This window comes from Artibeus jamaicensis, unplaced genomic scaffold (assembly GCF_021234435.1).
Source record: "Artibeus jamaicensis isolate MK-2021 breed Jamaican fruit bat unplaced genomic scaffold, CSHL_Jam_final contig_1410, whole genome shotgun sequence".
NCBI classification, from domain to species: Eukaryota; Metazoa; Chordata; class Mammalia; order Chiroptera; family Phyllostomidae; genus Artibeus; species Artibeus jamaicensis.
Window position 1 is genome coordinate 1,847,919 of NW_026521281.1, and position 144,179 is coordinate 1,992,097.

At 38.1% G+C, this 144,179-nt stretch overlaps 2 protein-coding genes across 3 annotated transcripts; one reads left to right on the plus strand and one right to left on the minus strand.

The window, feature by feature from the left end:
- Positions 1 to 3,923: 3,923 nt before the first annotated feature.
- LOC128627784 (uncharacterized) lies at positions 3,924 to 9,629 on the minus strand. The gene is made up of 4 exons (XM_053667411.1): positions 9,365 to 9,629; positions 8,776 to 8,965; positions 7,437 to 7,536; positions 3,924 to 4,795 (listed from the first exon to the last, which is right to left on the minus strand). Exons 1-4 carry the CDS (start codon positions 9,627 to 9,629, stop codon positions 4,721 to 4,723), a joined length of 630 nt encoding a protein of 209 aa, XP_053523386.1. The 3' UTR covers positions 3,924 to 4,720.
- KLF8 (KLF transcription factor 8) lies at positions 8,918 to 108,996 on the plus strand. 2 transcript variants are annotated; one of them, XM_053667634.1, is made up of 7 exons: positions 8,918 to 9,317; positions 18,809 to 19,004; positions 75,637 to 75,710; positions 83,976 to 84,540; positions 87,710 to 87,812; positions 88,530 to 88,669; positions 103,621 to 108,996. In XM_053667634.1, the coding sequence occupies exons 3-7, from the start codon at positions 75,639 to 75,641 to the stop codon at positions 103,800 to 103,802; spliced, it is 1,062 nt and encodes a 353-aa protein (XP_053523609.1). In that variant the 5' UTR covers positions 8,918 to 9,317; positions 18,809 to 19,004; positions 75,637 to 75,638; the 3' UTR covers positions 103,803 to 108,996. The 2 variants fall into 2 exon arrangements, with proteins under 2 accessions (XP_053523609.1, XP_037009656.2); XM_037153761.2 differs by lacking the exon at positions 18,809 to 19,004.
- Positions 108,997 to 144,179: the final 35,183 nt, after the last annotated feature.

Consider the following 144,179-nt stretch of genomic DNA (forward strand, 5'->3'; position numbering starts at 1 on the left):
TTGACTCTATATGGAGGGGTTTAACTCTGGGCTGTCTATTATGTTCCATTGGTTTATGTTTCTATTTTTATTCAATTACCATATTGTTTTCATTACTATAGCTTTGTAGTATAGTTTGAAACCAAGAAATGTAATACATCTGATTTTGTTTTTCCTTCTCAGGATTGCTTTGCCTCTTTGGGGGTCTTTCGTGGTTCTATACAAATTTAATTTTTTTCTATTTCTGTGAAAAAATGCCATTGGAATATTAATAAGTACTGTGTTGAATCTGTGCATGATTTTGGGTAGTATGACCATTTTAACAATATTAAGCCTTCAAATCCATAAATACACAGTGTCTTTACATTTGTTTGTATCTTCTTTGATTTCTTTCAACAAATCCTTGTGGTTTTGTTGTACAGATCTTTCACTTCTTGGGTAAATTATCACTAGGTATTTTATTATTTTTGATGCTATTGTATAATGAATAATTTTACTTATTTCTTTCTCATATTTTAAAAATATTTTATTTATTTTTAGAGAGAGGGGAAGGTAAGGAAAAAGAGAGGGAGAGAAATATCAATGCCTGGTTGTCTCTCACATGTCCCCTAATGGGGACCTGGCCTGCAACCCAGGCATGTACCCTGACTAGGCAGGGAATTGAACTCCTCACCCCTTGGTTTGCAGGCCACCACTCAATTCACTTAGCCACACCAGACAGGGCTCTATCTCATATTTTTTATTACTATTGTATAGAAATACAACTAGTTTCCATATGTTGATTTTATATCCTACAACTTTATTGAATTTGTTGATTATTTCCAACAGTGTTTTGGTTGAGTCTTTGGGATTGCTTACACACAGAATCATATCACCAAAAATAGTCACAATTTTAATTCTTACTTTCTGATATGGATGCTTTTTATTTCACTATGTTGCCTAATTGCTCTAGAAAAGATATCCAGTACTATATTAAATAATAGCAGTAAGAGTGGGCACGCTCATCTTCTTCCTGATCTCAGAAAAAGCTTTCGAATTTTCACCACAGAGTACAATGTTAGTTGTGGGTTTGTCATATATGAGCTGTATTATTTTGAGGTATGTCTCTTTTATACACAATCAATTGAGAGTATTTATCATGGGATGATGTATTTTTCAAATGATTTTTTAAAAATATATTGCAATGATCAGATGAGTTTTATTTTTCTTCATAATGTTTTGTATTACAATTATTGATTTGTGTATGCAAAACCATCTTTACATCTCAGGAATAAGCCTCACTTGGATGTGCTGTATAATCTTTAAAATCTGTTCTTAAGTTCAGATTGCAAACATTTTGTTGAGAATTTTTGCATCTATGTTCATTAGGGACATTGGTCTACAGTTTTCTTTTCTTGTAGTGTCCTTATCTGGCTTTGATATCAGGGTAATGCTGGCCTCACTGGATAGCTCTGAAAGTGTTTCCTCCTTTTCAAATATTTGGGAGAATTTGAGAATTGACATTAATTCTTTTTTCATTATTTTTATTGTTTACACTATTACAGATGTCCCCATTCCAGCCCTGCTCTAACAACATCTTCCTGCTCTTGCCTTCCCCCTTTCCTCTGACCATCACCACCCCGTTGTCTGACTCTATGGCTTATGCATATATATTCTTGGATAATTCCTTCACCTTCTGTCATCCAGTTCCCCTTTCCTACTCTCTTCTGACAACCGTCAGTCTGTTCCATGTATCCATGCCTCTATTTCTATTTTGTTTGTCAGTTCATTTTGTTCATTAGATTCCACATATAAGTGAGATTATATGGTATTTGTCTTTCTCTGACTGGCTTATTTCACTTGGCACAACAATCTCCACATCCATTCATGCTGTTGCAAAAGGTAAGAGTTCCTTCTTTTTATGGCTATGTAGTATTCCATTGCATAAATGTATCATTTTTTTTAATCCACTCATCTACTGATGGCCACTTGGGCTGTTTCCAGATGTTGGGTATTGAAATAACAGTACTATGAACATAGGGTTACATATATTCTTTTGAATTGGTGTTTCAGAATTATTAGGCTATATTCCCAGAAGTAGGACCACAGGCTCAAAAGGCAGTTCAACCTCAATTTTTTTTTTTTTATGAAACTCCATACTGCTTTCCACACTGGTTGCATCAGTCTTCATTCCCACCGACAGTACACTAGGGTTCCCTTTTCTCCACATCCTCTCCAGCACTTTGTTGATTTATTGATGATAGCCATTCTGGCAGGTGTGAGGTGATATCTCATTATGGTTTTAATTTGCACGTCTCTGATGATTAGTGACACTGAACATTTTTTTATATGTCTATTGGCTATTCGTATGTCCTCTTTGGAGAAATGTCTATTCAGGTCCTTTGACCATTTAAAAAAAAATTGGATTGTTTGTCTTCCTGGTGTTGAGTTGTATAAGTTCTTTATATATTTTGCAAATTAACCCCTTATCTGATATATCATTGGAAAATATGTTCTCCCATACAGTCGGTTCCATTTTTATTTTGTTGATTTCTTTTGCCACACAAAAACTTTTGAGGTTGATGCAGTCTCATTTGTTTATTTTTTCCTTGTTTCCCTTGCCGGAGTAGATATAATCAACAAAAATATTGCTACATAACATGCCTGAAGTTCTTGTGGTTCCTTCTCCTCTGTTGCTTTAAGATGTTTTTCTTTTATTATTTTCTTTCTTGTTTAAAGCACTTTCTTTAGCCAACCTTTAAAAGCAGGTCTGCTAGTGACAAATTCTTTGTTTTCATTTGTCTGAGGATGTCTTTATTTCCCTTAAAATTTTTTTCATTAAGAAAATTTATTTAATTATTGTTCAAGTACAGTTTTCTGTTTTTTTACTCCCATCCCAGTCCACCCCCCAGTGCTCCGCACTTCTCTCCCATTTCCACCCCCCTTAGTTGTTGTCCATGTGTCCTTTATACTAGTCCCTTAAGTTTTAAATGACAATTTAGTCAGATAAAGAAATCATGATTGACTGCTCTATTCTTTCAGTATTTGAACGATGTTAAAGTGTTACTTCCTTCTGGATTCTTATGATTTCAGATATGAAATTCACTGTCATTTGAATTAATATTCGTCCATAGCCAATGTGTTATTTCTCTCAGGCTCTATCAAGGTTTTTCTTTGTCTTTATTTTTCAGAAATTTTATTACAACAATTTCTTGGCATGGAGTTCATTGGGCTTTCCTTGTTTTAGTTTCACTCACCTTGTGAATCTGACCATTTGTATATTTTGTCAAATATGCTAAGTGTTCAACTATTATTTCTTCAAATACTCTTTCTGGCATGCTGCTGATACAAATGTTAAATTTTTGTTATTGTATCTCAGGTCCTGGGGACTCAGTTCATATTTTTCCCTTCTATTTTCTTTCTGTTGTTCAAATTGATAAAGTCCATTGATCTGTGCTTAAGTTTACCGACTCATTCTATCTTTTGCCACCTCATTCTACTAGTAAAGCCATAGAGCTTAGTATTTTTAAATACTTTCTGTTATTGGATTTGTCAGTGCTGTGATTTCCATTTATAATAACTTTTATTTCTTTGCTGAGATTTTATATTTTTTCATTGTCTCAAGGGAATATATAATTGATTATTGGAGCACCTTTTAATGGATACTTTAAAATCCTTTCCAGAGAATTCCAACAATTCAAAATCTCAGTGATGGTATAAGTTGATTACTTTTTCTCATTCAAGTTGTGAATTTAAAAAATTTTTTAAATTTGCTTTTTAAAATATATTTTATTGATTATCCTATGACAGTTGTCCCATTTTTTCTCCCTTTTATTCCCCTCTGCCCTGTACCCACTTCCCACCATCGTTTCCCCACCTTAGTTCATGTCCATGGGGCATACATATAAATTCTTTGCTTCATTTCTCATACTATTGTCTATTTTCTACCTACCAGTTATGCTTCTTATTCTCTGTACCTTTTCTCCCATTCTCTCCCCAGTCCCACTGCTGATAACCCTCCATGTGATTTCCATTTCTGTGACTCTGTTCTTGTTGTAGTTGTTTCCTTCATTTGTGGTTTTTTTGTTTTGGGGTTTTTTTAGGTTCAGTTGTTGACAGTTGTGAGTTTGTTGTCATTTTACTGTTCATAGTTTTTGATCTTCTTGTTTTCCTTAGATAAGTCCCTTTAATATTTCATATAATAAGGGCTTGGTGATGATGACCTCCTTTAACTTCACCTTATCTGGGAAGCACTTTATCTGCCCTTTCATTTTAAATAATAGTTTTGCTAGATAGAGTCATCTTGGATGCAGGTCCTTGCTTTTCATGACTTGGAATACTTCTTTCCAGCCCCTTCTCACCTGCAAGGTCTTTTTTAAGAAATCAGCCGATAGTCTTATGGGAACTCCTTTGTAGGTAACTGTCTCCTTTTCTCTTGCTGCTTTTAAGATTCTCTCCTTATCTTTAATATTGGGTAATGTAATCATGACGTGCCTATTGGCTTTTGGTGTGACATGTAACTTCTTATTGTATCTTGAAATTTTATCTGTTAGGTTATTAGATGCTGGTCCTACTTAAATCTTTTCTTTTAGAAGGCAGTTATTCAGTTTAATTTTAGCATGAGGCCTTGGCCTACTTTAGTTGGCTGAGGTGGCTTTTATTGTGTTTTTCCCCATTACTGATGTTTTCATGATAGTTTAATTTCACAGGCACTCTGGCTTTATTCTGATTGATTTGGTGTGGTAAAGTCTCCCATTGGACCCTACTGGTGCTGCTTGAAGTGGTGGATAGGGTTTCCATAGGCCAGGTCTCCAGGTGTCTCTAGGTTCTGTGGCATCTTCAAGTGGAAATGGGGAGTATCATGGACACAGGGTCAAAGATGCTTCCCTGGAAGACATTTGTTGTGGCAGGAACCAACTCCCTGCAATGGATGATGAAGAGCATTTCCTGAGCCAGACATTTGTTTAGGTGGGATTCCTTTATTTGTGCCCCTTGGCTTCCCTGGTGCCACTGAGAAGGTGAGGGGATTCTGAGGCCTGTAGATTAAAGAGGTATCTGCTTGTCTTGTCCAATAATCTCAGGGTGATAGAAGTCTGAGGACCATTTGGGGTAGAAATGAAACTCTCAAGCCAGGCTGCCTTTTGAGGCTGGGTCTCTATTGCTAGTTTGATCTGCTCACCTAGGCATCTCTTAGCAGTCTTAGGACCTGAAGGGAAAAAGAGAACTTTCTCCCTCCTTCACAACCTTTCTCCCTCTTTTACACTCTTTCTGAAAATAAACAAAATAAAAATCTAAAAGAAAAATAAACTAAAAGATAATGGGATATCTCAGAGTTAAGGGAAACATTGACTCAGAAAGGGTAGGAATAAGGTCAGCTCTGGGTTCAAGAGCAATTTGTGGATCTTCTCTCAAGCCATGTTCTTGAAAGAGAGAAATTGTCCCAGCTGGGTCAGGGATCTTCCTCTGGAATAAGTTATTATGGCCAATGGAGTAGGTCTGCATAGCACAGATATCAGACATAGCCATTTCAGAACAACCCATGGTTTCAAACCACTTCCAAAGAAGGTAAATCCTTATTGTTTGGACATCTATTACATCCTATGTGAAAGGTACTGAAATCTAAAAGAGAGGAATGCAATTAAGGGATTGAATCTACTTTTCCCAGAAAATTAATATTCCAAGCCTGTCATAGAAACTTTCTGACTTAGCCCTGACTGGTGTGGCTCAGTGTGTTGGGTGTTGTTTCACAAACTGAAAGGTCACCCAATTTGATTTCTTGTCAGGACATATGCCTGGGTTGTGGGCTAGGTCCCTGGTTGGGTGTGTGCGAGAGGCAGCCGATTGATGTTTCTCTTGCACATCGATGTTTCCCTCCTCTTTCTCCCAGTGTTCCCCTCTCTCTAAAAATAAATAGATAAATAAAATCTTAAAAGTAAAGAACTTTCTGACATCAGTAAGCTAAACTAAGGGAAATTACAGAGAATTTCTGAAGTAGAAGGAACCTTTCGGAACCATTAGTTCGAACTCATTGTTTGATGAAATATACGAGGCTCTTGCATATAGTCTTATATATAGTCACACAGCAAATGAGTAGGTTATAGGAAACTTCTGACCTTTACTTCTGTGAGACCTTTCTTTGCCTATGCTCCACAGTGCTTAGCACTATAGTGAGAACACAACCATGGTATCTTTCAAACCTCCTCAGGATATCATGCTTATGTATAGGTAGCAATCTAGCAAGAGGTATCTGTCATCCATGACCAGAAGTCCGGAAAATTTGGCCAAGTGAGCAGGTTTTATGATCGGGTCTATAACTGAGTTAGGACACACAATTGATAAACAGTCAAGGATATGTCAATGATAGCTTAAGATAAGCCTAGAAGACAGGATTCTTATCCTAAGTTTTCTCTCTTGAGGATAAATGGCCCTAGGTCTTTCCATTGGAAAGGGGAAGTGACTGCCTCATATGACTTGTATCAAGTTCATTGCTTACAGAATTGCTCAAAGTACCCTTTAGTTTTATGTAATAAATGTCCCTAATTATAGTTGCATCCCTTCATCTTTAACCAATTAACATCCAGCAAACTGGGGTGCCTGCTCTTCCCAATATCATGACTGACCAGTAGGTTACAAAGTAGTGGGAAGGTATATATATCTGGAGCTATTCTACCTGCGTTCAAATCCTAGCTTTACCATTTCCTAAGGATGTGATTTTTGGCAGGTCAGTCTATCTTTTTAGGCTTTTGTTTTCTCACCTGTAAAATGAGGATAATAATAATAACTATGTCATGGGGAGGTAGTGAGAATAAAATTAGTTAATACAACCTTGGGGGCATGGGAGAGCATATATAGATATTCTGACTCCAAAGTAAGAAACACATCTAGAGACAAAGAGGCCCTCAAGAACTATGCTCCCTAGCACTCACTTGACAAAACTAAGGACACTTAAGCCAACCACCAGCAATCAACTACAAACCCTAAAAGCCAAAATAAAAGTATACTGCCACTGCTGCAAATACCATTGCTAACTCAGCTCACAGGGAAGGTATCCAGATGGATTTTATAAGGGAGAATAGATAGGGAAAGTGGTTTATAACAGGTGTGTCTCTTTTGTTATCCTCATTTTTTACTTGAATGTTGTTTTAAAAAGTGATAACACCCAGCTACATCCCAGAAGATATCACCTTCCATCATTCTTTCAACAAATATTAATTGGGTCCCTACTATATGGCAGCCATTGTTCAGCACGCTGAGTTTAGAGCAGAGAACAAACAGATTAAGTCCCTGCCCTTAGTAAGTTTATACTCTAGTGGGAGAGAGACTTTACCAAAGAAGCAAACACACATATGAGGTTGTTTTAGATTGTACTTAGTGCTATGATAAAAACAAAATGGGCCCTGGCTGGTGTGGCTCATTGGATTGAGCACCAGTCTGCAAACCAAATGTTCGTTGGTTCCATTCCCAGTCAGGGCATATACCTGCATTGTGGGCCAGGTCCTCAGTTGGGGGCATGCAAGGGGCATCTGATCAGTGTGTCTCTCACACATTGATGCTTCTCTTCCTCTCTTTCCCCTCTCTCTAAAATAAATAAATAACATATTTAAAAATCAAAATGAGATAAGGTCACAGAGAGTGCCTGGGACATGGGAGTTACTTTAATCTGGGTGATCAAGGAAAGCTTTCCTGATATCTAAGTGATAGTGGAGCCTGCCATGAATAGAACCAGACAGAAACAAAAAGAAATGCAAAGTCCTTGAGGTTAGACAGATCTTAGCACACTGAATAAAAAAGAGATCAGTGTGGCTAGTAGAGAGTGAACAAGGTTTCTTTTTATTTTTTATACTTGAACAACATTTTTTTCAAATTAAAAAATTTTTTATTTAGTTATTTTTCAAGAACATTTTTTCTGTATTTCTCCCATCCCAGTCTCCCCCCCACCCTTGCCCCGTCCTCCCCACCTCCCTCCCATTTCCTCCCCTCCTAGTCCTCATCCCTGTGTCTTTCATACTTGTTCCTCAAAATCCCTCCCCCTTTTCCCCCATTTTTATAAATCAAGTCAAAGGGGTAGGCAGGGGCAGGGTGTAAAGGTGGTGCCTGGGGCCAGGGTGGTGTTAATGCAAATGGTGAGAATTGGTCAGATTCTGGACATATTTTTCTGATAGAGTCAAACAGGATTTCTTGAAGAATTGGATGTGAAGTGTGAGAGAAAAAGAGTCAAGGATTTCTCAATGGTTTTTTTCCCTGAGCAACCAGGTGTTGCTATTAACTGGAGTGGAGAATGTTATTACATATGATTTCTGATGGATCATTTTGGAGTTCCACTAATTGTGGATGGGACCTCAAGGTCCTTTTCTGCTTACTTAAGGAGTGGAGTGGTGGTGTGGGACTATTATTTTGGGTGAGTTAGAGGCATCAAGCACATTTCTGGGAACCCCCACCTTCTTCCCCCCTATTCTGGTCCAAAACGTGGAGGCTTAAATACAGATGAGAGTTATGTGGAAACTGAAATACAGATGAGAGTTAGAGGAGACTGAGTATACCGGGTCAGGCCAAACTGACAGGCCTCAGAGACAGGAGATCTGCTATAGCCACTTCAGTCCAAAAACTGTAGGGAAGTGGGCGGCGCCAAAGAGGACGCTGCAGAAACTTTCTTGGCTATCTGGCAGCCTAGGGAACCACTTTCTCCCAGACACAAAGTAAAGAAAGGAGATGGAGTTGGGTATGGCGTGGCCTGGCCGGCCCGGAAGGACTTTGGGTGGAGCGGACTGTGAAAGCTTTGGGGCAGAGGGGGAGGGGAAGCTTCCAGGAGCAACTAACCTCAGCTTCCTAAACTCAGCAGAAAGGTCGGAGGCATTGTTGGAAAGGCCAGGAACCCTGTGATTCTGTCTGCCCGCCAAAGACGAACGAAAACCCAAGTTGTGCGATGCAGCTTTAAAGGGGCTGGTGATTGACAGAATGTGTAGCAGTGGATGGGGTGGAGCCGCTGGGTGGGGTCTGGGACCGGCAGCTGGGAGAAACCAAAAGGAAGAAAAAAGAAAACCATTGCCCCTGATATCGCTAATGCCTGGCGGAGAAAGCTAGCCAGAAGGGGAGGAAAAGGGGGGGTTTTAGATCTCACCTCCACTCCTATCCACGGTCAACTCTCTCAAACCCTTCTGTCTCCTTTGGAGATAATTAAAATCGAGTATACACCGGCCCTCGTCGGTGCCCATTCCCTCTAACTCTCCACTGAAGTAGGTTTGTTGTACGAGGGAGTGAGGACCCCCGAGTCCGTCAGCTCAACCCCAGCCCCGCCCCGTCCGTTGGCCCTGGCCCCAGGCTGGGTGGAGAGGATGCCTTCGGAGGCGCAGAATGCGAAAGTAAGTCTCTTTCATTTTGCCTACCCTCCTCCTTCCTTCTCCTTTACCCCCCTCACTGGGGTCTCCGCTGGGCAGCAAAGGAGCCACCTTATAGAAGGAGACTCTTTCAAGGAAGATCCGGAGGGTGGAGCAGGGTGGGGTAAGAAAGGGAGGGAAGGGGAGGAGGGGTGGCGCTAGGGGAGCTGCCATCCACGGAATATGCGCGCTCAGAGTTTTGATGTTTGTGTGGTTTGAGACTGGATTTCCCTTCAGGTCATTACAGCCTCGACTTACCCTCTCCAGGCGTTCTTTCTTTTTGTCACACTCCAGCATCCTTATCAGGTTGCTTAAAGCCCCTAGCTGTGAGTTGGGAGGGCTCCATCTTGCCTGGCTTCTTAAAGGGACAGTGTTCTAGTTCAATTGAGGGAAATCTGTACTGGAAATTAAATTTCGAGAAGGACAACGGTGACTTGCCTTACTATGACACTATGAGTGTTGGAGGAATTTGTATGGAGAGGACATCTTTTTCTCCCTCATACCAGCCTCCAAATTTGGTTCTAATATCTAGTCGATTCTTAGAATGTGCACCTTAAGTTGCACATTAGTTAACTGCAGTCAGTTAGCAGTTTTAGCTGAATGGAAAAATGTTTGTTTCCTAAGAGGTGCCATAGCAGTGCAGATGACTTGAAAAAATTAATTCATTCTAGAAATACTTATTTGTATGCTAATTTATTTGAAAGCTAAATTCTTTGCCTGTGGCTGATCCCACTGCTGAGCAGTGTCTATTAATATGTCAAGGCCGTGCAGAGTGGTGTCACTGACTCCTTTCTTATCAGATCAATGACCAAGGTTTCGTCTTAGAATATAGGGATGAATGTTGAATTTGATTAGAGTATTTACCAAGCATCCATCACATCAAAGTTTCGATGGTTTCTGTTTATTGTCTATCCTTTAGTACCAGGCATCCCTCTGCCCAAGTCCAAGTGGCTGGGGCGATAGGTCCAGCTGAAAGAGGTAGGAGCTCAAGTCAAAATGGAATACAAAAGTAAAACAGCAGTATGCTTCAATAAGGAAGCCAAGGAAGGCTACCTTGGATGGTCTGCTATTCCCATGTCCATGTCCAGTCAGGAAGATTGTGTTGGGGAGGAGGGTTTCACCAGTTCCCTTCTGATGTTAAATAAAAGAACTGGTGTGGTAGAGACATGTTAGAAGGCCGCAGATGGACCAGTGACGTCTCTTTCATGTTTGTCTCTCTCATCTCTCTGTTTAGGGAGGGTGGCAGGATTGGGTGGAGCCTAATGATATCCTACAGGTTAACGAGATGAAAACGTGTTGTTTGAGGCTTTGGGCTAGTATTTCACTCCTAAAGTTTCTATTTCATCAATAGAATGCCACAGCTCCCAGTGTTCTGCAATTTACTAGTTCAGCTGTCACAGAGCCCCTCCCTTCTTTAATGTGTTGGGTTTCATTGCATTCCCAGTGCCAACTCTCATCAAGAGCATGTGTTAGTTCTAGGTTCCTAGGCAACATTTAACTAAAGCACCTTCCTCCATCCCCTCTCTCCTCCATTGGTTTTCCAAACCTCAAGGCAACCTTATCCTGAACGGCCATATCATTGAGTCCACTAGATTCAGATAAAGAAGAAAGCTTCACTTAGGGTTATTTCTCCCTAAAGTCACTGACCTTTGGGGTCCTAAAAAAAAAGGAACATTAATTCAACTGGAACTCTTCTGATTACTTTCGTCAGTGGGAGTACAGTCTTGTTGCAAAGCCAAGTCCAAGAACCACTTGTACGTGTCAAACCCACTGAACTCACTATCCGCAGCCTTGCATGGAGGGTGGAGAAGGATTTATATGTTGGTACCATAGCCAGCCTCCTGCAGTTAGTATGCATGGAATATGTTAGAAACAGCTATGATTCCATTCCATTTATGATTCCATTTGATTGTCCCTTTGTGTTCATGTTGGTTTGTTTTCCTTTAGGAGAGTTTCTAGTTGTAGGATATGGAAACTAGGCAGTTCTTAGCTGTCATAAAATTCCATTCCTGAAATATGGTTATTTTCTTCTTAGGACAATGAAAGGTTTGTGAACCCACTAACAAGTACCACAGACAAGCAATAGAAATTCTTTTCCAAGGGCTTCAAGTGGCTTCCCCAGAGAAATTTAAATTGTTTGCTGTTATTTATTCTGTTTCCTGGGGTTGTGGAGAATTTTTATCTACTTGTAGGCAAAAGGATTTCATGATGGATAAGTGTAAAAAAAAAGATACTTTGTGCGCTCTCTCTTTCTGTAGTAGAGAGTAGAAGTAGAAGTAGTTTTGACTCCCAAGTTCCCTTCTCAAATGTTTGCATCTGATGGACTAGGCTGTTTTTGCCTAGACCAGAACAGCTTGCCCATACATTTACTTTGGTTTCAGTTCCTTCCTAGTTGTTGCTTAGCCTTCAAGGGTAAGGAGTTGTGATAAACAAAGGTATCAAAACAAAAGTACATTGTTTTATGATATTCATTAATTAACTAATTCAACAAATACTTAGAATCTGCTCTGTGCTGTCACTGCACAGACTGGAATTTTAGCAATGAGCAAAAAAAGAAAAGCCTCCTGCCCTTTTGGAGATTATGTTCTAATGATCGTGTGTTGGTGGAGTGGAAAGCCAATAAACAATAAAGGTATTTGTTAGGTGGGGATAGGTGGGAGAAAAAATGTAAGGCACTTGAGATTGGGGAGATATATTTAATATAGGGCAGTTAAAGAAAGTTTCTCTGACATAGTAGTATTTAAAAATATATCTGAATGAAGTGAGAGAGCCAGCAGTGAGAATACCTGAGGGGATGGTGTTCTAGACACAGGAAATAGATTGTGCAAAGGCTTGGTGTGTGCAAGGAAATGGCAAGAAGGCCATTATTATTGGAGCGGAGAAGAAGAGAGTGATAGGACATGTGGTCAGAGGGACAGAGAGGGCCTGATGATAAAGGACCTTATAAAGATTTTGGTTTTTATTCTGAGTAAGATAGGAAGCCATTTTTTAAAAAATATTTTATTTATTTATCTTTAGAGGGGAAGGGAAGGAGAGAGGGAGAGAAACATCAATGTATGGTTGCCTTTCGTGTGTCTCCTGCTGGGAACTGGCCTGCAGGGAACCGGCCTGCAACCCCGGTATGTGCCCTGACTGGGAATCGAACCGCGATTGTCTGGTTCACAGGCCTGAGCTCAATCCACTGAGCTACACCAGCCAGGGCATAGGAAGCCATTTTTAATGAAAATAATTAACAATTATTTTACTAAAATTTTACTCTAGTAAGGAGGATGAATCTTCAATTGTTCATTTTAACACAGCAATGTTGTTTATATTTTTATGCTTTGGATAGCATGTTCCTTTAAAGAAAAAGCTTAGTGAGCTTATTGCTGAAGTTATGTCAACTAATGGAATTTAATTTCATACTCACCATTGTTTTATAACATAATTATCTGAAAAATGCTTCAAACACATTTGAAACTACTTAAATATAAAAGTCTTTTCAATGCACTTTAATAAAAATTACAATAAATTTCTTTTTTTTAAAAGATTTTATTATTTATTTTTAGAGAGAAGGGAAGGGAGAGAGAGAAACATCAATGTGTGGTTGCCTCTCACACGTCCCCACTGGGGACCTGGCCTGCAACCCAGGCATGTGCCCTGACTGGGAATCGAACAGGCTACCCTTTGGTTCACAGCCCATGTTCAGTCCACTGAGCTACACCAGCCAGGGCCACAATAAATTTCTTAGCACTAAAAGAATGTTTAACCTTATAAAGAAAACATTTCGTAGCACTGTTTTATTCTATCATGAAATTGTGAAAAAAATTTCCCTTGGAACTTTGTTTTTGAACTTTGAGTCTTGTTGGCACACATGATTTCTTCTAAGCTATTCACTATCCTATTCCCCAAGTTCTTCCCCATGGGGAACTATGTTTCATGTATCATTTAATCCTCACAACAATCATGTAGTGTAGGCACTATTACCATCTCTATTTTATAGAAAGGGAACCAAGGCACAGAAAAGTAAACCACCTCACCCAAGGTTATACAGCTAGTTAGTGGAAGAGTATCCATTCTCTCCTATACCTTCTGAGAAGTTGTCCCATCAGATTCCTTCTTTCTTGTCTTCAATTTCTTTTTCTTTGGTTCTCTCGCCCATCCAACTATCCCTAGCTAGTATAGTTAATATTTATTGAAGACCTACTCTGTACCAAGCCCTCTATTGAGCACCTTACATGTATCAATTCATATAATACAACAATCCTATCCAGTAAATACTGTTATTTCCTCCATTTTTCATTTAAGGAAATTGGGACACAGAAAAATCAAGCAACTTGCCCAAGTTTGCACAGCTAGTAAGTGGCAGAACTGAGTTTTAAGCCCAAGTCTACAAAGCCTATACCTTAATTATTATGCTATATTGACTATTCTTCAGCTTGCAGACAATTTCTTTCCTTGGTCTAAATCAATCTTTCTTTAACAACACTCAAATTACCACCGTGTTTTTTTTTTTTTTTGCAGTTTCCATTTAAATTGTTACTGAAGCCACTTTTGCAAAGTTACCTAAATATCCCGTAAATGTTATGTCCAGTGCTCACTCTTTAGGTTTTTAACATACTTGATGTTCTACTGCATTTGAGGCTGCTGTACAAGGGGGTCCCCCCCCAAATTGTGTATTTATTACATGTTTAAACTTCAGTAACCTTCAAAGTACTCTCCATTTGATGCCATACACCTATTGAGACGTTTGTTTCCTCTGCTCAAAACAGTCGTTGAACTCGTCAAAGGCTCGTCAAGCCTCGTTGAACTCGTCAAAGGCTCGTCAAGCCTTTTAGTGCTTCTGCCATTTTTTTTGTTTGTTTTACCTCCTCCACATGGGCAAAATGTTTCCTTTAAGGACTATCTTCATGGAAGGGAGAGTCACATGGGTTGACGAGGGGTGAATAGGGAAGGTGTGGCATGGGAGTTATGCCATTTTTGGTCAAAAATGACTGAACACTCAGCTCATTGTGGGCAGGTACACATATATATCACCCATCATGAAATGAGCAAACGTGTTGAAAGAATTAAAAAAAAAATGCACTGAAACTGTCCAACCCAGGGCTTTGTGTTCTGGCAGTTTTTTGATTATTGCTTCAATTTCACCAGCTGTTATCAGTCTGTTCAGGCTTTCTGCTTCTTCTTGATTCAGTTTTGGAAGATTATATTTCTCTAGAAGTTTTTCCATTTCACCTAGGTTATCAAATTTCTTGGCATATAATCATTCATAGTAATTTCTTATAATCCTTTGTATTTCTGTGGTATCAGTTGTAATGTCTTTTTTTAATTTCTGATTTTATTTATTTGGGTTCTCTCTGTTTTTATCTTGATGAGTCTGGTTAAAGGCTTGTCAATGTTGTTTATCTTTTCAGAGAACCAGCTCCTGGATTTATTGATCCTTTGAATTGTTCTTTAAGTCTCTATGTCATTTCATTCTGCTTTGATCTTGATTATTTCCTTCCTTCTACTCCCTCTGGGCTTTGTTTATTGTTGTTCCTCTAGTTCTTGTATTTGTACGGTTAGGTCGTTTGTTTGAAATGTTTCTATCTTTTATAGGTAGGCCTGTATTGCTATGAACTTCCCTCTCAGGACTGCCTTCTGTGTGTTCCATGGGTTTTAAACTGTTGTGTGTTGATTTTTGTTTGTTTCCAGAAACTTCTTGATTTCTTCCTTGATCTCTTTGGTAACCCATTCATTGTTTAATAGCATGTTATTCATTCTCCATGTGTTTGAGAGTGTTTTTGAGTTTTTTTCCTTGTTCCAGGTTGGTTTCTAGTTACAGGCCCTTGTAGTCTGAGAAGATGCTTGATATTTCAATTTTCTTGAATTTGTTGATGCTTGTTTTGTGTCCTATCATGTGGTCTATCTTTGAAAATGTTCCACGTGCTTTTGAAAAGAATGTATATTTTGCTTCTTTGGAATGACAGGTTCTATATATATCAGTGAAATGCCTTTGATCTAGGGCATTGCTCAATTCCTCAATATACTTGTTGATATTTTGTTTAGAAGATCTATCCATTTTTACAGTGGGGTGTTAAAAATCTCCTACTATAAATGTGTTGCTCTGTATATCTTTCTGGAAGTCCTCCAAGATTTTCCTTATATGTTTGGGTGTTCCTATGTTGGGTGCATATATGTTTATAATATTTATATCTTCTTGATGGATTCTTCCCTTGAGTATTATGAAGTGACCTCCTGTGTCTCTTTTTATGGCCTTTGTTTTGAAGTCTATTTTGTCAGATATAAGTATTGCTACCCCAGCATTTTTTTCCTGTCCATTTGCTTGGAATACTTTTTCCATACCTTCACTCTCAGTGTGTGTAGGTCTTTTATTCTGAGGTAGGCCTCTTGTAGGCAGCATATATGCGGGTCATGTTTTGTCATCCATTCAGCTACCCTATGTCTTTTGATCGGAGCACTTAATTCATTCATATTTAAGGTTATTATTGATAGGTACTTATTCATTGCTCTTTCACTCCGTTTTACCTCTGTTCCTTGCTCTCTCACTGTCTTTCTTCCTCTTCGTCAAGCAGTCTCTTTAGCATGTCTTGTGGAGCTGGTTTGGTGGAGCTGTATTCTTTGAGCCTTCTTTTGTTTGGGAAGCTCCTTATTTCACCTTCCATTGAGAGCCATGCTGGATAGAGTAGTCTTGGTTGCAGGCCTTTGTTTTTCATTACTCGAAATATTTTTTGCCATTCCCTTCTGGCTTGTAATGTTTCTGTTGGGAAGCCAGCTGCTAGCCTTATCGGGGCTCCCTCATATGTTACTTCCTGTTTCTCCCTTGCTGCCTTTAAGATTCTGTCTTTGTCTTTAAATATTTCCATTTTAATTATGATGTGTCTTGCAGTGGGCCTCCTTGAGTTCCTTTTGATTGGGATCCTCTCTGCTTCCTAGACTTGTGTGACTTTTTCTCTCATGAAATTAGGGAAGTTTTCCATCATTATTTTTTCAAACAGGTTTTCTATTCCTTGATTCTCTTCTTTTCCATCTGGTATCCCTGTTATACAGATATTATTCCCTTTCATGTTGTCCTTAATTTCCCTTGACTCCTCTTCCTTCTTTCTGAATCTTTTCTCCTTTTCTTGGTGTTTTTTTTCCTAACTTGTTTTCCAGTTTGCTGATTCGTTCCCCTGCTTCACTGAGCTTGCTTTTGATTCCTTATACTGTGTTCTTTAATTCAGAAATTGTATTCTTCATTTCCTCTTGGCCCTTGTTGATTGTTGCTATGTCCCTTTTTATGCTGATATAGTTTGTAGTAAGTTCCTTGTAGTTTCCCTGTAGTTTTTGATAATTCTCACTGAGATCATTGAGCTTCCACTGTTTTGAACTCATTATCTGATAGTTGACTTGGCTCTATTTCATTCAGCATTTTTTTCTGAGGATTCTTCTTTTCCTTTTGATTGGGTCTGTTTGTTTTTCGTTATTTGTAGGACTCTTCTTGCTTGCTTCTGCTTCTTAAATTAATCTGTTTTGACTTTCTGACTTTGTGGTGTGAAATTCTGTGGTAGGAGGCCTGTGAGTTTCAGTGGTGCAGTCTCCTTGATCTCCTGAACCTGATGCTCTTGGGATGGCCTTTATGGCCTTTATGCAGTTTCTCTGGATGTAACTGGATTTTGATTGTTGTTGGATTGTTGGGTCATTCTTTAGTGGGTCCTTCCCTCCAGCTGGTTGACTGAGGATCACTCTGCCAACCACATCTTGTGTGCTGTTGTGCAGGTGCTACCAGAACAAAGCCACACAGCCCAGGAAACAAACCCATACCTGCAAATATAACTGCCCCCCACAATCCCACTATCAACAGCAAATGAGCCTGTATTAATAAGGGTGTCAAGAGATTAAGACTTATAAGAAAGGAGAGTATATATAAGATGACCTACTGAAAGAAAAATAATTTTGCAAAGCTAGAGGGAGGAGCACTACTAAGAGTTGGGATTTGGAGTAATGGTAAAGATAAGGTAAAATTTACCTTATGAATAAAAAAGGGAATGAAGAATGTGGAATGGAGTATGAGAAGGGAAGGGTATAGCATTACGTTTAAACAGGAATTAAAATAATGTAAAATAAAGTGAGAGAGAGAGAGAAAGAAAAAGAAGAAAAAATAGTAATGAATAAAAATATAGGAGCCACAATGAAGAGGAAGATCCACCACAGTACCATCACTAACAAGTGAGCTAAAATTAATATAAGTGGTATGTGAATAAGAGGGAAAAAAGAAACACATTCTAAGAGATGTTTAGAACAATGGTAAGTGATTTTGAAATGATAGAGGTAGAGGGAATACTGAGAGTGAGGAACAAAAACCAGGCTAAGTGAGGGAAAAATTAAAATTTGGGATGTAAGGAAAAAAGAAAAAAGAAAACAAGGAGAATAAAAATAAAAGGACAGGATGAAAGAGAAATAGAAGAAAGACAAAAAGGGAAAAACAGGCTAAGATGGCAAAATTAAAATTTGAGACAAAAAAGAGTAGAAGAGGGGAGCAGGAAAATTTGATATTTGAAATACAGAATTAGTGAAGCTTTAGAGATAAAATTGAAAAAACAATGCGACAACAACTACCCTACCTACAACCAACTAGCAAAGATTGTTAAAGGTGTAGAGAGAATGCAGATATTTTAATAGGGAAAAAGGATGTGAGAAGACCCTTGACAAGAAAATTGGTTTTGTGTGTCTGGATGGGGGAGAAATAGTAAGAATGTGGAATGAAAACAAGTTGTAGCAAGAGAGAAAACAAAATTTGAAATAAAAATAAGGCAAGGAAAGAGGAAGGTTAAATGGGCTAAGAGGAGGGAAGGTCAAACAGTGTAAATTAAAATACACTATAGTATAAAATCGAGTGATTTAATATGTACAAACTTGTTGGACAGGAATGTTAAAAAGCTATGCAGGAAACAAAATATCACAAATCACAAAGAAAACCAAAGTAGCTTTGTTTTCGGTAATCTCTTATAGTTACCATGGGTTTTTTTTTTTTTTTTCTTTCTGCATCTGCCTCTGGTGATGTCAGGTGTTGAGCCCATCTGACCTTAGGCAGACAGTTTCATACTTCTAGGGACCTGCGGTTCCTGGTTATCTGTTTTAATTGTTATCTATTCTCTCAGAACTCGGCGGTCCAGTTGAAGCACCTTAGGGTGAGGCCGAATCCATTTTGGGGTTGGGCTATTGTTTCCCCTCAGGCTGCTTCTCAGAGGGGAGTGGTCAGCCTGAGCAGGATAGTTGCTTCAAATGGGGGTTGGCTCAGCACCAGGATCCTGGTGGCAGCTCTCTCAGTTCTCTCCTCAAGGCTTCAGTCCCCAGTCTCTCAAGTCCACTCTGCTGACCTCTTTGCCAGGGGTCTTCTGTCCCTGGTTCTCTCCTTAGATGGTTAATCTGGTCCGTAAGCACGTACCAGTCAGGCTTAAATACCACAGGGCCAGGGCAGAGTCCTTCCTGGGGTTGGGACTATTACTTCCCCTCAGGCTACTGCCGCTCAGAAGGGAGTGGTCTGCCTGAGCAAGACGTCTACTGCCGTCAGTCAGTCCGGGAGAAGTCTCAGTGAAGTCTCGGCTCGGAGATCCTGGTGTCTACTTTCTCCGCTCTCTCCGTAAAGCTTCCATCCCCAGTCTCTCCTCCGGCATCAGCAGCCCTTCTGCCCCGTCTTTGCCAAAGCCCAGGGTAAGTGGCTAAAAATTAAAATTTGTGTGTTGGCTCTTTAAATGGCTACTTGCATCTCCAGCCTTCTGTCTCTGGCAGAGAGTAACCCTGCCGCTTTTCACTGCTAGTTATTATCTGTGTACTTTTTGGACTCTGGTGCTCTAGGTTGGGGATCCTAGCTTAGGATTTAGACCCCACATTTCTCAGGGGGATCCAATCGGACGCTTAATTACCCTCCAGCGCGCTGCCCATGGGTGCCCAGCCAGCTCTCTCGAGTCTCTACCGCATTCCTTACTAGACAGGTTGTGCCAAAGCTTGTTTTTCCGTCTGTCCGAAGTTATCGGCTTTTCTCTGGCTATTGCTCAGTTGTTTGTTAGGTGTGGTTTCTCCACAATTGAGTTGTAATTCCAGATTGGCCCTGGGAGGTGGTCAGTGTGACTTCCATTTACTCCTCCGCCATTTTCCCTCTTTTCTGAAACACCAGTTCAGAAGAACCTATGCACCCCAATGTTCATAGCAGAGTTCTTTATAATAGCTAAGTATTGGAAGCAACCTAGGTGCTCATCAATAAATGAGTAGATAAAAAATGGGGTACATTTACACAATGGAATACTATGCAGAAGAAAGAAAGGAGCTCCTATTCTTCAAGACAACATGGATGGAACTAGAGAACATTATGCTAAGTGAAATAAGCCAGGTGGTGAGGGACAAATACCATATGTTCTCACCCATAAGTGGAACGTAATCAACAAAACAAACAAGCAAGCAAAATAGAACCAGAGACATGGAAATAAAGAACAAACTGACAGTGACCAGAGGAGGGGAGGGGGATAACAGGGGATAGAAGGTAAAGGGTCAAATGGACAATGACAGTGAGTGGGGGGAAGGACTGAATGTGGGAGGTGAGGGTAAGTAGGGCAGGGGGAGAGTAATGGGGCGGAAATGGGGACAACTGTAATTGAACAATAATTTTAAAAAGGGAAAAAAAATTCACTGAAGCCAAATGCAGTCTCTCACAACAATGCCAGCTAGTACATTGATACAGATGGGATACAGATAGTACATTGATACACTCACTTATCTGGGGAAGCCTGTATTACAAGGGTTAATTCTTATAATACAGAAGTTAATTCTTGTATTTTGGGGTCCCCCCTCATACATTCTTTCCTTCTTGTTTTCTTCGACAATTTCTTGGGTTACCACCAATCTGGGGCTGCTCTTTTCATTCTCTTCCATTGTCACTCTATAATCCTAATTTGGACTATCTCACCTCTTTAAGAGTTTCAACTGGCATTTAAGTGCCTGTATGATAAATCTGCATCTCCAAGCTTAATGTTTTTCCTGAGCCTGGGTCCACCCATTCATCTGTTATCTGCACATCTTAACTTGTCATGTTACACTTAGTATGTCTAAAACTGAATTCATCATCAAGCCCAGCACTCCCATTTTTATCACTGATCAACAATCACATAACCAACCAAACAATAAAGCCTAGAATCATCTATGATCCTTCCTTCTCCTCTCCTTCTAGATTTTGCTTTTTTTCTCAGGTTATTTTTAAAATCATTTTTATTTTTTAATTACAATTGATGTACAATAGTACATTAGTTTCAGGTATACACTCCAGTGATTAAACATTATATAACTTACTAGGTAATCATCCTGATAAATCTCATACCCATCTGACACCATACATAGTTATCACAATATTATTGACTATATTCCCTATGCTGTACTTTATATCCCCATGACTACTCTGCAACAACCACTTTGTACTGCTTAATCCATTCACCTGTTTCACTCACCCCCCAATATCCCTCCCATCCGGCAATTGTAAAAATCTCTGTATCTATGAATCTGTTTCTTTTCTGCTTGTTCATTTATTTCACTTTTTTAGATTCACTTGTTGATAGATATGTACTTATTACCATTTTATTGTTTATATCTTTATATTTGTTTATTCTTAAAGAAGAACCTTTAACATTTCATGTAATATTGGCTTGGTAGTGTTGAACTCCTTTAGCTTTTTCTTGTCTGGAAAGCTTTTTATCTGTCTTTTGATTTTAAATGATAGCTTCCCTGGGTAGAATAATCTTGACTGTAGGTCCTTGCTTTTCATCATTTTGAATATATTTTGCCACTTCCTTCTGTCCTGCAAAATTTCTGTTTAGGAATGAGCTGGATGTCTTATGGGACCTCCTGTAGGTAAAGAATTTCTATTCTCTTGCTGCTTGTAAGATTCTGTCTTCGTCTTTAACCATTTCAGTTTTAATTATGCTATGCCTTAGAGTATACCTTTTTGGGTTTATATCTTTTGGGACTTTTTGTGCATCCTGGACTTGTACATCTATTTTCTTCAGCAGATTAGGGAAGTTTTCTGGCATTTTTCAAATAGATTTTCAGTTTCCTGTTCTCTCTCTTCTCCTTCCAACAACCCCATGACATTAATGTTGGTACACTTGAAATTGTCCCAGGGATTCCTTACACTGTCTTTATATTTTTTAAATTTTTATTTTATTGATTATACCATTACAGTTGTTTTATTCCCCCCTTCATTCCCCTCCACCCTGCACCCTCCACCCCCACCATTACCCCCCTTTAGTTTATGACCATGTGTCTCAAGTTCTTTAGATTCTATATTTCCCCTACTATTCTTGCCCTCCCCCTATCTATTTTCTACCTACCGTCTATGCTACTTATTTTCTGTACCTTCTCCCCCCTTTTCCTTCTCCCACTCCCCTGTTGTTAACCCTCCATGAAATCTCCATTTCTATGTTTCCACTCCTAATCTAGCTGTCCTTTTAGTTTGCTTTTGTTTCAGATTAGATTTTGCTTCTTGAATCATTATATTGTCTCCATCCCTACTTGCAGTATCTTAGCTCAATTTTTCATCATATCTGATGTGGCCTATTAATATAGCTCCTTTCTTTTACTGTTGTTTTATCTGCCTCCAATCTCTATGACCTTTACTATGGGCTGAATTATGTCCTTCAAATATGTTGGAGTCTTAATTCCTGGTACCACAGAAGGTCATTGTATGTCGGGATAGAGTATTTATGGAGGTATTCAAGTTTATATGGGGTCATTAGATGAGGCCCTAACTCAATATGACTGTTATGTATCCTTATAAAAAGGAGAAATGTGGACACAAAGACAGATTCACATGGAGGGAAGATGACATGAAGAGATACAGGGAAAAGATAGCCATCTACAACCCAAGGAGGGAGGCCTGGAGCAGAGCCTTCCCTCATAGCCTTCAGAAGGAACTAACCTTGTGGACACCTTGATTTTAGACTTCTATCCTCCAAAGCTGTGAAACAATAAATTTCTGTTGTTTAAGCCATCCAGTTTTTAGTATTTATGGCACCATGAGCAGACTAATATAGAGTCCAAACTAGTCTACATATTAGGATATTTCTAAAATACATGTTTTTATCTTGCCAGTTTTATGTTCAGAATCCTTCAAATACTTACAGTATTACTAAATGCCTGCCTTTTATTCACAGTCTGCCCTCAACCTAGCTTTTGTGTTTACTGCCTATGACGACTTTTCCTCATCACAGGACCCACATTAAACTAACCACTACTACTTGAACATGCCATTGGCTTTCAGAAATACCATGTGTTTGTTCATGCTATCAGGACTTCTAGAAATACCTTTCTCCTTTTTACAACATGTACTACTCCACCTCCATCTCTCCTTCTACTCCATCCTTCTCTTTTTGGTAAGCTCCTGTACATATCATGACATCCAATTCAATTGTCATTTTCTCTGTGAAGGCAGCATTATCTTGAAGTATAGGTAGGATTTGGATGTCCAGAGTAGAGCAGAAAGGGCATTCTAAGCAGGAAGAATCATATAATGAAAGGCAGGTAATGAACATTAGTATAATGTGGGCCTAGAGAGGAATGGAATAAGGTTAGGGAAGGAATGACATTAGATAATAACTCTTTGCTTTTGGTGATAATATAGGTGGGGCAAAATCAGCTGCTGGAGAAGCAACAAGGTCAATATTTTTCCTCTATAGTGTCCCAGGGAAACAGGTAGGTCTTAAAGAATGTTATTATCTGGCTGATATTACATGATTCTGAGATGACATGTATTCTGTTCCTTGGAAAGATGTCTTTCTAATAGTTCCCTCAACTAGCGGCACTTTTGTGGGTCAGTGTTGGCATGGTAGTAGAGCAGAAAATATTCAGAGGAGTTTAGAGTGTTTTTCTGCTGTAATAGAATGTAATCTGCAGTTCTGGCTATCTATATATTAACCATTTCCACATATATAAAGCAGATAGTTTTGAAAAGAGGATCAACATTCATTCTTTAATCTTATTCGCTTATTCAACATACATGCCCTGAGAACCCGCATGTGGTCAGCTTTCTGCTACAAGCTGGAAATACAAAAATGTAAGACCTTAATCTTGCCCTGGAACTCAGCTTGGAAACAAAATTCTACCAAACATGTAGTGTTTATTTGCATACTATATTCCAGGGACCATGTTGAGCCCTTTTCATGTTTCTCATATAAATTCATAATAGGTTTATACTTATTTTGTTGACAAGGACCCTGAAAGTTACAGAGAGGCTGAATAAATCCAAGGAGGGAAAACTTGGGAAATTGACAAGTAAGCAAATCATTAATATGAGCAGAAAAGATGTAGGTGACATTAGGGGTGAAGGAATCACAGAAGACTTGCTACAGGAGGTGATGTTGGAGTCTTGCAGGATACGTGAGTTTTCAAGGTAGCCAGGTATAGAAAGTAAGGACATTGTACATGAAAGGAACATCATGTGTAAGTGAATGGAGGTTCCAGAAATATGATGTACTTAGGAAATTGTGAGTGTTTCATTATGGCTGGAGCTTAAGGATGTTCTGGGTCAGTGGCAGGGAAAAAGACCAGAAAAATAGACAGAATCAAGACACAACCATAAATAAAGGACTATGTTTTTTGTGGGCACAGTATTAGGAGTACTTTCTCCAAAAGTCATTCTTTACTTTTAAGAACCTTAGGGATTACATGAAAAGCTGCTTCTAGTGCTAAATAGAGAAACTAGAGACATCTTTAACACTGTGTCAGTCAACATAGACCAGAAAAATTTCTGGGGCCACAAGTTAGACACAACCTGAGCACTCATTGAACCCCAAGAGTGATTGCAGATCAGGGGAAAAGGGTGAGACCTGTACTTTCTGGGAGACCAGAAAATTAAATATGGCTGCTAGTCAGATATTCAAACAATTAATAATAATAATATAAAAATAATAATGATAATAAATGTGACAGGTAGTACTCTAAGCACTGGATTTATTTCCAGTTGATAACTTGAGGAACTATAGCACTTCAAATCTATGACCATACTTGTAAGGAAACTGGGAAAATTCTGCTAATATTTGGCAGAACTTGATTTTGACCAGATAGTTTGGTTTCACAATCCACATTTTTAATCATTATAATATGTTTAGCTAGCTAGTCAGCAAAACCAAAAAAGATCAAGTGGAGTCACTAACTCTGGGTGTAAATATCAGTGTAATGCAGTGTACAAATGGATACATATAAAAAACACAGTAACAGGTTCCACTTATAGCTGATATCATATGGTATTTGTCTTTAATTGATTGGCTTATTTCACTTAGCATAATGCTTTCCAGTTCCATCTATACTGTTGAGAAGGGTAGAAGATCCTTCTTTCTTTCTGCTGTGTAGTAAGTATTCCATCATGTAAATGTACCACCTATAAATGGAACCTAATCAATAAAACAAACAAGCAAGCAAAATATAACCAGAGACATTGAAATTAAGAACAACTGACAGCCCTAGCTGGTGCAGCTTGGTGGATTGAGCACAGGCCTGCAAACCAAAAGGCTGCAGTTGTGGTTTGATTCCCAGTCAGGGCACGTGCCTGGGTTGCAGGCCAGTTCCCAGCAGGGGACCCATGAGAGGCAACCACACATCGATGTTTCTCTCCCTTTCTTTTTCCTTTCCTTCCCTCCTGTCTCAAAATAAATAAATAAAATCCTGAAAAACAACCCCCAAATTGTTTAAACAAATGAAGAACAAACTGACAGTAACAACAGGGGAGGTGAGAGGGGATATTGGGGGGGATTGGGGGAAGGGTTGTTAAGGCACATGTATAAAGGACACAAGGACAAAGCCAAAGTGGGTAGGACCGAGGGTGGGAGGAAAATGGAGACAGCTCTACTTGAATAACAATAAAAAAAGATAAAAAATGCAGTACTAGGCCCTGGCTAGCGTGGCTCAGTGGATTGAGCGCTGGCCTGCAAACCATAGGCTAACCAGTTCAATTCCCAGTCAGGGAACATGCCTGGGTTGCAGGTCGGATCCCCAGTGGCGGGTGCTCAAGAAGCAACCACACATTAATATTTCTCTTTCTTCCTCTCTTCCCCTCTCTAAAAATAAATAAATAAAATCTTTAAAAAATAGTAATAGATGAAAGACTTAAAAAATTAAGGAAGCAGCAGGTAAGGCAGAAAGCTTGCTGAGGTTACAATTCAAGGACCCACAAACTGTATTCAGGCCACAGATATACTTTATATTGAACCATATTTTCCAAAATTTGGTTTTATTATAAGTGTATAAAAGATGGACTATTTTACATAAAATAAAGCTTTGCAACTTTCTTGAAAAACCTGAAATATTTTGTATCATGAGGCCTATACTGCTGCATGATAACCATCACCAGGAACTGAGCAGCAGCTGCCCTTTTAGACATCTTATTTATTTATTTCTATCCTTTAGTTGCAAAAGGCAAGCCAAGTGAAGATAGTTTAAACACAAGAGGAATGTTACTGGATCTTGGGAATGAACTAGGTGTTAGAAATGGGAAGTTGTTGGGAACCCAGGCTGGTTTTTTCCCCTATGTCCCATATCTGCTTCCCTCTGCATATCAGCTTATTTTTCTCTCTTAGCAGATTAGACCATAGAGTGAGCAAGAGATACCTTCTTTAACTCCTGAGTTCATATGTTACAGTTCAGTCACATAGAAAGGTATTGGCAGGCTGTCTTAATACCAATTATCAAGTCACAGGGAATGGGCACTGATCTACTTGGCTTGAGTCGGTTGCCGAGATAAACCAACTTTGGCCAGGAGGCTAGGGTTATATAATATAAACTAGGGAACACATTTGTAAATCAGATAAATGTTATAAGGTGATCATTATGCGTGCAGCAGACATTACCAAGTGTATTCCCTGTACCAAGCATTATTTTGGTTCTGCTCACTTTGTGGTAACTTCTTGTGTTCTCTTGGAGCTCTTTCAAGCTAATGTAGGTCTTTCTGATCTTGCTAGGTTTAGTCTTGTTATTTTGGGAGTGTGTAAGTTTCAGTACACCCCACTGTTCCTATTACAAAAAAAATTGAGGCCCAAATTGCCAGAATACCCTACCCTGGCTTTCTTTTAGCATGTGGAATCTCACAGGGCTTCCTTCCTCCAGCAACTTAAAATCACCTTACTGGTCATTATAATGACCTATAGGCTACTGAATAAGGCCTGGTGAGTGCATTCTTAAAGAGTTAACAATCCTCTATGAAAATGGGGAGAGAGGTCTAAAGGGGAGCAGCTAATGGTGATGTACCTAGGACTGAAGAATTATCAAAAGTTTCATTCATAAGAGTAATGCACAGGCTTTAGAATTGGACAGGATGAAAGGGATTTAATGTGTTTTTGTTCCTTGGATCCCTTTGACTCAAAGGAGATTTCCAGGTTTTGTGGTTCCCAGCTGAGGCTTTGGGCACTTCTTTTTTCAATAATTTTTTTTCAGTAACTTCAAAGTTCTCTTCCTGATATTCCTTACAAAAGTAGCAGTCGATATTGAAGGATTCCACTCTCAGCCCAGAACTTTGGGGTGCAGGGACTGCTAGTCCTAGAGGGTATTGAGAGGAAAGCTTCTCCCACTCCTCATAGTACTAAAGTAAGCTGTCCTGGCTGAAACTATCCTCTCAAGATCGTGGGATGGATTCCTTCCAAAGGAATTCAATCTCTGTCTCAGTTCTGCAACCTCTTCTGGCATTTGCTTTGCCTTTTATAAACAGAATAGAATTATCCTGACTTCCTCAAGCTAAGAGTTGCTTATTGCCAGGGTAATATTCTACACTCTTGAGTGTGAAAAGGGAAGAACTCAGAGCCAAAGCCAGCAAACTTCCTAGAAAGAGAAATTTCACTTAGGACTTTTGAAATCTGAGCAGACATTGGTTTGCTTTCCCTTTCCTCTTTGTTGATGTTAAAGTTGCAATAAAGTATGAGTCTCTTATTGTGAATCATCTCTCTACTTCCTCCAGCTCCTTTACTTGGCAGGTTAAGACAGTATTTACTGCAATTGACAATAAAAGTTAATACGTATTGCACAACTGCTGTGCGTAAGACACTGTTCTAAATTATTTTTTCATTCACCTTAGTTTTTATTTATTTTTTCTTTTAAAAATATTTTATTGTTTATGCTATTGCAGTTGTTCCACTTTTTCCCCTTTGCTCCCCTCCACCCAGCCTACCCCACTTCCACAGTCAGTCCTCCCACTATTGCCCATGTCCATGGGTCCTTTGTATATATTCTTTGACTAATCCCTTCATCTTCTTCCAGTCAGTCCCCACCTCTCTGCTCTCCTCATACTGCTGTCATTCAGTTCAGTGGTTCTGTGCCTCTGGTTGTAGTTTGCTCATTACTTTACTTTGTTCATTGGATTCCTCCTATAAGTGAGATCACATGGTATTTGTCTTTCACTGACTGGCTTATTTCACTTAGCACAATAGTCTCTAGTTCCATTCATGCTGTCGAAAAAGGTAAGAATTCCTTCTTTTTTCTGCTATGTAGTATTCTATTGTATGAATGTACCACAGTTTTTAATCCACTCATCTACTGACAGGCACTTAGGCTGTTTCCAAATCTTGGCTATTGTAAATTGTGCTGCTATGAACATTGGGGAGCATAGATTCTTTTGATTTGGGGTTTCAGGATTCTTAGGGTATATTCCCAGCAGTGGAACTGCTGGGTCCAAAGGCAGTTCCATTTTTAGTTTTTTGAGGAAGTTCCATACTGTTTTCCACAGCGGCTGCACCAGTCTGCATTTCTATCAACAATGTACTAGGGTTCCCTTTTCTCCACATCCTTGCCAGCACTTGTTTTTTGATTTATTAATAGCCATTTGGCAGGTGTGAGGTGATTGATATCTCATTGTGGTTTTAATTTGCATCTCTCTGATGGCTAGTGATATTGAGCATCCCTTTATGTGTCTTGGGCCCTCTGTATGTCTTCCTTTGAAGAAATGTCTATTCAGGTCCTTTGCCCATTTTTTACATTGGATTATCTGTCTTCCTGGTGTTGAGTTGTATGAGTTCTTTATATATTTTGGAGATTAAACCCTTGTCTGATGTATCATTGGCCAGAGTACCCTGAATGTGCCCAGTCTCATCTGTTCTAAATTCTTGACAATACCTATCTGGTAAAATTGTTACGATGATTCTATAACACATAAAAGTACCCAGCATATGTTGTTCAGTCAGTAAATGGTAGTATTCATATATTCACTGTCTTCTCTCTTATTCCTTCTCCTTTAAAAGTACTTGGATTGGGCTTACTGTAAGCACATGCTTTCCAATCCCTGAGGGAATATACTGGCTGCTTCACCATTTTTTCTTTCATCCAACCACACCGTAACAGTTCCAAGACTTTTCAAAAATATTTTTTAAGCCCCCATTCATACCTACCCCCTAACTCTGGCCTCCTTAATTTGCTGATAAAATTACACAAATCCTCTCATTTCTCTCCATTTCACCTAAGTCAGTACTGCTCTGTCTTCAATGCATGTAAATTAACTGCCTATTTGCTCACAATACAGATTTTGACCCAGAAGGTCTAGGGTGGGCCCTGAGGAGATTCTATATTTCTAACACATTTCTGGGTGATGCACATAATTGTGGGTTGATAACATTTTGTGTAGCATGTTTTAAAGAAGATCAAAGTTCCTTAATCCTCCCCCTTTTTCTAGAGATGAAGAGATTGAGACTTAAAATGTTAAGTGGTTTTCTCAGGGTCATACAGGTAGTAAGTGGTAAAATATAGATTTGAACCCATCTCCTGATTCTTATGCTGTACCTGTACCTTACACTTGTGCAATTGTTTCCTAAAGCAATTCCTTCATGTTGCCTTGCTTTTTCCTCTTCACCTCAGCCTGTGGGCATCTCCTGGTAGCTTTATTTCTAATCTGCATATAGCTTTGCTTTGCTGAATTATTACTGTAGTTATTTTAAAGTTTTCTTGAAAATAGTTTTATTTTGTCTGGAAATGTCCCATAACTAGTGCATGCAAGCTTTGAAGAGCTCTGAGGTAACAGATTCCAGTGTTCATAGTTTTTATTAGTCCAAAGGGAGGAATGAGGGTGACTCAGATATTCAAGGGTGGTGTTCACAGTTGTTGGAGAATGAGAAATAAAGCACATCAAGATATGTTCCTACTTCTGGACCTGAAGCACACCAGCTATATCTGAAAAGGGGTGAGGTCCTTCTCCAATGGGAAGAGGGGACAATGTAAACTTACTGACTAGATGAAATAGAGAATTCAAGACTTTTCACAGAGAAATTGTTCAAACCATGTCTTGCCAGACCCTAGAACTCTGTGTGCCGCCTGCAGGGTGATGAGATTACTTGATAGCCAGAGACTCTATGATAGTTGAGAACGTGGAGGAATAGACTCTTAAGCATCCCTTAATTGGGATCTACCCAGTTAGGGTCTTTCTTTGCAGCTGTACAATGGATGTAATGGTAGCCATAAACAGTTAAAAGTTAGTAATGCCTAATGGTACCTTAAACTTTCTTCAAAGCTTCCTCTGGCTATACTGTTTTTCAAGGTGGATTTGGGAGGGTGTGTTAAATTTGTCCTGATTTGATTCAAAATAAAGTCAGGAAATGTAATCATCATAAACTGAGCAGGCTTGAACACAGAATAATTTTGGGGAACTCAAATTTGTATTTTAAATGCTATTACTTAGGCACCCTTCTGCCAGTCAGAAACAGTACACCCTTATCTTAAAAAAAGTACTCAAGTAAAACAGCCACCTCTTGAATATTCAAGAGGCTGAAGGGAACTAGTTTCTGAGTGCCTGGCACTATGTTAACTTAGTATAAATATCATTTTGCTGAATCTTTTTAATAATATGCTATGAAATATTTTGCTTCTCTCCTTTTTTCTTTTCTTTTAAAAAATTTTATTTTTCCATTACAGTTTATATTCAATATTATTTTGTATTAGATTCAGTTGTACAGAATGGTGGTCTGACAGTCCTATATTTTACAAAGTGATCCCCCTGATATTTCAAGTACATACTTGGCGCCATACACAGTTATTACAATAGTATTGACTATATTCCCTATGCTATACTTTACATCCCTGTGATTTTTTTTGTAACTGCCAATTTATACTTCTTAATCCCTTCACATTTTTAAAATATGTAATATTTATTACATTTTTTCCATTACCATTTAGTCCCTTATACACCTCCACCCCCAGCAGTCACCACCCTGTTGTCCATGTCCATGAACCTTTTTTCTTTTTTGCTCAATCCCTCCACCCCCTAACCCTCCCTGCAACTAGCTGTCATCTGTTCTCCATCTATAGGTTTGTCTCTGTTTTGCTTGTTAGTTCAGTATGTTCGTTAGATTCCACATATGAGTGAGATCGTATGGTATTTGCTTTTCTCTGACTGGCTTATTTCACTTAGGATAATGTTTTCCAGGCCCATCCATACTGTTGCAAAGGCTAAAATTTTCTTCTTTATTATGGCTGAATAGAATTCCATTGTGTAAATGTCCCATAGTTGTTTTATCTACTTATGTATTGATGGACACTTGGGCTGTTTCCATATCTTGGCAATTGTAAATAATGCTGCTATGAACATAAGGGTGCTTATGTCCTTTTGAATTAGTGGTTTGGTTCCTTTGGACGTATCCCAGAAGTGGGATTGCTGGGTCAAAAAGCAGAACCATTTTTAATTTTTTGAGGTATATCCATACTCCTTTCCACAATGGCTGCACCAGTCTGCCTTTCCACCAACAGTACAAAAGGGTTCCCCTTTCTCCACATCCTCACCAATGCTTGTTTGTTGATTTATTGATGATAGACATTCTGACAGGTGTGAGATGGTGTCTCATTGTGGTCTCATTTTTATTTACACTTCTCTGACGTTTAGTGACCCTGAGAATCTTTTCATGTGTCTATTAGCCACCTGTATGTCCTCTTGGGAGAAGTGTATATTCAGTTCCTTGCCCATATTTTGATTGGGTTGTTTGTTTTTTTGGTGTTGTGTTTTGTGAGTACTTTATAAATTGTGGATACTAACCCCTTATCAGATGTATCAGTGAATGTGTTTTTCCATTCTGTGAATTGTCTTTTATTTTGTTGATGATTTCCTTTGTCGTGCAAAAACTTTTTAGCTTGATGAAGTCCCATTTCTTTATTTTTTCTTTTGTTTCCCTTGCCTGGGGAGATACATCCAATAAAAATTTTCTGTGAGTAATGTCTGAGATTTTGCTGCCTATGTTTTCTTCTAGGATTTTTATGGTTTCTGATCTGACATTTAAGTCTTTGATCTATTTTGAATTTATTCTTGTGTGTAGTGTAAGAAGGTGGTCCAGTTTCATTTTTCTGCATGTATCCATCCAATTTTCCCAACATCATTTATTGAATAAACTGTCTTTAGCCCATTATATATGCTTGCTTCCTTGTCAAACATTAATTGACTGTAAAGGTGTGGGTTTATTTCTGGGTTCTTTATTCTGTTCCATTGATCTATGTGTCTGTTTTTATGCCAGTAACATGCTGTTTTGATTACTGTGGCCATGTAGTATAGTTTGATATTAGGTAGCATGATTCCTCCAACTTTGTTCTTTTTCAGGATTGCTGTTGCTATACGAGCTTTTTTACTAGTTCTGTGACATACATCATTGGAATCTTGATAAGAATTGCATTGACTCTATAGAGTGCTTTGGGTAGTATGGACATTTTAATTTGTTAGTTTGTCCTATCCATGAACATGGTATGTGTTTCCATTTATATGTTCTTCAGTTTCTTTTTTCAGTGTTTTATAATTTTCCAAGTACAGGTTGCTTACATCCTTGGTTAGGTTTATTCCTAGGTGTTTTATTCTTTTTGAAGCCATTGTGAATGAGATTATTTTATTAATTTCCCTTTCTGTTAGTTTGTTATTGGCATATAAAAATACAACTGATTGATGGTATTAATTTTGTATCCTGCTATTTTGCTGAATTCATTTATCCATTCTAGCAGTTTCTTGGTGGAATTTTTAGGGTTCTCTATGTATAGTATCTTGTCATCTGAAAGTAAAGACAGTTTACTTCTGCCTTTCCAATTTGGATGCCTTTTATTTCTTACTCTTGTCTGATTGGCTAGGACTTCCAGTATTATGTTGAATGAGAGAAGTGAAAGTGGACATCTCTGCCTTGTACCTGATCTTAAGAGGAAAGTTTGTGGTTTTTGTCCATGGAGTATGATGTTGGCAGTGGGTTCATCATATATGGCCTTTATTATGTTGAAGTATGTTCCCTCTATTCCTACTTTGCTGAGGGTTGTTATCATAAATGCGTGCTAGATTTTATGAAAAGCTTTTTCTGCATCTATTGGTGTAATCATGTGGTTTTCATACTTCATTTTGTTTATGTGGTGAATCACATTTATTGATTTGTGAATGTTGTACAATCTTTGAATTTCCCAAATAAATCACACTTGATCATGGAGTATGATCTTTTTGATGCATTGCTCTATGGGTTTGCTAATATTTGGTTGGGATTTTAGCATTTATGTTAAGGGATATTGGCCTATAATTTTATTTCTTTGTAGTGCCTTTATCTGGTTTTGTAATTAGGATAGTGCTGGCCTCGTAAAATGAGTCTGGAAGCCTTCCTTCCTCTTGAATTTTATGAGATGGTTTGAGAAGGAGAAGTGTTACTTCTCAGAATGTTTGGTTAAATTCACCTGTGCAGCCATCTGGTCCAGGGCTTTTTTTGTTGGGAGTTTTTGGATTACTGCTTCAATTTCATTAGGTGCAATCTGTCCATTCAGATTCTCTGATCCTTCCTAATTTAGTTTTGGAAGAGTGTATGTTTCTAGGAATTTATCCATTTCATCCATGTTGTCCAGTTTGTTGGCATATAATTGTTCACGATATTTTCTTACCATCCTTTGTATTTCTTTGGTGTCAGTTGTTATTTCTCCTCTTTCATTTCTGATTTTATTTATCTTGTTCCTTTCTCTTTTACCCTTGATAAGTCTGGCTCAAAGTTTGTCAAACTGGTTTATCTTTTCAAACAACCAGATTGTGCATTCATTAATCTTTTGTATCATTTTTTAGACTCTATTTCATTAATTTTTGCTTTGATATTAATTATTTCCTTCTTTTTACTCACATTGGGCTTTGTTTGTTGTACTTTTGAAGTTCTTTTAAGTGTGAGGTTAGATGGTTTATTTGAGCTTTTTCTTGGTTGTTTTTTTTAGATAGGCTTGCTTTCCCAGTGTCCCACAGATTTTGGATTGTTGTGTCCTCATTTTCATTTGTTTCAAGGTATGTTTTGATTTCTTCCTTGATCTTGCTGTTTACCCATTCATTGCTTAATAACATGTTATGTAGCTTCCATGTCTTTATCTGTTTTTCAGTGTTCTTCTTGTGGTTGATTTCTAGTTTCATAGTATTGTGGTCAGAGAAGATTCATTCTTCTTAGATTTATTGAGACATGTTTTGTGTTCTAACGTGTGGCCTATTCTAGAAAACATTCCATGTGCCCTTGAAAAGTATGTATATTCTCTTGCTTTGGGGTGAAATGCTCTGTAGAAATCAAATCCATTGGATCTAGTGCATTGTTTAAGGCAAGCTGTCTCCTTCCTGATTTTCTGCCTGGAAGATCTATCCATTGTAGTCAATGGGGTGTTAAAATCCCGACTATTACTGTATTTCTATCAGTCTCTCCCTTTATGTCCATCAAGATTTGCTTTACATATTTAGGTGCTCCTATGTTCAGTACATAAATGTTTACTAGGGTTACATCCTCTTGTTGGATTGTTCCCTTTATTATTATGTAGTGTCCTTCTTTGCCTCTTCTATAGCCTTGATTTTAAGGTCTATTTTGTCAGATATAAGTATTGTTACCCCAGCTTTTTTCTTTTCCATTTGCATGAAACATCTTTTTCCAACTTCTTACTTTTAGTCTGTGTGTATCTTTCAATCTGATATGGATGTCTTGGAGGCAACACATATATGGATCTTGTTTTCTTATCCATTCAGCTACCCTCTGTCTTTTGGTTGGAGCATTTAAGACATTTACATTTAAGGTGACTATAGGTCGATACATATGTAGTGCCATTTTATTGTTAGACTGTTTTCCTCTGGTTTTTTCCCTTTTTCTTTCTCTCCTTCTTTTTAAAGTAAGCCCTTTAACAGTTGTTGCAGTATTGGTTTGGTGTTAACAAATTCCTTTAGCTTTTTCTTGTCTTAGAAGCTCTTTATTCCTCCTTTGATTTTAAATGATAGATAGCCTTGCTCATTAAAGTAGCCTTGGTTGTAGGTCTTTGCTTTTTATCACCTTGCATATTTCACACTACTCCTTTCTGGCTTGAAATATTTCTCTGATGTATAATCAGATGACAGTCTAATTGGTGCTCTCTTGTAGGTAACTACCAGGTTTTCTCTTGTGGCTGTTAGGATTCTATACTTGTCTGTAAATGTTGTCATTTTAATTATGATGCGTCTCCATGTACACCTCTTTGGGTCCCACTTGTTTTGGACTCTGAGCTTTTTGGACTTGTGCGACTTTTTCCTTCACCAGATCAGGAAAGTTTTTGGTTATTATTTCTTCAAATAGGTTCTCAATCCCTTGCTGACTTTCTTCTCCTTCTGGTATTCCCATGATGTGGATGTGGTTATGCTTCATGTTGTCGAAAATGTTTCCTAAACTCTCCTCATTTTTAAAAAAAGATTTTATTTAGCTTTAGAGAGAGGAAGGAGGGAGAAAGAAAGGGAGAGAAACATCAATATGTGGTTACCTCTTGTGTGCCTCCTACTGGGGACCTGGCCTGCAATCCAGGCATGTGCCCTGAATGGGAATTGAACCTGTGATCCTTTGATTTGAAGGCCCATGCTCAATCCACAGCCAGGGCTCTCCTCATTTTTTAAAATTCCTTTTTCTTTTTGCTGTTCAGCCTGATTGTTTTTTTTTCTACTTTGTCTTCAAAAACACTGATTTGATCTTTTGCTTCATCTAGCCTGCTTATTCCTTCCAGTGCATTATTTACCTCAGATATTGCATTCTTTATTTCTGACTGATCCTTTTTTATGGTTTTGATGTCTTTTTTTATGCTGTTGAGTATCCTTATAATAATTACTCTAAGTTCTCTATCTGATAAATTGCTTACTTCCATTTCATCTAGTTCTTCTGGTAATTGTCTTGTTCTTTCATTTGGGGCATACTTATTTGTCTTCCCCTTTTGGCTGCTTCTTTGTATTTCTACCTTAGATGTTAAACTAATCAGCTGTTAATCTGATCAATTGTTAATTTAATCTGTGTTCTGCAGTCAGGCTTGAGCACCACAGGGTAGGGCAGAGTAATTTCTGTGGGTGGGGCTATTGCTGCCCCTCAGGTTGATGCCATTCAGAGAGGACTGCTCTGCTGGAGAGAGATGTCTCTTGCACTATGGGAGATGACTCAACACTTGGATCCTGCCAGCTTGTTCCCTCAGTTCTCTTCCCAGAGCCACCAACCCCAGATTCCCCTCAATCATCTCTAGTCCACTCTGCCCTCCCTTTGCTAGAGTGCAGGGGAAGCGGCTGTAAACAAAATTTTGTGCTTTGGTCCTTTAAGAGGCTCTCTGTGTCTCCAGCAGCCTCTCCCTGGCTGACAAAACCCCTGCTGCTTTTCACAGCTGGATGTTAATCTGGGTTTATCTCCCTGCTCTGGTGCTGTAGGCTGGGGAGCCCAGCTTGGAGTTTAGACCCCACACTTCTCCAGGGGAACCCCTTGGGCTGTCAGCTGCTGCCTGTGGGAGCCCAGCCAGACCTCTTGCGCCTCCTCCACACTCCCTACCAATCACATTGTGCTGAAGTGTTTTCTTCTCTCTGTGGTTGTAAGGCTTCCTTCTAGCTAGTGTTCAGTTGGTTATTTAAGATGATTTCTCTACAATTTGGTTGTAATTCCAGATTGGTCCTGGGAGGAGGTTAGGGTAGCTTTCACTTACTCCTCCATCTTGGATCTCCCCCTCTTAAAAAATATTTTATTTATTTTTAGACAGAGGGCAAGGGAAGGAGAAAAAGAGAGAGAGAAACATCAATTTGTGGTTGCTTCTCACATACCCCCTGTTCGGGACCTGGCCTGCAACCCAGGTATGTGCCCTGACTGGGAATGGAACCAGTAAACCTTTGGTTTGCAGGCCAGTGCTCAATCCACTGAGCCACACCAGCCAGAGATTCCCCTTTTTTTCTTACCAAATAAAATTTAGAATCAGATAATTTAATTAAATAACTTACATTCATACAGCTAGCATTTGGCATCTGGAATTTGAACTCAGATCTAAAACCAGATCCCTTGTCCTTAAGTACCACATCATGCTGCTTTTTTTTATTGATTTGAGAGAAAGAGAGAGGAGAGACATTCATGTGTTGTTCCAGTTATTTAACACATTCATTAGTTGATTCTAGTATGTGCCCTGACCTGAGATTGAACCCACAACTTTGGCATATCAACGATGTTCTTACCATCTGAGTTACCCAGCCAGAGCCATGCTGCTTTCAAGTACCTAAATTAGGAAAGTGACAGACAGAAATGTCACAGGCCTATTTTATAAATATGTCTCTGTTATTTACTCTTCCACCTCCTCTTTGTCTTTCCTTGAATGGGAATAATATCATTGAAATAACAGAAGTCCTGAAATGAAAGTAGGTAAGTAATGGACATTGTTTATAGCACTCAGGACTTTCACAGCACTATATCCAACAGCCTGAGGATGTCTTAACCATGTATTCCCCTTCATGCCTAGCACATAGAAGGAGACCAGAAAAATATTTGTTGAAAGAATGAGTGAATAAATTATATTGGATGGAATTATCTATCTATTTTGAGACTTTCTGACAGATTACACATCCTTTCACATGTTTGTGGTCAACTATATGTAGATTATGTAAAAGTTCTTTTATTTTAGTTTGGGCTTTAAATAATATTTTTAAATTACATGACATACAGTATTATAATAGTTTCAATCATATAACCTGGTGATTGGACATTATATATCTTACTAAGTGATCACTCTGGTAAATCTGGTACCTATTTGACACCATACATAGTTATTGTAATATTATTGACTATATTCCCTGTGCTATACTTTACATCCCCACGGCTATTCTGTAACTACCAATTTGTACTTATTAATTCCTTCACGTTTTTCACACATTCCCCCAACCCCTGTCCTATGGTTCATCCAGTTCCCCAAACCTCCTCCCCTCTGGCAACCACCAGTTCTCTTTCTGTGAGTCTGTTTCCATTTTTTTTTATTGTTCTGGAAAAGTCCTTTTAGAGAGGTTCTATTTTTTATGTATCTAGTGTTTAAACTCTCAAATTGTCTTCTGTGGCACTTAGGTGAATGTCTTCTGGCCAAGCTAAAGTAACTCTTACCTTATAGGACAAAGCAAACAGAACAGGACATTGAGATTAGACTTCAGCAAACATTATGGTTTACTGAGTCAGTTTAACCAATCATATCCTATATAGTTTATCAATGAAACAACCTAGGCCGCTTTCCCAGAGCACAAGGGCAGTTGTTACAAATGCAAACCTCTCCAGGACATTACTAATTTTTGACCTTGGTAAGCCTTTGTTTTTCACTTTGAGTTTGTGGGCAGTGTTCAAATGGAGTGGGGAGACACTTTAAAAATAGTTATTCTGGTTGTTCAACTTGAGTGGAAACTGTTCTGTTGATAATAATTGGGAAAGGGTAGGTTTCTGGTGCATTTATGTGTTTTGGACCTCAGAGTAGAAAATAAGTTTAGCTTTTGATGTTTTCTGCATACTTTCCCACACAAATGCTGCAGGATCTATATGTTTAAAATGTATATGGCAAGCTTAACTTTCTTTCCAGAAAGTAAGTAATGTTTGAACTGAGTCAGTTTAACCAATCATATCCTATATAGTTTAACTATATAGTTTATAGTTTATTAACTATATAGTTTATAGTTTATTAACATACCAATTATTATAATAAAATGACTGCCTCTGAACCTTGGGTTATCAATGATTTATTGATTGATTGATTGATTGATTGATTGATTTAAACACACAAAATAGAAAGAGACACATAGATACAGAGAACAGACTGAAAACTGTCACAGGGGAGGGAGTTGGGGGCTCATGAAATAGGTGATAGGATTCGATAAAAAAAAACAACCTAGAAACACACAACAGTATGTTGATTACCAGAGGGAAACAGGGCTGGGGGCAGGTAGAAGAGTGTAAAGGGGGGATAAGTGGAGATGGAAGGAAACTTGATTTTTGGTAGTGAACACACAGTATAATATACAGATGATGTATTATAGAATTGTACACTTGAAACCTATATATAAGGTCTATCCAGAAGGTATCCAGCCATGTAATGTGAAAAAAGAGACATTTATTGAAGATACAGGATTCAAGAAACGTTGTACATAGGACAATAAAGGCCTCAGTCCCCTTCAAGGTAGACACATTTTATTTTTCCCAATCACCAGTTCTCCCAATCACCATCAACTGCCTCATTGTACTTTCTTAAATCTCACTGATGGTCTGAAATCTCTTCCTTTTCAAAGGTGATTTGAGTTTTGAAAAAAGCCAGAAGTTACAGGGAACCACATCTGGGCTGTAGGGGGCCTGAGTCATCTGGGTAATTTGATGTTTGGCCAAAAAACTCTGCATGAGACGTGATGTATGAGTGGGTGCATTGTCATGATGAAGCTGCCAATCACCATTTTGCCCATAGCTGTGTCCTGAATTATCTGAATAATTTCCCTGTAGGAATGTTGAAGCTCAATGCAAAATCTGATGCAGATTCATTGCTCTACTCGCTCAGTCATTTGGAATGCAATGGCCACACAGTACACATGCTCACTCAGTGGTGTCTGCTGCCTTCACTGACTAGTACAGTGAAGTTGCCATTGTGCATGTGAGGAAATTTGAGAGTGGATGATTGCAGTATGTGTAGTTAGAGGGTAAGTTAGAGCATCAGGAGAAGCAACATAATGTACCAATGAGGAGCAAAATCACTGGAGTAAGAGACAAACCTGGGTTCAGGTCCAGCTTCAGCTACTTTCTGTGCATTACCTTAAGCAAGTTGTTTAGCCTTTCAAAATCTCAGTCAACTCATCTCTAAAGGAAGGATGACAATATTGTACTTAACTCAGTGAGGATGTTGTGAGGATTGTGTTAATGCATAAAAGCTCTTAGCACAGTAACAGTAAGTAATAGTTATTTTTGATCCTCCAGGTAGCTAAGCACTCTGGGAAATTTTTACAAATTCTGTAAGGCCTATCTCTAAGTTTTTCCTGATCCCTTTGTAGTACTTTGTACCTCTCTTATGACAACCTATTTTTTGCCTTACGGTTATAAATATACTTTGCCTCATCCCTCTTAGGAGATTGAAAATATCTTGAGGGTAGAGATGATATATAAATCCTCCCACAAATACTAACAGAGTGCCCTGCTATGGTATGGTAGGTGCTCAGTATATGTAAAGCTAATTGAACTGATTTATATTTAAAATATACTTACAAACAAGTACCTGCACTTGGTGTCATGTTGTAACTCTGCTGTTGGCCTTTACCTCCTATCTTTCCAGAGATCCTGCATATGTCTAACATTGATTTTTAAAGATTATTTGCCACAGATATGAGTCGGGAGTTCAGTTTCCAAGGAAGGACCTTTTCTATAATACTCACAGCAGGTAATAAGGACCACAATGGCAACAAACACTGTCAGGTTAATTAAAGAAATATTTATTGAGGATGCTATATGTAAGAGATTGTGCTAGATCTATGGGGGTATGCATTGCTCCAGAGAGAGAAAAGTGGGGGTGGGTGGGTCAGGATACATAAATTCTGACTATTCCATGGTCTGAATGTTTGTGACCTTCCCAAATTCATATGTTAAAATCCTAACCCTCAAAGATAATGGCATTAGTCAGTGGGACCTTTGGGAGGTACTTTTGTCATTTAGGTGGAAACTTCAAGAATTGGATTAGAGATCCTATCACATAGTAGGTGCACACACAAAACAGCTGTGGTACAGAAAGAAAGAATGGGATTAGTGCTTTACAAGAGAGGCTCCAAAGAGATCTTTAGCCCTTTTACCGTGTGAGGACACAGGGATAAGGTGTCAACTATAACCTGGAAGAGGGCCCTCACCTGACTAAACTGCCACCTTAATCTTGGACTTCTCAGCTTCTAGAACTGTGAGAAATAAATTTCTGTTGTTTATATGCTACCCAGTTTCATGATATTTTGTTATAGCAGCCAAACAAAGACATACTAGAATAAATTATATACAGGATCTGGGGGCAAATAATACCCCCTTTTATTACAAAATCATAAGCATGTAATTCTGTAACATAACAATATCACACATAAGCACATAATATGATATTTTAGGTGAAATGTTCAAATTAAAACTATAAATTATTACATCCATATTATTAACTTACCAACCACACTCAAGCAGGCCTTACTTCTACTGGACCCTGTATGTATAAAAATTTGGGGGCTAGCAACTGAGGCTTCAAAAAGTTCCTGGTCCAAGTAGCTAATGAGTGGTGTGTATGATGTGGCTTTGGAGAGGTGAAGATTTCCTAAGGACCTTAATAGATTTTGTAAAAGAAAATTACAACAGTGGTTCTCAATCTTGGCTGTATTTTAGAAACTTGGCAGCACAATTTATAAAATAAGTAATATTTGGGTCTTCTGCTGTGTTTTTTGGGCACTGACATTGTTTTAAGTCTCCCAGGGCAATTCAAATGTGCAGCCAAGGTAGAAAATCACGGCTTCAGGGTCATGTTTCTGAGCGAGTCCAAAATGGTTTAGTTCAGGCCAGTACTTCTGGCTTAGTAAGATAAAAATTAGTCTATTCCAAGGACATTCCACAGTATTATTTGGTAATCTGTTTCTTGGAGAGAAAAATACTCTTTAATAACAGAATTATTATCATGACTGGAAGGGATTAATTCAATCAATTATTTGTTTAAGAAACATTGAAAAAACTATTAATTTCTTATTGCTGCTTTAACCAATTACCACAAACTTGGCTTAAAACACAAACCCATTGTAGTTCTGGAAGTCAGAAGTCTAAAATCAGGGTGTTGGCAGGGCAGCATTTTTTCTGGAGTCTCTAGTGGTTAATTCATTTCATTGCCTTTTCCAGCTTCTAGAGACTGATCATATTCTTGGCTCATAGGTCTATTTTTCTGACCTCTCCTTCTGTTATCACATCTTTTCTGGCTCTTGTCTTTCTCTAATAAGGACTCTTGATTATGTAGGATACACCTAGATAATCCAGGATAATCTCCCCATCTCATGATTCTTGATTTAGTCACATTCAAAAAGTTCCCTTAGCCACATAAGGTAACATTCACAGGTTCCAGGGATTAGGATGCAAGCTTCTTTGGAGGATCCTCATTCAGCCTACTATAGGGACTAATGATTACACTGTCACCATGACTGCAAATATTTACTTATGTTCCCCAAGCCACATGACAAACACTTAATGCTGTTTCTTTTTTTAAAGTATATTTTATATTGACTATGTTATTACAATTATTCCAATTTTTCCCTCTTTGCCCCCCCTCTGCCCAGTATCCACCTTCCCTCCAGCAGTCCCTCTGCCCCTGTAGTTCATGTCCATGAGTTGTGCTTGTAAATTCCTTGGGCTTCTCCATTTCCTACAGTATTCTTAACATTGCCCTGTTTATTTTGTACTACCAATTATGCTTTTTAATTCCTGCACCTCCCCCCCCCCCGTTCCCCACCTTCTGCCTCCCAGCTGATAACCCTCCAAGTGATCTCCATATATATGATTCTGTTACTGTTCTGGTTGTTTGCTTAGTTTGTTTTTTCTTTTGTTTTTTTGGGGGAGGGTCCTAGATTCAGTTGTTGATAGTTGTGAATCTGTTGCCTTTTTAATGTTTACAGTTTTCATCTTCTTCTTTTTCTTATATGATTCCCTTTAACATTTCATATAGTAAGGGTGATGATGAACTCCTTTAGTTGTACCTTGTCTGTAAAGCATTTTATCTGTCCTTCAATTCTAAATGATAGCTTTACTGGATAGATCAATCTAGGTTATAGGTCCATGCTTTTCATCACTTTGAATATTTGTTGCTGGTCCCTTCTAGCCTGCAAAGTTTCTTTTGAAAAATCAGCTGATGGTCTTATGGGAACTCCTTTGTAGGTAACGTTCTGCTTTTCTCTTGCTGTTTTTAAGATTCTCTCTTTATCTTTAATCTTAGGTAACTTAATCATGGATGTGTCTTGGTGTGTTCCTCCTTGGGTCCTATTTCTTTGGGACTCAGTTTCTGGCATCCTTATGATTCAGATGTTGGCATTTTTAGAGATGTCTAAGAGTCTTCTTATACTCTCTCTTTTTTTTAAAATTCTTGTTTCTTCATTCTATTCTGGTTGAGTGTTTATTTCTTCCTTTTGTTCCAAATCATTGATTTGAATCCTGCCTTCTTTCCTTCACTGTTGGTTCCCTGGATTTGTCTTTATTTCAGTTAGTGTAGCCTTTATTTCTTCCTTTATGATTTCACCATGTTCAGTGAGTTCTCTGAGCATCCCGATGACCAGTGTTTTGAACTCTGCATCTGATAGGTTGGCTATCTCTGTTTCACTTAGTTCTTTTTGGGGGTTTTGTTCTGTTCTTTCATTTGGCCCATATTTCTTTGTCTCCCCAACTTGGCAGCCTCCCTGTGTTTGTTTCCATATATTAGGTAGAGCTTCTTTGACTCTGTGTATTGGTAGTGTGGCCTAATGTAGTAGGCCATACTACCATTGCCATTTTTACTAGTCTTTTCAAAGAAGTAGCTCTTTGTTGGACTAATTTTTTGTGTAGTGTTTTTGTTCTTTATTTCATTCAATTCTGCTCTAATTTTTATTACTTTCTTCTGCTGACTTTGAGCTACTTTTATTCTTTCTTTCTAGTTCTTTAAGATGTAATATTATCTTGTTTACTTGAGATTTTTCTTTCTTCTTGAAATAGTTCTGTAATGATACAAACTTTCCTATTACTGCTTTTTCCATATTCCAGGAATTTTGATATGGCATACTGTCATTCTCATTTCTCTCTCCATATCTTTGATCTCACCTTTTATTTCTTCTTTGATCCAGCCCTTTTTAGTAGTGTGTTGTGTAATCTGCACATATTTGTGAGTTTAAATTCCTTTTTGTGGTTGATTTTAAATTCCAAAGCATTATCATCAGAGAATAAGCTTGCTATGATTTCAGTCTTCTTAAATTTGTAGGGGTTAGTTTTGTGACCCAACATATGGTCTATTCTTGAAAATGTTTTATGTGCACTGAAGAAGAATGTGTAATATGATGTTCTTGGACAAACAACTCTGTAAATGTCAATTATGTCCATTTGGTCTAATGTGTCATTAAAGTATAAACTGTAGGGTTTTGATGTACACTATCATGTTGTCTGCAAATAATGAAAGTCTGCTTTTCTTTTTCTAATTTATATGCCTTTTTCTTTCTTCTTCTTGTGTGATTGCTGTGCCTAGGACCTCCAGTACTAGGTTCTTCCAGTACTGTATTGAAGAAGAGTAGTAAAAGAGGACACCCTTATTTATCTTCTTTTTTTCTTAAGGAAAACACTTTTAGTTTTTGTCCATTTAGTATGATATTGGCAGTAGGTTTTTCATATATGGTCTTTACTATGTTGCAGTATGCTCCTTTTATTCCCACTTTTGAATGTTTTTATCATAAATTAAAAATGGAACTACTTTTTGATCCAGAGATCCCACTTCTGGAAATATATCCTTAGAAATCTAAGATACCAAATTGAAAAAATAAATGCATCTGTATGTTCATTTCATCAGTATTTACAATTGCCAAGATCTGGAAACAGCCCAAATTCCCATCAGTAGATGAGTGGATAAAAAAGCTGTGGTACCTTTATACAGTGGAATACTACTCAGCCATAAAAAAGAAAACCTTTTTTTTTTGCAACAGCATGGATAGTCTTGGAGATTATTATGCTAAGTGTAATAAGCCATGTGATCTCACTTATTTGAGGAATGTCATGAATAAAATATTCTTATGAACAAAATAGAAACAGAGGCATGGAGACATGGAACAGCCTGACAGCTGTCAGAGAGGAATGAGGTTGGATGGCTGAACGAAAGAATGTGAAGGGTTTAACCAAATATATATATAACATATAGACATAGACAACAGTGTGGTGATAGCCAGAGGGAAAGAGGGTTGGGGTTAAGTGGAGGTGGGCCAAGCGGGGATAGAATGGGGACAGGAAAAGACTTTGTTTGGGGCAATGGGCACACGAAGTAGTGTAGATGATGATGTTTTGTTGAGCTGTACACTTGAAATTTGTATGTTTTGCAAACCAGTGTCACCCAGATAAAATCAATTATATACTGTAAAGAATAAAATGGCAATAAATATGTAGCCATAAATAATTACTTTAAATGTGATGGATTAGCCCTGGCTGGTGTAGCTCAGTGGATTGAGCACGGGCTTGCGAACCAGACAGTTGTGGTTCGATCCCCAGTCAGGGCACATGCCTGGGCTGCAGGCCAGTTCCCTGCAGGCCATTTCCCAGCAGGGGACGCACGAAAGGCAACCATATATTGATGTTTCTCTCCCTCTCTCCTTCCCTTCCCCTCTAAAGATAAATAAATAAAATCTTTAAAAAAATAAATGTAATGGATTAAATGCTCCAATCAAAAGATGTAGGCTACATCTACAGGGTAGCTGAATGAATAACGAAGCAAGAATCATACGTATGTTCTCTGCAGGACACCTGCTTCACAATGAAAGATACACACAGGCTGTGAGTAATGGGATGGAAAAAAGATATTTCATTAAAAAATATGATCCTTAGCTGTCATTAACGCTAGAGTCCAGAAATATTTAGATGGGGAGCAATGCTGGAGTTGCCTGCTGACCTCCAGCCTCTCCTTGATATCCTCAATTTCTCCCATTCACAATGCAGTCCCCCTTATCTACCCAATTTAAACCAGGTGATAGCTTGAGACTGAACACTGAAAAGCTGTAGAGGTTAAGCACTCATATACTCTGGCATGCACTTTGTTATAAGACTGGGATATTAACTCTGAGGGTGGTTGCTTGGATTAAATAAGGACAATATTGGGCTTCTTACAGTGCACTATTAATGTTATCCTATCATTACTATTACTGTTATTATTATTATTATTATTATTATTATTATTATTTATTCTTTCCAGTTGTATTCTTCAGATCTATCTTTGTCTTCATTCACCTTTTTCATCACTGGACTTTCAGCCCCTACCCAAGGCAAAGTGGGCATCTCAGTATTATAGTGAGGAGCAAATAAGGTAATGTCCATAAAGCACTTAGCAGAGTAGGTACTCAGGATATGGTAGCCATTGTTATTAGCCGCTTCTATGAAAAGGAATTTTAAAACATTAAGAAATTAATTAAATTAAAAATATATTAAAAAAATTTTAATTAAAAAATTTTAATTAAAAAATTTAAAAAATTAAAATAGAAAGCATTTCTTGTTCTGAAGATTAACAGAAAGTACTTCCCATGGGTCAATTGTTGTTTTTGAATACTTAGAGCAATAACAGGCTAGCAATATGTATGTTCCCCTTAATGAGGAAAATCCAGACCTTTAGTCCCCCAAGTCCTCAAAATAGCAGCATCAGTATCACCTGGGAAGTTGCTAGAAATTAAAGTTCTTGGGCCCCACCCATGACTTATTGAATCACGAACCCAGAGGGTAGGTTAGGGCCCTGTAGTCTGTGTTTTAACAAGACTTGGGAGATTGAATTGGACATTCAAGTGTGAGAACCATGATATACTGGAGTTTTAAGTGATGTCAAAAAATCTTGATTCTATGAGGTAATGTTTCATAAATAATGTGCATTTCTCAAACTATAAAATGGGAACAATAAGACTGGTTGAAATTGTCAGGACTAGTTTTAAAGCAAACTCTAAATACAAAAATAATTCCACAGCAAATGACCTTTTTGGTGGTCGCTGTAGAATAGTGCCTCCTGCTTCGTTCTTACTGTGGCATTAAGTGAGGCTTCCCTGTTCTCATTCTAGCACAATGTAGACAAGGACAGATGTGAACATACAAAAAGTATTGTTATTTGACAAAAGTTGTGGAAGTATAAAATAGTTTTTTTACCTGGATCTCTAGAACCTATTTCTGATGATCCTGGGGCACGTCTCATGTTCTCTGGATTCAGATACAATCAGGATAATTTAAAGAGGCGATGTGCTCTGTGGTTTTGGCAAAGTTACTTCTCCCTGCTTTAATTTCCCCATTGTAAAATGGGAATTATCATACTGGGTTGCTAAAGGAATGAAATGTCTTATAATACATGTAAATGTCTTACTGTATGTAAAGGACATGCATATTACCATCACTACAAAAATGTAGACTAATTTTAGGCTTTACCTCTTTCCCCAATTATTGTTAATGGGAAAAATACTTCCTGTTCTACCCTACTCTCACTACATGACCCCTTGCCATCGAGGCACGCTAAGGAGCTTTGTAGATCAGACAATTCAAAAATAAATACTTTGCATTTAAAAAATGGGATGAAGATAATATTTAGTCAGCTAGTCAGAAAAGTATTGAGCAACTACTCTCTTCCAAAAACTGGATTACATCTGTGAATATAATTGACCTGGATTCTGCTTTCACAGAAAGAGGTCTAGTGGGAGACAGGCAGGTATAGAAAAAATAATCAGACAAATGTACAGTATACTTAATTATAAATTATGATTATTGTTACTAAGGAAAATTCTTTTGCCAGGTGTGTAAGAGGAGAAGGGACACTCAGCCAGATTTCCTGTACTTTGGCTTTCAGAGCATTTGACTTGCAAAGCACCTGAGCAGGTGGCAAGTCCTGGTCAAAGTGATGAGACTACTGAAAAATGTGTGAGCCATTTATGAAGGCCTTTCTTGTAGGCCACACTAAGAAGTTTTAGCTTTCATTTTGAGGGTAATATGATACCTTTGAGAAATTTCTGCAGCAGGTGAGAGCACAAGTGGAGACAAGGAGACCAGTTAGGAGGTTATTTTGATAGTTTAAGTAAGAGATGATGTTTGTGGTTTGTAGTAACAGCATTACATACAAAGTAGTGAGTAAAAGTAGGTTTACATTAGATTGTATGCAAAATAATAGCCTTGGCTGGTGTGGTTCAGTGGAATGAGAATCAATCTGTGAATCAAAAGGTCGTCAGTTCAATTTCCAGTCAGAGCACATGCCTGGGTGTGGGCCAAGTCTCCAGTTGTGAGAGGCAACTAATAGATGTATCTCCCACACATCAATGTTTCCCTCCCTGTCTTTCTCCCTCACTTCCCTTCTCTCTAAAAATAAACAAATAAATGAATCATAAAAGAAAATAACACAATAACTAATTAATAATAATACAAGAATATACTCTTGTTTCATGTACTCAAAACCGTACACATACTTTTGCCCACCCCTGTACATACTACTTGAGTATCTATTTATGCTTTTTTAAACATCATAATTTATTGTTTATGCTATTACAGTTGTGTGATTTTTTCCTCCTTTGTCCCGCTCCATTCAGCTTCCCCACTCCCTCAGGCAATCCTCACACTATTCTCCATGCCTGTGCGTCATGCATGTATGTTCTTTGGCTATACTTCCCTATGCTGTATTTTACATCCCTATGAATGTAACTACCAGTTTGTACTTCTTAATGCCTTTGCCTTATTCACCCTACATTCCTCCAATCTGGCAACCATCATAAGCATTCTGTATATCTATCATTCTGTTTCTGTTCTGCTCTATCATTCTGTAGAAACATTCTGCTTGTTTATTTTGTTTTTTAGATTCAATTGTTGATAGATATGTATTTGTTGCCATTTTATAGTTTGTATTTTTTATCTGTTTTTTTTAAAAAGATTTTATTTATTTATTTCTAGAGGGAAAGGAAGGAGAGAGGGAGAGAAACATCAATGTATGGTTGCCTCTCATGTGTCCCCTGCTCCCCTGCTGGGAACTGGCCTGCAACCCAAGCATGTGCACCCAGGCATGTGCCCTGACTGGGAATCAAACTGTGATCCTCTGGTTCACAGGCCTGTGCTCAATCCACTGAGCTACACCAGCGAGGGCTGATCTGTTTCTTAAAGAAGACCTATTAATATTTCATATAATACTGGTTTGGTGAAGATGAATTCATTTAGCTTTTTCTTGTCTCGGAAGCTCTTAATCTCTCCTTCGATTCTAAATGATAGGTTTGCTGGGTAAAGTAGCCTTGGTTGTAGGTCCTTGCTTTTCAAGACATTGATTATTTCTCGCCAGTCCCTTCTAGCTGTAAAGTTTCTTTTGAAAAATCAGCTGACAGCGTTATGGGAGGTCCCTTTTAGGTAACTAACTGCTTTTTTCTTGCTGCTTTTTAAGATTGTCTCTTTGTCTTTAACCTTCATCATTTTAATTACATTGTATCTTGGTGTGGGCCTTTTTGGACTTATCTTGTTTGGGACTGTGCTTCCTGGACTTGCATGTCTATTTCCTTCACCAAATTAAGGAAGTTTCCTTTCATTGTTTTTTTTTTCAAATAGTTTTTCAATTTCTTGCTCTCTTCTCCTTCTGGAACCCCCATGATACAAATATTTGTATGTTTGAAGTTATCCCAGAGGCTCCTTAACACTTTCTTCATTTTTTTTTTGAATTCTTCTTATTCTTTCTGTTCTGATGGGTAATTTTTTGCTTTCTTGTATTCCAAATCACTGATTTGATTCTTGGCTTCATCCATTCTACTGCTGATTACCTGTAAATTGTTCTTTATTTCAATTAGTGTATTCTTTAATTCTGACTGGATCTTTTTATGCTGTTGAGGTCTTCACTAAGTTCCTTGAGCATCCTCATTACCAGTATTTTGAATGCTGAATCTAGTAGATTGCTTATTTCCATTTTGTTTAGTTCTGTTATAGAATTTTGTTCTGTACCTTCATTTGGGGCGTGTTTCTTTGTCACCTCATTTGGCAGCCCCCTGTGTTTGTTTCTATGTGTTAGGAAAGCTGCTCTTTCTCCCAGGTGTGATAGAGTGGCCTACTGCAGTAGGTGTCCTATAGGGTCCAGTGGCACAGCCTCCCCTATTACCCTAGCTGTGTGCTCAAAGTGCACCCACCCTGTGGGCTGTGTAGACCCTCTTATTGTAGTTGAGCTTTGATTGCTGTTGGCAGGTCCAAGATCAGACACCCCTTGTGTCTGTCCGGGGTCACATAGCATAAGCTACAAAGTGATCTTCAGGTAGCTGCTACTTATGCTGGGATTGGAGGTCCCTGGGTGAGGCTAAGCTATGAGCCAACTCTGGTTGCTGCTAGTGCTGGGCCTGGGGTAACTTAGTGAAGGTACAGGGCTCACTGAAGCCAGATGCTGCTTGTTTGAGAGAATTGAAGAAAATCTGAAGCATGGGCCAAGACAAGCCATCTGTGTGCAAATCACTGGAAACAGCTTGAGTGGACCAGAAATTTGGGTGGGGCCAGGCTCCAGGGAATCTCCTGGGTGGGGCAAACAGTGATAACTATGTTGATGGAGTCTCAGGTATGGCACTTACCTGCTGACTCTGTGAGGAGAAGGCTCAGAGAAACTACAATGGCCTCTGCAAGCACTTTTGTCTGGAAAAGAGCTGTCCCCCAGTTCTTACCCTGATGCCAGACAATTAATTTTCTCCCTGTATGTCTCTGGTGTCTTTCAGTATTCTGCCCCTCCACTGGAATTCAGAGGAAGTAAGTCCAAGTAAGTCTGTGTATGGACCCTTTAAGAGGAACTGTGTGGGAATCCAGCAGTTTGTATTTTCCACAGCCTCAGTACCTGCTGGTTTTTATAGCCAGAAGTTACGTGAACTTATGTTTTTGGCACTGGAACCCTGGACTGGGGAGCTTGATGTGGGGCTGGGATACCTCATTCCTGAGATATCCCTCCTGATTTTTATTCACCACATGTGGGTGTGGAACCAGTCCATTCCTTGTTTCCACCACTCTGACCAGTCTTGATATGGTTTCTCCTTTAATTCTGTAGTTGTAGGACTTCTATTGAGCTCAGTTTCTGATGGTTTGGAGTGATGGATGTTCTGTAGTTTGTTTAATTGTAATTTTGATGTGGTTGTGCGAGGAGGTGAGCTGTGTTTTCCTATGCTGCCATCTTGACTAGTAGTCCTAGAATCTTTTATTTAAGTTGATGTGATTCAGGCAAGTATACGTTATAATACAATTCTGATTTATAAACAGTTTGTCCATTTTTTTTCGAATTGTACAAGCAATACAAATTTGTTACAGAAAATTTGGTAATATGTAATAAAGGAAATAAAATCTCCATAATCCTTCAACAATCTCCAACTTTAATCCTGTATCTAACTTCAATACATGGAACAGACTAACAGCTGTCAGAGGGGAAAAGGGAGGGGGTACTCAATGAAAGAAGGTGAAGGGATTAGCCAAAGGCATATATACATGACCCACAGACACAGACAACAGTGTGGAGGTGGCCAGAGGGAAGGGGAGGTAGGACTGGGTGGAGGTGGGCAAAGGGGCAGAAATGAGGACATGTGTAATAGTGTCCACAATAAAAATAAAGTAAAAAAAAAATACATACTCATATTTAGAAGAAAATTTAAATAAAACATAAATTTCATAGAATCCCACTGCTATCCCTTTTAAAAAATACTAAAATGTGTTTTTTCTGTGGTAAAGATGTGTGATGTATATGCTGAACAAAATTCAAATGATAGCATAAGTATATTTCTATGTTCTGTTTTACAATTAACATTATTGCATAAATATTTTCCATGGTCACTGAAAATATTGAAAAACTTAAATTTTAATGGCTGTCTAATCAGTCATATGGATGTACTATAGTTTAGCTATCCAGTGTTCAACTCTTTATTATTATAGTTAAATCTGGAATGACCTTCCTTCTTTTGTGGTAATAAAGATATCTATACTCACCTTTGCACTTGCTTGCCTGGTAAACTTTGTGGAAAAGCACCTTGGTATCTGAGAGATAGCATCCCTAGCCTGGGAGTCCTTACCATTTTTCTCTAAACAACCAAGAAAAGAAGTGGTTGAAAGTATGGAAGCCATATTACACAAGGGATAGATTAAGGAATCATGGATATTTATGGAGAGAAACAAAGGTGAAACATTTGAGGGAGTGTAATATGGAAGGAGTAGCCTTGCTCTCTTTTTCTCTAATGGTTAATCCTAGAACTAATAGGTAGAAATCTCAAAGAGGCATATTTCAGTTCAACATAATAATAAAAATTTATGTAGTGTGTACTCTGTGCCAAGTACTGTTGTAAGCATGTTGCATGTGCATGTATTTTTTGCATGTACATATGTTAAGTTACATAGTCCTGTCAATATCCTGTGAGGTAGGTACTGTTATAATTTCTATTTTACAAATGAGGACACTGAGTCCCAGCTACATTAAATAACTTATCCAAGGTCACACGGCTAGGAAGTGGTGACTTAGTATTCACATCCAGACATTTTGGCTCTAAATTATTCTAGTCTGCAAACTTTTATTGGGCACTTGTCAATGATAAGCACTGTATTTAGAGCTAAAAGTATAAAGATGATAAACTACTCATGTTTGAGCTGATTCTTGACTTCAACAAACTGACAGATGGGTGAGTCTGACATAAAAAGGTAAGTATACTATAATGCAGTGAGCTGTATGAGAGAAATATGTCAGACTACCATAAGGGCTGGAAGAGGGCTTGTTAGCCCAAACTGGAGGTTCAAGGAAAACTTTTTGTAGAAGTGTGTTCAGAAAAAATACAAGTCTTCATCTAGGCTCCCTGGAAAGCTTCCATGATCTATCTATTAGCAATTCTACCAAAGGCACTAGTGGATGAAGCAGCTTGCTATGTATTTATTGATTTTCGAGTTAGACCTTCCTCTAAACCAAGATGTCTAATAGAGAAACTCCTGAATTGGGAGGAGAATTGGATTCAATAATTGATTGCTAAAGTTCAATTATTTATATTTCACCTTTTTTATTTATACCATACCTGAGCACCACTTGTAGCATTATTATTTAACATGCTTTTTAAAATAAACATACTTATTTTACTAAAAAATTTCATAAAAAATAACAGAACCACAAATAGAATTCCAGTTTTACTCTCTATAAATATGCACTATTTGAAACTATTTATCTATATACCACCTAAGATAATTAATTCTTCACATTGATGGTAAGCGGATGAAATAGTCTCTTTCAGTCCCTCCTACATCAAAATTCTGTGCTTGAGTGAATAACTCTTCTGTCCAATGTGTGTTTTGTCCAATGTTATTTTCAGTATATTTGTGTATATTCCTTTTTAAGATTTTATTTATTTATTTTTAGAGTGAGGGGAGTAGAGGGAGAAAGAGGGAGAGAAATATCAATATGTGGTTGCTTCTTATGTGCCTCCCACTGGGGACCTGGCCCGCAACCCAGGCATGTGCCCTGACTGGGAATTGAATCAGTGATCTTTTGGTTTTCAGGCCAGAGCTATATCCCCTGAGCCACACCAGCCAGGGCTACTTGTGTATATTCTTTCCACCTGTTGTTCACATAGTCCTGATCATTTCAGCTGCAGAAACATGTGTAGTTGTCTGTATCTCCATGACATGTTAATTAGATTTTCTTCCCAGATCAAATAATTTATTTTACCTTAGGAAGTGATTTGCTACTGCTAATCTGCTTGGTTTTCTCTTTTTTTAAATAATAGTTTTATTGAGATATAATTGGTATACCATGATTCCTTTACTTAAAGTGTACAGTTCAATTGTTTGTTCTATATCCATGAGGTTGTGTGACTGTCACCACATTCAAATCCACTGCTAGCCTGACTTGAGAACGTAATGTCCTGACATTGTGGCTTTATGGTAGGCTGTCCCAGTATTTGTGATTTAACGTGAGGGGAAATGACTACTATAACACAGGGCCATTTGTACAAAGAGCAGAGGAAGGAAATAACAAAAGTGCAGTACTTCAGTAGGTATGTTAGTGGGAGGATTTAAAGAAAGCACCAAAGACACACTCTCCTCCTTCTACTATTTGTTTTACTTTCTGAGAGAAGCGATAAGACTATAGTGGGCAGAAGGGTAAAGGCTTGAGGGATATAGTGGGAGATGGACACAACTTGTCTGTTAGGAATGTGAAAGATGCTTGTCTTAATACAAGGATGACAAGTGTGAGCCTACATTTGGGGGACCTGTGGGACCCTGACAGCTCTCTGAATTAATTAGGTTAGTGATAAATAAGTTTCTGTTTTATTTATACATCTCCTTAGACAATCATGTATATTTATTTGTTTAAAATGAAAGCAAGAATGCAAACCTTTTTCTTGTACACTCCATAGGATCCTTTCCTGATTCAGAATATATATTTTGGGTACCAGGTTAAGTATGTTACTCTTTCCAGCAGATGAGTCTGAGGCTCCCAGTTTTTCTAGTTTGGCTTGGTTGGTGATTATAAGGACTCTTCCCGCCTCCAGTTTATGGGTGGAGGGTAGCATCTAGGTTCTAAACTGGTATGAAAAATCCATGATACCCAGCCACCTAACTCCAACACACACACACACACACACACACACACACACACACACACACACACACACTCTGCACCTCTAGTTAAGCTTTTTGTTTATAAAGTTAGGAGTCTGAGATACAACTAAACTTCTGGGAGTCTGTAGGCCTGCCAGAGTTGCCTGGGACGGTGTTGTGTGAGGAGAATTTCAAACACTGGTCACCTGCTCATGGTCCATTGGCCATTCCTAAACTGAATTTACTCATGCATCTCAATGTCTCAAGCAAGCAGTTTAATCATAATTTCTGTAAGTTGGTTTATTTATATGTTCAAGATGGGAGGTATGGGAAATATAGAGGCATAGTCCCAATATCTGTGGCTAGAAAGAGACTCAATCTAAAGCTAGTAGATTTAAGAGCTGTCATTGCTAAGAATAACAGTTATCCTTTATTAAGTGCATTCTTTCTGCTAAGTATTGTGTTTTTAGGCTATGATCTCATAAGGGGAAGATCCTTATGAGATCATAGGGATTTGGGGGGACCTTAGGCTTACGCAGTTTGGGAAAAACATGTTGTTTGATCCCTCCCAGGGTCTTGGTAAGGGCCCATTCAAATGAGGGTCCCTGAAGCTGAAGCTTTATTAATTTCACTGTAAATCCAGCTCTGCATCTTATTTAATCTTTTTGAAAAAGGTAGCAGCATACCTTTGAAAGAAGTAGGTGAATAAACTGACTTTAAGGAAAGTTGTTACTTGCCCAAAGCAGTGTGGTTTGTAAGCTAAGTCATTGTTTTTCTCCCACAGTCTCCTTGTAGGCTTTCTCCTTTGAGCTAAGTAGATTTCCTTCTCCAAAATATCCTTATCCTTTGCAGACAGTAGCCTTAGCACCGATCTCTGGGACATGTGGGGAACTTAACACTGTTTAGCATTAGCAGAGGGACAAAATATCTGCATTCCTCCTAGAAGAAGGAATATGCCCTCTAGGAACCTGCAGAGCAAGAAAAAAGTGGGTCAGGGGTTGGAATTTGTTCTGATTAGAACTGAGCTATGCACTGGTTTCAGCAACATTTTTGTTGTTCTTTGAACAACGATTTAGGAATGCAGGCTTTTCTGTTTATGTACTGCTTGAGTTCCCTCCCCTCCTAGACCTGCTCTACTCTGTTGGGCTCCTAACCTTTTGCTCTCCCCACCCTTCCTCATTTCACTCTATTCTTCCCCACCTTCTTCACCCTCAGCTCCCCAAGCTTTCTTTTTGTTGTTATTGTTCTGAGAGCAGGGAGGGTGGTTTTCTTAATGAGGCTTTTCCTTCCCTCCCTACCTCACACTGGACTCCACCCTAGTAGTTTTTCATTTGGCTTTTATGAAAAGGAGAAGCAGGAGGATGAAGCAGAGGAAGAGGGAATGGGAAGAACAGACATCTTGTTGACCCTGACACATGACGTGTCTTCGTATTTCTTAGCTATTAATTAGGTTCCATGCTAAATTTAACTCATGCTTCTCATTTGACTCTTTGGATATATAGAGGAAAGGATAGGCTACTACTCCAACCAGGGAGTCTCTTAAGGCTTAGGGTGAGATGGTAGCAGTTAAAGATATTGCAGGTTGCTATTTGGTTTATTTCTTAAGCCAGTTAATACAAGGAGAACCTGTGGTGCTTCCTAGTGTTAACTGAAAATAATATCAACTAAGTGTTTCATCACAGAAAAGAATTTATCCTGCAATACCACTGTTGGGATTATACCCTAAGGATCCTGAAACACCAATCCAAAAGAACCTATGCACCCCAATGTTCATAGCAGCACAATTTACAATAGCCAAGTGCTGGAAGCAACCTAAATGCCCATCAGTGAATGAGTGGGTCAAAAAGTGGAGGTACATTTACGCAATGGAATACTACACGACACAGTGGAATACTTCACTACAGTATGGATGGAATTGGAGAGCATTATGCTAAGTGAAGTAATAAGACAGGCAGTGAAAGAGAAATACCATATGATCTCATCTATAAATGGATTGTAATCAAAACAAACAAGCAAGCAAAATACAACCAGAGACATTGAAATAAAGAACAAACTGACAGTAACCAGAGAGGAGAGGAGAGAGGGATAATAAGGGAAGGGCCATCAAGCAACATGTATAAAGGACACATGGACAAAGCCAAAGGGGGTAGGTTTGAGGGTGGGAGGCAGGGATGTGGGAGCAGGGGGCATCATGAGGTAAAAATGGAGACAACTGTACTTGAACAATAAAAAAAGAAAAAAAATTCTTCAGAAAAAAGAAATGGTTGCAACCCAGTGCTTGAAGACATGGCAAGCTATGTGCACTCTCCAACCCACATGCTTAGATGGAGGGGTATTTATATAAGAGAAAGTGGAAGTTTAGGGAAGGGGAAGTTAGAATCAGAGACCTTTATTATAAACAGAGTTCTTCATGTAGGGTTTTCGTGTGTAGGGTTCTCACAGTTACATACAGTGTGAGATCTTCATATGTCCCAGCCCCTCCTATAGACCCTGCCCCCCAAGGGGACATGGACTGCAACCCAAGCATGTGCCCTCACTGGGAACTGACCATGAACCCCTGGACTGGTGTGCAGTCCACTGAACCACACCAGCCAAGGCTACTGAGGGTTTTTATCATAAATGGCTGCTGTCTGTATCAAAAGCTTTTTCAATATCTATTGATATGATCATGTAGTTTTTGCCATTCATTTTGTTTATGTGGTGTATTATGTTTATTGATTTGTGAATATTATACCATCCTTGCATCCCTGGGATGAATCCCATGTGATCATGATGTATGATCTTTGTGATGTATTGTGGATGCAGTTTGCCAGTATTTTGTTGAGGATTTTAATATCTATGTTCATCAGTGATATTTGCCTGTAGTTTTCTTTCTTTGTTGTGTATTTACCTGGTTTTGGAATTAGGATAATACCAGCTTCATAAAATGAGTTAGGGATTCTTCTCTGTTTTTGAATTATTTGGAATAGTTTGAGAAGAATAGGAGTTAGCTCTTCCCTAAATGTTTGGTAAAATTCACCCGTGAAGCCGTCAGGTGCAGGGTTTTTGTTTGCCGGCAGCAGTTTATGTTTACTGCTCCAATTTTACTACCTGATATTGGTCTATTCAGGCTTTCTCCTTCTTGTTTCAGTTTTAGAAGATTATATGTTTCTAGAAATTTGTCCATTTTGCCCAAGTTGCCAATTCTCTCATAATATAGTTGTTCATGGTAATTTTTTACTAGCCTTTGTATTTCTGTGGTATCTGTTATCATTTCTCCTCTTTTATTCCTGATTTTACTTATTTGTGTCCTCTTGCTATTTTTCTCGATGAGTCTGGTTAAAGGCTTGTCAGTTCTGTTTATCTTTTCAAAGAACCAGCTTCTGGATTTATTGATCCTTTGGATTGTTCTTTAGGTCTCTATGTCATTTAATTTGGCTCTGATATTGTTTCCTTCCTTCTACTCACTCTGGGACTTTGTTGTTCCTCTGGTTCTTGTGGATGTAGGGTTAGGTTGTTTATTTGAAATGTTTCTGTCTTTTTTAGATAGGCCTGTATTGTTATAAACTTCCCTCTCAGGACTACCTTCACTGTGTTTCATAGGTTTTCAGCTGTTGTGTGTTCATTTTCACTTGTTTCCAGAAACTTTTTGATTTCTTCCTTGATCTCACTGTTAACCCATTCATTATTTAATAGCATATTATTCAGTCTCCATGCATTTGAATGTTTTTGAATTTTTTCCTTGAGGTTGGGTTATAGTTTCAAGCCATTATGGTGTGAGAAGATGCTTGATATGATTTCAATTTTCTTGAATTTGTTGAGGCTTGTTTTGTGACCTACCATGTGTTCTATTTTTGAAAATGTTCTATGTGTAGTTGAAAAGAATGTATATTTTATTTCTGTGGGGTAAAAGATTCTGTATATATCAGGTAAACCCTTTTGACTAGAGTGTTGTTTAATGACACAATACCCTTGATGATTCTTTGCTTGGAAGATCTATACATTGGTGACAATGCGGTATTAAAGTTCCCTGCTATGAGTGTTTGTTGTCTGTATCTTTCTTGAAGTCCTCCAAGATTTTCCTTATATACTTGGTTGCTTCTACTTTGGGTGCATATATGTTTACAGGGGTTATATTTTCTTGATGGATATTCCATTATTATAAAGTGTCCTTTGTCTCTTTTTATGGCCTTTGTTTTGAAATTTATTTTGTCTGGTATAAGTATTGCTACCCCAGCATTTTTTGTGTCCATTTGCTTGGAATATTTTTTCCATCCCTTCAATTTCAGTCTGTATAGAGCTTTTGTTCTGTGGTGGGTCTCTTGTAGACATCATTTATGTGGGTCCTGTTTTCTTATCCATTCCGCTACCCTGTGTCTTGTTGGAGCATGTAAACCATTTACATTTAAGGTTATATTTGATAGGTCCTTATTCATTGCCATTTTCCCCTTTGTATGTGTGTTCCCCCAGCCCTCTCTCTATCTCACTGTCTTTCTTCATCTTCTTGGTTCCTTTCCAGCTCTGTTGCTGTAAGCTGGGGAGCCTAGCTTCAGATTTAGACCCTACACTTTCAGGGGGAAGCCCCCAGCCACTGAATTTCCCTCTGGCACCTCTCCTGCCACCCGTAGGAGCCCAGCCAGCCCTCTGGTGTCTCTTCCTCACTCTGTACCAGTCACACTGTGGTGAAGAGGTTTCTTCTGTCTGTCCCTGGTTATAAGGCTTTTCTCCAGCTATTATCCCATTGGTTATTCTGCATGATTTCTCTACAATTTAGTTGTAATTCCAGATTGGTTCTGGGAGGAGTTCAGTGCAGCTTCTACTTACTCCTGCACCCATGTGGATCTCTCCAATTTCCATCACTTTTAATAATTCTTGCTAGTCCCTTCTAGCCTTCAAAGTTTCTTTTGAGATATCAGCTGACAGTCTGCAATATGCCATGCTACTAAGACAGGGAGTCAAAGCAGCTCTACCTAATACATAGAAACAAATACAGGGAGGCTGCCAAAATGAGGAGACAAAGAAATATGTCCCAAATGAAAGAACAGAACAAAACTCCAGGAAAAGAACTAAACAAAATGGAGATAAACAATCTATCAGATGCAGAGCTCAAATTATGGGTTATTAGGATGCTCGAGGAACTCACAGGATACTTCAATTGCATAAAAGAGACTGAAGCAGAAATGAAGGTTACACCAAGTGAAATAAAGAAAAATTTATAGGGAATCAACGGTGGAGTGGATGAAGTCAAGGATCAAATCAATGATTTGGAACATAAGGAAGGAAAAAACATTCAATCAGAACAAGAAGGAAAAAAATCCAAAAACCAAGGATAGGCTAAGGAGTCTCTGGGACAACTTCAAATGTACCAACATTTGAATCATAGGGGTGCTGGAAGGAGAAGAGAAAGAGCATGAAATTGAAAAAATAATGAAAGAAAACTTCCCTAATTTGGTGAAGGAAAGAGACATACAAGTCCAGGAAGCATAGAGAGTCACAAACAAGGTGGACACTAAGAGGAACACACCAAGACACATCATAATCAAAATGCCAAAGGTTAGAGACAAAGAGAGAATCTTAAAGGCACCAAGAGAAAAGCAGATACTTATCTACAAAGGAGTTCCCATAGGACTGTCAGCTCATTTCTCAAAAGAAACTTTACAGGCAAGAAGAGACTGGCAAGAGGTATTCAAAGTGATGAAAAGCAAGGACCTACAACCTAGATTATTCTATCCAGCAAGGCTATCATTCAGAGTTGAAGGGCAGATAAAATGCTTCCAAGACAAGGTAAAGCTAACAAGTTCATCATCCCTAAGCCATTATTATATGAAATGTTAAATGGATTTATTTAAGAAAAAAAGACCAAAATTATAAACATTAAAATGGCAATAAATTCACAACTATCAACAATTGAATCTACAAAACAAACTAAATAAACAAACAGAACAGAAACAGAATCATAGATGTGGAGATCATTGGAGGGTTATCAGTCGGGAAGGGAAAGGGGGAGAATGAGAGAAAAGATCCAGGGATTAAGATGTACAAATTGGTAGGTACAGAATAGACAAGCGATGTTAAGAACAGTATAAGAAATGGAGTAGCCAAAGAACTTATATGCACACCCCATGGACATGAACTAAGGGGAGGATTGCTGGTGGGAATGGGGAGTACTGTGTAGAGGGGGTAAATGGGGAAAATTGGGACACCTGTAATAGCATAATCAATAAAATATATTTAAAGGGGGGGGAAGCAGCATGATAAAAGCAGATAGTTACCTACAAAGGAGTTTCAATAATTACTTTGAATGTAAATGGATTAAATGTTCAAATCAAAAGATGACTAGATAAAGATGTGGTACATATATACAATGTAATATTACTCAGCCATAAAAAGAATGCAGTCTTACCATTTGCAACAACATGGATAGACCTAGAGGGTATTATTGTAATTGAAATAAGTGTGCCTGAGAAAGACAAATACCATATAATTTCACTTATTTGAGTGTGTGGAATCTAAAAAACAAAATAAATGAACAAACGAACTCATAGATACAGAAAATAAACTGATGGACACCAGATGGGAAAGGGGTTGGGGGGCTGGGTGAAATAGATGAAGGGATTAATAAGTACAATTGGCAGTTACAAACTAGTCGTGGGTATGTAAAGTACAGTTTAGAGAACATAGTCGATAATATTGTAATAACTATACACGGTGTCAGGTTGGCACAAAACTTATCAGGCTTTCACTTTGTAAGTTATATAAATATCCAATCATTATACTGTATAACTGAAAGTAATATAGTATTATATGTCAACTGTAATTAAAAAATTAAAAATTAAAACAGTTCAATGTCCTTTCACACACTGGAATCTAAGAGAAAACTTTCTAGTATTGCTGAAAATAGTGTTGGTTGGAGTGGTAAGAATCCTACGTTTACTAAAATTTACCAAATTTTATACATTGAGATACTAAGGCTCTGTGGCAGGAGTGTCAAACTCATTATTTCAAGGGCCAAAAAAGTTTTAGGGCTACATAAATGTAACTACTCCTTAAGTGTTAAGGAGTTGCAATTACATTCAGCCTTTGAAGGCAACCGCAAGGCTGATGTGGCCCCCAGTGAAAATGAGTTTGACACCCCTGCTCTACATCATAAAATGATTCTTTTCAAAGTATGCATGTTACTTAGTTTCTGTCCTTTAGTTTCTTTATTTGTAAAATGTAGATAGTAGATTATCTATCTACATGTAGATGAATAATTTACATGTCAGATTTATAATCCGACAACCCTACCCATAAGGTTGTCAGAAGTATTCAATGAGTGTGTGTATGTGTGTAGAACAGACCTTGCCTCAGTAACTATTATTATTGTTAATAGTATCATGTGACATACATGTTACAGAACATGCGCTTTGAGCCAGAGAAAGGCACAGAAGAAGCAATGGTTAGTTTTGCCTGAAGGAGTTAAGTAAGTAGGGAAGATGATCTTGATTAATCCTTTGAAGAAAGATTGACAGAGAGGTTAAACCATGTCAAAAAGAGAAGGCAAGGTGAGCCAAAGCATAGACATGGAAACAGGCATTCTCAGGGATTTATAATATAGATTATACCTGGGAAAGCTCTAAAATTTCTGCTGCTTCGGAGGTAGGTTGAGTCCAGATCACAACAGGTGTGACCTGGATTTTCAACCGGTATGCCACAAGAACTTTAAAAACATTCAATACCTAACTATTTAGTCAGGGGCACTGACTTCTTTTCTTCTCAGATTGTCAAATAAAAAAATGATGATGGCCAGAAGGAAGGGGGTGGGGGCCGAGTAGACATGGGCACTGATGGGGGAAATGGGGACATGTGTTCAACAATTAAAGTTAAACAACAGCCAACACAACAGTAGCTGTTGGTGTGAACGCCCTTTCTTGAACCATAAATACATAGGTCACATAATAGAGTTGCATCTTATTGATCATGTCATATAATAAGGTTGCATCTGATTGATTGTTTAATTCTTGATACCAGAAATCCTTATGTGGAAGTATAGGTACCTGATTTTTTAAAATGTCACCTTGGAGCAAAATGAGTAGGTAATTATTATTACTATTCTTTTTTGTAAATCAATCAAAATTATACCTGTTATTTGTCAAATCAGGAAAAACATATTCTTTGGTGTGCTGCAGAATTTTAGTATTTAGTTTATGTGTGCCATGAGATAAAAAAGGTTGAAAATCACTGGGTTAGAGGATGAGTCCCAGGGTTCTGTTTTGGATGTTGGGGTTTATTACCGGTGAACTATAGGAGGAAGAACAGCGAGTTCGGCCCAAAGTAAGAGAGGATGAGATGATTACAAGACATCAAGGCAGAAATATCAAGCAAGTTGGGAACTACTGTGCTTTGGACTTTAGTTTTATTATTTTTAAAAAATGGGCTTTCCAGAGTTGTTATTGGGAATAAGAAATGGAGAGTGAATGCACCTGACCCTGTGACTTGCCCATATTAGGTGCTGAATACACCAGAGGCATTATTATTTCTCCTCTCTCTGTGCTCCCTCTCTCCCTCTGCTTTGTTTATTGTTTCTCTGCTCTTTCCTCCCCTGTAAAATAATTGTGGTAGGGAAGAGGCACTGATAAGGGCCTGTGGTTGCTTAAGACTCACTGACCTATTAAAATGAGCTAGAGAGGGACTTTTAGATAAGGGTAAAGAAATCCTGAAAATGTAGCTCTTATGCTATGGATTATGCTCTGCATGAATCTTAGTAAAAAATGCTTCGCTGAGTGGTGGTCTCAGGGGTTTGACAACTATTCTTAGAGGTCTAGTATCTGGGAGACAAAAAGTCTCCCAGAGACTTACTATATTCACAAATCTTTTAACTCCTTCTTCCCCACCCATTCTCTCACTGTTACCTTCTTTCCTTATCTCTTGCTAGAAAATGCCCCCAGTTCCATTTTTCTCTGCTTTTGGTCTCCTCCTTGAGAAGACACCGTGACCTTGCTGTCTTTGCTGGTGTTATACTGTTACCAGGGAGAGGTAGGAGGGTAAACATGATTCAAGTTGCCAGCCATGCTTTTCCCTTTCCCCATTTCTCTCTTTGTAGACAGCTCCCACCGTCAATCCTTTAATTCTTTTCACCCTTCCCTAGTGAATTAATTTAAACTGGAATGGATAGGTGACCAAGTAGAGTGCTTGCAAGCCTCTTCCTTGGACGGAAAGAAAGAATCGAAATTGACTCCAGCTTTATTCTTGCTGGGGATGGAGACTGAGAAGCTGCTGGGAGGGGCAAGGCCAGTGCTCTCCGCCTAGTGCCCCACCCCACTCCCCTTTTTCTCATCCCACTCTGCACTGTCCTTTGGCAGACGTCAGTCGCTTTTAAGGAACTCCACCGTCAACGAGAGTCACACCTCTTTTCTGGTCTTAACCGGGCTAGAGACCAAGTTACCCACCCACCCAAGTTGCCCAGCTAGCACTTCAGGATCTGACCAGCAAGAGTGCGAGGTCCCCAGTGCAGCAGCTAGGTGCCTCCAAGAAACCTGGCCCCAGAGGACCAGTGGGAGTTGCTGCCATTTTTCACTGAAGCCCTTGTCCAGGACTGGAGATGCCTGTATATATTGCTACCAATTGTAGGCATTTGACCCTCCCTTCTTTCTTTTTAGGAAGGCGCTGGGGTGTGTACAGGCCGGGGCTGCAGTAAAGATTCCTTTCTTGAAAGAGTCCTCAACTTGATATTCAAGTATTGCTTTAGGATCTGGGTTGGTTTTCTTAGGTCCAACACCAGGTCCTCTGCTCAAGGGTGTGTGGTGTTCAGAGGATGTGTGGAGAGTGGGCTTGGTCGGAACTGAATTGGTGGAGGTGAAAGGGGACCCATAGATCCTCACTTTTGGCTGCTTCGACCCAGCAAACCCACTTTATTTTTAGCCTAGGAAAAAGAGCTGCATTGGCAGCAGGGGGAAGATAATTTTTAGGAAGTCTGCTTTTTCTGGCCCCCTGATTTGAGTCTGGATGCTTGGGAAGTTTGTTTTCCTTGTTTCGAGCGCGGCCCAGCTGAGTGTGAATCGACTCCCTCTGCCTGGCCCTCATCCCCATTTTCCAGCCAGGAGAAAAAGGGGAGGTGGGGGGCCCAGAAGGAGAATGAGAGAGGGAGTCGCTGTCAGGAGGGTGAGGGAAACAGCTGTCTTGTGATCAGCTGAGGATTATGAGCCTGCAGGAGGACAGCATGAGTTCTGGACACTTAGGAGTTCCCAGCTAGTGACACGGGCGGTAAGTGACTCTGGGATTAGAACCCACTCACTGCCATTTTCTCTGTATATTCAGCCCAACTCTCACTTCTGTTCTTTACATTTTAGCAGATGGGTGGGGGCATGGCTGGGTTGGGAAGCAAGGGTACAAAAACTATGTCGAATTCCATGAAACTCAAGGGAAAATAACTTTACTAAAGGACTGAGCAAAGAAGGGATAGGAAATTTGGGAAGTCTCTTGGGAGAAATGAAGGAGGGTAAGAACAGATGGCTTTGTCTAAGTTAGTTCACCCTGGCTTAGCACTCTCATTTCTCTTTAAGTAATAAGGTTTGTCTTCTACTTAACCGAACAGCCCTCCCAAAGTTGCACCCAGACAGAACAGGATTCAGAAGCCCAATGCTCCTAAAAAGAAGGGAGAAGTGAGTTAAGATTTGAGCCTAGGGTACTGGGGATATGGAGCTGGGCTGTGAGGTTCTGGAAGCAGCCATAGAGAAGTGCTGTTGCTTTAAGAAGAGGCTGAACTTGGACTCAAATGGAAACCAGGGCTCTGTCTGCCCTAGCTCTTTAAGTCCTGACAAAGGTAGTGGTTCCTTTGTATGTGCAAGGTTGGGCCAAATGCTGGAATTACTGGAATAAATGTATTTGTAATGGTTACTTGGAAGAGTTGTCTCTGTGTGTATTTAATCCAAATAATTTTGGGAAGTTTCAATCACAAAATAAAATTTATTCTTGGGACTAGTCAAAGAACATGTATGAATGACCCGTGGACATAGACAATAGTGTGGAGATTAACTGTGGGAGCGAGGGGTGGGATGGACAGGAGAGGGCAAAGGGGGAAAATGGGTACAGCTGTAACAGAATAACAATAAAAAATGATAAAAAGTAATAAATAAATAAATAAATTCTTTGGAAAAATAAACCCAAACAGATGGTCACAGGAACAGTCCTTTATTTCCTTTAGCATTATGTTCATTGTAGAAAAGCATTTATTAAGCACCTATATGATGTCAATCAGGGTGATAATAACTAGACCGAATAATCTTTAAGCTTGGATTTGAAACTAATGGTTTGGAGTAGCAGACATAACTGCTTTGAAACTCTAATATCAGCACTTACTAGCTGCCTTGCCCTGGACATTGCTTTTCTTCTCTAAAGAATGTGTATTAATCATCTTATCGCAAAGGAAATTTGGATAGATGAAATACTATAGTGTATGTGACATAGGCTGCCACTTAGTTTCACTTTTATGACTAAGTCTGAGACTATTCTCTCTGGAACTGATAGAATTAGTGCTTTGCTGTCTTTAAAACATTTTCCAAATGGGGTGAAAGGAGACCTCAGAAGATTGAGTTAGTTTGTCCAAAGGTTGAGGTTAGAACAGGTTTTATTTACTTCTGATTTGACATTGTTCTCACTGGACTTTAGCACTTCCTAAAAAATGGGCCACTAGTCTGCCTTTCCCCTCATTCTTTGGACAACTTAAAAGAATGATATAACCAACAGGACATTTAAGCAACATAAATCACTGACTCAGAAATGACTTCATCCCCTTCCACAGAATTTTGGGGAGAATATTCTTATATATGAGAGTTGTTGATTTTTGGTGACTATTGGTATCACAGAGAATGGGCTGGGAACAGTGTCTTCAGGTTAGCTTGGAAAGTGGGCAAACAGAAAACCTAGGAAGAAATATAAACTCAGTAAAAGTGACACATGCATCTAGTCTATCCTCAACACCTAATTAGAAAGAGCTCTACTTTCAGAGCTCTGGAGAACTATAGGACCCTTTTGTTTAGGCTTCCAGGATATAGAAAATTGGGGAGAAAATACAAATACAAACTAGATCACCACTAACACTCTTCTACCCCTGCCCCATCATTCTAGTACATGTATTTCTGAGATGAAGCCTTTGTGGCTACAGCTAACTGAATTCCAATAATCAAGCCACCAAGAATAGTCCAGGCATCTTTCATCTCTCTAGCTTGAGTGTGCCTGGTGGTAGGGAGAACAGCCATTTATTCTTTCTCCTTCTGGTGGGGGCATTATTATAATTTGGCAAATTTATATATTTACCCTTGCCTTGAGTCAGTTATAGTTTATTACCTCACTTAAATTGATGAATAATGAGAATATTGCCTTTGGATATATAATTCATTTAGCAAATATGTGCAGGCATACTATGTGTCGAGTACTGAGAAAATTGTTTAAAACTCATTTTCAATTTTTCCATCTGAAATATCTTCTTTTTGCCTCCTCATACAAACCCAAATCTTCCTTCAAGTCCTATTTTAGTTCTTGGCCCCCAAATCAAACCTTCCTTATCTCCTCAGCTATTCCTTAGAAACTGTACATCACTAGTCTTGTCTGCTCAGTTGATACTTATCATAAGTGAACTGCCTTGGAATGTACTTATTTTCATGATTTTTTCTTAAAATAGTATTTATAGTATTCCCTCCATTATTGATCCCAAATTAAATGCCTTTTCTATGAAAACTCCCCTGATTCTTGCATATAGAGATAAAATCTTGAGTTTCCACTTCACTTTACTTGCAGATTCTTGCATATAGAGATAAAATCTTGAGTTTCCACTTCACTTTACTTGCATTTTCTGGAATCTACACTATTACTATAATTTGTGTACATATCTAAGCCCCTATCCCCTCTTTTTTAGACATAAAAGGTGCTTGAGGACATGTACTATGATTGTATCTTCAAAGTACTTACCCTATTTTAAACACTGCATACAGATTTTAAAGAAGATCTTCTAAAATTTAGTTTCAAAATCTCATGTTTTTGTCAATGAGGGAAAACTTGATTGGGATAGTTGATGTAGATGATCGTCCAGTACAATTGGCATCTCATTACTAAATAGAGTTAGATTGAATAACATTGTCATATTGGGCCTATTAGCTTACCAAAGACAATGTGAGACCTTGTTCAATTTTTTTCTTGATTCTCTTGTAATGTTTTCAACTTGGGTTTTACATCTGAAGTTGGGTTTCTGATATATTTATTATCCCCAACTCAGCTTTATCATCTAGCCTCAGTTTCCTTACCCCTAAAATGGTATGTTAATTTGTTATTATAACTAATGTAAGGAATACACATTGGACCCAGGACCTGACTTCTAATACATGTTTTGTAAGTGGAAGCTCTCATCATTTTCATTACTTTGAGTAACTGATTTTTAAAAAATTTTACTTATTTATTTTTTGGATAGGGAGAGGGGAAGGGAGGGAAGAACAGAGGGAAATGTCAATGTATGGCTTCCTCTTGGGCACTTCCTACTGGAGGAGACCTGGCCTGCAACCCAGGCATGTGCCCTGACTGGGAATCCAGCCAGCGACTCTTTGGTTCACAGGCTGGCATTCAGTCCAGAGCCACACCAGCCAGGGCTGAGTAACTTATTTTATTTAAACATTGCTTGTGTGTTTGGAGAAGAGGAAGGTAGGTTAGTGGGACAGGAAGCTGGATTTAAATGTCTGTAACATGCTAGGTCCTTTGTATAATAAACTTAAAGATATTAACTGTATACTTAAATAAAATAGATGTAATATGGGCAAACCAAACTCTGAGATTATTAAACAATTTAGATTAAGGAGTTATAACTTAACCCCAGAGCCAAATTTATATATTTGATACCAATCCAGGTATCAAATAACTAGCATTTTGACATTTTGTTGTAACTTCAATCTTATTATCTCTAAAATAGAATATGTCATTACCCCTAGGCTCTTTTCCCACCCATCATTCAAAACTTTTCTTTTTCACTTCCCTGGTTCTGCAATTTACCATCATCATAACCTTGCTAAAGGTATTTAAACTCTACACTTGACTTTTCTTATTCATGAATTGAGAAAAATAGTAGAAATTACCTCATAGGGTTATAGTAAAGAAATAATTTTGTTAAGTTAATAAGCAGAAAAATATATGAAAGTCTAGTAAGCAATGTGGAAATATGGCCGTTATGGTTCTCATATTCCATACTCAAAATGTTTCCTTATTACTTAGTAGCCAAGGGCTGTTGTTTTTTCCCATTTGTATCTGGCATTAGTTACTTTCTTTTTATTCTATCTGCCACCACCTTAATTTAGTCCAGAGGTACAATTAGCCTACAGACCAATAGAACACACAAGTGTGTTTTGTTTTCCCTATATTGTTCAACTCAACATTGCTCAAAATTCAAAATATACAAAAGTATATAAAATGAAGAGTCTCCTTCCAATTCCTGTCCACTACCAAGTATTTTGCCTCACCAGAGGCAACTGAAGTTATCTATTAGGAATCTTTCTTTTTTCTACTTTTTAAAAATAGTTGTGCAATTATAGTTGTCCCCATTTCCTCTCATCACTCTCTCCTACCCACTGCGACCTCCCACATTTAATCCTCTCTCCCCTTTATCCTTATCCATGGGTCCTTCATACATGTTCCTTGATGACCCTTCCCCTTCTTTGGTGCATTATTCCCTTCCTCCCCTCCCCTGTGGTTTCTGCCAGATTGTTCTTTATTTCAGTGTCTCTGGTTCTATTTTGCTTGCTTGTTTGTTTTGTTGATTAGGTTCCCCTACTAGGTGAGATTATATGGTATTTGTCTTTAACCACCTGGCTTATTTCACTTAGCATAATGATCTCTAGTGACATCCATGCTGTTGCAAAGAATAGGAGCTCCATCTTTCTTTCTTCTGTGTAGTGTTCCATTGTATAAATGTAATACAGTTTTTTGATCCATTCATTTACTGGTGGTCACTTAGGCTGTTTTCAGCACTTGGCTATTGTAAATTGTGCTGCATGAACATTGGCATACATAGGTTCTTTAGAATTAGTGTTTCAGGATTCTTAGTGCATAATCCAAGCAGTGGAATTGCCAGGTCAAAAGGGAGTTCCATTTTCAGTTTTCTGAGGAAATTCCCTACTGCTTTCCACAGTGGCTTCACCAGTCTGCATTCCTACTAACAGTGCACTAGGGTTCCCTTTTCTCCACAGCCTCACCAGCACTTGTTTGTTGATTTGTTTATGATGGCCATTCTCACTGGTGTGAAGTGGTATTTTATTGTGGTTTTAATTTGCATCTCTCTGATGGGTAGTTTTGATGAACATCCTTCATATGTCTCTGGGCCCTAACTGAAGATGTGTCTGTTCAGGTCCTTTGCCCATTTTTTTAAATTAGATTGTTTGTCTTCCTGGAGTGGGGTCTTGTGTGTTCTTTATGTATTTTGGAGATCAAACTCTTGAAAGTCTTGAAACTCTGAGGTTTCATTTGCAAATATATTTTCTCATACAGTTGGCTCTCTTTTCATTTTAGTGCTGTTTTCTTTAGCCATGCAGAAGCTTTTTATTTTGATGAAGTCTGATTTGTTTATTCTTTCCTTACATCCCTTGCTCTAAAAGGACATATTGGTGAAAATATTGCTGTGTGGAACATCTGAGATTTTCCTGCCTATGTCCTCCTCTAGGACTTTTATGGTGTTGCAACTTATATAGAAGTCTTTCATCCATCTTAAGTTTATTTTTGTATATGGTGTAAGTGGGTGATCGTGTTTTATTTTTTTGCATGTTGTGGTCTAGATCTCCCAACACCATTTATTGAAGAGGCTATTTTTATCCCATTTTGTGCTTCTGCCCCTTTTGTCTGTTTTTATCACAAATGGTTGCTATACCTTATCAAATGCTTTTTCTGTTGATATGATCATGTGATTTTGTTTTTTTAAATTTATGTGATGTATTACATTTATTGATTCACGAATATTGTGCCATCCTTGCATCCCTGGGATGAATCCCATTTGATCATGGTGTATGACATTTTAATGAATTACTGGGTGCAGTTTGCCAATATTTTGTTGAGGATTTTAGCATATATGTTCATTTTTCTTTCTTTCCTGTATCTTTATCTGGTTTAGGGATTAGGATGATGCTGACTTCATAAAAAGAGTTTGGGAGTCTTCCCTCTTCTTTAATTTTTTTGAATAGTCTGAGAAGTATAGGAGTTAGATCTTCCCTAAATGTTTTGTAAAATTCTCCTGTGAAACCATCTAGTCCAGGGCATTTGTGTGCCAGGAGTGGTTTGATTACTGCTTTGATTTTGCCACCTGTTATTGGTCTGTTCAGGCTTTCTACTTCTTCATTCAGTTTTGGAAGATTGTATTTTCTAGGAATTTGTTCATTTCACCCAGGTTTTCAAATATCTTGGCATATAGCTTTTTGTAGTAATTTCCTACAAGCCTTTGTACTTCTGTGATATCAGATGTAGTCTCCTCTTTAATTTCTGATTGTGTTTATTTGTGTCCTCTCTCTTTTTTTCTTGATGAGTCTGCTTAAGGGCTTGTGATTTTGTTCATCTTTTTGAAGAACCAGCTCCTGGATTTATTGATTCTTAGAATTGTTCTTTTAGCCTCTATATTGTTTAATTCCCCTCTGATCTGGGTTATTTCTTTCCTTCTACTCACTCTGGGCTTTGTTTGTTGTTGTTCCTCCAGGTTTTGTAGATGTAGCGTTAGGTTTTTTATTTGAAATGTTTCTGTCTTTTTTAGGTAGGCCTGTATCACTATGAACTTCCCTCTCAGGACTTCATTTATTGTGTCCCATAAGTTTTAAACTGTTGTGTGTTTATTTTAATTTGTTCCCAGAAACTTTTTGATTTCTTCCTTGATCTCATTATTAACCCATTTATTGTTTATAGCATGCCATTCCATCTCCATGAATTTGAGTGTTTTAGGGTTTTTTCTTTGAGGTTTGTTCAGGCCCTGTGGTCCAAGAAAATGCTTGATATGATTTCAGTTTTCTTGAATTTGTTGAGGCTGTTTTTGTGTCCTATCATGTTGTCTTTCTTTGAAAATATTCCATGCGCATTTTTTTCTTTAGGATGAAAGGAGATATATATCAGTTGAGTCCATTTGATCTAGGCATTGTTCAATGCCACGATGTCCTTGTTGATATTTTGTTCGGAAGATCTATCTATTTTGACAGTGGGGTGTTAAAATTCCTAGTATAAGTGTGTTGCTCTCTATACCTTTGTTGAAGTCCTTCAAGATTTTCCTATTATATTTGGGTGCTATGTTTGGTACCTGTATGTTTACAATGTTTATGTCCTCATGATGGATTCTTCCCTTGAATGTTATGAAGTGTCCTTTTGTGTCTCTTTTTATGGCCTTTGTTTTGAAGTCTATTTTGTGTGATGTAAGTATTGCTACTCAGGCTTTTTACCTTGTTCATTTTTTTGTTCAATATTTTTCCAACCCTTCACTTTCAGTCTGTGTAGGTCTTTTGTTCTGTAGTCTCTTATAGGCAGCATATGTGCAGGCCATCTTTTCTTTTTATTTATTTATTTATTTTTCGAGAGAGGGGAAGGGAAGGAGAAAGAGTGGGAGAGAAACATCAATGTATGGTTGCCTGTCATGCATCCCCTGCTGGGAACTGGCCTGCAGGGAACTGGCCTGCAACCCAGATATGTGCCCTGACTGGGAATCGAACCCCGATACTCTGGTTTGCAGGCCCGCGCTCAATCCACTGAGCTATGCCAGCCAGGGGGCCATCTTTTCTTATCCATTCAACTATCCCATGTCTTTTGATTGGAGCATTTAATCCATTTACATTTAAGGTTATTATTGATAGGTACTTATTCATTGCCATTCTGCCCCCTTTGTACCTGTATCCCTCCGTCTCTCTCTTTTTCACTCTTTTTCTTCCTCTTGTTAAAGCAGTGCCCTTAGCATATGTTGTGATGTTGGTTGATGGAGGTGTATTGTTTCCGCCCTCTTTTGTTTGGGAAACTCCTTATTTCATCTTCTATTGTAATTGAGTAGTCTTGGTTGCAGGCCTTTGCTTCTTATTACTCAGAATATTTCTTGCCATTCCCTTCTGGCTTATAGTGTTTCTGTTGAGAAGTCAGCTGCTAGCCTTATCAGGGCTCTCTTGTATGTTACTTCTTGTTTCTCCTTTGCTATCTTTAAGATTCTCTCTTTGTCTTGGAATTTTGCCATTTTAATTATGATGTGTCTTGGAGTGGGCCTCTTTGTGTTCCTCTTGATTGGGACTCTCTCTTCTCCCTGGGTTTGTGTGACTTTTTCTCTCATAAGTTAGGAAAGTTTTCCATCATTTTTTCAAACAAGTTTTTTGTCCTTGCTGCTCCTCTTTTTCTGGTATCCCTATTATAAGGATAGTAATTACATTTCCTGTTGTTCTGCAGTTCTCTTAACCCCCTCTTCATTCTTTTTGAGTCTTTTTTCCTGTTCTTTCTGTTTTGGGTTTTTTTTCTTACCTTGTTGTCTAGCTCACTGATTTGATCCTCTGGTTCTTCTAACCTGCTTTCGATTCCTTCTACTGTGTTCTTCAATTCAGAAATTGTATTCTTCACTTCCTCTTGGCTCTTATTGATGGTTTCTATGTCTTTTTTCATGCTCCTGTTAGTCACAGTAAGTTCCTTGTAATTTCCCTGTAGTTTTTGGTAATTGTCACTGAGCTCATTGAGCTTCCTTATAACCGTTGTTTTGAACTCAGTATCTGATAGTTGACTTGCCTATATCTCTTTTAGCACTCTTTCTGAGGATTTTTTCTTTCCTTTCATTTGGAGGTTGTTTCTTTGTCTTGCCATTATTTGTGAGACTCTTCTTATTTGCTTCTGCTCCTTAAATTGACCTGTTTTGACTCTCTGAGTTTGTGATGTGCACTTCTATGGTAGGAGACCTGTGAGATTCAGTGTTTCAGTTCCCTTGATCTCCTGAACTTGATGCTCTTGGGATGCTCTTTATCTGTTTATGTTGAGTCTCTGGATGTAATTTGGCTTTGATTGTTGTTGGGTTGTTGTTTGATGGGTCATTCCCTCCAGCTGGTTGACTGAGGGTCATTCCTCCTAGCCTGTCTGGTATGCTGTTGTGCAGGTGCTGCCTGAACAAATCCACAAAGCCCAGGGAACAAATCCACCCCTGCAAAAAAATCTCACCCTGGCAATCCCACTATCAACAGCAAATGAACCAGTATTAATAAGGGTATAGGGAGATTAAGACTATTATAAGAAAGGAGAGAAATAAACTATAATATAAAATATGGTGACAATATGCACAAACTTGCTTGATAAGAAATGAATGTTGAAAAGCTATGCAGGGAAGAAAATATCAGTAATCAAGGGGAAGACCACAGTGGATTTCACCTGTGTAGCCTCTAGTATTTACCAGTGTTTTTTCTTTCTGGATCTGCCTCCAGTGGTGTGAGAAGTTGACCCTGTTTCACCTTAGGCAGCCTGCTCCAAGACTGCATGGGATCTACTGTTTGTGGCTCTCTCATTCAGTTGTTGTTCTAATCACTCTGCACTCAGCAGTAGGCTCAAGCCACATAGGGAGGGGCAGAGTATCTCCTAGTGTTGGGGCTATTGCTTCTCCTCAAGCTGCTCTGCTTGGAGGGGATTGGTCTGCCTGGGCAGGGTGGCTGCTGCCATAGGGGTGATGACTCAGCACCAGGATCCTGCTAGCTACCATCTCAGTTCTCTCTCCAAAGCTTCCATTCTCAGTCTCTCCTCAGGTGTCTCTGTCCCACTCTGCCCCTGCATTTGTTGGAGCCCTGGTTAAATGGCTGCAAATGAAAATTTTTGTGTTGGATCTTTAAATGGTCTTTGCATCTCTAGCCATCCATCTCTGGCAGAGAACAACCCTGCCACTTTTGCCACTAGTTGTTATCTCTGTACTTTTTGGGCTGTGGGGCTCTAATCTGGGGATCCCAGGTTAGTGTTTAGACCCCAGACTTCTCAGGGAGATCCAACCAGTTGCTTAACTATCTATCTGGCACTGCTGTCTGTGGACAACTAGCCAGCCTTCTCAAGTCCCCACCAGTCTCCTTACCAGTTTATGCTGAAGATGATTCTTCTGTCTGCCCGAGGTTATGAGACTTCTCTCTCACTATTGTTCAGTTGTTTGTTCTGAGTGATTTCTCCACAATGTAGTTGTAATTACAGATTGGTCCTGGGAGGAGGTTAGTGTGGCTTGAGCTTACTTCTCTGCCATCTTGACATTCTGGCAATAAAGATATAGTTAATGATGGATGTGTATGTAAGCAGTTCTACTCATATGCTTTGAACAAAGAAAAGAAAATATATGCACCTTGAGATAAAATTGGAGATATTTCAAATTATTAAAATTCTCCAAACTCTTGATAGTGTCCAGAGTTTTTCTTATAATCTCAGTGGAAAATTCATTGTGTTATTGCCATTTAATTAAGACTGATCACTATGGCTGGTGTGGCTCAGTGATTGAGCTCTAGCCTGCAAACCAAAGGGTCAGTGGTTGGATTCCCAGTTTAGGACATATCCTGGGTTACAGACCAGGTCCCTGGTAAGGGGCACAAGGGATGCAACCACACATTGATGTTTCTCTGTCTCTTTCTCCCTTACCGCCTCTAAAAGTAAATAAATAAACAAAATATTTTCTTAAAAAATAAGACAGGTTTCCTCCATTTCTGAATTTCAATAAATAAAGGAATTTTTTAGGATTATCTTTTATTTTTTTGTGGCCACGTTATAATTATATATTCCTGCTAATTGTGCATTTGTTGTATATTAAATGCATTAGGTCTTAAATGGCTATTGTGAAGTGACTTTTAAATGAACATTTATATAAGTAAATGTATTTGATGTCTAAAGCAGTTAATTGATTTATGGACAATGTTTTGAAATGCATCTAGGTCATAAATGAGGAAACTAATTGTGATTGACTTGGAGACATTTAGCATGATCTGAAATCTGAACAATTAAATCATAAGCAAGCTTGGATTTATCTTCCTTGCCTTGTGTTTTCCTCTTTTAGACTGTAAAAAGAGCAAAGGAGATCTGGTTAAAGAGATGCTGGTATGTGCTTCTTGTGGGAATGATTGTGATGATTCAAGGCAGCTGAATTAGGCCACCAAATGTCTTTTTTCCATAGGAGGAAAAGATGTCTAACAAGAAAATAAAAGACTGCTTATATCAACTCTACCTGGCTTGTATGTTTAAGAGAGGGAGACAAATATTTCTTTAGAGAGAACCGATGCTGATGCATAAGCAAGTTCATTAGGGCGAATACACATAAAGTAGCACAGGATTTCCTAGAATGAGAGCTAGGCCAGGAAGGGGAGCTTTCTGGAAACTATGTAGCTATGTTGACACATAGGGTGGGTTGGAGAGGTTGGAAGAAATAGATTAACGTGCACATAGAATTTGAGGGGAGAGGGTAGCTTATATTACTGGGGATAAGCCAGGGCTATCTTGATGATCAGAATATATAAATTAGAATGTCATCAAAATACTGACTTCTCAGTGTCTAGTAAGTCATGAGAAATAATGTTCATAAAATCCCAAGTAGCCCTGGCTGGTGTGGCTCGGTGGATTGAACACTGGCCTGTGAACCAAAGGGTCACAGTTCGATTCCCCATCAGGGCACATGCTTGGGTTGTGGGCCTGGTCTCCAGTAGGGGGTGCGTGGGAAGCAGCCACACACTGATGATTCTCTCCCTCTCTTCCTCTCTCCCTTCTCTTCTCTCTAAAAATAAAAAAATAAAATCTTAAAAAAGTAAAAGCACAAACAAGTGTAACCTAGGATAAATGGCATATTGTATGTGCGAATAGTGGGTAGATCTTATTTTAAAATTGTCTTTCTCTTGTCTTTTTTCCAGATATGGATCAACTCATGAACAACTTGGAGGCCCAACTTAATTCAGAAGGTGGCTCCATGCATGTATTCAAACAGGTCAGTTATGAGGAAAAAGAGATACTAATATTGTACCATAATAGTATTGAGTACCTTATAATCATTATTGAGCTGAAGATCATTTTTTTTTCTAACAACATGTTGAGGACTGAGAAAGGGTGAAGAAAGGGAGGTTTCCAAAAAGCACATGAATGCTTGGGTTTTAGATTCAAATAGTAGATGTGGCCTAAAAGAAACAACCTCTTGGATCAGGTCAATATGGGCTTGGTATAGAACAGCAACCGTTTATTTGGCACTATTTCATATTTCAGGCACGCTGAAGATTAAATGCATTGCCCTATTTAATATTCATAATAACTCTGTTGGATAGTGTATTTGTCAAGGTTCTTAAAAAGCAGAACCAACAGAATGTGTATATATCAATATTTCCCTGTCTTGATAGAGAGAGAGAGAGAGCTATAGATGTATATCTGTATATTTAAAACAAAATTCTATCTATCTTTCTATCATCAACCTATCATCTATCATCTATTGCATATTAACCTGAAGGGGAAAAGACACATTTTAAGGAATTGGCTCACATGGCTATAGAATCCTGGTAAACCCCAAATCTAATTGGTAGGGCTTGATTGATGTGGCTCAGCTCACAGAGCATCCTCCTGTGAACCAAAAAGTTTGCCTGTCTGATTCCTGGTCAGGACACATGCCTGGGTTGTGGGCCAGGTTCCTGGGTAGTGGCATGTGAGTGGCAACTAATTGATGTTTCTCTTGTACATCAATGTTTTTCTCCCTCTCTTAGTCCTCCCTCCCCCTCTCTAAAAATAAATAAAATCTTTAAAAAATATATAATGGGTAAGCTGGAGAGCCAAAGCAAAGTTGCAGTTTCTATTCAAGGGCAGTCTGCTGGAAGAATTCTTTCTTGCTTAAAGGAGGTCAATCTTTATTTATTAAGACCCTCAAATGATTGGATGAAGCCAACCCATATTATGAAGCGTGATATGCTTTACTCAAAGTCTGCTGCTTTAAATATTAATGTTACCCCAAAATATACCTTCGCTGAAACACTCAGAATGACATTTGATCAAATATCTTGGCACTGTGGCCCAGCCAAGTTGACATGTAAAATTAACCATCACAGATAAGTATTCATTTCCGGGGGTACAGTAAATGTTATTGATGGTGCCTGACAAGGTAGGGCTCCCTAAGCCCCTCCTCTCTTCAGGGGGTCTAGGATGGAAACTGGAGGTCAAAATATTCTCAGTGTGTTGGGAGATTGATTTGGGGTGAGGGCTTCCCAGCAGCTGAGTGTCTCTCTTTCCTGTTTCTGGGGCTGATGGTCCAGGGGCTCTTACTCCTTGGAGACCACATGGACCACAAGGTCTACCACCCTGTTGCTGTAGACAAATTCATTGTCATACAAAAAAAATGAGTTTGACAAAGTGGTCTGTGAGGGCAATGCCAGCCTCGTCATTGAAGGTGCAGGAGTGGGTGTCACTGTTAAAGTCACAGGAGATAGCCTGGTCCTCAGTACAGCCCAGGATGCCCTTGACAGAGCCCTCTGCTGCCTGCTTCACTACCTTCTTGATGTCACTGTATTTGGCAGCTTTCTCCAGGTGACAGGTCATATTCACAACCAACTCATTGGGTGTGGGGACACAGAAGGCCATACCAGTGAGCTTCCCATTCAGCTCAAGGATGACCAGACCCACAGCTTTGGCAGTGCCAATAGAAGCAGGGATGGTGTTCTGGGTGGCAGTGATGGCATGGACTGTGGTCACGAGTCCCTCCATGATGCCAAAGTTGTCATGAATGACATTGGCCATGGAATGATCAAGTATTTGGTGGTGCAGGAGGCATTGCTGACAATCTTCGTGGAGCTGTCATACTTGTCATGGTTCACACCCATCACAAACATGGGGGCGTCCACAGAAGGGCCATAGATGATGACCCTCCTGGCTCCACCCTTCAAGTGAGCCTCAATCTTCTTCCAAGGCAGTGAAAACACCACAACAGTCAGCAACAGCATCTCCCCATTTGCTCTTGGAGGGATCTCACTCCTGGAATTTGGAGATGGACTTTCCATTGATGGCAAGCTTCCTGTTCTCAGCCTTGACTGTGTCCTTGAACTTGCCAAGAGTAGAATCATACTGGAACATGTAGACCATATAGTTGAGGCCAATGAAAGGATCATTGATAGCAACTGAGGCAGTGGCTGAAAGTCCCACATTTGAATGTGGATAAACCAGGATGAACAACTGGGGAACAATACAGACCATGCAACCCAGGGTTCCAGCATGGGGGGAAAAAAGCCTCAAAACCTCCGACTGTAGAATCCTGTGGGGTTGTGCAGGTGGGAGAAACTCCCAGCCTCATAGGGGAGTTTGTGGGAGATGCCCATGGGGTCCTAAAACATGCACAAGCTCACCCACCTGGGAACCAGCACCAGAAGGGCCCATATTGCTTGTAGGTAGCAGGGAAAGTGACTGAATGCCTGCAGAGAGTTGAGAAAGTCACATTGTTCCCTTTCTGACCCCTCCTCCACATACAGCATCACAACACAGCAATCTGAGTTGCCCCACCCTGGCGAATACCTAAAGCTCTGCCCCTTACAATGGAACAGGTGTGCTGAGACAAAGAAATATGGCCCAAATGAGAAAATGGATCACAACTATAGAAAAACAAGTAAGCAATGAAGAGATCACTAACCTATCAGATGTAGAGTTCAAAACACTGGTAATCATGATGCTCACAGAAATGGTTGAGTATGGTTGCAAAATAGAAGAAAAAGTGAAAGCAACATAAAGTGAAATGAAAATTACACAGGGAACCAACAGTGAAGGGAAGGAAACTGGAACTCAAATCAATGATTTGGAACAGAAAGAAGAAATAAATATTCAATGGGAACAGAATAAAGAAGCAAGAATTCAAAAAAAATGAAGAGAGGCTTATGAACCTCCAGAACAATGTTATTTGTTCATTATTTTTAAAATTATTTATTTATTAATTTTAGAGGAGAGAGGAAGGAAGAGAGAGACATTCATTGATTGATTCTGATATGTGCCCTGACTGGGGATCGAACCTGCAACCTTAGCATATCAGGACAATGCTCTAAGTAACTGAGCTACCCAGGCAGGGCTTCTCAGGACAACTTTAAATGCTCAAACATCCAAATCATAGGAATACCAGAAGGAGAAGAGGAAAAGCAAGAAATTGAAAACTTATTTGTTAAAAATAAAAACAATGAAGGAGAACTTCCCTAATCTGGCAAAGGAAATAGACTTACAGGAAGTCCAGGAAGCTCAGAGAGTTCCCAAAAAGTTAGACCCAATAAAGCACACACCAAGGCACATCATAATTTACATTACCCATGATGAAAGATGAGAGAATCCGAAAAGCAGCAAGACCAAAGAAGACAGTTACCTACCAAGGAGTTCCCATAAGACTATCAGCTGATTCATCAAAAGAAACCTTGCAGGCAAGAAGGGGCTGGAAAGAGGTATTTGAAGTTATGAAAGGCAAAGATCTACATCCAAGATTACTCTGTCCAGCAAAGCTATCATTTAGAATGAAAGGGCAGATAAAGTGCTTCTCAGATGAGGTCAAGTTAAAGGAGTTCATCATCACCAAGTCTTTATTATATGAAATGTTAAAGGGACTTGTCTCAGAAAAAAAAAAGATGATCAAAACTAAGCACAGTAAAATGACAACAAGCTCACAAATATCAACAACTTAACCTAAAAAAAATCAAACAACTAGAACAGGAACAGATTCACAGAAATGGAGATCACATGGAGGGTTATCAGCAGGGAGGGGGAGGGGGGAAATGGGAGAAAAGCTACAGGGAATAAGAAGCATAAATGGTAGGTACAAAATAGACAGGGGGAGGTTAAGAATGGTATAAGAAATGAAGAGGCCAAAGAACTCATATGTATGACCCATGAACATGAACTATAAGGGGTTGGGCGAACGCTACTGGGAGGGGGTGCAGGATTGAGGGGAATAAAGGGGAGAAAAATGTAGCAGCTGTAATAGCATAACCAATATAATGTATTTAAAAATAAAAATACTCGGTGTAATGTCAAGTATGCATAGCTACCTTATTTTTAAATCTCTATATACCTATATACAGTTCCAAACTGTTTTTTGATGTGTTGTTTACATTTACTAAGTTTCCAGAATTTGAAACACTTTGAAATTGGTTCAACATGTAGAAATTCTAGATAGTAGATGACGTAAGCAATTGTTTTTTTTGTTTCTTGCCATTTCCAAGATACTTTGGTTTTAGTAAAGCAAAGGTGCTTGTGGTATGTGGCCACAGAACACTGGCCATGTTCCAGGGGACAAAGACCCATAGCGTGTATTCTATAGCAATACAATGCTGATAACATCCTACTGACCAGAAGCTTCCTGGTTTGGTCCATATGGTTTGTTTACATCATGGGGTTGGATTGTTGGGTGGCTCTCTAGCTCAGTACAAATATGCTGCTCCCCCTTCTTTAAATTCTTACATCACCATACCATACAACGAGTGAGCACTTGGTTGTCATCTGCCCTTTGTTCCTAGTTTCTGATTATATCCTGAAAGTACAGTTTTTTTGGACCAAGTGTATCAGCAGTTTTAGGGTTCATGTTTTACTACATATGTCTTCCCCCTTCCAGTGTATTATTCTTAATATATATTTTGATATATATTTTTAGAGTCTCACTTTCTCTCTCCCCTTCTGTCTTTCATTCCTTACTTTTAAAAGTAATTTGCATCAAGAAATTCACCCCTAAATAATTCAGCATGCATCACCTACAACTGATGACTTTCTCCTACATAACTATACCAATACTATTACAACCAAGAAAATTAACAATATCGCTGTAATATTAAATACTTGGGTCATTCATTTCTAAAAGGTTCTTAGTGATACCTTTTCCCATGCTGTTCTTTCTGCCCGACTTGCACTTCAGTCTGTCTAATTTACCAAATTCCACACTTTCCTTAGAGTCCAAATTCCAATTTCATTCCTTCCATAAAATATTCACTTATAGTGCCGACTCTCACTAATCTCTAGTATACTTGAGCTCCTGTAATGCTTAATTATCTGTATCAGTCACTCAGTGGCTGTGCTTATTACATGTTCTCTAATTGTCAACTGTTTCATGTAAATATTTCTTCTTTTCTCACAGTGGTATTCTATGTTTCCCAAACTTTAATTAGTTAAGTATCACTTTCACAATTTTTGCCATGTCCTTATCAATATTAGTTGTCTACTTTTTAAAAATTAGCTCACATAAAAATAAAAAATACCTATATAGTTTTGTCTTAAGCAATGTGGAGAATTAGGGTTTGGTGTGCGGTATTATTTCCCTAGGGCTACTGCAACAAATTACGACAACTTGAGTAGCTTAAAACAACTGAACTCTATTATCTTACAGTTTTAGAGGATAAGTCCAAAATCAAGGTGTTAATTCCATAAACTCTCTGGAGGCTCTGGGGATGAATCTGTTCCTTCACTCTTCCAACTACTGGTGGATGCAGTTGTTCTTTGACATGTGGCATGAGAACTCCAATATCTGCCTGTGCCTTCACATCACTTTCTTCTCTGTGTCTCCATGTGTTTGTCCTCTTTGTGCCTCTTTATCAGGTAAAAGGATGGAAAAATATATTTCATTCAAAAGAAAATGAAAATAAACCTGGGGAAGTAATACATCTATCAGACAAAATAGACTTGAAAGTAAAGGCTATCACAATAGACAAAGAAGGGCATCATATAATGATAAAGGGATCAATCCAACAAGAGGATATAACTCTTGTAAACATCTATGTACCTGATGTAGAAGCACCTAAATATTTCAAACATATATTGATAGATATAAAGGGGGAGTGAAAGTATTATAATAATAGTAGAGGGCTTTAACATTCCATTTACATCAATGGATAGATCATCCATATTGAAAATCAACAATGAAACAATGACCTTATATCACATATTGGATAAGATGCATGGAATAGGTAATTTTTGAATGTTTCACTCTGAAACAGTAGACACATTCTTTTTAAGTACACCAGGAATAATATACAGTACAGACCACAAAACATGTCTCAAATTTAAGAAAATTAAAACAATATCAAAATCAATATTCAGAAATCAAAGGCATTTTTGTACACCAGCAATGAAATATCAGAAACAGAAATCAGGAAAAAAATCCCATTTCCTGTAGCAGCAAGAAAAATAAAGTACCTAGGAATAAATCCAATGAAGCCGGTAAAAGAACTGAACTCAGAAAACTATAAAGCACTGAAGAAAGACATTAAGGAAGACACAAATAAATGGAAGTATATACCTTGTTCATAGTTTGGAAGAATCAACATCACCAAAGTGTCCATACTACCCAGAACAATTTATAGATTCAATGCAATCCCTTTTCAAATACCAAAGACATATTTCATAGATATAGAAGAAACATTTCAAAAATTTATATGGAACCGTAAATGACCCTGAATAGCATCAGGAATTTTGAGAGGGGTCACAATACCTGATATCAAACTATATTATGAGGGTACTATAATCAAAACAGTCTGGCACTGGCATAAGAATAGACACATAGATCAATGGAACAGAATAGAGAGCCCAGAAATAAACCCATATCTCTATGGTCAATTAATATTTGACACAGGGGGAGAAGTATAAAATGGAGTGAAAGTAGCCTCTTCAACAAATGGTTTTGGAAAATCTGGACATCCTTATGCAAAAAAAAAATGAAACTCAACCACCAACTTACATCATACACAAAAATAAACTCAAGATGGATAAAAGAGTTACATATAAGTCACAATACCATAAAATCCTAGAGGAGAACATAGGCAAGAAAATTTCAGATATTCCACACAGCAATATTTTCACCAATATGTCCCCTACAGCAAGGGATATAAAGGAAAGAATAAACAAATGGGGCTGCATCAAAACAAAAAACTTCTTCACGGCTTCTTTCTTTTTCAAAGAAAACATCAGCAAAATGAAAAGGGAACCAACCATATGGCAAAATATACTTGCCAATGATACCTCAGACAAGGGTTTGATCTCCAAATTATATAAAGAACTCATATGACTCCACTCCAGGAAGACAAACAATCCAATTAAAAAATGGGCAAACAGACACTTCTCCAAGGAGGACATACCGAGGGCCCAGAGACACATGAAAGGATGGTCAGAATCACTAGCCATCAGAGAGATGCTAATTAAAATCACAGTAAGATACCACTTCACACAGGTGAGAATAGCCATCATAAGCAAATCAACAAACAAGTGCTGGAGAGGTTGTGAAGAAAAGGCAACTGTTGGTGGGAATGCAGACTGGTGCAGTTCCTAGGAATTCATCCATTTCTTCCAGATTGTTAATTTGTTGCCATATAATTGTTCATAGTATTTTCTTATAATCCTTATATTTACTGTGGGGACAGTGTTGGAAAGAAGGGGAAGGGACTAGACAAAAAATATCTATGAATGACCCATGGACATGGACAACAGTGTGAAAATTGACTGTAGGAGTGGAGAGGTCGGATGGTTGGAGGAGGGAAAATGGGGAAAAATTGAGAAAACTATAATAGAATAACAGTAAAAATGATTAAAAATACAGCTGAGTGTACTGCATCAATATTTCCTAAGCATATCGTCTGTTGTTAAGTCTCTGCAGACAGAATGTCTTTCTTACCCATTCTCTGCCTAGAGACCTCCCATCATTTCTCTAAGACCAATCTAAAATTCATTTCCTTCTTGAAGTCTTCCGTGACCCTAGACAGAGTGAATCATCCAATTTTATTATTCTAAAACACCTCTCTTATATGTCTGCTGCATCACTTATTATGTTATGATTTATGGACTACTCACATAATTATATTATTATATTAGTATGCACTTTGTGGCTATACCTTATTCATTTGCGCCCTCACTGGGCTTAGCACAATATTTATAGTGGATACATAGGATCCACCGTATAAATGTATAGTGGATACATTTATAGTGGATACAAAACATAGGAAGTTTTGATTGGAATTAATGCTGCAGAATTATTGCAAAGATCAAACAAAACAGTTTATGCCAGCTGCCCAATACAGTGCTTAGTTCTGATGCTCAGTAAAGTTTTTCTTCCTTTTCCCTCTTTAGTGTACTCTTGCTTCATTTGTTTCAACTCTGTATATATTCTGTCCATGAGAAGAGAGTGGAGATTTCTTCCTTTCATTACTTATATGTCTCTTTTTCAAGGCACTAGCACTGACTGTTTTGTATCTCTCATTTGTTTATTAATTTATTTTAGGTCGCTGGCTCTGTTCAGATCAGAGATCCCCCAAAGACAGCAGACAGAGGTAACATGACATCTCTACCAATTCTGGCTGCCAACCCTATGGAGAACCCAGCACTGTTTAGTGACATCAAGATTGAGCCCCCAGAAGAACTTCTGGCTAATGATTTCAACATGCCCCAGGTGGAACCAGTAGACCTCTCCTTTCACAAGCCCAAGGCTCCTCTCCAGCCTGCCAGCATGCTGCAAGCTCCAGTACGTCCTCCCAAGCCACAGCCTGCTCCTCAGACTCCTGTAGTGTCCACTTCGACATCTGACACAGGCACTTTAGCAAACATCCCTACCGTTCTGACCCCAGGCTCCATTCTGGCCTCCTCTCAGGGCGCCTGTGGCCAGCAGATTTTGCATGTGATTCACACCATCCCCTCAGTCAGTCTGCCAAATAAAATGGGTGGCCTGAAAACCATCCCAGTAGTGGTGCAGTCGCTGCCTATGGTGTATACTACTTTGCCTGCAGATGGGAGCCCTGCAGCCATTACAGTGCCACTCATTGGAGGAGATGGCAAAAATGCTGGATCAGGTGAGCATCGTTGTGCCCCTTTTCTGGGCTTCACCTTCATTCATCTATTCCCTTTTTGAGTTGTTCTGTCTCCTATCTCTTTTCATCCCTTTCAGTTATTCTTACATACAACTTCAAGCATAATCTTTCATAAACACTGTTTTTTATTATCTTTTCTTTTTTTCTGTTTCCGTTTTGCTCGTTCATTTTACTTTTTTATTTTTGACACCATTACAGATGTCCCCCATGTTCTCCCCTTTATCCTCCTCCACCCAGCTCACCCCAGCCTTCACCACAATTATTTGCAAAAGCATGGATGAACCTGGACACTATTATGCTAAGTGAAATAATCCAGTCAGAGAAAGAAAAATACCATATGATCTCATTTATATGTGGAATCTAATGAACAAATAAACTGGTGAACAAAATAGGACCAGAGTCATGGATATATGGAACAGTCTGACAGATCTCAGAGGGGAGAGGGCTAGGGGGAACTGGAAGGGATTTATCATGTCTTTTCAATGTTTAAGAATATATAGTGGCACCCTTTTGTTTAGCCCATGCTTCTCAAACTGTGATATGCATATTCTTGAGTGAAATACTGTGTATCTTCCTGGAATCTATATGTTATTTGAGAGTAAGTAATTTAAAATATTTTATATTTTAAAATATGTTTTCATTAAAGAGAAAAATGTAAAATTTGAATTACATTTTAAGATAAAACACAAACTTCAAAAATAGTTTTAAGCTTACTGAGGCTTGGGATTTTCAAGGAAAGTGTTTTTATTCTTTTATTCTTCTATGCCATTAGAATGCTTTGGTGGACAAGTTGAGAATGCTTCTAGCCTAATATATTTAGCCAGACTTAGCTCCTGCCTTTCCCAACAATGTACCTTTTTTCTTCCCTGCAGGGAAAAGTCTTTGAAATATTGCTGTTTCCCCTGTGTTACTCTTCATTTAGCATCTATCACCCTCCAGTTTACTTTTTTACTCACCTGTATCACAAATATATGCGCATCTTCCTAATTGAATTGTAAAGTCCTCAAGGACAAGACTGTATCTTATTTCTCTTTGTGCATATCCAGAGAACCTAACACAATGGTAGATAGTAGTTGTCTTGCAACAAATAATTTGGTGAACAAACTTGAAAATGTTGTCCAGGCAAGAGTTCATATGCTTGATTTTCCCTTTTGTTTAATTTTTAAATAAGTTCAGAATTCAGAAAGGTATAAAGTAAGTCTCCCTTTTACCACTATCCCCCGACCACTCAGCTCCCAGGTGGAACTATGTCCTCTTTAGTTTGTCATTGGGAATGATCAAAGAAAAACATATGGCTTCTTGAAGTGTTTCAAGATATTTTGCTTCACCATATCTGTAGCATTCCAATCAGTTTTGGATGTTATGCCTTGGGAAGGATGTTGAGAAATTGGAGTATAATTAGAGGAGAGAAATTAGGATGGTTTGAGGACTCAAATTCATGTCAATGAGGAGCTGAAAAAGGTTTAGCATGAACTACAAAGACCAAAGGAGAGAGATGAGGGTGGAAATGACTTGGAACCAGATTTCACATTATATAGATATAGATATAGATAGATATAGATATATATACCTGAAAGACAAATGCCATGTGATCTCACTTATATATGGAATCTAATGAACAAATAAACTGATGAATAAAATAAGACCAGAGGCATGGACACATGGAACAGTCTGGTAGATCTCAGAAAGGAAGGCACTGGAGGGACTGGAAGAGATTTATCATGTTTATATATATGAACTTCCTAAGAGTTTTTGACCTTTGAACTTTAGTACCTTGTGATCATTCCATCACCAAATGTATGACACTGAAAAGCAACATACTAACTATCAAGTTACTTAGATTCTTCTCTTTTGAATGAGAATGCCATCATTGACTAGGGGTCAATTTTGGTAATGATAAGTATTCATAACAATCTTGTTTTTGAGATCTCTCGAGGAGGTTAAAATATGGTTATCAATTCCTGTATAAGGAGAGAGAGCCAAACAGAAAAAGAAATAGGAAAATAAAATTCCCTGTGTGAGGATTTACTGATATCAAGACAGTGGTAGCACCAAGAGAAGATGCTTTGAATTCCCCCATAGTATCTATCAGTCCACCAGAGCCACTGTAAATAAATGATACATTTTAAAAGTGTTTTATGTAGTTTCAAACTAAGCTAAGGCCATTAGCCCAGTGGTCTTCAAAATGGTATGCTTACTCCTTGGGTGAGGGAGGTACACAAAGCAACTGGAGTATAAGAAGAAAGTATCAAAATTCATATTTGTAGTTTCTTGCTCCTTATATGTTTATTTGTATAATGTATAAAAACTTTAATATACTAGTACATCTATATCATATACACACAAGCAGACACACGTATATTGAGATGCATGCTTAATTTTTTTTTTAGTGAATGATGCACAATCAACTTATGGAGATGACTGCACTAGCCAGGTCCTTCCCATTCAACCTTTTTACTACATTCAAGTTTCTTCTATGTAGATGTCTTGAAACCTTTACTAGATCTAGGAGACTGCTGACCACAGGATTGAGTTTTGTTAGGTGTCATAAATGTAACCAATTGATAATAAGAGATATTTGAAGGCTTCTCCCAACATAGGGAGAAAGTAGGGATATAACATGTATCAAATACCTACTAGGTACCAGATATGTGTTTCATCCAATTGGCTTGTTTTCATTTAGGAGCGCAAAAGCCAAAGGATATGTTCCTACCTCTGGGGTGAGACTAGTCATTTATGTTAGGATAGCCAGGAAACTGTTCAGAGAGCTTGATTCAATAACACACATTGAACCTGGTCAGGTATGCCCCATTCTGGAAGTTAGAGGTACAGAGTTGAATCATAACCAGATCTTATCCTAGAGAAACACACTATCCTATCTCATTTTCTATCTTAGAGAAGCTTATTCTAGTGGTACAAAAATGCTCTTTGCTATCTCTATCTTTCCCTCAAGGGAATCTGTGTTTTCAGCTATGCTAAACACTTTAACTATTCTTCTCTTCTTTTTATACAAATATACTTCTTTCATCTTTGCCTTTTCTTTATTTCTATTTCTACTACTTCTCACTGTGAGCCAAAGTGGGAATCCTGAAAATGTTAACACAGGCAACATATATTTGTAGCCTACATTTCTCCTTTTCTTTGCTTTTAGTGAAAGTTGACCCCACTTCCATGTCTCCACTGGAAATCCCAAGTGATAGTGAAGAAAGTGCAAATGAGAGTGGATCCTTGGCCTTACAGGGACTACAGCAAGAGTGAGTACTTTCGTCTTCAAGTCCCTTTCTGTCTATATATGTGTATGTCTGTGGTAGAAGAAATTCTCAAGTACAATAGTAAGAATTTAAGGACAACAGAATGCCAGGAAACTGGCTTCCTAGCAAAGTTATGAATTTGTGTGCATACATGTATATAGACAGGAATATTATGGCAGAGTTATATTCTAGTTATAGATCATCAGTTTTATCCTTGAAAATCTCCAAATTTCCTGTATAGTTGTGTACTGTTTTTTCTGTAAATTTGAAGCAGCGTTGTCTTCCAGTGTTGAAACTAATAAAGTAGTTGGCTTGTGTTTTATTTTTTGATATTTGTCTCTGCAATTTTATTTTTAAATTATTTTAATTGTATTTTTTAGCAACCATGTTGTATGAAAAATACATTTCTTTAAACACAAGAATGAGACTTATCAGAGTAAAATGCTCACACTATTTGGGAACAGAAACTACCCGAAGAAACATTGCCTCCTCCTGGAACCTGTACTAACTGAGCAGAATGGGCTAGTTGAGAGAAATGCCTGTACTCTTTCAATTATTTCTTCTTTTAAGGACCTAGTGTTAAATTTGCATAAATTAAGTGCATGTATGAGGTGGCCCTACTGTATGTATGTCTATTTATTTAGCCTTTACTTTAAAATAAATCTTTGGCCTTACTTCTCTCTCTCCCTCCTTCCCTCCCTCCCTTTCTCATTTTCTCAGATCAGCAGCAATGACTCAGATGCAGGGAGAAGAGTCCCTTGACTTGAAGAGAAGACGGATCCACCAATGTGACTTTGCAGGATGCAGCAAAGTATATACCAAAAGCTCTCACCTGAAAGCCCACCGCAGAATCCATACAGGTCTGTACAACTTTACCCCACCCCCAACACACATACACACACACATGCATACATGCACAGAGACACAGTCTCTGAGAGATAGGAAGAGAAGAAAGTCTTCAAATAAAGACTAATACATTTATATTCATGGGCACAGGTTCCATTCATGGCTTTTATTCCTATGTCTTGTTTATACTCTAAAGTAGCTTTTCTAAAACAAACCTATAAATACACTAAACCTGGTGTCTTCTGATGGTCATCAGAGCTCCACAGGGTTTATGAGTATTGAAAAACTCAAAGGCAGATTAGACTAAGTGAAATTAAACCAAGCATTTGGAGCTCAGCACCATCCACCAACCTATAACGTACATTTGTTCACGTTTGAAAAAAGGTGCACATTTTAAAAATATGTAAAGAAGAACTGGTGGGGATTATGTCAAACTGTGGTTGGGGAGCACCTGCCCCATTTGGAGGAGGACTGTACTCAACTCCAAATAAGAATTACCAAATTTCCCAAATCGTAAAGAAAAGCAGAGTGTCAAGATTTTTATGTGAAATACCCTAGAATTTGAATGTTGGCATTTAACTAAAAATTTTGTATAACACCATGGACTCAAAGAACTTGTTTTTGTGCCAGATATAGCTTGCCAGTCATAAGTTTACACCCTCTGCCTGGGAGACTCCTCCTTAAAAATCATCTCCACCTCAGAATTGAGACTTGGATACCCTGTACAAGAAAAAAGACCCTCTTTTCTTGGAAACATAATACTATGTTACATTTGTCATGTTAGGATTTATATAGAAGGATCCAGAGTCCTAGTTGCTGTGCCCTGAAGCTATGAACAGGTGACTGATTTCCAGGCCTGCATCGTCTGAACATTCCTATGACCCTCTTCTTATTTATTTATGTTCTGTTTGATTCTCCTTCATGTTGGATTGTTGGGTGGAGTCTTATTCTACTGAATATATATGTATAATTGAAGCTGTAAGATGGAAATAAGCTTGCCTTGTTCTAATAACTGACAGAAGTCTAAAATACCTACTACATGTTACATGCAGTGATAGGTGGTAGAAACATGGAGGTGAAAGAGTAGAAAGGGGAAGAACACTTAAGAAGCTACTACTGTAGTGATCCAGACCATAGATAGATAGATAGATAGATAGATAGATAGATAGATAGATAGATAATAGATAGATACGTGTTCAGGTTTAAATATATATATATATATATATATATATATATATATATATATATATATATATATTTAAAACTGAATTTTCAATAGGCAAAGGTAGAATAGTTTACTGAACTTTCATGTATCCCTCACCCAACTTCAACAATTATTTTACTATATGTATATGGCCAATTTGTTTCTTCTACACCATTACCCACCCCCCCCACTCCACACTATTAATTTGAAGCAAATTTCAGGCATCATATTATCTTTGTCATAGATAAATAAAAATGTATCTTTAAAAGGCAAAGACATTTAAAATAAGCATGAAGGGAGTGGCAGGAGATATTTAAAGTATTCAAGGAAAGGAATCTAAAAATTCTGTATATCAAATTTCCCTACTTGTCTAAAAGTGTTTTTTAAAAATTACTCAAGTCAGTATCTTAAAAAGGCTCTTATATTGAATAAGATAGTCAATATGAGAAGGAGCCAACTATGACAAAAGCTTGAGGAAATTGTTATTCTTATCTAGGCAGAGTACAAAAGACATGAGATGGGAATAAGCTTGCTTTGTTCCAATAACTGACAGAAGTCCAGCATTGCTAGGGCATATTAATTGCAGTGGTTGGTAATGGAAGCATTTAAATGCAAGAATGGAAGGGGGAAGACCACGTAAGAGTCCACACCAAAAATGATGAGAGCCTAGCTAAGATGTGGAGAGTGGATGTGGAGAGAAGGAAGTGTATTAATGATTGAGGGAACACTGATTACTCTCATACTTTTGTTTTGGGTGACTGGGTGTGTGGAGGTTCTATTTACAGAGATAGAACCTCTGTGTTTGCTAATGATCACACGATTAAGTAGGAAAAGTCCCTTGGAATCACACCTTGGTATGCAACCTAAGTATATTTTTCTCTGTTGCTGGTACTCCACAGGTTCTTTGGAACTAAGGTAACGACAGTGCTTCAGTAAGCTATCCCTCAAAAGATAGGGATTTATTTCAAGGGGTCCCAAAGAGTGATATCCTTGTCTCTTGTAGAAATTCTCTCAGCAGAGAGCCATGAGACTATTGCTTATCTGGATCCTTCTTCCAGCATGCAATAAAGCTGTGCATCTCCTCTGAGCTGACAATCATACCAAGCAGAAAATACAGATACAACAATTGCCATTAAATATACTGTCAAGCACGCTTCACTGTTGGTTCCTTGTATATATATATATATTTTTTTTTTAATTTCACTTTGTATTGTATTATATATTTCACTTTTTCCTGTATTTTGCAACCATACTCAACCAGTTCTGTGAGCATCCTGATTACCCGTGTTTTGAACTATACATCTGATAGGTTGGCTATGTCTTCATCATTCAGTTGTATTTTTTCTAGAGCTTTGATCTGTTCTTTCATTTGGGCCATATTTTTTTTGTCTCAGCACAACTGTTATGTAGTAAGGGATGGAGCCTTAGGTATTTGCCAGGGCGGGGAAACTAGATGCTGCGTTGTGGTGCTATATGTGGGGCAGGATTCAGAGAGGGAAAAATGTCACTTGGCTTCGCTCTCTGCCAGCTTTCAATGAGTTCCTCCACTACCCACAAACAAACTGGACCTTTCTGGTGCTGATTCCCGGGTTTGTGGGTTTGTGTATGTTGTAGGTCCCTGTGGGTCTCTCTGACAAACTCTCCTGTGAGGCTGGGAGCTTCTCATGGTGCCTCAACCCCCACAGGTTTTTTTTCAGTCAGGTTTTGAGCTTTATTTGCCTGCATTAGAACCCTGGGTTGGGCAGTCTGTCTCACTCCCCAGTTGTTCCTCTTGTTTTATCTGCACATGGATGTGGCACTGATGGATCTGCCAGCCACCACCTTGCCTCAGGTTCTCTCTGCTGGCTGCCCATCTCTGATCCTCCTATCAGTCTGAGTGAATGTTTCTTCTAACTCCTTGGCTGTCGGGCTTCCATACAGCTCGATTTTCTGTCAGTTCTGCTTGTTTCTTGTTCTTAAATTTGTTGTTGTCCTTCTTTTGGCTGTGTAAGGAGGCACAGTGTATCTAACAATACCTCCATCTTGGTCAGAATTTTATTGTCTTACGCTTGTGGAAAAAAAAACCCCGTGCTGACTTTAAACCTGCCCAGCGGGTTTTGCTGGTTTTCCTGGGTACTGCAGGCAGAGAGGAGCTGGGCTCCATCTTTCTTCTTTCTTGTGGTTCAGTAAGGATCGGGGCTCAGTCTGGGCTATAATTTTCATAGGTGGCCAGTTTCCATTCCATGCCCTCATAGCATTGCAGAGCCTACACTCTCCACTGTGCATATTTGCCATGCTGGTGTCTCTGGTCCACCTTGTTGTGCAGCCCTTGATTAGTCTGTGAGGTTCACTTAGTGGGAGCAAATCATGTCCCTCCTCCCTCTTCACTGGCCTGGCTGCTGCATAGGGGTGGTCCTTGCACAGTGTCTGAGAGCCTTTTTTGAGTGAATTCCTCTTGTTTTTCAGCAGGCCATTCTTAACAAGTGCCCGGCTTTCCACAGATACCAACTCTCTGACCAGTCCAGAGACTATCTGGGTCACAGCCCATCTCTTCTCCCATCTCCAGGTGTCACCCAGGGCCCCAATTTCTCTGGTAATTTCCCAATTGGTGACCACTATCCCAGGTGGGGTACACTGCTGGCTGAGTGTCTCTTATTGCGTCTATCCTCCCAGCGACTTTAAGTGTCCAGGTCTCTCCTGGCTTGTGTCTATAAACTCACCACTCTAAGAAGAGAGGGAGCCACCAAGACACAATCACTGACCCAGGTCTCCTTCAGAGGTGCCGTGGCAGCAGCAGTTTCTCATGCAGAGCTCAGAGACACTTCTATCAACCTGACAAATCTCCTTACTGCCTATTTATAAATGTCCTCTGCACACTTGAGCTTCCAAACTTCATATCAGCTGGGATTCTGTTGCCTGTTCACTCTGTTCCTCAGTAGATCAGCTAAGTGTCCCAGTTGGGTGAAAGAGGAAGTGGGCTCAGTTCCCACCTACCTCATCACCATCTTCCTCTCAATATGTTTAAATTTTTTTATGAAACTTTATACTATTTTTCATGCTGGCTATACCGTTTTATATTCCCAGTAATAGTGTACAGGGAATCTCTTTTCTCCACATTTTCTCCAATACAGCTCATCCTTTGTTTTTCTAATAATAGCCACCATAATAGGTGTGAGGTGATAACTCACTGTTGTTTGCATTTGCATTTCCCAGATGATTAATGAAGTTGAGCATATGTCTGTTGGCTTTTTATATGCCTATTGACCGTTTACATGTTTTCGTTTGAAAAATGTTTCTTCAGATCCTTTGTTCATTTTTAATTGGGCTATTTCAGTTTACTGCTATTGAATGGTATGAGTTCATTTATTTTGGTCTATGGCCATACCACCCTGAACGCACCCGATCTTGTCTGATCTCGGAAGCTAAGCAAGGTCAGGCCTGGTTAGTTCTTGGATGGGAGAGTTCATTTATTTTGGATGTTAACTTTTTATGAGATATGTGCTTTGCAAATATATTCTCCCATTCCATAGGTTCCCTTTGACTCTATTGATTGTTTCCTTTCTTTGAAGAAGCATCTTAGTTTGATGAAATCCCATTTGTCAATTTCTATTTTTGTTTCTGCGCTTTCAGTGTCTTACCCAAAAAAAGAAAAGACATTGCCTAGACCAGTGTCAAGAAGCTTTCCCCCTGTGTTTTCTTTTAGTAGTTTTATGGTTTAGGTTTTAGTTTTAAGTCTTGAATTCATTTTGAGTTAACTTTTGTATATGGTGTGCGATAAGGGTCTAATTTCATTCTTCTGCCTGTGAATATCCAGTTTTCCCAGCACCATTTATTGAATACTGTCCTTGCCCCATTGTTTTTTATTGGCATGTTATTGAAAATCAGATGACTGTAGACATATGTATTTATTGCTGAGCTCTCTTTTCTGTTTCATTGGTTTATACATCTGTTTTTATGTCAGTATTATACAGGTTTGATTACTGTAGCTTTGTAATATATTTTGAAATCAGAATGTTTGATGCCTTGGTGTGGCGTTGGTGGTATAGTGGTGAGCATAGCTGCCTTCCAGAATGTTTGATGCCTCAAGTTTTATTCTTCTTGCTCAGAATTGCTTTGGCTATTCAGGGTCTTTTGTGCTTCCACATGAATTTTAAGATTACTTTTCTATTTCTATAAAGAACACCAATGGGATTTTGATGAAAATTACATTAAATCTGTAGGTCACTCTGGGTATTATGTATATTTTAACATTATTCTTCTAATTCATGAACATGGGATGTCTTTCTATTTATCAATGCCATCTATATATTTTTTGTCTTTTTTATTATTATTCTATTACAGTTCTCCCAATTTCTACTCCTTTGCCCTCTTCTGCCCATCCCACCCCCTGCTACCACAGTTAATTCCCACATTGTTGTCCATGCCCATAGGTCATTCATACATGTCCTTTGACTACTCCCTTCCCCTTCTTTTCACCATCACCCATCCCCACCCTGCTCTCTCCTCTGGTCATTTCAGTCTGTTCCATCTTTTCATTTCTGTGATTCTATTTTGTTCCTTAGTTAATTTTGTTCATTAGATTCCTCTTATAGATGAGATCATATGGCATTTGTTTTCTACTGCTTTGCTAATTTCACTTAGCATAATGCTTTCCAGTTCCATCCATGCTGTCCCAAAGGGTAGGAGTTCCTTCTTCCTTTGTGCTTCATAGTATTTCCACTGTGCAAATGTACCACAGTTTTTTTAAATTTTTTTTATTGATTATGCTGTTACAGTTTTTATACACTCCTTTACTGATGGACACTTAGGCTGTCTCCAGCACTTGGCTATTGTAACACTGCTATTTGAGGTTTTTCTATCTTCTTTAGGTAGGCTTGTATTGCTATCAACTTCCCTCTCAGAACTGTCTTCATTGTGTCCCATAAGTTTGGGGTTGTGTGTTCATTTTCATTTGTTTCTAGGCACTTTTGATTTCTTCCTTGATTTCATTGTTGACCCATTCATTATTTGATAGCATGTTATTGAATCTCCATGTATTTGAATATTTTTTGAGTTGTTTCCTTGAGGTTGGTTTCTAGTTTCAGTCCACTGTGATCTGAGCACATGCTTGATATGATTTCAGTTTTCTTGAATTTGTTGAGGCTTCTTTTCTGTCCTGCCATGTGGTCCATCTTTGAAAATTTCCATGTACATTTGAAAACAATGTGTATTTTTCTTCTTTGGGGCAAAAGGTTCTATATATATCAGTTAAGTCCACTTGATCTAGAGTGTTGTTCAGTGCCACCATGTCCTTGTTTGGAAGACTTGTCCATTGTTGGCAGTGGGGTGTGAAAATCCCCTACAATGAGTGTGTCATTGTCAATATCTTTTTTAAAGACATCCAAGATTTTCTTCATATATTTAGGTGCTCCTATGTTAGGGTGCAAATATTTTTACAAGGGTTATATAGTCCTATTGGACTACTCCCTTAATTCTTGTGTAGTGACCTTCGTTGTCCCTTTTTATGGCTTTTCTTTTGAAGACTATTTTGACTTATAGAAGTATTGCTACCTAAGCTTTCTTTTTGTGTCCATTTGCTTGGAATATTCCCCCGCCCGCCATCATTTCACTTTCAACCCATGTAAACCTTTTGTTCTGAGGTGGGTCTCTTGTAGACAGCATATGTGCAGTTCATGTTCTCTTATCCATTTGACTACCCTATGTCTTTTGATTGGAACATTTAATCCATTTACATTTAGGGTTATTATTGATAAGTACTTATTTGTTGCCTTTTTTACCACACCTGTGTTTCTCTCTTGCTTTCTCTCACTCTCTCATTCATATATATATATATATATGGGGGGAAAGAAATATACATATTTCTTCTCCTTTATAGCATTTCTGTTGGCATCTCTTGCAGTCCTGGCATAGTGGAGATGTACTCTTTTAGCCTTCTTTAGTCTGGGTAGCTCCTTATTCCACCTTACATTTTATTTTATTTTTTTTTTTGTTTCATACTACTTTATTTAGGGGGGGTGCCATTTTCATTCTTCAACATACTTGGTGTATTTCTCATATGCTTCTTTTAAAAAATTAATTAATTAATTAAAAATTTAAATATATTTGATTGATTATGCCATTACAGTTGTTCTATTTCCCCCTTCATTCCCCTCCACCCTGCACACCCCCTCCCCCACCATTTCCTTCCCTTTAGTTTATGACCACGTGTCTCAAGTTCTTTAGATTCTATATCTCCTCTACTATTCTTACCCTCCCCCTATCTATTTTCTATCTACTGTCTATGCTACTTATTTTCTGTACCTTCTCCCCCCTTCTCCTTCTCCCACTCCCCTGTTTCTAACCCTCCATGTGATCTTCATTTCTATGGTTCAGCTCCTGATCAAGCTGTCCTCTTAGTTTGCTTTTGTTTTAGGTGTGGTTGTTAATAACTGTGAGTTTGCTGTCCTTTCACTGTTCATATTTTTTATCTTCTTTTTCTTAGATAAGTCCAGCAGCACAGGGGACCGCCATTGCCTCTCTCTGACCCCGCCCCCACATAAGCATCACAAACCAGCGACCTGGGTGGCCCCACCCTGGTGAACACCTAAGGCTCTGCTCCTCATACGTAACAGGCATGAACAGAGCAAAACATTATGGCTCAAGAACCGTTCAAAGCCCCAGAGTCCATAACTCTAAGTGACGAAGAAATAGCCAAACTTTCACCTTACATTTTAAATAAGAGCCTTGTTGGATAGCATAGTCTTGGTTGCAGGCCTTTGCTTTTCATTACTTGGCATATTTCATACCAGTCCCTGCTAGCTTGTAGTATTTCTGTTGAGAAATCACCCAATAGCCTTATCAGATCTCCCTTGTATGTTACTAGCTGTTTCTCCCTTGTCACCTTTAAGAGTCTCTCTTTGTCTTTACATTTGGCATTTTAATTATGATGTCTTGCAGTAGGCCTCTTTGGGTTCATCTTGTTTGGGACCTTATATTCTTCCTGAACTTGCATGACTTTTTCCTTCACCAAGTTAGGGAGGTTTCATGTCATTATTTTTTCAAACAGGTTTTCTATCCCCTGCTTCTTTTCTTCTCCTTTTGGTATTCCTATGGTGCAAATGTTACTTTCATGTTGTCCTGAAGTTCCCTTAAACTATCCTCATTCTTTTTGAGTCTTTTTTTTTCCATTTTGTTTATCTTACTGGGTATTTCTTTCTACTTTGTCTTCCAGCTTGCTGATTTGGTTCTGTGCTTCCTCTAGGCTGCTTTTAATTCCTTCTAGTGTATTTTTCATTCCAGATATTGTATTCTTCATTTCTTCCTGGTTCTTATTCATAGTTCCTGTGTCCTTCATGCTGCAGTAGTTTGTGCTAATAAGTTCCTTGTAGCCTCCATAAAGTTCTTTATGGTTCTCACTGAGTTCCTTGAGCATCATTTTAACTATTATTTTGAATTCTGTGTCTGATAGATTGGTTATATCATTTTCATTTAGCGCTTTTTTGGGGATTCCTCCATTCTTTTCGATTGGGGATTCTTTCTTTGTCTCTCCATAATAGGTGACTTTTTGTTTCTTTATGTGTCTCAGGGTGGTCTACTTTGCCTGCCTGTTCTTCATTGGGTGGACTTCTGTGGTAGGAGTTCTGTGGGACTCAGTGGTACAGTCTCTTTGATCTCCAGTGATCTCCAGTGTGGATTCTGTAGGGTTGCCCTTTACTCAGTTTATTCAGCTCTCTTGTTGTACTTGGGTTTTGATTGTTTATGGCTCATTCATTGTTGGATTTTTCCCTCTGGCTGGCTAACTGGGAGTCACAATCCCTGCTACATCTTATATGTACCCATGGTGAAACATCTTCTGTATTTCTTCCAAACTTCATATCAGCTAAGATTTTGTTGAATGATCAGCTTAGTTTTCAGAAGATCAGCCAAGTATCTGAGTTGGGGAAAGGAACAAGTGGACTCAGCTTCCACCTCCTTGGTTACCATATTCTCTCTAGATGCTAGGTTTGTCAATTATTCATTATTACTTATTGTTCTTTTTCATCATTGGCTTTCTGGGCAAAGCAGCTGCTCCCAGTGTTGGCCGGGTGGGCAACATGTCCCCTTTTCTCTGTGTCTCTAAAAAATTTCTTCATCAGTGTTTTATAAGTTTCTGTATGCAATTCTGTATGCAAGTCTTCCACCTCATTAGTTAAGTTTATTTCTAACTATTTTATTTTTGTGTTGATATTGTAAATGGTTTTTTCCCCTTGATTTCCTTTTCAGATACTTTTTTATTTGTGTATAAAAGTGTTACTGAATTTTGTACATCGCAAGTTTAATGAATTTTAAAAATAAGTTCTAACAGTTTTTTTTTGTTGTTGTTTAGTATTTAGGGTGTTTTGTGTATCTGTTTATGTCATCTGCAAATGGAGATAATTTTACTTCTTTCTTTTAGTTTGGATAACTTTTATTTCTTTTTCCTGTCTAATGCTCAGGGTATGACTTCTAGGACTATGTTGAAAGGAAATGGAAAGAGTGGGAATCCTTGCCTTGTATTGAATCTCAGGGATTGAGCTCTCTGTTTTTCCTCATTAATTATGATGTTAGCTGTGGGTTTGTCATATATGGCTTCCATTGTGTTCAAGTAAATTCCTTATATACGTATTTTATTGACAGTTTTAATTATGAATGGGTTTTGGACTTTGTTCAATTCTTTTCCTGCATCTATTAAGATAATCACGTGGCTTTTTTTGAATTTTGTTAATGTATTATATTACACTGATTTATTTGAGTACACTGAACTGTCCTGTCATCACCCCAAGGATAAATTCAACTTGGTCATGGTGTATGATCCTCTTGATATACTGTTGAATTCCATTTTCTAGTATTATATTGAGGATTCTTACATTTATGTTCATTAGATACATTGATCTATAGTTTTCTTGTAGCATGCTTTGTCTGGTTTTGGTATCAAGGTCATGTTGTTCTCATAGAATAAATTTGGAAGTATTCCTTCTTTTTCTAATTTTTGAAAGGGTTTTAAAAGAATTGGTATGAATTATTCTTTGAATGTCTGGTAGAATTCACCCATGAAATTTTCTGGTTCTGGGCTTTTTTTCTTGTGAAATTTTTGATTACTGATTCAATCTCCTTATTTGCTGCTGTTTTGTTCAGGCTTCCTATCTCTTTTTGATTCAGTTTTGGTAGGTTGTATGTTTCTAGGAATTTATCCATTTTTTCTGAGTTATCTAGTTTGTGGGCATATAATTGTTGGTAATTGCCCCTTAAAATATTTTTTATATCTCAGACACCTATTGTAATGTCTCTTCTCTCATTTATAATTTATTTTTATTTTTTTAATATTAAATTTTATTTAGTTACTTTTCAAGTACATTTTTTTTTATCTATTTCTCCCATCCCATCCCACCCCCCCGCCCGGTCTCCCCCCTCCCTCCCATTCCCCCCCCCAGTCCTCATCTCTGTGTCTTTCATACTTGTTCCTCAAAATCCCTCCCCCTTTTTCCCCTTAAGTTCCCTTCCCTCTCCCCTCTGGTCGCTGCCCACTTGTTAATTTGAATCTTCTGTTACATTTATTCTTGTTTCCTTCATCAATTCAATAAATAATTATCTTTTAATTTTTTTAATTTAAGTATAGTTGGTATACAATATTATATTGGTGATACTAATTTCAGGTGTGCAATCTAGTGATTTGATATTTTATACTTTACAATATGATCATCCCACTTTTTCTGTGATCACCTATCACTGCAAATTTACAATATTATGGGCTATATTCTCCTTTCCCTTTTTTAATCTTATTTTTCAATTACACTTGATATTTAATATTATATTAGGTTCAAGTATACAACATAGTGGTTAGACATTTATATAATTTATGAATAGTCCCCAAATTTATTACCCACCTGCTTCCATGTATTTTATTACAATATTATTGACAATATTCCCTATGTTCTACTTTATATCATTGTGACTATTTTGTAACTGACAATTTGTATTTCTTTCATCCCTTCACTTTTTGGTTTGTAGGCCCATACTCAATACACTGAGTTACACCAGCCAGGGCATCCCTTCACTTTTTCCACCTAGCCCACTACGCCGTCCCTTTGGGTAACCATCCCTTTGGTCTCTGTTTTCTGTGAGTCTGTTTTTGTTTTGTTTTGTTTTGTTTGTTCATTTGTTTTTAGATTACACATCTAAGTGAAACCATACAGTATTTGTCTTTCTCTACTTGACTTATTTCACTTTTGCACAATACCTTCTAGATCCACCCATGAATGGATAAAAAGATGTAGTACATACATGCACACATGTATGAAAATACACATGTATGAATATATGTATTTTCATGTATACATATATGTGAAAATATTTATTCTTTTTATTGCTGTATAATGTATTCTATACATGCATACATACATGCATGCATATACATGTATATATAGATAGATAGACTATAATATTATACAGCAATAAAAAAGAATAAACTATTTTTATTTGTGAGAACAATAATAAATCATCTGAGCACCTTCTTTATATACCAGACAAGTAGGTTGGTCTAGTAGTCTCCTACTCATTGTAATACATCTTGCATACCATGGCTAGATCATTCCAATATACAACTTTTACCAAGTCACTCTTGAGTTAAAAAATTGTCAGTGCTACCCACTACCTCCCTCATTGCCTTCAGGCAGTGCTGTACCAAGAGGAAGGGGGCTATGGGAACTATTTGTCATGGCAGGAAAGAGGATTTTATTACTGACATTGTTTATAATTGGAACATGATAAAAAAGCAAGCTAACTTTTACTGTATTTTATTATTGTTTTAAAATTATATTCAGAGCATCCCCCTTTTGTTTATACCTGAGGCAGACTATCTCACTGCCACCACCCCCCGTTGGGTATGTCACTACCTTTCATACAAAAATCCAAATTCTTTAGTCTTGCCTTTATAATAGGGGTCATCTCACATCACTTTTTTAAAGATACTCCATGCTTCAGAATATGCATTTTCAAAGCCCATTTCATGGGCTTTATCAGCCCATGCCCCTAATTGGTTGGGTTGCTTTTTACCTTCTGTTCCACCTTAACCTACCCATGCTTCCAGTTTAGCGCTTTCATACTAGCTCACAGATTATCTAGCCTTCAAACTTATATCACATTTATATGTACAGCTTATATTATGAATTAATTTCCTGTGTATGTTTTGTTCTTCAGTTTAGATACTATGTTGAGGGAGTCATGAGTTGTGTCTGATGAGGTGCAGTGGCACAAACAGGAGCTTGTTCAATGATAATAAAATGTAACTGTTTTGAAATAGAAAAATCAATGTTTTTTGCTCAATTCCTAAACAGTAATTGTGTATTCTAGCAATGGGCTTATATCACCACAGGGTGTCACTGCTTTGCAAGTCAAATTTTCTTCTTTTGGGTGTAGAGAATATAGGAATACTCAGAAGTTTTTGAGCGATTGTAACAAAATTTATAACACTGAAGCAGTTGGGAGGTGTGGAGATGGGATGGAATTATATAGACCAAAAGTTAAATTCCCCTTTACACACTCTCAACATCATCTGCAGTCTCACTCTTCTTCCCACTTTTAATAATTTGCTGGGTAGTCTTCCAGACCATTTTTCCTTTGTTGTATATGTGTGTGTGTGCATGTGCGTGTGTGTGTGTGTGTGAGACAGAGAGAGAGAGAGAGAGAGAGAGAGAGAGAGAGAGAGAGAGATCTAAACAGAAGTTTAGAAAGCATAAATGAAATCCCACTGTGTTGGTGTGTGTGTTTGTGTGTAGACCTTCAGTAGTATTCTCTTTGTATTTGGTAAAATTTTATTGGTCATCTTTTGCTCTTAATATATCCAACTCTATTTCATTCTTTTTAGCAGCTACAGCAGCAATTTCTGAATATTGAAGTGATCAGTAATTGTCATCTTTAGTCCTCAAAATGGTTGCCTGAGGAAGGTCCAAACCTGAGTCAGAGTGAATTCCATTCTGTCACCCTTTTTTTTGAAAGTTGTATCATTAATTAATAAACACTTGAGAGGATTGGTAGGTGGTGAGCAGTAAGTTAAAAATCAGTATGTGCAAACCAGATTGCCACCCGAACTTAGGACAGCATAAAATTAAATGTCCTGGAGAATTTGTAAAAAGAAAAGGGGAGAAAGAGTCAGAGGAAAAGAGACCATTAGAATACCAATGCAGCCCTGGCTAGTGTGGCTCAGTGGATTGAGTGTCAACCTGCAAACCCAAGGGTCACCAGTTTGATTCCTAGTCAAGGCACATGCCTGGGTTGCAGACCAGGTCCACAGTGGGAGGCTCATGAGAGGCAACCACACATTGATGTTTCTCTCCTTCTCTTTCCCTTCCCCTCTCTCTAAAAATACATAAAATCTTGTATAAAAATAATACCAATGCATTTGTCTGCATTATTGTTTATGATTACAAAATAATACATGCTCATTGTAGAAGATGGGAAATAGAGAAGCACATTAAGAAGAAATCAAAGAGATGGTTACCAGACTTAATGTGGTGATCATATTAGGGTATATAAATATCGAATCATCATGTTGTACACCTGAAACTAATACAATATTGTGTGCCAACAGTACTTAAATAATAAAGAAAACAAACATTACCCTTATCCTATGACCTAGACTTCACCATAATTGATATTCATTTCAGCTTCTTATCTTTTATTTTAAAATTTTGATGGAATTGTAAACTAGCGTAACTACTATGGAAGTTCTTAAAAAAATTCAAAATAGAATTACCATATGTCCCAACAATCTCACTGCTGGTTTTTTTTCTAAAGAAACTGAAAACACTAATTCTAAGAAGGATGCATCTGTGTGTTCATTGCAGCATTACTTACAATAGCCAAGATACAATGTCATGATGTTTAAAACATTCAAATGATACAGAAAAGTAAAAAGAGGAAGTCCTCTTTCCACAGTTTTCATCCTCACTTTCCAGATATTCATTCACCGTTAATATTTTCTCTCACAATTTGCATTTAAAAATATTGATATCACTTTTATTCTGAGTGTATAGGCATGTGGTGTGTGATTTAATGGGATCATCTTGTGTTAATTTATTTTATATGATATTACTTTTTTCTTTTAGTTTTTATACAGAGCATACATATCCCATACATAACCCAGATGCAATGTGGGAATACTGAGCATGAACTATTTCAAAAAGTTTGACTTGATGCTTCTCCTCACCTCATTCCATGCCCTTTAATTTTTGCCTTTACACAGAAGAAAGCCTAAGCTGATGGCTCATTCTAATGAATCACATGTTCTTTCTGTGTGTATGGCTCCCTTTGAGACTAGTTGTTGGGAGGTATTAGAGGAGAGAATATTGTTGCTACAGTGTAGTTCAGTGTAAAGTGTCAAAGACCTTTATTTGGATCCTAGGTTTATCATTTACTAACTGTGTTCAGAAAAGAAAATGTGTCAAACAACCCTGTGAGATATTTTATCTGCCTTTAGGGATGATTAAACAGAGACCCAGCCAGGGAGAAGTTGCTTATTTAAGGTCACACAGGTAGTGTGTAGTAGAGCCAGGATTCAAGCAAAGCCTTGTTTGAGTTAGTGCCTATGTGTTTTGCACTCTGTCAGCTCAGCCTCTGTTTAGCAATTCTGTAAAGGTGAAAGAGAGCATGTCTTCAAAGTGATTGTCTCACCATTTGACCAAAGTCTTGATAAAAAGTTACACGCTCTGTTATCTTTTTAGTATCAAAACATCTCTTCTCTGACTCCCCTTGTTTTGTTTTGTTTTGTTTTTCATATTTCCTTTTTAGGAGAGAAGCCTTATAAGTGCACCTGGGATGGCTGCTCCTGGAAATTTGCTCGCTCGGATGAGCTTACCCGCCATTTCCGCAAGCACACAGGCATCAAGCCCTTCCGGTGCACAGACTGCAACCGTAGCTTCTCTCGCTCTGACCACCTGTCCCTGCATCGCCGGCGCCATGACACCATGTGAGCTCCACAGTCCACACTTAGAAGAGCTATTCTAGTCTCATTCCTGTGTGTGTACTGAGGTTATAACCATCTTTTCCACTTTGACTTCAGCATGCCTCTGGGATGGGGTTGGAGCAGCTCACTGAGCCAGGTTGATGAGACTGCTTTTCCATGGGGGCTCCTCATATTCCATCTTCACCTCTCCACCATCCACTCCCCAGTTTTATCAACCACCTCATAGGTTGAATAAAAGTACGGCACCCATGGTTGGAGATGGGACATTTTTTCCTACAATAACAAAATGGGAATCCAACTCAAGGCTGTGAAAAATACATATGCTGCTTTTTTTCCCCCTGTTTTTTCCTCTTCTTTTTCTGAGAATTCTTATCCATAGTATTTTTTTTTTTGAATCCGTACTTAAGAGTGGTTGGTAACTTTTAAAATAAAATTTTTTAAAGACAGAAGAGAGCATAGCAGTATACTTCATTGGTAGAATGGATTTGGTTCCTGAGCATAGGACACATTCTCAGTGAATAAACTGAGTCCCATACAAAACTGAAAGGCTTTGTAAATCCAATTCTGTTTGTTCTTACAGTTTGGTTTTCAGACAGTGCAGGTGCTTTTGCTTCCTAAGTCCATCAAAGGAAATGAAGGGATTTTTTTGTCTGTCTCCTTCTCCTTCTCCCTTCTCTTTAAGATTAAAGATTTTACAGCACAATCACATTGTTAGGTTAAATATGTGTTAGGACAAATATTCAAAGCACACATCAACATGCCAGTAAGGTGAAAGGTGTTTCAGGAGAGTGTGTTGGATCATGATAGAAAGAAGCAGAACTAAGATAATCCAGAAAACAAATAGAGGAAGACTTTCATTTGGATATGATACTAAAAGTGCTGTGATCACAAACCTCATTTGAAGGGCAGCCTGTTGAGACAGTGTCTTAAGGGGCTGTACTGTACTGTTTATTCTTTTGTTTACATAAAGCAACTATTATAACGCATGATGAGAAATCATACACTGGGGCCATGTTATAGAAAGCTAAGGGATTGTAGAAAATATTTGTTCATTCCATGGCATTATTAGCATGCATTCCTCTGTTTCAATTGGAATATAAGAGGCTTTTAGTGAAAAGTGAAATACAAAAAGTAACTCAATGTTCTGCAACTGCTATGAACACCTAAGCCATTTCTTTTAGCCATACAGCATGTTGCATAATATACACATTTGGTTACCAAATCTTACTATTTCATAATAGTCTCTGAGACATAAAATCTTGTGTTCTAAGCTCTAGACTTCAGATCTACCTCCACATGGCATATTTCCTCTCTCTGGGGGCAATGGGAGTTTGCATCACTTAACTTTGGACTTAGCTTCTCTCCTAAACGTTGTCTTCATATGGACCCCCTTTTTCCTTGGCAGATATTCAACCAGTCCCTGCTTAAATACTTTAGGTTACTACCTCCCAAGGTTTATCCATTCTGAATAAATAATAGAATTCTAGCACCAATAAGGGATACTATTAACCATCTAGTCTTACCCATCATACATATTTTACAGATGAGACAAATACGGGTCATATTCTTTGTCCAGATTTTTCCTTGAAGCCTTATAAACCTGTACACCCTTTCTTCCAGGGATCACATTATTAAACCAAATTAGAGAAAACTTTACATAATTGGTTGCAGTATTTGTCCAATTTTATGTTATGCTTCAGAAAACTTTAGACCACTCACAAAATAATTTACAGTTGATTAAATAGTAAGTAAAGTGTGCCTGTGGTCATTGACGTACAACATTAGGCACACAATTTTTCTCTTCTAACACTTTCTATAATATCTCAAAATTGATTTACCTCACTTAAACCTACCATGTCCAGCTCATAAACCTTTATAAATTTAAGGCCTGCCTGTATTTTTCAAAGCGACGTGTGGATTTTTATTATTCTCATTGTTATTTTGATATAGATTTTCCTTTGACTTTTGACTTTTGGTATGTAAGTTTCACACTGTAGAATGAAAGGGAACTTTTATGTAGCTCTAAGACACATTGTTAAAGGTAAATTACCATCATATGTATTGTCTTAAGTTTATAATTGAGTAGTTGATATGGTATTTCACAGTAGAGTCCAAAGACTTACGCATTTTCTCCAGAGTTTGTATCCTGAGACAACCTTTTCCAGAGTTCATAACTGTCTTGTGCCCCCCAGACATCAGGATTTTTTGCATTGGAGCATATAATTTATTAATACATAAAGGATATTAAGCATACTATTATACTAACTAGAATGATCAAATTAAAGTTCCAAATATTGACATCCTTGACGCCTCTAAGCTTTTATTCAATTTTTTTTTCTGCTAAGTAATGAGGGACTTTTTTACTGCTTTATTAATTGTCTATAGTCAGGCAACAGTTTTAATCCTATTCTCATTGTCCTCTCCCTTCCAAATAACAATAAAATTATTCTAATCATTATACATTTTTAAGTAATGTGTTAAAATTTATTAAGAATATTTCATACCATACAGTGATTCAAATACAGTACACTACAGTAGTGCACCAAAAGCATATAGAATTTTGTTAGACAGTAAGACGAAAAGGAACCATATCTCTTAAGTGGCATTTAGGGTTCATTGAACATGCTGTGCTCACATCAGCAAAGCACCATTGTGTGGATAGTTGCCTAAGGTATGGAAAATGGCCTTATTTGATGTGGTTGGATAATAACCTGGGATTTGTTGCAGTGGAGTTCCTCCATCTGTAGATACTTGTCAGCTGAACATTATTATTGATAATTATGATTGGAAAATTCAGGAAAAGCTGAAGAATATGAATTGGCTGGGTAGATTAGGGGGAATGAATTGTGGGTAAGATAGAAAGGTTGGTGAGGGTAACTTCTTTTTAAATAAAATGTTTATTTTGGAACAGTTGTAGATATATGGAAAAATTGTGAAGATTTTACAGTTTCCCTATACCCAACATCCAGGTTTTTTCTAGTATTCACATCTTTCATTAATATGGTGCACTTGCTATAATTAATGAAGTGATATTGATACATTATTAACTCAAGTCCAAATATTCAAATTTCCTTAATTTTAACCTAATATCTTTTTTGGGGGGTCATTCTACCATCCCATTCAAGATACTGTGTCACATTTACTGGTCCTATCTCCTTACACTTCTCTTAATTGTCATGGTTTCTCAGATTTTCCTTTTTTCCTATAACTTTTATGGTTTCGAGGAGTATGTCCCTCAACTGAGATTTGTCTGATTGCTTTCCTCATGATTCAACTGAGGTTATGGGTTTGGGGGAGGAAGAGCGTAGAGGTAAACTGCTATTTTCATGACATCATATTAATATGACTTATACCCTTGATGTTAACCTTGATTACCTGGCTGAGATAGTGTTTTGTCAGCTTTCTCCTCTGTACTCTCTACTCCACATCCCATACTGTACTCTTTGGAAAGAAGTCACTATGTGCAGCCCACACTAAAGGAGTGCTGAGTTGTGCACCATATTCTTGAGTGTGTCTACAAAAAAATTATTTGGAATTCTTCATGGGAGATTTGACTCTTCTCCCTCATATATTTATTTATGCAATCATTTACTTGTATCAGTATGGACTCACATTTACTTTGTACTTTGCTTTATAATCCAATAAAATTTTATGTTGTATGCTCAAATTGTTCTAGCTTTGGCCATTGGGTGCTTTTTTGGGGTTGACTCCTGAGTAATTTTGACAGACCCTCGTCATTTTTTTAGCTTATACTTATTTGCTGGCACTACAAGATGCTCCAGGCTCATCTTGTATATATTTTTGACCCTCTCCTATGCTCAGCCATTTCTTTAAGGAGTCTTAGTTCCTTTTAATGGAAGATTGTATTAGAAACCAAGATCTGGGTATTAGTTATGCTTGTTGCTCCTGGGCCATGTTGCTTCTAAGCCATCTTAGCTAACAGAGCAACAAACTATATGTGAATACACTAACCCCTGTATAAATACACATATCTACAAATATTTCTATATGTAATTTTTCATATCTTTATTAAGACAAATGTGAGTTCATACTGATGTGTCCAATGGCAATCCATTACCAAATGAATCATCTAGCCTTTTCCCTTTGCTTATGTGTAATCTTCCACTCAAGCAGTGAGAAACATGGCACCTACATTCTGACATGTATTTCCTTAATTGTGTAATTATAATATAAATGTATAGCACTGTTTGAATTTGTAATCTATGCACTGTGGATACAACTAGAACACAGTGCTTATGTGTATGGTAGTAACATTTAAAAACTCCCAACACCTCTTTGAAACAGTGATTTGGAAAATTTAGAAATTAGGGAATTCCTTGCCCCAGGAAGTTGTGGGTCTATCCTGCCTGCAAAAAGTTTCCTCAAGAAACAAACCATTGGGAATTGACCTAACCTTGAATAAGCCTAGGGAGTTTATTGATCCCCCACATAGTGTGCTAATAGTTACATAGAGAGATGGACACAGAAGAAATTAAGTGTGTCCAGTTTAGAGAAAAATGTAGCATTATCCTTTCTCACTGGCAAATACAGCTCTCTGACAATAAGGGTGCTACCCTAAGTTACCTCTCTTCCATATTTTTCCATCTTTCATATGGTTGACCTTAGGCAAGTCACATCACCTCTCTGTGCCTCAGTTAACCCATCTGTAAAAGAGGGATCTAAATATCTACCTCACAGGAAGGTTGTGAGGATTCTTATTAATGGATGTTGGCAAAAATGATGGGAGATCCTTAAATGAATAAAAAGTATTATGATCATCACTATGATGATAATTATAGTACCCTATATATTTACTCTAGAAAAAGGGAGGATTCTGGGTGATATAGAGCTAAATTTGAGTCAGTAATAAGGGTAATTGAAGAGTGGTTACTGGAAGCAATATTATTTTCTCTCCTACTTTTACTTTTCCTACATTCTCCTTTTTACTAACTGTAGGATTCTCATCTGTTTCCCTGACTTGAAGCATATTAAGGCCTAAAGAGATAAGTAGGCAAAAATCCATTGCTTCAAAAGCTATATTCTTCTCATTTCCTCACTCTGCCTGGACCACATTACATGTCACCCTGTCAGAAGCACAAAGGCAATTTCAGAGCCCTTCAGATATTGGCTACTTCAACTTCACCAGTTACATTTTCTCTTTCCTCACTTTACTGTACTCTGAGCAGTATGGATAGGAGGGAAGTGCGGTGGGGTGGTTGGGGTGGGAGTGGGAGGGAAGAGGGTGCAGTTTATACCAGTGGCAGGATATTTCTTTGATTCACAAACTCTGGTTTCACCTTCCATTTCCTGTTCTGATGGTGAGTCTAAGGCAGAGGGAGAGATACTATTTTGTTAAGTGTTACAAAACTCTCCTTCCCTCCCAGTAGATGTTTCCCAGGGTCAGTAATTGTGTTGGACATTACTTTTGAACTATGTTGTATGCAGTGCTGTTTTCATTGTATTTATGAATAAAAAGAGAAAAAAGAATCCCTAGTATTGTCCATTCCTGTTTTTTTGGCAGGAGGTCACATTAGGAGAGCAGTCCCAGAAACTTTCTTTTTTCGTGTTAGGATAAGGAGCCCACAGTGAAGGGATTGATTGAATTGTTGTCATTGTTAGTTTGTTTAAAGAAATTACAGAACAGTATATAAGCTTTAGTCTCTATAACTCTTATATTTGTGTCTTGTTATTTCAGTGCTTTAGAGCAGCACCCCATTTTCCTCTATTTTTATACTAGTTCTTGCTCCAGAGATATGGCTTTGAAGCTAGGATCATGAACAATCTCTTATACACAAGCCTGTTGTGCACCTGGCAATACTGAAGAATTTGCTCAGTTAGCATGGCCACTTTAGAGGTTATTCTGTTCTAACCTAATGAGAGTCTCCCTCTGTGGCATCCAGGCAGGGTGTGTGCTTGGGTATTAAGCAATCTTGTTATGTTTGATTATTGTACTTTTTTATTAATAAAATATTTTAAACTTCAGATATCATGAATATTATTTTGACTTTGTCTCTATCTTATGTTTCCTCTACATGGCATGGCATGAACAGAGAGCTTTTCCCCCCACTTAGCTGACTAAAGTTGGGATGAAATTATTGTATATTAGTATGGGGCAAGAAAATAAGCTACTTTGTCTTGAATACAATAATCTCTCTGTTTAATCACAAGACCCTCCCCATTCGTGTAATCTAGTCAGAAATGTCTCCAAATGGGGCTTCATGAAGACTGTGCTCTTTTTGTATATTTTCTACAAGGACACCTGTAAGAGTTTGTGGGATACTGATTTAGGTGGCTAGCTTTTCCTGCCCATCTCTATTCTCCCCACCATTTTGTTTGTTTTTTCTAAGAAACAATGTGGAATAAGAAGGTATAGGGACAGCTTTACATTCCAAAGCTACTTCAGTGTAAATACCAACCTCGGCTGATGATGTGGGAAGTGGTCTTGTTCAAATATTCTGCTTTGGGAAGCTTGGTCTTTTGGAGAGACATGTGGGAAAAGTAGAAAGGAGGAAATCCTGTGAGAGAGATTGAGAACAAGATCTAGAAAAACACATTGAATGGGGGTACTGGTCCTGAGGCTGCCAGAAAGAGATTTTTAATCATAAATAATATAAAACAAGAATTCTCAAAATTTATAGGTTTCTCAGTAATATTTAATTACTCATTTACCTATTTTAAGAATCATTGTCATGCCCTTGGGATAAAAGCATCATCTACTTGATGCTACAAATATTGAATGAAAAGATAACAATAATCCAGACTCTTTGCTAGTTGCCATGGAAATGAATAAAACACAGCTACTCTCAGTAAATTTACTTCTTGGAGATCCAAGTTGGTGGAGGAGTAGGTAGCAGCTGCAGAAACCTCCTCCCAGGACCAAACTGGAATTACATCTAAATTACAGAGAAAGAATCTTGAATAACCAACTGAAAAATAGATTGAAAGAAGCCTTATAACCAAGGACAGACAGAAGAAACAACTTCACCATAATGTGACTCATAGGGAGTGCAAAGGAGGTATGAGAGGGCTGCCTGGGCTCCCATGGGTAGCAGTTGAAGTTCTGGATTGATATTTCAGTGTTCATGGGGGTCCCCCCTGAGACGTATGTGGCTTAATTCCCTAGCTAGGCTCCACAGCCTATACCACCAAAGCCAGGAAAAGAGCCCAGATAGCCTCCAGCAGTGAAAAGCAGCAGGTTCCTGTCTGTCAGGGAGAGATGGCTAGAGATGCAGAAGGCCTTTTAAAGGATCAACACACAAAATTTCATTTGCAGCCACTTGCCTTGGGCTCTAGCAGAGGGAGGGCAGAGTGGACTAGAATGTGTGAGAAGAATCTGGGTGTCATGACTCTGGGGAGAGAAATGAAGGAACAGCTACCAAGATGCCTGTGCTGAGCCATTCTTCATACTGCATAAGCCATCTTTCTCAGGAAAAGCACTCTTCTCCAAGTGGCATCAGACTAAAGGGAAACAATAGCCCCACCCACAGGAATTACCCCACCCACAGGAATTATCCACCCTGTGGAGTTTAAGCTGGGCTGCTGAGAATTACAGGTAGAGGTTATCTCAGTGATTAAGTGTAACAACAAAGACATATCTCTGGGAGCTCTGAGACCTTAGCAGACACTCCCCCAGACTGGGTGCTGGTAAAAGATGGCCTTGGTATACAGCCTTGTTCTTTCTACACACTGAAAGGACCAGCAGAGGGAATCACAGGCTGCAGATCAGAGATAGCTCCAAACATGTTTCTTAGGGACAGCCACCGGCAGTGTCTGACATAGCTCTAAACCAGAGTCTTTGCATATCTACCTAATATGTAGGAACAAACACAAAGAAGCAGCCAAAATGTGAAGACAATGAAGAAGGCCTCAAATGAAATAAAAAGAGAATCTTCCAGAAGAACTAAATGCAATGGAGGCAAGCAATTTATCAGATGTAGAGTTTAGAGTAATGATTATAAGCGTATTCAACAGCATGAAAAAATATAGAAACCATAAAAAAGGGCCAGTCAGAAATAAATAATGCAATATCTGAAATAAATAATACACTGGAATGAATAAAAGTAGGTTAGATGAAGCAGAACACTGAATCAGTGTTTTGGAAAACAAGGTAGAAAAAACATCCAAGCATAGCAGCAAAAAGAAAAAGAATTAAAAAGAATGAGGAGAACTCAAGACACCTTCAGGACAACATAAAGCTAATATTGAAGGACATAAGAATAGAGATTGATAGAAATACAGTCATAGTTGGGGATTTTAACACCCCATTAACTTCATTGGATAGATCATTGAGACCTAAATTCTATAAGGAGACAATAGCCTTAATTGACATACTAGATCAAATGGATTTAATTGATATTTTCGGATCATTTCACCCTAGAACAGCAGACTATACACACTTCTCAAGTGCACAGGAAACGTTCTCTAGGATAGAACACATGTTAGGACACAAAACAAGTCTCAAGAAATTTAATGAGATTAAAATCACATTAAGCATTTTTTTCTGACCACAATGGTATGAAATTAGAAATCAATCACAAGAATGTAGAAACGTACACAAGGACATGGAAGCTAAATGACATGTTATTAAACAATGAATGGGTCAACAATAAGATCAAGAAAGAGATTAAGATAACTTGAAACAAATGAAAATGAGAACACTACAATCCAAAATCTTTGGGACACAGGGAAAGCAACCCTAGAGTGAAATTCATAGCATTACAGGCCTATCTCAAAAAATAATAAAAAACTCAAACAATCTAACTTTACAATAAAAGGAACTTGAAAAAGAACAAAAACAAAACTTAAAGTGAGTAGAAGGAAGGAAATAAAGATCAGAGCAGAAATAAAAGAAATATAGTTTTAAAAAAGATACAAAAGATTAATAAATCCAAAGCTGGTTCTTTGATAAGATAAACAAGATTGACAAACATTTAACCAGACTAATACAGAAAAAAAGAACAAGGACCCAAATAAAATTAGAAATGAAAGAGAAAAAACAAGCAAAAAAACAATCAGAAAAAACAATTAAAAATTATGAAAAAACCAATATGCCAACAAATTGGACAATCTGCATGATACAGATAAATTCCTAAAAACATACAGTCTTCCAAAACTAAAACAGGAAGTATCAGAATTTGAACAGATTACACCTAGTGAAATTGAAACAGTATTCAAAAACTCCAAACAAAAGTCCTAGACCAGATGGTTTCATAGATGAATTTTACCAAACATTCCAGGAAGAACTACCACCTCTGCTTCTCAAACTATTCATAAAATTCAAGAGGAGAGAACATTCCCAAGTTCATTTTAAGAGGGGAACATTATCTGAATTCCAAAGCCAGGTAAATACACTACAAAGAAAGAAAATTACAGTCCAATACCCCTGATGAAGATAGATGCTAAAATCTTCAATAAAATATTATCAAAACGAATACAACAATAATCAAAAAGATCATACACCATGATCAAGTGGGGTTTATTCAAGGAATGCAAGGTTGGCACAATATCGACAAATAAACAAATGTGATTCACCACATAAACAAAATGAGGATAAAAACCACATGATCATATCAATAGATGCAGACAAAGCATTTGATAAAATCCAGCACCCATTTATGGTAAAACCTGTCAGCAAAGTGGAGACAAAGGGCAGGTACCTAAACATAATAAAAGTCATATATGACAAACCCACTGCCAACATCATACTCAGTTGGCAAAAACTACAAGTGTTCCCCTTAAGACTGGGAATAACACAGGGATATCAGCTTTTACCTCTCTAACTCAACATAGTCCTGGAAGTCCTAGCCACAGGAAACAGACAAAAAGAAATAAAAGGCATCCAAATTGGAAAGGAAGAAGTAAAACTGTCTTTATTTGCAGATGACATGATATTCTATATAGAGAACCCCAAAGATTCCACCAAGAAACTACTAGAACTGATACATGAATTCAGCAAAGAAGCAGGATACAAAGTTAATATCCAGAAATCAGTTTTATTTTTATGTGCCAACAATAAACTAACAGAGAAGGAAATTAAGAAAACAATCCCATTCACAATTGCTTCAAAAAGGATAAAGTACCCAGGAATAAACCTAACCAAAGATGTAAAAAACCTATACTTGGAAAATAAAAACACCGAAGAAAGAAATGGAAGAAGATACAAATAAGTGGAAGCACATACCATGTTCATGGATAGGAAAAATTAACACCATTAAAATGTCCATACTACCAAAAGCAATCTATGGATTCAACACAATTCCTAAAAATGTTCCAATGATGTGATTCACAGAACTAGGACAAATATTTCAAAAATTTATATTAATTGTATGGAACCACAAAAGGCCCAATAGAGCAACAGTGATCTTGAGAAAGAAGAGCAAAGTTGGAGGAATTACACTACCCAATATGAAACTATATCATAAGGCTATAGTAATCAAAACAGCATGGTTCTGTATAAAAACCAACAAATAGAACAATGGGACAGAACAATGAGTCCAGAAATAAACCATTCTATGCTTTACCATTTTATGCTTTTGACTATAAATATCTTTATAGTCAATTTATATTTCGCAGAGGAAGCAAGCACATACAGTAGACTAAAGATAATTTATTCAATAAATGGTGGTAGGCAATTTACAACAGCCAAGAGCTGGAAGCAACCTAGGTGCCTGTCAGTAAATGAATGGTTCAAAAATCTATGGTATATTTACACAATGGAATACTATGCAGCAGAGAGAAAAAAGAAGCTCCTATCTTTTGTGACAGCATGGATGGAACTGGAGAGCATTATGCTAAGTGATATAAGCCAGGTGGTGAGGGACAAATAGCATAAGATCTCACCTTTAACTGGAACATAATCAACAAAAGAAAAAAAAACAAATAAAATATAACCAGAGACATTGAAATTAGAACAATCTAGCAATAACCAGAGGAGAGAGGGGAGGGGACAATGGGGGGAAGGGTTTTCAGAAACTACTACAAAGGACACATGGACAAAACCAAGGGGGAGGGTGGAAGCAAGAAACGGAGCTGGGTTTGGCTGGGGTGGGGAGGAATGATGGAGAGAAAATGCAAACAACATAATTGAACAATAAAATTTAAATAAATAAATAAATAAATAGTGCTAGGAAAATTGGACAGAAATGTGCAGAAAAATTAAACTAGATAACCTTCTTACACTACATACAAGAATAAATTCAAAATGGATCAAAGACTAAAATGTTAAGACTGAGAAACTAAAAATCACAGAAGAAAAGACAGGCAGCAAAATCTCAGGCATTGCTTATAGCAATATTTTATCAGATATATCTCCCTAGGCAAGGGAAACAAAAGAAAAATAAACAAATGAGACAACATCAAACTAAAAGTTTTTGCACAGAAAAGGCAATCATCACCAAAATAAAAAGTCCACCCACAGAAAGGGAGAACATATTCACTTACACATCTGATAAGGGGTTAATATCCAAAATTTGTTTAAAAATTATAAAACTTAATACCAAATAAACAAATGACCCAATTAAAATATGGGCAAAGGACCTAAATAGACACTTCTTCAATGAGGACATACAGATGGCCAACAGACATATGGAAAGATGTTCAATGTCACTAATCATCAGAGAAATGCAAAGTAAAATCACAGTGAGATATCATCTTAAACCTTTCAGAATGGCTATTATTAATAAATCAATAAACAACAAGTGCTGGCAAGCATATGGAGAAAGGGGAACCTTTTTGCACTGTTGGTGGGAGTGCAGACTGATGCAGCCACTTTGGAAAGCAATATGAAGATACCTCAAAAAATTAAAAATGGATCTGTTTTTGTCTCAGCAACCCCACTTCTGGGAATATATTTGAAGGAAACCTAAACATTAATTTGAAAGAACATAAGCACCCTTATGTCCATTGTGGCATTATTTATAATTGCCAAGGTATGGAAGCAGCCCAAGTGTCCATTGGTAGATGAATGGATAAAACAACTATGGGACAGTTACACAATGGAATACTACTCAGCCATAAACAAGAAGAAGTTTACCCTTTACAACCCTATGGATGGACCTGGAGAACATTATGCTAAGTGAGATAAGCCAGTCAGAAAAAGACAAATACCATATGAGTTCATTCATATGTGAAATCTAATGAACACACTGAACAAGGAAATAGGAACAGACTCATAAATGGAGGGCAGGATGACAGCTAGTGGGGTGGGGAAGTAAGGAGGTAGAGGGATTGAGCAAAAAAAAAAAGACTCATGGACATGGACAACAATGTGGTGATTTCTGGGGGGGAAGTGAGCATAAGGTGGCTATATGGTAATGGGAAAAAATTAGCAAAAACAAATTGTTGATGATACATTATTTAAGTCTCTAGAAAAAAGAATTGACAGAAGAAGCAAGTACATATGAGGTTTGTCCAGAAGAAGTCCAGTCATTGTAAATATAATGAGAATGGTTTGCATGACATCGATGTAACCTGGCAGCTGAGAGAGTGGACTGAAATGAACATGTGTGAAAAATGATAACTTCACTGTACTAGTCAGTGGGTGCCGTAGATGCCATTGAGTGAGCATGTGTATTGTGTGGCTGTCAAATTCAAAATAACTGAGCAAGTAGAGCAATGCATCTGAATCAAATTTTGTGTTAATCTTGAATATTCCTCTGAGAAAACTATTCGGATGACTCAGAAGGCATCTGGGGATGATGTAATGAATGTAGCGCAAATGAAGTGTGGCACAAATGCTTCAAAGATGGTCAGGAATCTGTTGAAAATGATCCATGTTTTAGAGGGTCTTAAACAAGCAGAACACCTGAGAATGTTGAATATGTACAGGCTGCAATCATCAAAGATCAGCAACTGACTGCAAGAACTAGAAGCTGATCTGGGGACTGTAAAAACTACTGTGTCTAAAATTTCGATGCAGGATCTTGGCATGAAACGTGTCACGGCAAAATCATTCCACAGCTTCTGCTACCAGAGGAAAAGGAACATAACACTACATCAAACTTAAAAGTTATTGCACATCATTGGAGACCATCAACAAAATAAAAAGATAACAATGGAATGGGAGAACATATGCCAATATATGTGGTAAGGGGTTAATATCTGAAATTTATAAAGAACTTACAAAAATCCAACACTAAAAATCTCCAAATAATTCAATTAAAAAATGGGCAAAGGACCTGAATAGATACTACTTCAAAGAGCACATAGAGGTGGCCAAGAGACATATGAAACAATGCCCAATGTCAGTAAGCAGAGGAGTGGAAATTAAACCACAATGACATATCATCTTATACCTGTAATAATGACTAGTATCAATAAATCAATCAACAAGTGCTGGCAAGGATGTGGAGAAAGGGAAACTTCTGCCCTGTTGGTGGGAATGCAGACTGGTGCAACCACTGTGGAAAGCAGTTTTGAGATAACTCAAAAAATTAAAAATGGATCTGTGTTTTGATCCAGTGACCCCACTTCTGGTAATATATACAAAGAAAACCAAAACACTTATTCGAAAGAACATAAACACCCATATGTTCATTGCAGCACTATTTTCAGTCGCCAAGACATGGAAGCAGCCCAAGTCCATCAGTAGATGACTTAATAAAACAACTGTCAGACATTTACACATATTAGCTAAAGAAAACAAGAAAAAAATTACCATTTGCCATAGCATGGATGGACCTGGAGAACATTATGCCAAGTGAAATAACCCAGTCAGAGAAAGACAAGTACCATATGACTTCACTGATATGTGGAATCTACTGAACTGAACTAACAAACAAAATAGAAACAGACTCATAGATAGAGAGGATGATTGCTATTGGTAGAGAGGGGAGGTTAGGAGGTGGAGACATCAAGCAAAAAGGAAGAAGTACTCATGGATATGAACACTAGTGTGGCAATTGCTGGGGTAGGAAAGTGTTAAATGGTAATGGAAAAAACAATAAGAATTAAAATTTAAAAAATAAATGTGCTTCCAAAAAGGGGAAAAGCAGAAGAAAAACATAATAGTGTCTTAAATGTTATAATACATACATATTTAATATTTCTGAAAATTAAAACTATGTTAATAAAAGATACCATAAATATTTAAAAGACAGTAACAGCATTCTTTCCAAATGCACGTGAAACATTTTCAAAGATAGACCACACCAACAAAAAACTAGCCTTAACAAACTCAAGAAAATTGAAATCATATCAAGCATTTTATCAGACCACAGGGTACTGGAACTGGAAACCATCCTCAAGGAAAAACTCAAAAACACTGAAATTCAAGGAGATTGAATAGCATTCTATCAAACAGTGAATGGGTCAATAACAAGATCAAGGAAGAAATCAAAAAGTATCTGAAAATAAAGAAAAATAAACACACAACAGTCCAAAACTTATAGGACACAGCAAAGGCAGTCCTGAAAGGTAAGATCATAGTGATACAAGTCTACCTAAAAAAAAAAAATAGAAACAAAATGGAGCTGCCTTTTGACCCAGAAACTCCACTGCTGGGATTATACCCTAAAAATCCCGAAACACCAATTCGAAAGAACCTATGCCCCCAATGTTCATAGCAGTACAATTTGCAATAGCCAACTGTTGGAAGCAACCTAAGTGCTCATCAGTAAATGAGTGGATCAAACAACTGTGGCACATTTACACAATGGAATATTACACAACAGAAAGAAAGGAGCTCCTACCTTTCCCGACAGCATGGATGGAACTGGACAGCATTATGCTAAGACTCAGGGGTGTCGAACTCATTTTCACAGGGGCCATATCAGCCTCACAGTTGCCTTCAAAGGGCCAAATATAATTTTAGCACTGTATAACTGTAACTACTCCTTAACTAGGGGCAATGAGGCGGGTGCTGATGCTGGGTAGAAACAAGCTGCCAGGCTGGATAAAACAGCGTGGAGAGCCAGATTTAGCCTGAGGGCCTTGTGTTTGCCACCTGTGTTTAAGTGAAGTAAGCTGTGCAGTGAAAGACAAATACCATATTATCTCACCTATCAGTGAAACCTAATAAAAAAAACAAACAAGCAAGCAAAATATAACCAGAGACATTGAAATTAAGAACACAGAGTAACAAGAGGGAAGGGGGAGGGAAATAACAGGGCAAAGAAGAGAAGGGCTCATCAAAGAACATGTATAAAGGATCCATGGACAAAGCCATATGGGGGTAGGATTAAGGATGGGAAGTGAGGGTGGGTGGGGTGGGCGAAAGTGGTGGTGGGAAAAGGGAGACAACTGTATTTGAACATTAATAAGAAAATATAAAATATCCCACCCCCCAAAAAGATAGAAACATTTCAAATGAATGACCTAACCCTACATCGACAAGAACTGGAGGAACAACAATAAACAAAGACCAGAGGGAGTAGAAGGAAGGAAAAAAACAAGAACAGAAGCAGAATTGAATAACACAGAGATTAAAACAACAATCCAAAGGATCAATGAATCCAGGAGCTGGATCTTTGAAAAGATAAACAAAATTGACAAGCCTTTAAGCAGACTCATCAAGAAAAAAAGAGAGAGGACTCAATTAAACACAATCAGAAATGAAAGAGGAGAGATTACAACTGATACCACAGAAATACAAAGGATAAGAAATTACTATGAAGAACTATATGCCAAGAAATTTGAAAACCTGGGTGAAATGAACAAATTCCTAGAAACATATATTCTTCCAAAACTGAATGAAGAAGCAGAAAGCCTCTGCTGATGAATAACAGCTGACGAAACAGCTGATGAAATAGAAGCAGTAATAAAAAAAAACCAAACCCCATCACACAAAAGCCCTGGACCAGACAGTTTCACAGGAGAATTTTACAAAATATTTAAGGAAGAGCTAACCCCTATCCTTCTCAGACTATTCAAAAAAAATTTATGAAGATGGAAGACACCCAAACTTTTTACAAAGTTAGCAGCACCCTAATTCCAAAACCAGATAAAGACACAACAAAGAAAGAAAACGACATGCAACTATTGCTAATGAACATAGATGCCAAAATATTGGCAAACTGCATCCAGCAACACATTAAAAATATCATACACCATGATCAAGTGGGATTCATCCCAGGGATGCAAGGATGGTACAATATTCACGAATAAATAAACATAATATATCACATAAACAAAAAAAGACAAAAATAATATGATCATATCAATAGATGCAGACAAAGCATTTGATAAGGTACAGCACCCATTTATGATAAAAACACTCAGCAAAGTGGTAGTAGAGGGAGCATTTCTCAATATAATAAAGGCCATATATGAGAAACCTACAGCCAACATTATACTGAATGGGCAAAAACTAAAAGCATTCTCACTAAGATCAGAAACAAGACAAGGATGTCCACTTTCACCACTTCTATTCAATATAGTATTGGAAACACTAGCCACAGTGATCAGACAAGAAATAGAAATAAAAGTAAAACTGTCACTATTTTTAGATGATATGATAGTGTACATAGAAAACCCTACAGACTCCACCAAAAAACTACTTGACCTAATAAGCAAATTTGGCAAAACAGCAGGGGTCAAAGTCAATATTCAGAAATCAAAGGCATTTTTATATACCAGCAATGAAAGATCAGAATCATAAATCAGGAAAAAAATCCATTTTCTATAGCAACAAGAAAAATAAGTAACTAGGAATGAACCTTACCAAGGAGGTGAAAGAACTGTACTCAGAAAACTACGTAACACAGAAGAAAGAAATTAAGGGAGACACCAATAAATGGAAGCACATACTCTGTATATGGATTAGAAGAATTAATATCATCAAAAGGTTCATATTACCCAAAGCAATTTATACATTCAATGCAGTTTTTATGAAAATACCAATGACATATTTCACTGATATAGAACAAGCATTTCAAAATTTATATGGAACCATAAATGACCCTGAATAGCTACAGCAATTTTGAGAAAGAGGAGCAAAGTAGGAGGTATCATAATACCTGACATCAAACTATATTACAAGGTTGCTGTAATCAAAACAGTCTGATATTGGCATAAGAATAGACACATAGATCAATGGAACAGAATAGAGTCCAGAAATAAACCCAAGTGTTCATGGTCAATTAACATTTGACACAGGGGGCAGAAACATAAAATAGAGTAAAAATAGCTTCTTCAACAAATGGTGTTGGGAGAGCTGAACATCCTCAAGCAAAAAAAAAAAAAAAAAGAAGAAGAAAAGAAAAGAAAAAAAAAGAAACTCGATCACCAACCTACGCCACACAGAAAAATAAACTCAAGATGGATAAAAGAGTTAAATATAAGTCATGACCCCATAAAAATTCTAGAGGAGAACATAAATAGGAAAATTTCAGATATTCCATGCATCAATATTTTCACTGATATGTCCACTAAGGCAAGAGATATAATGGAAAGAACAAACAAATGGAATCTCATAAAATTAAAAAGCTTCTGCATGGCTAGAGAAAACATCAGCAGAATGAAAAGGGAACCAATCATATGGGGAAATATATTTGCCAATGATACCTCAGACAAGGGTTTGATCTTTAAATTATATAAAGAACTCACACAACTCCACACCAGGAAGACAAACAATCCAATTAAAAAATGGCCAAAGACAGTTCCCTGAGGAGGACATACAGAGGGCCCAGAGACATATGAAAAGATGCTCAGCATCACTAGCCATCAGAGAAATGCTAATTAAAACTACAACGAGATACCACTTCATGCTGGTCAGAATGGCCATCATTAACAAATCAACAAACAATAAGTGTTGGAGAGTTGTGGAGAAAAGGGAACACTAGTGCACTGTTGGTGGGAATGCAGACTGGCACATCCACTGTGGAAAACAATATGGAATTTCCTCAGAAAACTAAAAATGGAACTGCCTTTTTGACCTGGCAACTCCACTCCTGAGATTATACCCTAAGAACCCTGAAACACCAATCCAAAAGAACCTATGCACTCCAATTTTTATAGCAGCACAATTTACAATGGCCAAGGACTGGAAACAGCCTAAGTGCTCATCAGTAAATGAGTGGATCAAAAAACTGTAGTACATTTACACAATGGAATACTGCACAGTAGAAAGAAAGAAGGAGCTCCTACCCTTCATGAGAGCATGGATGAAACTGGAGAGTATTATGCTAAGTAAAATAAGCCAGGCAGTGAAAAATGGATACAATATGATCTCACATATAAGTGGAATGTAATGAACAAAGTAACCAAAACAGGACCAGAGACACAGAAATAAAGAACAAACTAACAGTAACCTGAGGGGAGGGGAGGAGGGATAATGGGGGAAAGAAGGGGAAGAGTCAAGTCAAGAAACATGTATAAAGAACCCCTGGAGAAAGACAATGGGGTGGGGGAGGACTGAATGTGAGAGGTGGGGCAGGTAGAGCAGTGGAGAGTAATGGGGGGGGAAATGTGAACAACTATAATTGAACAACAATAAAAAATATTTTTTAAAAAGAAACAGCCATCTCTTTTATTCTTTGCAGACTGGCTTTATCTGGGAAAGTTCTTCCTCAGTCATCTGGCCAGAGATTCTCTGTGGGCTTTAGCTGTGTGTAAAAGTATGTGTCAGCTATCTCTCAGGGTCCACAGGCAGGTAGTTGAAAGGATCCATGTTGGGAATCCATGGTGGAAATCCATGGTGCATTCCTGGTGGGATCTGTGGGTGGGCTTGATGCTAGGTCCCTTATTAGGTGTCTTAATTTTGCTTTATGTATTCTAACCCCATTCATATTTGCAATACATTCATACTACATCTATTAAATCTTTGAGGTAATTATTTTACTAATTACCTGAGTCCATTTTAGTTTGCAAGATTTTAAATTATTTATGACAGCCTGTTCTTATTTCATATATATTATATCTTCTTTTATATCTGTGTGGATATTAATTATATATATATTTTAATATTTTATTTATTTATCTTTAGAGGGGAAGGGAAGGAGGGAGGGAGAAATATCAATGTATGGTTGCTTCTGGTGCACCCCCTGCTGGGAACTGGCCTGCAACCCACGAATGTGTCCTGACTGGGAATTGAACCATGATCATCTGGTTCGCAGGCCCGCACTCGATATTAATTATACTTTTAAATTAGCTCTTTATTTTCTTGATTTCACCTTTATGTCTTCTGTGTTGAGTTTGGTCCACCTTTTTCTGGTCCATGTTGTTGTTTTTCTTCAAATATTTGCTGACAGTTCTTTTCAGTTTTACCTTTAAATTTGAAATTTTTTGTTTGCGTCTCTGTGGAATGTATTTCTGGCTATCAAAGCCTACCTGCAGTGATTTTGAGGGGAGAATGGAATATCACACCAAGAAAGGTGTATAAGCGCCCTGGCTGGTGTAGCTCAGTGGATTGAGCACGGGCCTGCGAACCAGACAATCGCGGTTCGATTCCCAGTCAGGGCACATGCCTGGGTTGCAGACCAGTTCCCTGCAGGCCAATTCCCAGCAGGGGATGCATGAAAGGCAACCATACATTGATGTTTCTCTCCCTCTCTCCTTCCCTTCCCCTCTAAAGATAAATAAATAAAATCTTTAAAAAAAAAAAAAAGAAAGGTGTATAAGCAAATTTTCTGAAGGTCATGAGAATTGCACAGTTCTGTTCTCACTACTATTCAAATCATTCAGTTTTCTCTCAGGTCTAATAATTCACACATATTGCTACAGCTTAATAGCAAAATCCTCTGCTATGTGATACTTGACAGGGGTTGGAGAGGTAACATATATGGCTACTTCAAGCATAATGCCTCAGTGAATCATACTGACAATTACTTCCATAGCTTCTACTACATTCCACGTTTGTCTACCTCAACTTTATATTGCCTTTGAGTCACCACTATCTTTTATGAGTGCTCTTCTTCATATATTTATGACTACGGTTTCCTTAGTCAATTCAATCTCATTTGTGTTCATCTTTTAGGGAATCCTAATAAATCTTGGTACAGCAGAGGGCCATTTTGTTTTCCAGAATAGTTATTAATTCTCTTTTCTATCATTTCTAGGGAATTGGAGCAGGAAACAAAGGCAGGTGTATGTGTTCAGGCCACCATCTTCGGCCAGTCCAAGACAATAACTACTACTGTTGATTATCCTATTCCTACTTTGTTTTTTATTCTTCTCCATCATTATTATTGTTACCCACATCATCACTATTACCACTATTACCTAAGAGTACCACATCTTCTGAGCAAAACAGACGTGGGACTTACTTTAACTGTGTCAAGGATTTTGTGTACAGAAACTGTATTTAAGATACCAAATACAAGTAGATGATGAAATTGAAATACCGGTGTAACTATCATATATATCATAAAATACATGTTAAAAGGAGAATATCCAAAAAGACTTTCTGACTTTTTATCTGTAATACACCATATTATGTTTGACATTAAAAATTTATCTTGCTAAATCAGTAAATATATATCACATAAACAAAAGCAAAGACAAAAACCACATGATCATATCAATAGATGTAGAAAAAAGCTTCTGATAAGGTACAACATCCATTTATGATAAAAAACACTCAGCAAAGTGGGAATAGAGGGAGCATTCCTCAATATAATAAGGGCCATATATGAGAGACTTACAGCCAACATCATATTCAATGGGCGAAAACTAAAAGCTTTTCCACTAAGATCAGGAACAAGACAAGGATGTCCACTTTCATCACTTCTATTCAATATAGTTTTGGAGGTTTTAGCCACAGTGATCAGGCAAGAAAAGGAAACAAAAGGCATCCAAATAGGAAAGGAGGAAACAAAACTGTCACTGTTTGCAGATGACATGATAGTGTACATGGAAAATCCTATAGACTCCACAAAAAAACTGCTCAAACTAATTAATGAATTTGGCAAAACAGCAGGTTACAAAGTCAATATCCAGAAATTGAAGGCACTTTTGTATACCAACAATGAATCAGCAGAAGCAGAAATCAAGGAAAAAATCCCATTCGATATAGCAAAAAGAAAAATAAAATATCTGGGAATAAACCGAACCAAGGAGGTAAAAGACCTGCATGCAGAAAACTACACAGCACTGAAGAAAGAAATCAGGGAAGACACAAACAAATGGAAACATATACCTTGTTCATGGATTGGAAGAATTAACATCAAAATGTCCATACTACCCAAAGCAGTATACAGATTCAATGCAATACCTATTAAAGTACCAATGGGATATTTCACAGACATAGAACAAATACTTCAAAAATTTATATGGAACCATAAATGATTCTGAATAGCAGCTGCTCTTTTGAGAAAGAAGAACAAAGTAGGAGGGATCACAATACCTGATATCAAACTGTATTACAAGGCCACTGTCATCAAAACAGCCTGGTACTGACATAAAAACAGGCACATAGACCAATGGAACAGAAATCAACCCAACTCTCTACAGTCAATTAATATTTGACAAAGGGGGCAGTAACATAAAATGGAGTAAAGATAGCCTCTTTAACAAATGGTGTTGGGAGAACTGGACAGCTATGGGCAAAAAAAATGAACTTGAGCACCGACTTACACCATACACCAAAATAAATTCAAGGTGGATAAAAGACTTAAATATAAGCCAGGACACCATTAAAGTCCTAGAGGAGAATATTGGCAGGAAAATCTCAGATATTTCACGCAGCAACATTTTTACTGATATGTCACCTAGAGCAAGGAATATAAAGGAAAGAATAAACAAATGGGATCTCATCAAAATAAAAAGCTTCTGCATGGCTAAAGAAAACAGTATTAAATGAAAAAGACAACCAACTGTATGGGAAAACATATTTGCCAATGATACCTCAGACAAAGGTTTAATCTCCAAAATATACAAAGAACTTACACGACTCCACTCTAAGAAGACAACTAACCCAATTAAAAAATGGGAAAAGGACTTGAACAAACACTTCTCCAAGGAGGACATACAGAACATCCAGAGACACATGAAGAGATGCTCAATATCGCTAGCTATCAGAGAGATGCAAATTAAAACCACAATGAGATACCACTTTACACTGGTCAGGATGGCTATCATAAACAAAGCAACAAACAACAAATGTTGTGGAGAAGTTGTGGGGAAAAGGGGACCTTAGTTCACTGTTGGTGGGATTGCAGACTGGTACAACCATTATGGAAAACAGTATGGAATTTTCTCAGAAAAATAAAAATCAACCTGCCTTTTGACCCAGCAATTCCACTGCTAGGATTATATCCTAAGAATCCTAAAACATTAATTTCAAAGAACCTATGCACCACAATGTTCATAGCAGCACAATTTACAATAGCCAAGAGTTGGAAACAACCTAGGTGCCCATCAGTAAATGAATGGATCAAAAAATTGTGGTACATATACACCATGGAATTCTATGCAGCAGAGAGAAAGAAGGAGCTACTACCCTTTGCAACGACATGGATGGAACTAGAAAGCATTATGCTGAGTGAAATAGGCCAGGTGCTGAAAGACAAATACCATATGATCTCACCTTTAACAGGAAGCTAAACAACAAAACAAACAAGCAAGCAGAATAAAAACAAAGACACTGAAATAGAGAACAAGGGGACAGTGACCGCAGAGGGAAGGGAAATTAAGGGGAAAAAAGGGGAGGGATTTGGAGAAACAAATATGAAGGACACAGGGACAAGAACTCAGGGGGTTGGAAATGGGAGGGAGGTGGGGAGCACGGGGCAGGGTGGGCTGGGATGGGAGAAATAAACAAAAAACTGTACTTGAAAAATAACTAAATAAAAAATTTTTTAAAGTTTATCTTGCTAAATTTGTTATATGGTGATATCTTAATACTTTCCTCAGCCTTACCCACCCAGAGTTCTTTGAGAACTTATAAAATGCAAAAGCTTCATTGATGCTTTAAATTGATGTCTTAAATTTTATGTTGCCTTTATAGATTTATTGTTATAAAAACAATATGTATTTATTGGTAAAATATTAAAATAATGTGTAAAATGAAAGGAAGAAAGGGAAAGGAAAATTTGTCCCAAATTCTATTATTCAGTGATAAGCATTGCTATTTAAGTAAACATTATTTATTTCTCTCTCTTTTGGCAAGAGATAGAAATATGAAATTTTGAAAATAGGACCTCCATGACTGGTGTAGCTCAGTGGGTTGGGTGTTGTCCTGCAAACCAAATCCATGTGGCACATGCCTGTGTTGTGTGCCAGGTCCCCAGGTAGGGGCATGTGAGAGGCAACTAATTGATCTTTCTCTTGCACATTGATGTTTCTCTTTTTCCCTCTTTCTCCCTTACTCTTGCTCCAAGAATAACTAAATAAAATCTTAAAAAAAGAAAATAGAATCATGCTCTTCCTGATATTCTGAAGCTAATTTTTACATAATAACATAGTCTGAATATTTTTCCAAGTCAACAAACATCATTATTCTCATTTTTATTAACATTATGAAACATGTGCATTATTAAATCCATTACATGGATTAAATTACAGCTTACTTAACTGATCCTTAATGATAGATGATTATAGTGTTTAAATTAGGGTTTTTTGTATATTGTTAAATCAGTTTTAGATTTAAATATTTTTCATATATTTTCTCTTATTCATGTTATTATCTATCTACAATGAATCCCTAGAAGTGGAAAAGTTAGAGAAACAGTGGATCTATTTTACATTTGATACATACTGTACAATGGCTCTCCAGAAGACACTGATTTACAATCTTAGAAGTTTATAAACATTCCTGTTTCTCACTGTTAGCATCAGTTAATCAAGTTGTGACTTTCCTGCACTTGTTATTAGGGGTGATGTTTTTATTATATAATAGGAACTTTGGTTAGTATATTGGGGTAATCTTGATTTTAATAATTAAAAAAATTTTAATAGGCATCCACCCTGTTGAGAGATGATGTGTAGGTTCTGGCCTAATTTTGTGTGGTGTTATCCCAATAAAAGTCTAATTTTAAGAGCATATGCAGTGGTATTTGGTCTGTTTTACTTAATCTCATTCAACTAAAATGTTCCCTGGCTCCTACTGATGCTGTTTGAGGGGGCAGAAGTAGTTTTCCCAAGCTGAGCCTGTTGTTTTTCTCTGGAGGGGAAGGTTTCCCCAGGCTTGGAATGAGATTTGATGGGTGGGAGAACAAAGAGGACTTCTTGGAGGTGGAACTTGTTATGGTAGTGTCCCTTCTGCCTATGGGACATGGAGACCATTTCCAGGGCTTAGTGGTTATGTAGCATGATTCCATTTATATGCATTCTCTAGCCATGTGGTTACCACTAAATGTGGGAAGGTCTTTGCTCATATTTTAATACTAATTTTAATTTTACAAAATTTTCTTGAGTCTTTCTGCATCAATACATTAAACCTTTTCCTGTCATATGCATAACAAGTATTCTTCTCAGTTCATTTTCTTTGTTCGTAAAAGATTTCATTTATTTGTTTTTAGAGAGAAGGGAAGGGAGGGAGAAAGAGAGGGAAACACAAATGTATGGTTGCCTCTCTCACGCTCCCTACTGGGTACATGGCCCACAACTCAGGCATGTGCCCTGACTGGGAATTGAACCAGCAACCCTTTGGTTCACAGCTAGTGCTCACTCCACTGAGTCACACCAGCCAGGGCAATGTTTCTCATATTCTTTTTGCACAAACGTAACTTTGACTCTCTTTTCTGTGTTTAAGGCATGAAAAAAGGATAGCGATTGTAATTGTCACCATACTCTGTTATCTAACATCTCCCAATGAGCTAAAAGTTAAACAAGTTTAAACAGTTCTAGATCTCCCCAACCCTTAATACTAGGGCATAGTGTTAGGCTTTTTTAGATTAGGAGTATCACTAAAGGAAAGGAAGGAATATGTTTCATTAAAAAAAACTACAGCAATAAGAAACAAAGGCAGCCCAGAAAAGTGTTGAACAAACTCAGGAACAATTTTGATTTGTCAGAACAAACAATTTACTATATGCTGCACATAGTGCTTATTAGACCAGAAGGGCCAATACCAGTTTGAAGCATTAATGACTCTGATATTTTCATATAGCTTAAAAAAATCAAGGTTATTTTCTTGGGCCTGAGGATACTTTCTTTTGAATCACCCTTATTGTTCAAATCAGGAAGAAGATGATTAAATGGTTAAATTGCTGTTGCTAGCCAACCTGCCCACATGCTTCCTGCCAGGAGCTGAGACCCTGCTGAGCATGCTTTCTTACATCCCTTTCTCAACCTCTTTTCAAGGCATGAGTTACTGAGGACTAAAGCTAATTATGTGTACAGAGGTACTAGAGTTTTTGAACTCTAGATTTTAAAATTATTTTACCTTTGTCAATATTCCATCAGAATAACATTCTTAGTTTTTATGAAAATGATGGGATCTTACTGAAGTACACCTATGAGAACTGTTGTATGGGTGCAAGGGAGCAGCTTTAAAGCTAGTTTCTCTTACTAAGAAACCTAAATAGATTTTTTGGTCACTTGAAACAGTTGGACCTTCTGAATTTTAGCAGAGGAAGAAAAGCACTTTGAACTAGTGATCATTTTGATATTTAAAGAGATACAAGAGTGAATTTTTCAAGGAAATACAATAATCAAACTGGATAACAAAGAGTTGGCTTACAAATACATCAGGACCTGACAAATATTTATACTAAGTGCATCAATTTCATTTCTACATGGGTGCTTAGTGAACATTTTATCATATGTATCATAGCAGTTAAATTCATCCTGACCTGGTTCTGGATATACAAATTCTTAATCAGACTGTCTAAATTCATCAGGTTTAACTGTAACATTATTTCCTCAGATGGTTTCCACATGTTTGAATTTGCCCTCGGCCTTGACAGGAACAGATGCAATCAGGTTGAAGACTCCATAGGTGGGAAGATACAAACCAAAGCTCATATGAGAGCCAATTCTCCTGAATCACACTGTTAGGCAGGTGTTACATTTACTAATTTGGCAGCCAGAATGTGATGGTGCTTAGAACAGCTGCAACCATAGGAAGGAAGGGGCAGGTGTGATTTTATAATCAGATTTTGTCACTCTAGGCTTAGGGCTGTTTTTCCAGGAGATAGAAAAGAAAAGTGAGATATTCTGAGACTTGAAGAATCCCTAATTTCTAAGCTATTTAAATTCCCTCCCTGTTTTTTTACACAGCCCCCCACCTTGAAATGTCTCAAAGGCATACATAGATTTACAACTGTTCCAAAAAGGCCTGTTTGCCAGATTTGGAAATTACATGCATTTGCTCCAAGCTCTACAATCCAGGAACACTTTCATCCCTATTTCCTTCCTATCCTCCCACTGCCTCACCAAATTCCAAAGGAATGTATCTAGCTGCTAGGCCTGTACATCACAAGAGAAGAATGCAATGGTTTGCACGTTCTCAGCATAGGAACACCAAAGACTTAACCAAGGGCCAATTTTGCCCATGTGTATTTCATTAGATGATTATAAAAAAGTTTCATTCTTCTCATCTTCGTTCCTTCCAAAATACCAACTTTAGAGAAATTAAAATAAAACAATTTTGAAATCATATATAAGTATAAAAAAAAGAACATGTTAAGACAGAAATTAGCCGCCTATGAATGGACCCCTATGCCATCTTCAAATTACCTGAAATGATAGTTGTGTTTTGGGAAGTCTTTCTCCCTGTACTGAAAGCTCACACACTGGCTAAAGGGTCAACACTTATGTACATAAACACATCTTTAAATTTCTCCATGCTTCTCCTAAAAATTATTCATTATTTACCTATAAATTTATTTATTTTTTAAATATGTATTTATTTAGTTTTAGACAGAGGGGAAGGGAGGGAGAAAGAGAGGAACAGAAACATTAATGTGTGGTTGCCCCTCTCGTGCCCACTACTGGGAACTGGCCTGCAACCCAGGCATGTGCCCTGACTGGGAATCTAACCAGTGACCCTTTGGACCATAGGCTACTGCTCAATCCACTGAGACACACCAGCCAGGGTATTTTACCTGAAATTTAAATTCAACTGTGTTTGCTATATTTTTATTTGCTAAATATGGCAACCCTAATTTGAGAACAAGTATTACTGTTGGGTATGGAAAATACAGTCAATAGTAGCTTAACATAACGTGAAAGATTGAGCTCCACAGAAGAAATAAAACTTTGGTGTGCTGCAATTTAAGTTGTAAAATTAAAAAGATTTGACTGAGCAAATAAATTCTTTGCTAGTAAATATTCTTGATTATTCACTGTTTCTTTGACAAATACATACATAGTAGGACAAAGAGGACCCCAGTGTTACTGAACAAAATTCATTTGAATTCACATGCATTCATCCAGCCTGTCCAGAAGAAGTGGGGCTCAAATGTATGGGAACATGGATTAGGTCTGTGTTGATTCCATTTAGCACTGAATATGTATACGAGGTTTGTCCAGAAGGTATCCAGCCGTGTACTATGAAAAGTAGAGACATTTACTAAAGAAGATACAAGATAAAAGAAACATTGTACACAGCACAGTGATGCTTTAGTCCCCTTCAAAGTAAGCACCTTGGGACCTCACACAGGTTTCCCAATCGCCATCACCTGCCCTATCATGTTTTTCTGAATCTCATCAACGATCTGAAATCTCTTCCCTTTCAAAGGTAATTTTAGTTTTGGGAAAAGCCAGAAATTGCAAGGTGCCAAATCTGGGCTATAAGAGTGCTGAGTCACGTGGGTGATTTGATGTTTTGCCAAAAAAACTCTGCAAGAGACTTGATTCATGAGCAGGTCCATTGTGATGAAGCTTCCAATCACCAGTTGCCCATAGTTGTGGCCTTCTGAATCATCCAAATAGTTTCCAAGAGGGAATGTTCAAGCTTAATGTAAAACTTGATGCAGATTCATTGCTCTACTTGCTAAGTAATTTAGAATTCAGTGGCCACACAGTACACATGTTCATTCAGTGGCATCTGCTGCCCCCACTGACTAGCATAGTGAAGTCATCATTGTTCATACATGCACATTCCAGTCTACTCTCCTGGGCTGCCAGGTTACATTGATGTCACTCAAACTGTTCTTGTTATATTAACAGTAGCTGGACTTTTCCTGGATATACCTCATAACCTGGCAATATTGCTGCATGGAATATCTGAAATTTTCCTGACTATGTTCTCCTCTAGGACTTTTACAGTGCCATGACTTATATTTAAGTTTTTTATCCATCTTGAGTTTATGTTTGTGTATGGTATAAGTTGGTGCTCGGGTTTCATTTTTTTGTATGTAGCTGTCCAGATCTGCCAACACCATTTGTTGAAGAGGCTATTTTTACTTTATTTTATGCTTCTGCCCCCTTTGTTGAATATTAATTGACCATAGAGACATGGGTTTATTTCTGGGCTCTCTATTCTGTCTCATTGATCACTGTGTGTGTTCTTATACCAGTACCAGACTGTTTTGATTACAATAGCTTTGTAATATAGTTTGATATCAGATATTGTGATCCCTCCTACTTTGCTCTTCTTTCTCAACATTGTGTGTATTCAGGGTCATTTATGGTTCCATATAAACTTTTGAAAAGTTTTTTCTGTCTGTACAATATGTCATTGGTATTTTGATAAGGATTGTGTCGAATCTATAGATTGCTTTGGGTAATATGGACATTTTGATGATGTTAATTCTTCCAATCCATAACATGGTATATGCTTCCATTTATTTGTGTCTTCCGCAGTTTCTTTCTTCAGTTTCTGTGGTTTTCTGAGTACAGGTCTTTTAACTCCTTGGTTAAGTTTATGCCTAGATAGTTTATCTTTTTTGTTGCTATAGTAAATGCATTTTCCCCGTTAGTTTCTGTTTCTGATATTTCATTGTTGGTATACAAAAATGCCTTCAATTTCTGAGTGTTTACTTTGTATCTGCTGTTTTGCCAAAATCATTTATTAGGTCCAGTAGTTTTTTGGTGGAGACTATAGAGTTTGCTATGTAAACCATGATGTCATTTGCAAACAGTGACAGTTTTACTTCCCCCTTTCCAATATGGATGCCATTTATTTTTTTTCTTTTCTGATTGCTGTGGCTAGAACTTCTAACAGTATGTTGAACAGAAGTGGTGAAAGTGGACACTATTCTCTTGTGCCTAATCTTAGGGAAAGCTTTTAGTTTTTGTCCATTGAGTACGATGTTGGCTGCAGGTTAATAATATATGGCCTTTATTATATTGAGGTATGTTCACTCTACTCCCTGTTTGCTGAGTGTTTTTTTAAATTTATTTAGTTATTTTTCAAGTACAGTTTTCTTTTATCAATTTCTCCCATCCCAACCCCCCCTCTGCCCCGTCTCCCCAACTCCCCCCCATCCTCCCCTCCCCACAGACCTCATCCCTGTGTCTTTCATACTTGTTCTTCAAAATCCCTCCCCGTTTTTCCCCTTAAATTCCCTTCCCTCTCCCCTCTGGTCGCTGCCCACTTGTTCTCTATTTCAGTGTCTTTGTTTTTATTCTATTTGCTTGTTTATTTTGTTATTTAGCTTCCTGTTAAAGGTGAGATCATATGGTATTTGTCCTTCAATGCCTGGCCTATTTCACTCAGCATAATGCTTTCCAGTTCCATCCATGTTGTTGCTGAGTGTTTTTATCATAAATGGGTGCTGTATTTTATCAAATGCTTTTTCAGCATCTATTGATATGATCAAGTAATTTTTGTCTTTCATTTTGTTTATGTGATGTATTGCATTTTTTGATTTGTGTATATTGTATCATCCTTGCATCTTTGGGGTGAATCCCACTTGATCATAGGTATGATGTTTTTAATGTATTGCTGGATGTGGTTTGCTAACATTTTATTGAAGATTTTATCACCTATATCTATTTGTGGTATTTGACTGTAGTTTTCTTTCTTTGTTGTGTCTTTATTTCATTTTTTAACATTTTTTATTGATTATGCCATTACATTTGTTCTATTCCCCCCTCCATTCCCCTCCACCCTACACACCCCTCCCCCACCAGTCCCCCCTTTAGTTCATGAACACGTGTCTCAAGTTCTTTAGATTCTATATTTCCCATACTATTCTTACCCTCCCCCTATCTATTTTCTATCTACTGTCTATGCTACTTATTTTCTGTACCTTCTCCTTCTCCCACTCCCCTGTTGCTAATCCTCCACTTGATCTTCATTTCTATGGTTCACTCCTGATCTAGCTGTCCTCTTAGCTTGCTTTTGTTTTAGGTGTGGTTGTTGATAACTGTGAGTTTGCTGTCCTTTCACTATTCATCTTTTTTATCTTCTTTTTCTTAGGTAAGTCCCTTTAACATTTCATATAATAAGGGCTTGGTGATGATGAACTCCTTGAATTTGGTCTTATCTGAGAAGCACTTTATCTGTCCTTCCATTCTAAATGAAAGTTTTGCTGGATAGAGCAATCTTGGTTGTAGGTCTTTGGTTTTCATGACTTGGAATACCTCTTTCCAGCCCCTTCTTGCCTGTAAGGTCTCTTTTGAGAAATCTGCTGACAGTCTGATGGAAACTCCTTTGTAGGTGACAGTCCCTTTATCTTTTGCTGCTTCTAGGATTCTCTCCTTCATTTTAATTTTGGCTAATGTAGTTATGATGTGCCTTGGTGTGTTTCTTCTTGGTCCAACTTCTTTGGGACTCTCTGAGCTTCCTGGATTTCCTGGAAGTCTATTTCCTTTTCCAGATTGGGGAAATTCTTCTTTATTATTTGTTCATATAAGTTTTCCACTCGTGGCTGTTTCTCTTCCCCTTCTGGTACCCCTATAATTCGAATGTTGGAACATTTAAAAATGTCCTGGAGGTTCCTAAGCCTCTCCTAATTTTTTTGAATTCTTGTTTCTTTATCCTTTTCTGTTTGGTCATTTTTTCCTTCCTTCTGGTTTACTCCCTTGATTTGAGTCCCAGTCTCCTTTCCATTAGTATTGGTTTCCTGTGCATTTCCATTCATTTCAATTAATTTAGACTTCATATGTTTCTCTAATTTGTAACTAAAATCAACCAGTTCTGTGAGGATCCTGATCGCCAGTGTTTTGAACTGTGCATCTGAAAGTTTGGCTATTTCTTCATCACTTAGATTTATCGGCTCTGGGGCTCTGAGTTGTTCTTGAGCCATTTTTGGTCTGTTCGAGTCCATTAAGTATGAGGAGTGGAGCCTTAGTTGTTTACCAGGGCGGGGCCACCCAGGTCGCTGGTTTGTGATGCTGTATGTGGGGGCGGGGTCAGAGAGGGACCGATGGCGGTCCTCTCTGCTGGTCCAGTCCGTCCCACCACTTGCCCCCGCCTGTTTATCAGAGTGGAAATGTGCGAACGTGCAGTGTAGTCTCAATGCTCACCTCTTCACTGGTTTATCTGCATGCAAATGCTTGACCTACTGCAGACAGCCAGCCACGCCTCTTCCCTGTGTCTGCCAGTGGCTAGCCCGCACCTGGGATCCGCACCTTCGGCTGCTTGCACACCACCCCGGTCTTTTTGGCCAGCCCGCTCCAGTGCTGGCTTCGCCCCTCTTACCGGTTTAGCTGAGCATTTTGTTGTTTTTGGACTCCGTATTGTTGATTTTCTGTGTGGTTTGGTTGTGTTTATTGTTGTTAAAACTTTATTGTTTTTAGATTTGGTCATGCGCAGATACAAGGTGTTTCCACCTTTGGCTCCATCTTGGCGGAAGTCTCTTTATTTCATTTTGGAAATAAGATAATACTAGCCTCAAAAAAAAGATTTTGAGAGTCTTCCGTCCTCTTGGATTTTTTTGGAATAGTTTGAGGATTATGGTTAGCTTTTTCTTGCATGTTTGGAAAAATCCTCCTGTGAAGCCGTCTAGCACAGGGCTTTTGTATGCTGAGAGTTTTTTGATTACTACTTTTATTTCAGTAGTTGTTACCAGTCTATTCAGGCTTTCAGGTTCTCTTGACTCACTTTTGGAGAATAATATGTTTCTAGAAATTTGTCCATTTGGCCCAGGTTTTCAAATTGCTTGGCATATAGTTGTTGGTATAATTTCTTATGATCCTTTTATTTCTGTGGTATCAGTTGTAATTTCTCCTCTCTTGTTAGTGGTTTTTATTTTTTGGGGGGGGGGGGTCTTCTCTCTTTTTTCCTTGATGACTCTGGTTAAAGGTTTGTCAATTTTGTTAATCTATTCAAAGTACCAGCTCCTGGATTTATTGATTCTTTGAATTATTCCTTTAGTCTGTACGTCATTTAAATCTGCTCCAATCTTGGTTATTTCCTTCCTTCTACTTGCTCTGGGCTTTGATTGTTGTTATTATTCCAGTTCTTGTAGTTGCAGGATTAGGTTGTTTATTTGACATTTTTCTATCCTTTTTAGGTAGGCCTGTATTGCTATGAACTTCCCTCTCAAGACTGCCTTTGCTGTGTCCCATAGATTTTGAGTTGTCGTGTGTTTATTTTCAATTTGTTTCTAGGAACTTTTGAATTTCTTCCTTGATCTCATTATTAACCCATTCAATGTTATTCAATTTCCATGAATCTCAGTCTTTCTGAGTTTTTTCTTTGAGGTTGGATTCTAGTCAGTTCCATGAAGTGTGAGAAAATACTTGATATAATTTCAATTTTCTTGAATTTGTTGAGGCATTTTATGTCCTATCATGTGGCCTGTCTTTGAAAATGTTCCATGTGCATTTGAAGAGAATGTGTATTTTCTTTCTTTGAGATGAAAGTTTCTCTCTCTCTCTCTCTCTCTCTCTCTCTCTCTCTCTCTATATATATATATATATATATATATATATATATATATATATATATATATATATATATATCAGTTAAGTTCATTTGATCTAGGGCATTGCTCAATGCCACATGTTATTTTGTTTGTAAGATCTATCCATTCTTGACAGTGGGGTGTTAAAATCCCCTACTATAAGTGTGTTGCTGTCAATATCTTCCTTGAAGTCCTCTAAGATTTTCTTTATATATTTGGGTGCTCCTATGTTGGGTGCATATATATATTTATGATGTTAATGTCTTCTTGGTCGATTCTTCCTTTGAGTATTATGAAGTGTCCTTCTGGTTATGTTTTTATGGCCTTTGTTTTGAAGTCTACTTTTTCTGATATAAGTATTTCTACCCTTGACATTTTTTCCCTGCCAGTTTGCTTGGAATATTTTTTCCAACCCTTTACTTTCAGTCTGTGTAGGTCTTTTGTTCTGAGGTTAGTCTCTTGTAGGCAGCATATGTGAGAGTCATGTTTTCTTATCCGCTCAGCTACCCTATGTGTTTTGATTGGAGCATTTAATCTACCAACATTTATGGTTATTATTGATAGGTACTTATTCACTTTTCCTCCTTTGTATCTGTGTTCCTCTCATTCTTGCTCTTTTTCTTACTCTTCTTAAAGTAGTTTCTTTAGCATATCTTGCAATGCTGGTTTGGTAGAGGGGTATTCTTTCAGTCTACTTTTGCCTGGGATACTCCTCATTTTTCTTCCATTTTAAATGAGAAGTTTTGCTGGGTAGAGTCCTCTTGGTTGGACTTTTCTTTTCATTACTTGGAAAATTTCTCATCATTCTCTCTGTCTTGTAGTGTTTCTGTTGAGAAATCACCTGCTAGCCTTAGTGAAGCTCCCTTAAGTGTAACTATTGGTTTCTCCATTGCTGCCTTTAAGATTCTTTCCTTGTCTTTAATATTTGGCATTTTAAGTGTGATGTGTCTTGGAGTAGGCCTATTTGGGTTCTTCTTGATTGATAATATCTGTGGTTCCTGAACTTGCATGACTTTACCCCTCTCCAAATTAAGGAAGTTTTTGGTAATTTTTTTTCTATCAGGCTTTCTATCCCTTGCTCCTTTTCTTGTCATTCTGGTATTCCTATGATGTGAATGTTGTTATGTTTCCTGTAGTCCTGAAGTTCCCTTAAACTATCCTCATACTTTTTGAGTCTTTTTTTTTTTTTTTTGCTTTGCCCCAGTATTTCTTTCTATGTTGTCTTCCAGCTTGCTGATTTGGTCCTCAGTTTCATTCAGCCTTCTTCTAATTCCTTCTAGTGTTTTTTTCCCCCTCAAACATTGCATTTTTCATTTTTCCTGGTTCTTGCTTATAGTTTCTATTTTTTCATACTTTTGTGGTTCCCACTCAGTTCCTTGTCATTGTCACTTAGTTCCTTTAGCATTCTTATATACATTTTTTAAAATTCTATGTCTCATAGATTTCTTGCCTCTATTTCATTTAGCTCTTTTACTGGGGAGTCTTCTACTCCTTTTGATTGCAGGTTCTTTCTTCATCTCCACATTTAGGTGACTTTTTTTCTTTGTTTCTGTGATTCCTGATGCTCTGCTTTTCCAGCTGTCTTTGTAGGGTGAACTTCTGTGTTAGGAATTCTGTGGGACTCAGTGGTTCAGTCTCTTTGATCCTTGTTTGTATGCTCTAGGGTGGCTCTTTCTTCCAATTACCTGATATTACACTATATTACAAGGATGCTGTAATCTAAACAGTCTGATACTGGCATAAGAACACAAACAGAGTCAGTGGAAAAAAATAGAGAGCCCAGAAATAAACCCATGTCAATATGTTCAATTAATATTTGACACAGGGGGCAGAAGCATAAAATGGAGTAAAAATAGTCTCTTCAACAAATGGTGTCAGGATATCTGGACAAATTCATGCAAAATAAATTAAATTTGATCACCAACTTATACCAGATTGCAAAATACACTCAAGGTGGATAAAAGACTGAAATATATGTTGTGACATCATAAAAGTAGTAGAGAAAAACACAGGCAGGAGATTGTAGAGATCCCATGTAGCAATATTTTTCACTGATACATTCTGTAGGGAAAGGGATAGAAGGACAGGGGAAAGTGGTAGTGGGAAAATGGACAAAACTGTACTTGAACAACAATAATATATGTATTATATCATATATTATATATATGAAAATAAAACTATAAAAAGAAATAAATGGGACTACATCAAATTAAAAACTACTGCATGACTAAAGAAAACATCAGCAAAATGAAAAGAAAACCAATCATATGGGAAAACATGATTGATAGTAATATCTTAAACAAGGGTTTGAGCTCCAAAATATATGAAGAACTCACATGATTCCACATCAGGAAGATGAACAATCCAATTAAAAAATGGGCAAAAGCCCCGAACAAACACTTTTCCAAGGAGGATATACAGAGGGCCCAGAGACATATAAAAGGATGCTCAGCATCATTAGCCATCTGAGAGATGCTAATTAAAACTACAATGTGATATTACCTCACACCAGATCAGAATGGTCATCATAAACAAATCAACAAACAACAAGTATTGGAGACTTGTGGAGAAAAGGGAACCCTAGTATACTGTTGGTGGGAATGCAGACTGGTGCAGCCACTGTGGAAAACAGTATGGAATTTCCTCAGAAAACTAAAAATGGAACTGCCTTTTGACCCAGAGATCCCACTGCTGGGACTATATCCTAAGAATCTTGAATCACCAATTCAAAAGAACCTATGCACCCTGGTGTTTAGAGTGGCATTATTTACAATACCAAGTGCTGGAAGCTACCTGAGTGTTCATCAGTAAATGAGTGGCTCTGAAAACTGTGGTATATTTGTACAATGAAATACTATGCTTCAGAAATGAAGAAGGAGCTTCTACCCTTCATGAGAGCATGAATGGAATTGGAGAGTATTATGCTAAGTGAAATAAGCCAGGCAGTGAAAGACCAATACTATATGATCTCACCTGTAACTGAAACCTAATTAGCAAAACAAACAAATGAGAGAAATAGAACCAAAGACATAGAAATAAAGAACAAACTGAAAGTGACCAGAGTGGAGTAGGGAGGTGGATAACAGAGGAGAGAAGAGGAAGGGGCAAGTCAAGGAACATGAATACAGGACTCATGGGCTCAGACTATGGGTGCAATTGACTGTGTGAGGTGGGGGTGTGGGGATGAGGCAGGGGACAGCAATGGGCAAAAAGGTTAGACAATAAAAGAGAAGATAATTTATTCAAAGATATTTGTTGAAACATTGTTCCTAATTTAAAAAAAAAGATTTAAAACAATGTTCAAAATAACAGGAGAATAGCTTTGCAACTATGATGTATCAAAGCACTGGAATACAATACAGATATTAAAATGCAAGAGTAATGTGTTAATTTCTGGACAAAAAATAGCAAATGAGCCTGTAGTATTAATAGTAAAAGGAGATTAAGACTATTATAAGAAAGGAGTGAATTTGAGTTGACTAACTGAAAGAAAAATGAGTTTGAGAGGGAAGAAAGAGGAGCAAAAATAAGAGTAAGGAATTGGAGCAAGGAAAAGAGAAAGAAAGTAAAATTTACATTGTAAATAAAAAAGGGAATGAAGAAGGTTGAATGGCTCAAGAGGAGGGAGGTGTGTGGTATTAGATTTTAAACAGAAATTTAAAAAAATATATAGTGACAGAGAAAGAAAAAGGGAGTAAATAAATTCAAACAATGGGAACCAAACTGGAGAAAAAGATCCACCACATCTCTGTTAACAACAAATGAACTAAGATTAATAAGATTCCAGGATGGAAATAAGAGGGAAATATTAGAATGTATTGGACATGGACCTAATCCATCACCTATGCTGGAACACAAAAAATTTACATCATTGGCTAAATACCTGACCTTGAGTTCCCCATATCAGAAGCAACTCAGGCATAGCCCGCTGGCATCCTACTGGAAACTGGTTGAATCCTCACTACTCCCTCCCCTCTCCTTCAAGCTTTCTACAGAAACAGCCCTCCATGATCAGATACCCAGGACACCTGGAGCAGATCAGCAGGTCACTCACCCTCCCTCAGGGGTCTGCTACACACCTTAAGAGCCCTTGTACCCTTTCCCTGGGGCTGCCATCTGTTCATACCCAGCCCACCTGATCAGTCTCCTGCCTCAAATAAAAGCCCTTACTTGGACTTTTCTGGCTCTGGGTCCTTTCTTAGCTACCTTGACTATCTAACATTTTGGTGCTGAAACCTGATATGTCACCCCCAGCCTCTTGAGGCTTGGGGCTAGGGGAGCAGTGGGCAGCAGAAGCTCCTCCCTGGCTAACCCCTTGGCCCTGTCTGAGGTTTGGACACCTCAGAGCCAGATCAAGAACTTGGGGAGATCCAGTTGTCTGGACATCACATCAACACCAGTGAATCTCTTCATGGTAAGGAAATAAGGCTCAGTTCCTTTCTGGCTCTCTCTTTTCTGCACTTTCATCCGGGATAACATTCCAGAAAATCTCAGCCCTGAGTAGGGAGCTGCCTGCAGGTCCAGGACCTGTGAGGAGATTGAATAAAGGGGATGCCCTTTTCTTAACCTCTTCCACTTAGCTGCATGGACCAGGACACTCTGAGGAGGGGATGCCCCCTCAGTGGTCTTTGATCTAAGGAACACTTATCTTCCTTACCTTTATCTCCAGCATTAGGGCTTCTCAATCCTGCCCTGTTAGAGATGCTCTGTTGGGATGTATCCTTTATAACCTTAAGAAATTTAACCTAAAGTCCAAAATTCAACTGAAGAGGCTCATTTTCTATTGGAATAAAGCCTGACCTCAATATAAATTAGATAATCGGCCCATCTGGCATGAAAATGAATCCTTTGACCCTCAGATTCTTACTGATCTTGACAACTTCTATCATCACATGGGCAAATGGAGTGAAATACCCTATATTCAGGTATTTTTCAACCTGCAAATGTGCCCCTTCCTTTGTCAATCCTGTTCCACTTACCAAGTCCTACTTCTCCAATCTCTTCTATCCAAGTCCTCACACTCTGAATCTATTGACCCTTCTTTAAATCCTGCTGATCACTCTTTTTCTTCTGCTCCTGTTTTTCCCCCTTCATACAGTCCCCTCAGGCCCCTAAATTTGACCCTCTCCCACCTTTTTTCTATTCCTCTACTCACCCCAGTACTAGTTATCCCCCTCTTTCACCCCCACTAAACATGGTCCTAGGGTGACCATCTATCCCTGGGTATGTGATCCATGTGCCCTGTTAGGGAAGTTGCTGGGCCCCAGGGCCCAACTTAGGTCCATGTCCCTTCTCCCTCTGCAATCTCTCCCAGGTTGAACAAAAATTAGGATCCTACTGCTCTGAGCCTATGTGCTTTATCTGGGTGGAGGTGGGGTAGAGATTTTAATTATTATTTTCTGTTGTTCCCTTTCCTTCTCTGATGGCTAAATAAGAGAGGTACACTGGCTGCCTCATTCTTGTGGCTGGTTTGGGTCAGTATCTGTTCCACACATCTAGTCATGTCAATCCCCTCTCTGCAGGCAGGTTCCTGGACTAAATTGTGTTCTCAAGTAGGAAGATGGAGACAATTGTACTTGAAAAGCAATTAAGAATGTACCTATGTGCTTTATTAAGGAACTTGAATACCTTATTATCTCTTATGACCACTTGGAAGGCTCTCTACATCATTCTTTCCACTTGCCTGTACCTGGAGAAGAAGGAATGAGTTTGGTTAGCAGCTCAGTCCCATGCAGATGCTCTAAACAGACAAGACCTTAATAATAGTCCAGCAGGTGCTACTTCCATCCCATGTGAAGAACCCGACTGGGATTATCAGGAGGGAAGACCAGGCAGGTGGGTTTGTAGTCATGTGATCACTTGCCTAATTGCTGGCCTTAAGTCCTCAGCAAATAAGACAGTCAATTATGATAAACTTAAGAAAAGTATACAAGGATCAGATGAAAACCCTGCAGCCCTTCTGTCTCATCTCCGGGACACCCTCCAACAGTTTACTAACTTAAACCCAAACTCCCTGGAAGGCAGCCTACTTCTCCATGTGCATTTTATCTCACTGTCAGCCCCAGACATAAGGAGAAATCTTCAAAACCTTGATGCTGGCCCCCAGCCTGGACAAACTGAACTAATGAACCTGGCCTTTAAGGTCTTTGACAATAGAGACGAGAAACAAGCACAACAAGAGAGGGAAAGAGAGGAGGGAAAGAGAGGAGGCAAAGGCCAAGCCTTACCCGCTCTTACCAGCTCTTAGCCTCAACACTGAAAGACGCCCAAGGGCCACCTACTAGAAAAGGCAAAGAGAAAGGAAAGCCTCCCCTGGGAGCTTGCTTTAAACATAGCAAGTCAGGGCACTGGGCCAGGTGCTGGCTGCAGCCATGGCCTCCACTAAAGCCTTGTCCTCTCTGTTAACTAAAGGGCCATTGGAAGTCTGACTGTCCTCAGGCCTCTCAAGGCAAGGGGACATCAGCTACCCATTCAGAATGGACCCCAAGCTTCGGGCTCCCAGAGCTCCTAGGACTGGCTGTAGAAGACTGAGGGTGCCTGGGAGCCACCATAGGCCCCATGACCATCTCTATGGCAGAGCCATTTGAGTAATGCTGTCAGTAGCAGGTAAGCCAATATTCTTTTGAATAGACACAGGGGCCACTTACTCTGCTCTTCCTGAATATTCTGGAACTCTTATTCATTCCTCAGTTTCTATTGTTGGGGTCAGCAGTATAATTTCTCAACCCCTTGCTACTCCCCCTCTGACATGTTCCTTAGATGGACACTCCTTCACACACTCCTTTTTAGTTCTCCCTTGCTGCCCAACACCAATTCTAGGAAGAGACCTCCTAGCCAAAATCAAAGCTCAAATACTTATTACTTCTCCTAATCCTCAAGGGCTCTTTTTGCTCTCTCTAATTAGTTCTGAACCTTAGAAGTTGCCATCCCTCTTAGCTACAGAAGTACATCCTGTAGTTTGGAACACTGATATCCTGCTATAACTAAACACCAACTCCCTGTTTGGATCTCCCTCCAAATCTTACCCACCCCAGCATGGCCTCAATACCCTCTAGCATGAGAGGCCCTACAAGGAATAAAACCCATCATAAGCTGCCTTCTTCATGCAGAATTACTGCAATCTAAAAACTCCCCATAGAACACCTCCATTCTTCCAGTCAAAAAGCCAAATAGCAGTTATTGTTTAGTCCGGGACTTACAAATCATCAACCAGGCTATCATTCCCCTCCACCCAGTAGTCCCTTACGCATATACTCTTCATTCTCTTATTCCTCCAAGCACTACCTATTACTTTGTCCTCGACCTCAAAGATGCATTTTTCACCATTCCTTTATACCCTGACTCTCAAAATCTCCTCACATTCACTTGGACTGACCCTAACACCCATATCTCCCCACAACTTACTTGGGCAGTTTACCCCAAGGATTTCAAGATAGCCCCCACCTTTTTGGGATCCCTGGCTAGGGATCTTAAAGCCACTGATCTCTCCCCATCAACCCTCCTAGAACATGTTGATGATCTCTTATTCTGTAGCCCAACCCTACAAGACTTGCAGACACACATGGTCCAACTCCACTGAGTTTCTCCCAATAAGGCCCAACTATCCAAATAATCAGTAATATATCTACAATTTATTCTTTCCCCCAAACTCAGAGAGATCATCCCTGACTGTAAGACCATCAGTGCCTCCATGTCAATTCCTACAACTAAACAAGCCCTCCTTTGCTTCCTCAGATTGCCTGGACATTTTAGAATCTGGATTTTCAACT

Excerpts from the sequence above, each read along its gene's own strand:
- KLF8 (XM_053667634.1), top strand. The coding sequence starts at position 75,639 with ATGGATCAACTCATGAACAACTTGGAGGCCCAACTTAATTCAGAAGGT. Across the intron at positions 75,711-83,975 it reads CCATGCATGTATTCAAACAG|GTCGCTGGCTCTGTTCAGAT; the intron begins GTCAGTTATGAG and ends AATTTATTTTAG. Across the intron at positions 87,813-88,529 it reads TTACAGGGACTACAGCAAGA|ATCAGCAGCAATGACTCAGA; the intron begins GTGAGTACTTTC and ends TCATTTTCTCAG.
- LOC128627784 (XM_053667411.1), bottom strand. The coding sequence starts at position 9,629 with ATGCTGGAGTGTGACAAAAAGAAAGAACGCCTGGAGAGGGTAAGTCGA. Across the intron at positions 8,966-9,364 it reads CGGAGACCCCAGTGAGGGGG|CTGCCGGTCCCAGACCCCAC; the intron begins GTAAAGGAGAAG and ends GGTTTCTCCCAG. Across the intron at positions 7,537-8,775 it reads GCTGAGTTTAGGAAGCTGAG|AGAGAGGGGAAAGAGAGGAA; the intron begins GTTAGTTGCTCC and ends TATTTATTTTAG.